General features: G+C 38.9%; 10 protein-coding genes and 2 long non-coding RNA genes across 29 annotated transcripts; 7 read left to right on the top strand and 5 right to left on the bottom strand.

The window, feature by feature from the left end:
* The first annotated feature begins 2,533 nt into the window (after window positions 1-2,533).
* LOC104426157 lies at window positions 2,534-4,439 on the top strand. The gene is made up of 3 exons (XM_010039110.3): window positions 2,534-2,984; window positions 3,086-3,178; window positions 3,279-4,439. The coding sequence occupies exons 1-3, from the start codon at window positions 2,937-2,939 to the stop codon at window positions 4,209-4,211; spliced, it is 1,074 nt and encodes a 357-aa protein (XP_010037412.2). The 5' UTR covers window positions 2,534-2,936; the 3' UTR covers window positions 4,212-4,439.
* Window positions 4,440-12,248: 7,809 nt separating this feature from the next.
* LOC104426156 (acetolactate synthase 1, chloroplastic) lies at window positions 12,249-14,938 on the bottom strand. The gene is made up of 2 exons (XM_010039109.3): window positions 14,315-14,938; window positions 12,249-14,030 (listed from the first exon to the last, which is right to left on the bottom strand). The coding sequence occupies exons 1-2, from the start codon at window positions 14,870-14,872 to the stop codon at window positions 12,603-12,605; spliced, it is 1,986 nt and encodes a 661-aa protein (XP_010037411.2). The 5' UTR covers window positions 14,873-14,938; the 3' UTR covers window positions 12,249-12,602.
* Window positions 14,939-19,105: 4,167 nt separating this feature from the next.
* LOC104426155 (protein transport protein Sec61 subunit gamma) lies at window positions 19,106-21,083 on the bottom strand. Its single transcript, XM_039305648.1, has 3 exons — window positions 20,863-21,083; window positions 20,626-20,741; window positions 19,106-19,452 (listed from the first exon to the last, which is right to left on the bottom strand). Exons 1-2 carry the CDS (start codon window positions 20,954-20,956, stop codon window positions 20,626-20,628), a joined length of 210 nt encoding a protein of 69 aa, XP_039161582.1. The 5' UTR covers window positions 20,957-21,083; the 3' UTR covers window positions 19,106-19,452.
* Window positions 21,084-25,400: 4,317 nt separating this feature from the next.
* On the top strand, window positions 25,401-32,883 carry LOC104426153. 14 transcript variants are annotated; one of them, XR_005547654.1, is made up of 5 exons: window positions 25,401-25,511; window positions 25,974-26,133; window positions 26,220-28,534; window positions 28,870-28,910; window positions 28,996-32,883. It is a non-coding gene; the product is annotated as an uncharacterized LOC104426153 (long non-coding RNA). The 14 variants fall into 14 exon arrangements; XR_005547652.1 differs by having other exon boundaries at window positions 26,220-28,910; window positions 28,996-29,092; window positions 29,192-32,883; XR_005547651.1 differs by having other exon boundaries at window positions 26,220-27,027; window positions 27,349-32,883.
* A 232-nt stretch (window positions 32,884-33,115) lies between these two features.
* Window positions 33,116-52,237, top strand: LOC120289610. Its single transcript, XR_005547656.1, has 2 exons — window positions 33,116-37,562; window positions 37,694-52,237. It is a non-coding gene; the product is annotated as an uncharacterized LOC120289610 (long non-coding RNA).
* A 22,310-nt stretch (window positions 52,238-74,547) lies between these two features.
* Window positions 74,548-76,951, top strand: LOC104427796 (xyloglucan endotransglucosylase/hydrolase protein 2). The gene is made up of 6 exons (XM_010040831.3): window positions 74,548-74,722; window positions 74,893-74,993; window positions 75,172-75,362; window positions 75,622-75,810; window positions 76,536-76,686; window positions 76,901-76,951. The coding sequence occupies exons 1-6, from the start codon at window positions 74,548-74,550 to the stop codon at window positions 76,949-76,951; spliced, it is 858 nt and encodes a 285-aa protein (XP_010039133.3).
* A 14,783-nt stretch (window positions 76,952-91,734) lies between these two features.
* On the top strand, window positions 91,735-93,253 carry LOC108956024 (xyloglucan endotransglucosylase/hydrolase protein 2). Its single transcript, XM_018864953.2, has 5 exons — window positions 91,735-91,850; window positions 91,933-92,141; window positions 92,288-92,388; window positions 92,557-92,747; window positions 92,875-93,253. Exons 1-5 carry the CDS (start codon window positions 91,735-91,737, stop codon window positions 93,251-93,253), a joined length of 996 nt encoding a protein of 331 aa, XP_018720498.2.
* A 1,810-nt stretch (window positions 93,254-95,063) lies between these two features.
* On the bottom strand, window positions 95,064-99,231 carry LOC104426152 (nuclear transcription factor Y subunit C-1). Its single transcript, XM_039305509.1, is given in 4 exon segments — window positions 95,064-95,361; window positions 95,873-96,039; window positions 98,444-98,939; window positions 98,942-99,231. Coding segments are annotated over 3 exon segments (711 nt in total). The 5' UTR covers window positions 99,141-99,231; the 3' UTR covers window positions 95,064-95,361; window positions 95,873-96,023.
* Window positions 99,232-103,514: 4,283 nt separating this feature from the next.
* Window positions 103,515-107,026, bottom strand: LOC104426151 (non-specific phospholipase C6). The gene is made up of 3 exons (XM_010039105.3): window positions 104,813-107,026; window positions 104,183-104,359; window positions 103,515-104,106 (listed from the first exon to the last, which is right to left on the bottom strand). The coding sequence occupies exons 1-3, from the start codon at window positions 105,894-105,896 to the stop codon at window positions 103,808-103,810; spliced, it is 1,560 nt and encodes a 519-aa protein (XP_010037407.2). The 5' UTR covers window positions 105,897-107,026; the 3' UTR covers window positions 103,515-103,807.
* Window positions 107,027-108,123: 1,097 nt separating this feature from the next.
* On the bottom strand, window positions 108,124-114,118 carry LOC104426150 (CBS domain-containing protein CBSCBSPB5). Of its 2 annotated transcripts, XM_039305508.1 has the most exons (16): window positions 113,770-114,118; window positions 113,434-113,616; window positions 112,260-112,428; window positions 112,033-112,165; window positions 111,765-111,935; window positions 111,609-111,687; window positions 111,388-111,501; window positions 111,169-111,235; window positions 110,861-110,966; window positions 110,714-110,772; window positions 110,050-110,159; window positions 109,812-109,942; window positions 109,213-109,298; window positions 109,032-109,121; window positions 108,604-108,772; window positions 108,124-108,489 (listed from the first exon to the last, which is right to left on the bottom strand). In XM_039305508.1, the coding sequence occupies exons 2-16, from the start codon at window positions 113,565-113,567 to the stop codon at window positions 108,428-108,430; spliced, it is 1,680 nt and encodes a 559-aa protein (XP_039161442.1). In that variant the 5' UTR covers window positions 113,568-113,616; window positions 113,770-114,118; the 3' UTR covers window positions 108,124-108,427. The 2 variants fall into 2 exon arrangements, with proteins under 2 accessions (XP_039161442.1, XP_010037404.1); XM_010039102.3 differs by having other exon boundaries at window positions 108,124-108,772; window positions 113,770-114,117.
* A 2,997-nt stretch (window positions 114,119-117,115) lies between these two features.
* On the top strand, window positions 117,116-117,786 carry LOC104426149. The gene has a single exon (XM_010039101.3). It carries the CDS (start codon window positions 117,275-117,277, stop codon window positions 117,482-117,484), a length of 210 nt encoding a protein of 69 aa, XP_010037403.3. The 5' UTR covers window positions 117,116-117,274; the 3' UTR covers window positions 117,485-117,786.
* Window positions 117,787-120,024: 2,238 nt separating this feature from the next.
* LOC104426147 (MADS-box transcription factor 23) lies at window positions 120,025-122,981 on the top strand. Of its 4 annotated transcripts, none has more exons than XM_039304605.1 (8): window positions 120,025-120,405; window positions 120,579-120,660; window positions 121,066-121,127; window positions 121,231-121,330; window positions 121,635-121,676; window positions 122,211-122,247; window positions 122,364-122,440; window positions 122,655-122,981. In XM_039304605.1, the coding sequence occupies exons 1-7, from the start codon at window positions 120,026-120,028 to the stop codon at window positions 122,396-122,398; spliced, it is 738 nt and encodes a 245-aa protein (XP_039160539.1). In that variant the 5' UTR covers window position 120,025; the 3' UTR covers window positions 122,399-122,440; window positions 122,655-122,981. The 4 variants fall into 4 exon arrangements, with proteins under 4 accessions (XP_039160539.1, XP_039160537.1, XP_010037401.2 ...); XM_039304603.1 differs by having other exon boundaries at window positions 122,211-122,252; XM_010039099.3 differs by having other exon boundaries at window positions 122,206-122,247.
* Window positions 122,982-123,429: the final 448 nt, after the last annotated feature.

The following is a 123,429-nucleotide window of genomic DNA, read 5'->3' as shown; positions in this document are numbered from 1 at the left end:
TTATATTTGGTACATTGAGGGTCGTATCTACGTCATGTACTTAGCTTTACAAAAATTAATTGCTAAGCCAGTGACACAAATGTTTGTAGTTATGTATTTATGTGGAAATGGGGAGAAAAAAGGCAAAAGGCTCATAGCCCTTAACGAGAAATTTTGGCAAATGGGTGGATGATTTTGGACGACATTAACATAAGAACCAACGCCCTGCCCCCACTTCGTTTCTTCTTTTAACCTTAGCTCTGTTTTTGCGTCTGATTTGAGGTACGAAAACGCGTGAGGGCATTGTAATAACATCGGATGGCTTTTTTTCCAACCCTCTTTGCAAGATGACTTGGATCGGTTCTGGCAAGCAAACACCTTTAGGGAGAGGTAAAGGAAAAACAAATCGATCACGAGATATGCTTACGACTAATCGGTGAAGAAATCTCAAGGCCCGAAGGAAACAGACTCAAACCAAATTAAGGCGCCGCAAAAGATAAAAGGCGAGCATGCGAGGAATAGCGACCAGCGACATCGAACGGTTCTGTATTGTCCAGAACCAGCATTGAACTGTGTATGCGAAGATGTTGCAAAAATAAAAAAATAAAAAGAAAAAGGAAAACTTCGATATAATGAAGACCTTACATTCACTTGACGTTAGGCTAGCACGCTTACCCATACTGTTATGACCATGAGTTAGCCGAAATCTAAAGCGACATTCTCGCGTCTAAAAGATCATTGGAAGCATTTAATGTAAAATATGTCACTATCGGTTTAAGATTATCAAATGAGAGAGAGAAAGAGAGAGATATTTAGTTGAAAGGTCCTTTTCAAGAGGAGTTTCGTATGAAGGTGGCGTAGCATTACTTTAAAAGAAGCGTTGGAATTCTCTAATAAGGACATTAAAAGATCCAACGGTTAAGAAGGTTTCTCCACAGTAATGGTCGACCATTTGTCAATAAGCCGTGACACATGTACAAATGTGTCTCTCTATATACACACGTCATACCACTTAACGGTGAAGGAATTTAACAGGATAGAGCAAATCAGTCTCAAATTTAATGAACTGACTACATGCTAAAAGGCGTGTAAATTACTCTTCTTGACATTTTCCTACTGAAAATTGCCCCCAATCTCTAGAAATTGCTAAAACAAATCAATGGCAGCTGTTCCACCTTAACCTGCGGCAACTAGCCCCCGAACAAGAGATAAAAAAAATGGAAATCTGATGTCACCCTCCAGCAGCCAAGAAATTAGATGGGAAATTCGTTTCTGCTAATAATAAATGTCGAATGAGCTGTACGAAAGGCATCCTTGTATACATTATTCTAACGTCAATTTGCCAAGATATATGATATGGTTTTTCAATTGCTTGTCTGTGTGAACGCTTCGCAGCGAGGCATCTTCAAGCCGCATCTTTCTTTCCTCCTGTAGGAACACATTGTATCGTAGGTACTGCAATCAAAAGGAATAGCTATTACTTAACTCCATATTGACTGAGTACAATATACATGCTCGCTGATAGAAAGTACCCGCGTCTGCACAGTGCGAGGACGTCTCTTTCTGCATAAACAAAGAGTCGTCCCTGAAGATTAATGGAGCACCAAAGCCATCAAAAGTAGCTAGATGGCCATACACCCCAATTGACAGCCTTTGCACTCGAGGCATAATCGTATCAGAAGATTATGACAATTGTTAAGATAGATATGAGGATGTCATACCCTCAGTTAATGGAGATCCAGTTTCTGCATCAAGTTTAAATGTGCAACCTGATACAAGAAGGAACTGCACTCAAACAGTCAAGAGAACAGCAGTCACTTTGCACTGTGAAAAGTAGACAATATCAAGCTGAGATGGGATAAATACACAACTTCCTCTTCTCTCTCATTTTCTTTTGGTCTATTTCTTGGATGGAAAACAGCTACAAAAATTTGGTGTCCATATGGTGCTAGTTCTGTACCTAGATCAGATCCTTTCATTTAATCAGACAAAAAACCCGTCCCTCACGAAATTCTTAAATCCTATTGTTCTTCTACCGGTCACAGGTCAAGCAAACCATTTCCTATGCAAAAAGAGGGTCCTTGCAACAAGGACTACGCTAAATCTGGAAAAAAAAAACACCTCTTCTCAAAGTCTACCAAATCCAACGGTCACGAATCCATCATTTCTTTATCTCTGCATGAATTAGAATCTCTGGAAATGACTTTGTAGACCAATCACAAGCCTATTTTTAAACAACCGTACAATATAGATAAAATATGCTCAGCAAGAAGAAAAAGAAAAACTCGTAGATCAAATACCAATGAAGAGGTCAATTGCACCTGTCCACCAGCATCCGCAGATGTCACTTTCAGCAGAAAATTTAAAATTGAAGGATGACATCCTATCACAATTGGAAATATTCTAAGCCTAGCCGCATTCGCATTTTTCCTTTTTTCAAGAACCAAGGTCCACCGTACCTTATTCTCCAGCTGGAAGGTTCTGTAGAGGCAGTATGGGTGATTTAACCAACGTATCAATGCTTGTTTGTTTCCAAAGCTAAAGCAGATCGTTTCAGGTGACTCAGTAATCCTTTGGTCAAATTTGCTGTCAGAACTTTGGCCAAGTCTTCTCTATGCACCTTCCTCCCTACTTCCTCCAATTCATCACAACCTCAGCAACTTCTTGAATTTTATCTAGCACGACAGTCCATATCTAATTTACACCAAATAAAGTGCAGATTGGCTTGTGCTTTTTCTTACTTCCCTTCCATTGACATCTCTGAAGACTCTCCTATGTCCCAAAATTCCCATATCAGACCAACTCTCTAGCAACATCTTCTGTGCATTTTGCAAGGCATCTCTACAAAGCATCCTATCTTTAATTTCTTAGCCTTTTGATCCTCCCTTCCCTCCTGAATCTTGTCTGTTGCAAAGGAAGCATCTAAACTTTAAACGGTGGCGCACAAAGAAGCAACAATGGGTAGGGAAACCAATTCAAAGATAATTTCAATGGCTGGTCTGAAGGTGAGTTCTTCAATTCAAACATTCTTTGATTCTGTATTTCTTGCTTTCTAAGATCCTTAAACTAGCTGCGGCTATTGCTAAAATTCGGCTAAAATATATAGGTAATGAAAGAAGATCGACCAAAGAAGTCCCCGTTCAAATCTATAGTTAAGGGCTCCACAGATGATGGTAGATCAAGCAGCATGGTCATTAAGGTAGGATATTCATCAATCTCTCTCTCTCTTTTCTTCCCCCCGAAAAATGAGTTCCAGCAATTCGATAGTATGTTGATTTAATCAATTGATGCATTAACAGAAAGCACGTGGTGTGATTCCTGCTCACATAGTAGCAGAAGCCATATCAACACTCCGTGGTCTAGACCTTAGATGGTCCGGGCCAATCACCCCAGCAGAGATGCAATATGTTGAACAATACGTGCTGGCAAAATATCCACAATATGCTGGACTTGTTGGAGGTGAACAAATAGATCTCTCCACGCTTTGCATTAATGAGGAGCCAGTTGAACCCACACTTGATGATAAAAGGAGATCACCACGGACTGGCTCCAGAGAACCCTTGGCACCATCTTATGGAAGCAGTCACCCGGATCTAGACAGAACCCAGCTAGAGCCATCAAGATTACTTGACATCCTCACCAAGAAGGCCTCCTTCCCTGGGAGTTTCATCTCCATCCCCGAAATTCAAGCTCAAAATAAAGTTCTGAAGTTCTGTGGACTGCCTGACGAGGATTTTCTTGTTCTTTTCACTCCAAGCTACAAAGATGCCATGATGTTGGTAGGTGAGAGCTATCCCTTTTTCAAGGGAAACTGCTACATGACCGTCATTGGAGAAGATGGGGATTACATAAAGGAGTTCGCCACCTACAAAGAATCAAAGATAATCTCTGCACCTGAGACTTGGTTGGATCTGCGGATCAAGGGATCACAGCTAAGCCAGTATTTCCGCAGAAAATGTAAGCACAGTCCTAAGGGGCTATTTTCCTACCCAGCAGATGTGAATGGGACTCGATATTCCATGCACTGGGTTTCAGAGGCCCACCGGAATTCATGGCACGTTCTTCTTGATGCAACTGCATTAGATGTTGGAGAGGATTGCCTAAACCTGTCACTTCATCGACCAGACTTCATTCTGTGCAGTCTGGATAACAGGCATGCCCATCCTTCAAAAATCACTTGCCTTCTGGTGAGGAAAACATCTTTTGATGCACCAACAATTGCCAATGAATGAGAAGGATGATTCCATGTAAATATAGAATGTCTTCCTTTCAAATTAAGCAACAGCCACAGAAGTGAGCTCTGGTTTTCAGATAATTTTTCATGTATAACCTCATCAGAAAAATTTTCAGAGTTTACACGATTGAAAATAGCAAAGAAATTAACTTTGCACAGATCATATCATAGATGGAGCACAAAGGACCACGGTGACAGATTTGTAGTCAAAGTTGTTATCAGATTCTAATCGTGTGCTCTACGGAAACTCATGCCACCAGTAACTTGCTAAGGCAAGTCTCTACATATTTTTTTTTTTTTTTTGCCAATGTCAATAGGAGGAATGGTTCATAATGCAAGCATGCAAGCAAGAAGAAATATACTATCTGGAACTTAACTCGAAATTGAGGATAAATGGCCTATAGCAATTGATGCCTGAGGGGATTTATTGATATCTATGTCATTCCACCTTCAGCACAATGAAATATTTTTTCATGGAAGGCTTAGAGCATCTTCACATAAGAATGACCTTGATGAAACTTAACATCCATGTCTCAGAAGGAATGTCTGGAGCATGTACAGGGATTTAAGAGTTTGTTGACATAGGCTCCAGGCAACGGCATAGGCTTTAGGCATGGTCTCTGAATTTTAGCTTTGACTTGTATTAAATTTAGAACTTGCAAGTTTCAGTTAATTACTAGCTTCTACTAAAAAAATAGTAAATTTATAGAGGAAAACATGCTAAATAACATTCTTCGCACTTTAAATGGAAATCTTAGTACTTTCAATAAATTTTCACCCAAAAGCCAATAGTTAGAGGAGCAACTTTTAGCATTTGATGCCAATCAATAAATAAGAAAATCAAGAAATTAGGCAAAATTTGGCGCTAAAATCCCCCAAGCACAAACAAGCTCCAACAAACAAGGTGATTTCTAACCTCACAAGAAACTGAAAAATACTCCTCAAAGACATTAAAAATTGAAATTCTATGTGCTCATGTGTTGCCTCTTCCTCTGCTGCAATAAATAGCAGGAAATCTGGCCCAAGCTACATTAGTGTCTAAGTTGATTCCGGAGTACAGAAATAAAGAAACTTGCCGATTGTCTGAATTTTATTTGAGATCCCATATTCCAATTCGACCCGGCTAATACTTTATTCATACCAAAAGATCACATAATAATGAGTTCCAGAAAAAGTCTTCAGGGTCTGAACACATCACCGATGGGAGAGCTTACATACTGTATTAACTCCCAACCTCTTGGTAAATGGTAATACCTCTTCAGACATACTAAACAAACTTAGCCCTACCAAACCAAAAACATATTTTTCCTTCAACCTCACTATATGGGCCAAAGCTCATTATAAGTGGATGCCAAATCTTTAAATTTGACAATGGATAGACCTCCAAAAAACATAATGGAACATGTTATGACTTATCATAGCGATTTAAAAGACGCAAGCAAATAGATCTAAACTCCTTTACAGAATTTATGGGCATTGATATGTATAAGAATATGCCTACTGCAACAATAAGGGGAGTACATCTTGCTCCTATACTCCAGGGTTGTTTCAGTCACCCCCTGTATTCAATTTATATCAATCAACTCCCTATAGTTGCATTTCTTGTTTCAACTCCCAAAATCCCACTTTTGGACTTTGACTTGATAGATTTTAAAGCTCAGGACATCACATACATCTATATGACCTTCGCTAATGGTAAAACTAGCAAGATACATATTTCCCCTTTGATAGAAGTTTATGTTAGAAAGTGCAACTTAAAAATTTAAATTAATAAATGAAGGGAGACTACATGCATATAAGGCACATTGAAACCCTATATATAAGTAATGTAGGATACTTTAACAACCTTTTTATGTGCAAATCAAAGTAACAATAACACATGGGAATTGACAAACGAGGAGCCTCACAAGCGAAAATTTTTTTGTGCGGAAGCTGATTTGTGATCCTGTTAGTAAATTTAATTCAAAAGCTTAAAATGATAGGCGGGGGAGATTTCATAAATATAAGGCACATTAAAGCCCCATAGACAAGCAAAGTAGGACACTTGAACAGTTACAAATTGAATTAGATTTCTCTTCATCTAATTTTGGAGTTACTTAAAAATAACATGTGCGTTCTACATTTCATCACTTAGGGGAAATACATATGCTAACTTTGTTAACCTTACCTATCATATAAATTTACTTACATAATCCCACTGCTTTAGATTTCGTCATGTCAGACATTGAAATTGAGATCTTTGGGTCAAATGAAACAAAGAATAAAGATGTGCACGGTTGATTGAGAGTCAGACAAATTATAAGGAGCTGACTGAGACATCTTCAAAAATTGGGACCAACAGGTAATTTTTCCACAACAACATATTCAAATGAGAGTGGCTCAAACAGAGGGACTAATATCTTTACAGTGGTAGTTCTTGCGTAAGCATGGAAGATCCCTGAATTGGCCAAAAATCCCCTTGAGATATCCTAATATTTAAATTTGTCTTTGGTCACGCAACCAAGTACATGCTCGTTACATTCCAGTTCTTGCATAAAAAAGATTTCTTGACTAGAACAAACAATAACCTTATTTCAAGATCTGTACTCTATACCAATCCCAGTATACACCAATTTTATTATTGTTAATTCTTACCCTAACCTAAGATTCTGAAAATGATTTCTTCCAGACAGGTCACAATCCTTTATAACATCAATGCACAAAATAATATATCTCATGAATCAACTGTAATGAACAGGTCCACTTGCACCTGCTACCCAGCAACTTCTAATGTCGCTTTCTGCTCAGATTTAAAATTCAGAGAACTGCCTCCACTTGCAATTGAAAATAGTCTAATCTAGCTAGATCAACACATACATTTCAGGATTATGTCACTCAATATCTCACGAATCAACCGTAATGAACAGGTCCATTTGCACCTGTTACCCAGCAACTTGTAATGTCACTTTCTGCTCAGATTTAAAATTCAGAGAACTGCCTACACTTGCAATTGAAAATACTCTAATCTGGCTATATCAACACTTATATTTCAGGATTATGTCACTCAACTTCCAGCTGGAAGAGTTGAAAGACATTTGTGTTTTCATATAGGCATTATTAGGAAGGATATTTGGTTGTCCGATTCCAAAAGCTAGAGCACGACATTTCAAGTGATCCAAAAAAAATTTGGTCAAATCCTATTACTTGGATTACATATCTGCAATACCTGAATTCAGATACACATCTGCAACCAAAAATTCCACAATAAGTTTGCCCAGGTCCTCTCTTCGCACCTTCCTCCCTCACATCGTTAGTCCTTTCGCTATATCTTAAACAACTTCTTAAAGTTTTATCTTGTATTAGAGTCAATATCTGTTTCTGTCTAATCAAGTGCAGAAAAATCTCCTTATATCTCGGACACATTTCCATCCATTGACTTGTCTGAACGCTCTTATTTCCCCCATACCCATCTCTAACCAACTCATGATTCCGTGTAATGTGCAAGGCTTACCTAAATATAATTCACTATGATTTCCTAGCCTTTTGGTTCTCATTCTCATGAATCTCGTACATCCATTGCAAAGAAAGACTAAACTTTTATAAGCTTTGAGTAGAGAAGGGACCGTGGATAGGGACAGCAATGCAAAGATCATTTCAAACGCTGGATTGAAAGTGAGTTCTCAAACTTAAAATCTCTTTGATTTTTTTTTCCTCTATACAGATCTTACACTAATAGTAATGCCCATAATATTTATCGACAAATATGAAAATGAAAATTGACTGAAGAAGTCCCTGTCCCAATTTATACATAATGCATTCACACTCAGAAGTATTGGTCATAAAGGTTTGCAATCGTTTTTATTTCTAAGGTAAGTGTCCATGGTATAGTATTTAATATCAGCCAGTGCTTCAACAGAAAGCACAAAATTACAGTACCCCCTCACGTAGTAGCAGAAGCCGTATCAACCCTCTGTGGTCTAGGCCTTAAATTGTCAGGACCAATCACCCTAACAGAGATACAATGTGTTGAACAGTACCTGCTGGCAAAGTATGCACAATATTGACTAGGTGAAGGAGAACAAATAGATCTATCCGCCCTTTGCATTAACAAGGAGCCATTTGAGCCCGTTCTTGATGATAAGAGGCAGTTGCAGAGGACTTCAGGGAACCATCCCGGCCATCTTACAGAGGCAGTCACCCAGCTAGAACCATCTAGATTGCTTGAGATCATCACCACAAGGTCCTCCTTCCCTGGGAGTTTCATCTCCATCCCTGATGTTCAAGCTCAAAACAAAGTTCTGAAATTCCACGGACTGTATAGCAATTAGTATTCTCTTATCTTTACTCCAAGCTACAAAGATGCTATCATTTTGGTAGGTGAGAGCTATCCCTTTCTCAGGGAAAACTGCTTAAGGCTGTCGTTGAGAAGATGGGCATTACGTAAACGAATTTGCTACTTACAAAGAATCAAAGGTAACCGCTGCACCCGAGACTTGGTGGGATCTGTGGATCAAGGTCACAGCTGAGCCAGTATTCCTGCCGAAAAAGTAAGCACAGCCCTAAGGGCGCTATTTTCACACCCAGCAGATGTCAAGAGGACATAATATTCCATGCACTAGATTACAGAATCCCATCGAAATTCATGGCATGTTCTTCTTGATTGCAACCGCATTGATTGTTGGAGAAGTTTGCCTAAATCCCTCACTTACCCGTTAGACTTTGTCTTGTGCAGTCTAGACAACAGGCATGTGTCACGGTCCGGTAATCCTCCGGTACTCGTGACAAGGTGCTTGGGGTTATCTAGTGAAGAGTGAGGATACAGAGGGGATAACAATTGGTCCGTGGAGTTCTAGGATAGAAGAATTATATCGCTTAGGAGCTCTGAAGGCAAGGTTGGCCTCCCGTGGGTTGGGAGCTGATGCCGCTCTTTTGATGAGGCCAGGGTAGGCTGAAACCAATTGTTGGGTCTAAAGAGATCAAAAACTATTCACCGTATTATTCGTTGGAACAACAATAGAAGGAAGGCTGGCCTGGCGAATTCTACTTACTATGTGCCAACGAGTCGTTCCGCGGTCAAGGGAACTGTCAGCCCATGACACATGGTATCAGAGCAGGAATCCCTCTTGAGTCGGAGAATTGGACTCCACACTCTAGTGTGGGTTGAACTGAGAAGTACTGGCGGTCTACCCGGTCTTGCGAGGGCAAAGAGGGAATTGCCGGGGCAAAAGGTATTTAGACAAAATGCAGCTCTCTAAAGCTCCTAGGATGACAATGGGAGTACTAGGAAGAGTCGATTCCTTGCCGAGTGGATAGAGAGTTAGAGAAGAACCGAATCCTCGCTAAATAGGGATAACGTTCATTGGTGAATTCGAAAAAGAGGTCTACTGCCACATTTTCAACAAGGAAAGAACCTCCATTTGGTTGGCTGGGGTTATGCTTAGTAGGCAAAAATGATGCTGCCAAAAGGATGCGGTTGGTGAAAAATGCCACACTTGCCAAAGAAAATATGAATAGCTGAGATCAAAAGAGGCTTGGGCGAGCATGATCATTTGATGTGAAATTCCAAAAGTGGCGCATCATGGTTAAGGTATGCAAGGAAATGAGGTTGCAAAATTGAGTAAAGGAGAATGTCACAGTCCCTCATGTACTCATGACACTTGTAAGCAGTGCTTGAGGTTATCAAATGAAAAGTGAGAATGCAGAGGGGACAAACACAACTAATCCGTGGGAGTGGCCCATTGCGAAATTGAGTAGGGGAGAATGTCGCACTTCTTGAATACTCTCATACTCGTGACTTGAGGTTATCAAGTGAAGAGTGAGGATGCAGAGGGAATGAACACAACTAGTCCATGAGAATAACATCGGGACGGTTGATACTAGGAGTTCTAGGATAAAAAGATTATATCGCTTAGCAGCTTTGAAGGTGGGGTTGGCCTGCCGTGTACAAACTGGTCAAGAGCTTACGCCGCTTCTCCTGATGAGGCCAGGGTAGACTGAAACTAGTTATTGAGCTTAAAAGATTTGTTATCTCATTCGATGGACTAGATGCCCTAGCGAAGCTGGGTGTGGTACAATATCGTACAGAGAAGTTATTCACCGTATTGTTCGCTCGCTAGAACAGCTATAGAAGGAAAGCTGACCTAACGAATTCTGCTCGCCAAGCGCCACACGGGTTGTTCTGCTGCGGAGGGAATTGTCGGCCCGTGACACATGCCTATTCTTTAAGAATTACTTGCCTTTTGGTGAGGAAAATTCTTTTGAGGCAGCAACGGTCCCCTACTTGAGCCAATGAAAGAGAAAGATAGTTCCATGTGGATGTCTGCAAATTAATCAGAAGAGCTACACATACAAGCTCTGGATTATAAATAAGTGTCCATGTTTAAACTCATGAGAAAAGTTTTCCATGATTAAAGATAACTAAAAGTATGACCTTTGCACACACGATACTTTAATGGATCACAAAGGAAAATGTATCTATGATCAATGAAAACTTGATGACACCTAGGTGAGTGACTTTGAACCAATCTATAGAATCACCCGGAAAGTTTCTTCACCTTCTTCCTGCAAAACAGACACTGGATGGTGCATTTAAGAAAGAAGATATGTATATTTCATATAGAAAAAAGTAAGTTATGTGTACGGTGCCTATAGTAGTTAAGAGGATCTTTTGTAAAGAATCTTCCATGATTCTCTACTGCCGGGTGGGTGAGAATTTCAAAAGATAGCTAAATAGTGCATGCATGGTTTGCAGTGGGGCGGGTCAAAAGCTGAGAATTCTCTCCATCGAGGGCAGCTACTGTTTGTGAAGAACCCACTTGGAGTTCTAGTGAATGCTATCCTTCGAGAGACCTCTCTTCTCAACAAACTTATGATGCAAAATCTCAGAGACATAAAAATTAACAATGCAACCCGGTTTGACAGTAGGATGATAGCATGTTTGTCAGTAATTAACCATAGTGGATCCTACAGTCACATAACAAGAACGGTCTAGAGTATGCAAAAGGAAAAGGACAATTTGTTGGAAGACATAGTCTCTTGGATATGGCATTGGCTTTAGTAATGTTAGCTTTATCATGGCTTTAATTAAATTTTGAAGTTGTGAAGTCTTATTACTTTCAAGCTTTTACTAAACAAAATATTAAATAGACAAGAACATGCTATGATCCTATATTTGAACTTCAAATGGAAATCTCAAAAATTTTCAATATTATTTTCACCGAAAGCCAAAAGTTAAGAGGGACAACTTTGTCATTTCTGCTCAAACTTGCTTTTGATGCCAATCCACGAGTCAAGTTAGAAGGAAAAAAACAAAAGTAGAAGCAAAAGTAGGGGGGCTAAAATCCCCCCAAAACCCCAGACAAACACTAACACATCAAATTTACTTTCTTACCTCATAAGAATTCAGGATGAACCAGACTCCATGCTTATGGGGTGGTGTCTCTTTCTCCACAGCATTAAGGAGCTGTTACATTGCTCAAGCATGTTGCATTACTAGCTAAGTTGATCTCAAAGTGTGGAAATAAATGAAACCATCTGCTTTCAAAACTGAATCTGGAATCTCACATTCCAACACGACCCTGATAAGCTATCATTCAGACAGCATTATCACATATTAATGAGTTCCACAAAAACCTTTAGGGTCTGTATGTTGACCTTATAGAACCAAAAACATCCTTGCTTGACCCCACAAAGTCGATCAAAGAACATTAAAAACTGATGCATAATCTAAAGAATTAGTCACGAAACAGGAGAATACATAATGAAAACTGATGAAAAAGATGGTAGGGTGGTAGGGACCTGGTGCAGTGATATCTAGAAATGAACTATAAACATTAATAAATAAATAAATGCTCCACTAGGAACTTTTTATGGCATATATTAACAGAAGCATGCAGGCAAAGAATCTCTAATTCATGACTTGCTAAACCATAATTCATTAGTGGCACAAAATACTGTGGCCACCCTCCGCTGACTGCATGAAAAGTATTTCTGCAATGATCAAATCTGACAAAAGTTCAGGATGAACGAATGTAATGTAGCTGCAGCACATACTTGATTAGTTCATCTCTCTCATAAATTTCTTGCTTCTTGGACAGGCACATTCTAAAAGGTTCGAATTATCTAAACTGACAGGGAAACGGACGACACAGCTTAAGAGAAAAGTGACTGCATTACATTGTTTCCTCAGAAAGGCTACAATCAAGTACGTCTAACAAGAAGTCAAAAAAAAAAAAAAAAAAAAAAAAGGCCTAGCCAAACAAATAAAAATCTGAAGCATCCCATATAACTGGAAAAACAAAACCTGACACAACTTTTACATGAATCCTATCATCTTAAGTATGTAGATATCTTGACCAAAAGAAAGGTATGTAGATACATATAACTTGGTGAAACATTTAGCCCAGATGACTTAATACGTGGATCGGCCATCTCCCTCGGTAATCACATCCTTGAAAGAGCCACCACTAGGGATCATGGGCAAAACATGCTCTTGATGGGGGACAATCACATCCAACAAGTATGGCCCAGGAGTATCTAACATCTTTTGGACAGCTGCTCTAAGATCTGCCTTTTTTGTCACACGAGATGCAGGTATTCCGCAGGCTTCAGCAAATGTCAACATATTTGGAAATATATCAGACTCTCTAGATGGATTCCCTAGATATGTGTGAGCCCTATTGGCTTTATAAAAGCGATCCTCCCATTGGACAACCATGCCCAGATGTTGATTGTTCAACAGCATTATCTTGACAGGAAGATTCTCCACTCTGACTGTCGCCAACTCCTGGACGTTCATTATGAAGCTTCCATCTCCATCAATGTCTACCACAACAGCATCGGGTCTTGCAACAGCAGCTCCAACCGCAGCAGGCAATCCAAAGCCCATGGCCCCTAATCCACCAGATGTCAACCATTGGCGGGGCCTCTTGTACTTGTAAAATTGAGCAGCCCACATTTGGTGTTGCCCAACTCCAGTGCTTATAATAGCATTTCCATCAGTCAGCTCATCGAGAACTTGAATCGCATACTGAGGAGGGATAGCTTCCCCAAATGTCTTATAAGTTAAGGGATTATTCATTTTCTGCTCATCAAGTTCCATTCTCCAAGCTGAAAAATCAAGTTTGAGCTTCGATTTTCTAGTCTCCAGAATGCTATTAATCCCTTTTAATGCCAACTTCACATCTGCACAAATTGACACGTGAGGCTGCTTATTTTTCCCAATCTCTGCCGAATCGATATCGATGTGAATGATTTTAGCTCGGCTAGCAAAAGTTTCCAGCTTCCCCGTCACACGGTCATCAAACCTAACTCCAAACGCAAGCAGCAAATCACATTTATCAATAGCATAGTTAGCATAAACAGTTCCATGCATTCCCAGCATTTGAAGGGACAGTTCATGTGAGCATGAGAATGCCCCGAGCCCCATCAAAGTACTAGCGACAGGAATCCCTGTGAGGTCCACAAACTTTCTCAATTCCTCGCTTGAATTCAAACATCCACCTCCCACATACAAAACAGGTTTCTTCGACTCCGATACCAACCTCACAATCTGTTCCAAATGGGCCTCCGAAGGCAACTTTGGCAATCTCGACATGTAGCCGGGCAACGTAATGGGCACATTCCAATTAGGAACGACGAGCTGTTGCTGTATATCTTTAGGCACATCGATCAGGATAGGACCAGGTCTCCCCGAAGTTGCCAGGTAAAAAGCTTCACTCACAACTCTAGGAATATCTTCCACATCAAGGACAAGGTAATTATGTTTCGTAATAGACCGCGTCACCTCAACAATTGGAGTCTCTTGAAATCCATCCGTTCCAATCATCCTCCGCGGCACCTACAAACACATTCATGCACACAATCATCCACAAATCAACGATCCATCAGAGGACGCCAGCGGAAATGAACATAGTTCTGTATTCAAAACACTGAATTATTTAATACATATGCACAACAATGAAGCCAGAAAAAAAAAAAAAACAGAATCTATCATCCTAATGCTACATATATCTCCATAGATACACCTCCTGTGCTCCGCCAGCATTCCTCCGGATCAAAAGGAGAGACAAGAAAGGGAAAAAAAAATCGGACGATCGGGCAGTAGAAACTCCTTAAAGATACCTGGCCAGTGATGGCGACGAGGGGGATGCTGTCCAGCATGGCGTCGGCGAGTCCACTGACCAGATTGGTGGCGCCGGGGCCGGAGGTGGCGATGCAGACCCCGGGGAGGCCGGAGGCGCGCGCGTACCCCTCCGCGGCGAAGATACCTCCCTGCTCGTGGCGAGGGAGCACGTTCCTGATGACGCCGGACCGGGTGAGGGCCTGGTGGATCTCCATGGAGGCGCCGCCCGGGTAGGCGAAGACGGTGGAGACGCCCTGGCGCTCGAGGGCCTCGACGAGGACATCGGCGCCCTTGCGAGGCTCGTCGGGGGCGTATCTGGGAACGAACGTCTCGGGAGGGGCTACGGCCGGGGTCGGTGGTGCGGAGGACGGGGTCCTGGCGGCGGCTCGGGGAATGCGGGAGGGGGACGAGTCGGCGGAGACACGGAGGAGGGGCGTGGCGGGACTGGGAGGGAAGCGGAGGGTAGATCGGTCGACGGGAGTTTGGGATTTGGAGGGAAATGAGAGAGCGGTGGTTTTGGCGGCGGAGGAGGCGGTCGAAGCGGCGGCGGCGGCCATGTCTCGAGATCCGGTGGGAGAGAGAGAGAGAGAGAGTAACAGGGCAGGGGTGCGTGCAGGTGTTCGGAAATGTGCAGCTGACTTTTAAGGTTAAGGGAGCCTGAGAGGAGGGCCCGCCTTCGTTCGTGATGGTGTGTGTTGGGGTGCCGGCGGCGGGTGCCTGAGCGGCGAATTTACCAGAATGCCCCTCGTGTTTTGTCGCCTATCAAATCAAATGGGCATATGTACAGGAGAAAATTGGAATACGAGACGAGTCGCATTCGCAAATATAAAAAAAATCATGATTGGCGCTTCTTACCTTTTACTAAAAAAAAAAAAAAAAAAAATCATCATTAGCATTGTTGACGGTGAGCTTCTCCTCCTAACACAAGAGAAGGAGTTCAATTCCCAAACGTCTTATCCGGTGGCATGTGTGTAGTGATTAGCACGTATTGCTCCCAAGGTTTTACCCCGTTACTCCAGACCTTTCGGGCTGTTCAATTTATACGATGCGCGGGTCCTAGGGTCACAAAAAAAAAAATCATGATTGCATGTAACGGATCAAATTTTATATAAATGAGACATAAATTAGATAAAATTGTGAGATAAAAATGAATAGAATTTCTAATATCTATAATCAGAAAATTATTTTTCTCAAATAACAAATTTCTTAAATTAATTAAATAAAAATATATATTACTATTATCAATATTTGAATTCTAATATAAAAAAATTCAAAATAACAAAAAAATAAAATTTAATTATTTTAATTTAATCTTATATTCATTTATATATTCGAATTTTATTATATTTTATAATATAAATTCAATATATAAATTGTTACATATTTTAGGTATATCGGTACAAATTTATTGTTTAATGGAACTTTATTAGAGAATAATGGAAGGGAAATAAAGAAATAAAGAATAAATTAATTATAAAATAAAATAAAATAAAATAAGTAAATAAAAATGAAGTAGGCAAGGGTGTTATAAGAAACTTTTACCATTTCCATTTGTAAAATTTTGTGTTCATTTACACTAATATGCTATTTATACTAAATAATGTAAATGACATAATGTAAATATATCTGACTTTATCATTGTAATTACTATGAGTGAGTATGATTCGGATAAGTGGTAAACTGAGAACCATTCACCAAGGACCGATTTTGAAAAATTGGAACTAAAACCCGTTTGTTAGTTCCATGGATTCTCCTAGATGGGTTTATGGAACCGGTTCCCAATCCCTACAAAGCTTGTTCGGCTTTATATTCAAATTAAATTACAACCCATTTAATTTGATTAGAGATTGAAAACTATAAGACGAAACAAATGGATAATACTCATTAGCTAAAAACTTGTTTTCTTCAAAAGTCATGACGTGGTATTCTTAAGGTTTTCTGATGCGGGAAATATGTGGAGAATTAGACTCCACGTTAAAAGTCCTAACTTATATAAAAGTTAAAATATTAATTGCTTAATTCATCTTTTTTTCAACCTTAACTAATTTAATTATCAGAATGGCTAAAGGGAGACTTAATTATACTCTTAAAATGAGCTGTTGGCTCTTATAGACATCTTCAATCGGTTCTCTCCTTTCTCTATGTTTGTTTATTTGGTTTTGATCAAGAAAACAAGTAAATGGATTATTAGATAGAAAAAAGTAAGAGGTTAATGCTATTACTTACCCAAGAGACAAAATTAGTCAATAATTATATTAATTAATTAATATAGATTTTTTTTATATAAATATGTATATATATCAATCTCGTTTGGGTGGATGGATGGATGGTTCTACGCCTAGAATGGAGAATCGAACTGATACTCTATGAAGTACTGACACGTTTACAAGTTTGTGTGTCGTGTTGGATATTTTGACATATGTCCAACACGCTCGAATATGCTCGGACATGTGGTCAACTATTTTCAACACGCTCCGACATGCATGTTCGGAATTGGGAGAGGCATGGTGATTTGTCGAGTAGGTCTGCAAATGCAAAGGGAGAGAGAAATCGTTGAAGAAGGCAATGGAGGGTGGAGGCAAGGCCGCGACTATAAGGAGGGCCAATGGAAGAGCAAAGACCGAGATGACCCATAGAGCTGCCATTGCAATGCTGCAATAGAGGGTCAAAAGTAAGGCTGTGGCTGTGAAGGAGGAAGGGTTGAAGGTGAGGCGGTGAGTGATTGTGATGAGGTAACTCAAAGGGAGTAGAAATCAAGGAGGAGGATTGTGCGAGGAGGATGAAGGGGTGGGGATGACTTCAATTTTGAGAAAGGAAATGACAGGTGATGGGGGAAAGAAACCGGGGGTGGGGGCCGGAGGAGGGTTGGGGTGGCGTAGGGTGGGGAAAGAGAAACGGGAAATGACAGGTGAGGGGGGGGTGGTGCGGGGGAAAAATGAGGGAATAAACCAAGTGGAGGTGATGGGGGAGAAACAGGGAAGTGACGAGTGAGTGAGTGATGGGGGGGAGAGAGAATTAGGGGGAATTAATTTTTGCGTGATGAGACTCTTTTTGTCAGAAAAATAGATACATGAGCCAAAAAGTGATTTCGAAAATTAAAAGTATTGAATATTAAATAATGATAAATTTTGATTAATTTAAAAGGTCATAAATTTATTTAAATTAATTAATTATAATTTTTGTTAGTCATTAATTTCATTCCTATAAATAGATTTATTAATATCATTATTGTAAATTTATTGTAAGCTCTTTTTATTATTTATTTATTTGTAAATTTGAATAAAATTATTTAAAAATAAAAATATTAATTTAATATATAACATGTCTTAACGTATCGAAATTTTCTATTTTTGAAAAATGATGTGTCGTGTCATTTCTCATGTCGATGCTACTTAATCGATACTCAATGATTCCATTAAATTTGAACCGAGAATCGAACTGGCTTTAATAAGAACCATATTTTTGAGTGGTCCGAGTGGTGCTCGATTATTTTGCACATCCTTAATATTCACCACACAGTCGATTTTTTTTTTTTTTGGTCACCACACACAAGAGATATTATAAATTCTTTGAATTTCATTTTTTATCATATCCAGCCCTATTTTAATTAGAATTCCAGACAACTAATCATAGCCTAATCAAGGGTATTTACTATTTTAAAGAAACAGTTCAGAAAAAAAAAAAAATCTATTCAATAATATATTATGCAGCTAGAAAATTTCAAGGGTGAAAGAAAAGAGGAAAATTTCAGCCCTCAAGAAAAAATTCCCCACCTATCTAATCTGATTCTTACTTCTTTTTATTCTTATAGTGAGTTTCTGAAATTGATTATATTCAAGATTCCATATTCTTTATAATCGTGCTTAGACTAGAAGTAGTTTAAAGAAAATTATAATCCGTCAGCTGTTTATTTATTTATCTATTTTTTTGTATTGTCTGCACTCATTTTGATCAAACAATTATACATTGACTTCCTACTAAAACTATAAAAGAACATATTCTAAGTTTAAAGACATAACTTAAAAAAGAAAAATACTTCAGCGACTTTCTTGTAGACTTTTTGAAATCCAAATATTCAATTTTAATCAAATCTCAAATGTCAAAAGAAAAAAAATAAAAAATTAAAGTAAAGGTCGCCATAGACCCTTGAGAGAAACACATTATGAAATATGATGTAATGATCCTCTATTTTGGTTATTGGAAACAGATTAGTGACTTCAGGGGCAAAAGGAGGACCGAATAACAATAAATTAAAACCTAAAAACATGCGGAGAGATTTATATGGAGACATGTGGATCGCTATAATATACTCCAAAACAAATTGCTTCATCTGATTTCACATATCATAAGTTACAAATACGATTTAAACAACAGTATTTGAGGAAATCTGTTCGAAGCGATATAATCACGTTCTCCTGTCGTTCCGTGAAAGGGGAAAAGATACGGCACACCTGTCGCCCGAAAGGACTGAGCGTTCGTGCACGGCAACCGAAACACGTTCAACAAACTTCAAAGCAAGGAGGGTTTCCAAAATATGCATATGGATCTTAAATAAAGAGTAGTCCTTGAATCACTTTTTACATTTTCCTTGAAATATAATAATCAATATCCTAAAATATTTTCTGATAAGCATGTGCCTTACGATTCAGACACCTTTCTTTCCGCCAAACACTTAAAACACCCACACGACGGACGTACGAGGATGGGAAGCAATCATAGTCCCCATCGCCAATTATGAACTTCAAATCAAATTCAAGAAGGCTAAGCAGGATGCGTACTCCCTTTCAAACTTAAATTTCCGTCAACTAGTGCCATAGAGAAATTGAGGATGCAATGTCAAAACTACATAAACTCCTTGATTATGACGAAATCAAAGGTAAAAAACAAAGATAATTTCCGTCGACTAGTGCCATAGAGAAATTGAAGATGCAATGTCAAAACTACATAAACTCCTTGATTATGACAAAATCCAAGGTAAAACACTCAAAAATGTGCAGTATTGAGTATAAATTACAAAGATAATAGGGGGAAAACACAAAAGGCCTAAGGTCGAACAACACTGATGTCCAGTCCAATCGAACTAATAATGCTCTGAACAAATCGCCTTATATTCCCATGAATCCACTTTCTTGATGGCCTGCAAAAGAACACCATCCAATTTTCACTCGAGAAGAGAACTAGAAGAATCACAAGACACTCTACAAAATTGATAAGCAATTTCATATATGCCAAACGGAACAGCCAGATTTCCTTGAATCATAATAGACATCTTCCATAGGTTCACCAATGGGGATGATACATTGCAGTAGAACCTCATACACCAAGGATATAAGAGAAATCAAATGATTACTAAATGCAAAGACATCTTAATCAAGAAAAACAGAATTGCAAAGGCAGATCAATTAGATTCAAGTTAACAGAAGCTAAACTGTGCTCCCTATAAAATTTAAAGACATTCAAATCAAGCTATCTCGTCTTTTCATTCAATTGCCCCATTCGCAAACATACTGTGCATTTTTCATGGCAAAGATATCTGGCAACAAATTGCAGCTAAATGGCACTCTCCATCTCCGTTTAAAGAATTGTGAATATTTCACAAGTTTCACTTACACATGTAAAATTCCTTTAGATGTGGAGCGGAGCTAACGATTTGCAACATTTAAAACTTAGCAGTGATTTGATGAAAATTCTTTGTAAGTAGGTGATTCATAATTATACTAAGTACATATATATCCGCTTATAAATGCTCAACAAGATTGAGACCCCTATCTGAACATGTAAAACATACCACACAAAAAACTTACTAAGCAAACAAAGCGACAAAAATGCATATTGCACAGGAAGAATCACATGATAACCTAAAACATGACGGCAGTGATGGAGACGTAATCATTTTTCAGATTAAGAAACGATTAGCTGACAGCAGCACACCTCGAATTAGTCCACCAGTAGTATCAAGATTAAATTGTCATTGTCCCTTGCAATCTGTAGTCGTCAGCAGTTCTCAATGCATAAATCTCATCCATGGATGGAAGTCCAGCTAAGAATCCGCTTGGGTAAATAAAACAAGACGTAAACAATGCTCAACAACTCCTATCACGGCCTATGCAACCTCAGAACAGTGTCATACCGGTATGGATCATAAACTGATCCAATTTACAAAAGAGCTTCTAACTAAATCCCAATCAACAGATAAAGGCCCTTAGTAAAAAAAAAAAATCCACGAAACAGTCCAAGATCGAACCACAGGGAGCAAAATCCACCGACCACCAGAACCGATTCACAGATCCAGGAAAAACTAAACACGTACCTAAGAAGAACCGACGATGATGTTGTTGATGGGAATGAAGATCAGCTTGACGAAGAACCCCACAAATCCCATCACCACGAATCCGATCGCAGTCCGGAACGCGACCTTCGTGAACTCTGCACCGACGAGATCGCCATCACAAAAAAGAAAAAAGAAAAAAAAATCACGAGCAGCGAATCCCTCGTTCACACCAGATCTGCAAAGATCGGACGGCCGGAACCCCAAAAGATTCCTTACCTTTGCGATCGGGCTTGTGGCATCGCTTCACGAGGCGGACGCTGTCCTTCGCGAACTCCCTCAATGGATCGATGGCCGAATCGATGGCGTCCATCGCCCCCAAAACTCTCTCTCGCTCGCTCGCTCGAAAACCCTAACGACCGAAGAAGACGATTTCGCGACGGGACCGACGCAAGAGGAAATCCGGGTGAATGGGGTTCGGTACGAGATGGCCCTGTCTATATATCGGGGCTCTGACTTCTCAGCTTGTCCTTCGCCACGCGATTTTTTTTTTTTTTTTTTTGGTCAGTGCCACGCGATTTTTTGACGCTTATATAATTATAAACCGGAGTAGGTTCCCAACTTCCCATAACATAAGAACGCCTCAATATAATAGGAGGCCTTTTTTTATCCCTGAAAATTGCCAATTCGTATCGCTTTGAAGGTAATGGTATCGCTATGTTTTTTATCACAAATTTTGTTATTAAACTCATATTAAATGTTGCAATAGTCACGAATTTTGAAAAATAAAAAAGGCTAATTTTTAGAAATTCCAACAAGTGAAATTTGGATTTCTTCTATTCCACTTTATTGAATATAAATGAAATCAATTATTTCGCCAAGACCTTTGTCAACCAAAGACTTAAAAAATTTAGATGTACCATCAAGATTTCATCTTGTTAATTGATCTTCTTAAAACCTTATAACTAGCAAGGCATCAAACAAATTATTCTATTTGATGAATCGCTAATCCATGCAATAGTCACAAATTTAAAAGAAAAACTGTTTAAAAGAAAATTCTAACGAGTGAAATTTTGATTTCTTATTTTCCACTTTATTGAAAAAGAATGAATTCAATTAAGCTGAGGAATGTTTTATTTTTGGTCAAAAGAAAATGAAAGAGCGTTTGAATTAGTCTTTAAGAAGTTAATGAGTCAGATATTGGGCCGAGAATGGGGCCTTGGTCCATTGAAAGACCAGTGTCAAAGCCTGAAACCGAGCCGACAGAGCTGAAGAATGAAAAACCGGCTTTGAAAGGTCAACGAAAGAGCGCCGCTAGCGTACCAGTGGCGTGGCCGTATTGTTTTAAGATGACAATCACAGGGCAGCCACAGATTTCGCCGTAAGAGAATGAAAAATCGGCTTGATATGTTAACGAGCCTTAACGCTGCTTTTGTTTCACCGAAAACTTCTTAATAAATGAAAAAAATTTCATGAAAAGTTTTCATTAATTTCATGATTTAGAAAAAAATGATTTCTTCTTACTAGAAATGAAAATCGTTTTCCCACAATCTAAGCTTTATTATTTTTGGTTCATAGAAATTATTTTCCATAGATCGATTAATTTTTCATCATCCAAACATTAGAAAGTCGGAAAATTATTTTCTAAAAATAGTTTTCTTTTAGACAAATAGACCATAATGCAACATTGAGGTCCCAATCAAAATGATTTATGAAAATAATATATATAAGAGGATATTTCAAATAAAGATTTGAAGTGAGCTTATTTTTTTAAAAGATAGTCTATAATAAACTTTGTCTTAAACAAAGCCTGAAGTAACCAACGTACGCTCAAATAAGAGTTTAAGCTACACTTGCCGACAAAATCATATATATGGCTAGGAATATTTTTCTCCAAGGATATTTTTAAAAAAATTCTTTAATTTATTTTTCCTTTTCTTTCCTTTCTCTCTCCTTTTTCTTTCATTGTCTTCCTTACGCTTCCATCTTACTTTGCAAATCTCCTCCTCCAAAGTCCCTTTCTCTTTCCCCGCTGACCATGGACGCCCCGACCTCATCCGCATTGCCCTTGACAACAAATCCAACACCTTCATCATTGGATAAAGGTCAATCCGAGCCCTATATCGAGCATGGGAGCCAATATCTAAGGCTCATACTCGATTGAGTCCTAGATGAGCTGCATGGCGATGAAGAAGTTGACTTGTTTATTTTAAGACCTTGTTTAGGCTTTTGATATGACCACACTTAATTGTTATTGTGTAAAAAAGATAGGGAAAATTTTCAAAGAAAGGCTTGGGGTGAATATCATTTCAAATAAGGATATAAAGTGTTTTTACTTTCTTAAATAAAGGTCTGGAGTATATCTTATTTCAAATAAAGATTTGAACTGCCCATATCAATCCCAAAGAAGGATATGAACTTGCCGATTGTGAAAGACAATTTCATCTTTTAAATTTTTTTAATTATTTCCTTTTTCTTTTCATTAAAAAAAAAAAAAACATAGCCCGCCTATGGCCATTGCCGCATTGCTAGAGGGGCAGTGGCAAAGGTTGGTGGGGTCACCGGAGGCTAGGCGAGGGCTAGTGACCCTAATCGACCAAAGACGAGGGCCAGTAGGCCCTTGCTAGAAGCGAGAAAGAGCGGTGACCCTTTCCTACATCTCGAGTGAGGATTGCTTGCCCTCGCCACACCCCGGCAAGGGTCGTTGGCCCTCGCCTAGTGCCCCTAGACTTGTGGCGAGGTTCGGAGGTGCTGGGCGAGGGTCGTTGGGCCAACGCAAGGGTAGCGACTGTTGCCCAAATCTAGGAAAGTGTTGCTACCTTCTCCCGATTCTAGCGAGGGTTGCTAGCCCTCACCCAGGTACTAATGGCCATAAGCGAGGAGGGCGCTCCCTCCTATTGGTGTCTTCCCTTTTTTTAATTTCTTTAAATTTATTTTTAATCTAATTCAATTTAAATTTAACTTGTGTTTGGACAAAAATATATCTAATTAGCCAAAATATTTTGTTAGCTAGCAAGGCTAAGCCATTATTTGAAATAATGTCAATTTCAGGGTTTTATTTGAGAAAATGAAAGCACTTTGGGTTATTATTTGAAAATTTTCCTTAATCTTTTTGTGAAGATGAGGGAAGAGGCACATGGAGTAGGATAAGCACAATAGAGACTCAAACCAACTAATGTTGCCCAAAGAACGGCGAGAGTTTTAACTCTTGATTTGACTTGCGAAAGATGAACGATTTTAAAAAATATTTTTAAATAATTATTTATATTTTTTACAATAATAAATGAATAAAAATATTTTCATCATTTTATTAAAATATTTAAATATAATGATTGTCGATAATAAAAATATTTTTCATTAACTAATTATTTTAAATGATACAAGCAGTCATTTTTAAGATTTTTTTTTTTTTCCAAATAATTCATTGTCCACAAATCACAAGGAGCCTAAGACTGAGCAAATTTAATTAAATAATCTTGAAATAATCGAAAGATGGTTGTGAGTACAAAGTTTTGCTTAAGCATGCTACTAATTGCATGACACAAGGGTATGATACGTGGACATGATTAACCCAATTTCCACAAGCAAAGTAGAGAATATGATTACACAAGTAACCCAATTTCTACGGGCATAATAAACATAACAACATCTCTCGAAACAACTATTAAATTTAAATTGATTTCTCTTCAAATTTTAGATGAGCATTGAATTAATGCAAAAGTCTTTTAACATATGATATTTTGAACTTTAATTTTTGTTTAACTCGAAATACTTGAAACTTTAAAGTACAAATTTTACATCCTTTTCATAATTTCTTGAATAAATATAAGCAATGATCCTTGCACAATTGCTGCTTGAGAATCTAAAATGTACCGTTACTCTCTTTTCTAATGCATTTTTTCTATATTTTTTAATTGTCTGTATTAGTGCTCGCTAAACTTTTTTCTCTTGTTGGTCTATTTTTGCTAACATGAACGTGAAGTACATGTCTCTTGTTTATGATTTGCTCAATAATTAAATGTGGTGCCATAGAGGTGCCAAATCAACAACACGAAGAGAATGAGAAATTAAGAAAATCATAATCTTAAACCATGTGCATCCGTACTCTCCCATAATTCACCACGCTCCCCCGCTACGGACATCACCAATGTTGCCTCTGACCACCCCCATCAATGACGACAACACTGCCTGCCGCTGCGGTGATCAGATTTGGCGACCAAACCATGGCCGCCTCAAGCTCGAGAGATGAGCAAATAAAGGAGAGTTGGAGAGACAAATGTAGATGGATCGCATTTTTTAATTAATGAAAAAGACCACATCAATAATTTTTTTTATCTTGTTAACTCAACGATAACAAAATGAAATGGCTTACGATCACTAGTGGCATTTTCAAAAGGAAGAGAGGCAGATTTGATTTTCGAATAAAAGTACATATACTATCGACGATGTTATTTCTAATTTTCTTTTTTCTAAGTGTAGATTGGCAAGCCAGAGTTAGGCGGTCTTGTCATATTTTAACTGGCGATTTATTCACAAATAAAGAATTATTTTAAGCCAGCCCCAATTTCAAAAACTAGCCGTGCGGCCACCGTAGCAACCCAGGACACGTGGTCGACGATGACTCCTCACGAGCGTCTTTCCTAATTCTCTGTTACGGCGAGCGTCTCAAGCAACGGTCGAAATTTTGGCCAGCCCACCGACTTTCCTAAATCAAACCGTCAGCAGATCACAGCCGTCTAATCACGATCCCCGCTTCGGATTCATTTTTCATCAACGGTCGAGCCGAAGTCGGTGTTCATCTTCCCTATGAATAAAGAGTCCTTTTCCCCTTCTCGTGCTCATTGCATCCTTCGCTCTCGTCGGCACGCGTTTCTGGTTCTTCTCTCTCTCTCCCCACATGGCTTCCGCGATATTGTTTTCAGAGAGAAGTAGCGATTCTTCCTTCTCCTTCTTGTTTTCCGTTTCTCGATTGATTGATTGATTGATTGATATTTTGTCAATGGTTCCGATAGCTTTTCTCGATCGATTGATTTCGTTTCGGCCTACAATGCCTGTGGTTATCGGTATTCTTTGGTTTAGCGCCTCGTCCTTTGATGGATTAGCGATTCATCAGCCGATCGATCGGACTTTTCCGTTGTTGTTTTGACCAGCTTATTTCTGGATTCTCGTTGTTGTTCGGTGAATTGGCAGTGTGGCTTATTTTTTTCCTCTTGGATCATGATCTCTTTCGTTTGAGGCTGTCGTTATGGGAAGTGTTTGGTTTAACTCCTCCTCCTCTGATCCTTTATTATACATTGATCTTTCCGTTATTTGGTGATTTGGCACTGGTTTCTTGAGTTCATCAATAGATTGATCTTTCCATTTTTTTTTTTTTTTTTTTGTTTATCAAGATGAATATGGATTTCGGTGGATTGGCAGTCGCATCTGATTTTGGTGGATTGGCAGTCGCATCTGATTTTGGTGGATTGGCAGTCGCATCTTTCCTCCTGGAGCACATGTCGTCTAAGGATGATAAATACATAGAATCTGGTCAGTTTGCATAGAAATAAGGTACTTGGGCTTCTTAGAGGAGTGGTGATCTATTATGCAGTTTTTGTTTGCTTGAGTTCTGAAGTAGTCTCTGATCACATTTTCAGGATGGGTGATGGACTGAAATTTTGAAGATTTCTAGGCATTTGTAGTTTTGATTTAAAAGTTTGTCTTCAGTTGATTATCTTCGGGGAGCAATGAGATAAAATTTATGGAGTTCTGGTTGAAGTTTTGCCTGGTTTGAGAAGTGGTGATCTATTGTTGCATTCTTCTTTAGGGTTGAGTTGTTTGAAATTGGACAAATAGCTGCTTCGTGGAGTCTAAGCAATTATTGGTTTGAATGAAGTTTGTTTTCCACTTTTGCTTTTTTCCATTTATGGTGAGATAAGGCCTAGCTCTCTTTCCTTTGATGCAAGCCTCTGCTGATTTGATGTGGGCTGTCTTCAATCTGTAATTTTCTTTCTACATTTCATTTAACAATCCCTTCTTTCTTTGAGATTTTATTGGCTTTTGTTGTTTTTGGAAAATGGATACTATCTTCCATTATAGGGATTGTTTATGAGTCTGGAAAGCTTGAGATCCACAAAGTTCTGGCTTTTTTCTATTTGTCCTTGCAATGCATGCTGCAATCACTAAATTGATTGCTGGTAAATCATGGAGATATTGCAATTGCAATTTATTCGTCTCGCCTTTGTTATTTTCTGAATACTAGCTTCACACAATTTGGTTAGCTTGGGCTTTCTTTCTTTGCAATTGATGTGTTTTCTTTTGATACAGAACCTTTGGTGGAACTATTCCATTTACCAGGTGATTTCCATGCTTTGGGTGATTTCCAGTGCATTGGCTCTAGCTTCTTTTCTTGCGGAGCGATCTTTTGATTGAGGATGTTGTCTAAGGAATGGTACATCTGATGAGGTTGGTCAATTATTACTTAGAATAATTGGGTGAAGAACTGAAATTTCGATGAACTCTTGCTGCATAGGCACTTGGGTTTTTGTTGAATATCATTCCTCAGTCGATTCCCTTGAAGTGGAAGGATATTTTCTTTGTTCCTATTCCTTTATAGGTTGGATTTCTGCCAGACTCGCCTTTTCAGTGCAGCTGAGTTGATTAATCGTGGAGTCTGAGCTTTGTTTGAAATTGGATAAGCTCCCGCTTCTTGGATTTTGGTTTTTTTGATATGTGTATATGGATCAATCCCTAATCAATTGATATTTTGTCATTCTTTTATGATAGGGTGTGTGAGAACTTGCTTGACTTGTGCTTAGAGGGTTTGACGTTCCACATAAGATCTCTGATTGTCATTGGATGGCCTCTCTGTTGGACATAGTTGCAAAAGGAGAGTACCAAGTCTCCATAGTTGCAATAAGATATCTGTATGGGTTTGCTTGGCCAACATTTTCCACTGCTGTAATGCTTTCTTCTGATACAGTTATTGTCGGGGACATTTTACAAATTAGGTGTTTTGTAGGAGATATGGGTTGTTTTTAGTTCGTAGTGCCACCTTGAGGGCTTACTTTTTGAATATTTTAGGTTCTCGTTGATCCATGGGACTATGAAGACTTTTATACTTCGTTGCAAACTGTTAGCATCTCATTCTAAAAGGATGAACTGGTGCTGTGCTTATGTTTTTTAGCTCTTAATAACATACACCACGTAGGTACCTTTGATAACTGGAAGGTCTCTTTTGTCTTGTGTTTCATGATTGGCATATGTGATCAGGCCTCACATGGGGATGTTGACAGGACAAACATCTAGACACAACTCCCTTGGTATTGTTTGCACTCTGACCGAATCTCTCCTTTCTGCTGATTCTCTTGTTTCTTATCCATCACAAAGCTGTGTTGTGTCTTGTATGCTGTCAGCAGACATGGCTGGTCTGGCTGGGAGGAGTAGACAGTTGGTGCTTGGTTGGCATGTTTGTCAAATTTTGTAGTTATTTTTACATGGCTGAAACTGAAGGGGCAGATGACAATCCTGCATAAGCATTGGTTTGAGGTTTTAACATATTTGGTGAGCATGGACCCCTTTTGATCTCTTATGATACCCTAATGTATGATGGGTGAGCTTCTACTATGTATATATGATCTTATATTTAATCAAGCATAGCTGTTGAAGCTCTTTAGAGCTATGAATATATAGATGTCCAATTGCAGCGTGATCCTTTGCCAATGATGATCTGTTGACCAGGTATTCTAATTCATGGTTCTACTGTATCTCTTTCTCATCGGCTTTACAAGGATTGATCAAAGTCATCTTCCTTGTAAATAGAGATACTAAAAGGTCGCCTTATGATCAGTTTCATTTACTTTGGTATTTACTTTGAAGGCATGAATTTTGAAGTATCTGGCTGGGTCTATTTCCAGAACAATGTTGGTGAGGGCTCTGATTTTATACAGAAAGGTTTATCAAAGTTATTAAGGTTCAAGCCTCCATCTGATCATATCAACTAATTTTGGGGCTTCTAATGCTATACAGATATTCAGTTGTCGATGGGTGCTTGTTCTAAGTTAGAGCGATCCCACTAAGGATCGTGTGAGGATGCTAATTGATCAAAACTATTAGAGAATTCTAGTTCTTGAGTTGGGGAAGGCAGGAGGTTATTATTTAATACAATTATATGTTTAGTTGAGATACTGGATTGTTGTTTTTCTTTATGGACTGGAGTGATGAGCAATGTCTGGATCTTTCCATAGGGTTGTCTTATTTTTATTTTCGAGGAGATGCAATGAACATCTAGTTCTCTTCCTGTTGTAGGTTGGAGTCCTTTTGTTGCAAATCATGCTGAATTCGACCTGGTTTGTGTTGTAGTGTATTGACCCATTTTACTAACTTTTGGGGGAATGATTTGACTTAGCAAGCTTTTGCTTTTTCCTTCTCCAGGGGGATTTTTGGTATAAATAGTTTATTTTGGGTGCCTGTTCAAGTCTCTTCCTTTGATGATGTCCTGCACTCTATCTTCGTCTGCAAACTTTACTGGGTACTACTACAATTACTACAATTGACTAGTGTCCAAGGCTAAGTATAGTTGTTGCTTAGCTTGGTCATTTGGGGCTTTTACTTTTGGCTTCTTCTGCAGGTACTTTTGGTGTAAATGGTTAATTTTGGGTTCCAATTCAAAGTCTCTCTCTTTGGTGATGTCGTCCTCTCATCTTTTTGTGTGAACTTCACTGGATAAAACTACAATTGAGATCTGTTTCAAGGCTAAGTCTAGTTTTTGCTTTCCTTGGTGACTTGGTGGCACACATTGATGGCAGTTTGACTTATCGGAGGCTTCTACCTCATGAGATGGAAATTGATGGCATGTATTCACTAACATCATGGCAGATTATTTATTTCTACTTTGAATTGGTTTGGTGCAGTCCGTAGAAGCTCTCTATTCGAGATTCTCTTTATATTGAAGAACCAGTTGATATAAATTTTCCTGACAAAGTTACCTTGGGAAGTGTTTGATTTAGCTCCTCCTTTTATTGATACAATGACTGATCGATCTTTCCGTTATCTAGTAAATTTGCAGTGGTTTCTTTCCCTTCAGAGCGAACTGTTTGTCTGAGGATGTCAAGGATGATGAATACTATGAATATTATGTCTTGGATGTTTGGGCTTTTTGGAGGACTGGTGATCCTTTTGCTGTATTTTTTTTTTTTTGGGTTGAGACAATGAATTAGTAGTCTTTGATCATGTCGAACTCCGGCGAGATAGACTGGAATTTACTGGTTTCGATGGGAATTTGTTCTTCAGTTTCTTTTATCTTTGGGAGTTCTCTCACAGGCTGGAGTCTTGCCAGACTTGACAAGTGGTGATCTGCCGCGAGCTGATGATTGTCTGAAATTGGATAAGTTCTTTGGTTTCATGAGGCAGTTATCGGTTTGAATGAAACATGTCCTTTACTTCTGTTCTTTTCTATTTAATCCGAAAGATCAGATCTAGTTCTCATCCCTTCGCAGATCAGAGTTTGGTTGAGGCAATATTTTATATGACCAGGTTCGATATGGAGTTTCTGGGATTAATGATGTTCTTTCTTGCTGCATATGTATCAATTTCTAATTTGTCTTCCACTTCTGTTTTCTTTTAGTTGAGATGGGGAGCGATGTGGTGTTCTCTTTCCTTGGCAGGTCAGAGTTGAGGCAATATCATCAATTTTGATATGGACTTTCTATGCTCAGTGATGGTTCTTTCTTGCTGCATTAGCATTGATTAATAGGACAAGCTCTTCTTTAAGAGTTCTTTCTTGTCTGGAAAGGTCCACACAAGTTCTATCTTGTTTCTCTTCACTCTTATTTGTGCGCTACGATTGCTAATTGGATCTCTTTGGTAAATCATGGAGATGGCATGTGTTAGAGTTATACGTCATGCTCTTTTTTCTGGCCTGGAATTGGCACCAGGATTACCTAGATTGGTTCACCTTCCTCTTCTGTATTTTCTTTTGGTCCAGAACAAGAGGTCATTTGGTGTTCTTTCCATGTGAGGTCGTTTGAGTTGGTTGGGCTCCGTCAATGGCCATATAAATGTCTAAATTGTAGGTTTTCTTTGGTTATTGGGACTTTGAAGGCTTATTCCTGACAGAATAAGTTTTACTTCAGGGCATACTGGTAGTGTATGCAGTCTTTGTTTGGTTGAGTTCTGAAGGTAGTAGTCTCTGATCACATCTTCAGGATGGGTGATGGACTGAAATTTTGAAGATTTCTGGGCATTTTGTACTTTTGATTTAAGTTTGTCCTCAGTTGATTATCTTGAGGAAGCAGTGAGATAATTAAGTTCTAATTCATCTACAGGTTGAAGTTTTGCTGGGTTTGAGAAGTGGTGTTCTATTGCATTCTTCTGTAGGGCTGAGTTGATGATCGTTTGAAATTGGGCAAACAGTCGCTTTGTGTGGATTCTAGGCAGTTATTGGTTCGAATGAAGTTTGTTTTCCACTTCTGCTTTTTTCCATTTATGGTGAGATGATTAGGGCCTAGTTCTTTTTCCTTCAATGCAAGCCTCTTCTGGTTTGATGTGGACTGTCTTCAATCTCTGATGGTTCATTCTAGATTTCATTTAATAAGCTCTTCTTTATTTGAGCTTTTATTGTCTTTTGCTGTTTTCAGAATATGAATAATCATTGACTATTTTCCATTGTAGGGATTGTTTATGAGTCTGGAAAGCTTGAGATCCACTAAGTTCTGGCTTGTTTCTCTTTGTTCTTGCAGCATCACTAAATCAATTGCTGCTAGATCATGGAGATATCGCAAGTGCAATTCATTTGTCTGGCCTTTCTTTTTTCCGAATACTAGCTTCGCACAAATTAGTTAAGCTTAGGCTTTCATTCTATATGTATTGATGTGTTTCTTTTTGGTATAAAACCTTTAGTGGAACTTTTTTAGTTACCAGGTGATTTCTCTATGCTTTAGGTGGTTGTTGAGGAGTGGTCGTGGACATCCTTAGTGTTTACGCTACTACTTTGATCATTTATTGATGGATTGATCCATCCTTTTGTTGTTGTAGAGCTGTTTCTGGATTTATAATCCAGTGGATTGGTAGTTGCTTCTTTTCTCACAGAGTGACCTCCGATTTTGGCTAGATCATGGAGATATTGCAAGTGCAATTCATTTGTCTAGCCTTTCTTTTTTCCGGATACTAGCTTCACACAATTTAGTTAGCTTAGGCTATCATTCTATACGTATTGATGTGTTTCTTTTTGTTATAAAACCTTTGGTGGAACTTTTTTAGTTACCAGGGGATTTCTCTATGCTTTAGGTGGTTGTTGAGGAGTGGTCGTGGACATCCTTAGTGTTTACGCTACTACTTTGATCATTTATTGATGGATCGATCCATCCTTTTGTTGTTGTAGAGCTGTTTCTGGATTTATAATCCAGTGGATTGGTAGTTGCTTCTTTTCTCATGGAGCGACCTTCGATTTTGGCTAGATCATGGAGATATTGCAAGTGCAATTCATTTGTCTAGCCTTTCTTTTTTCCGGATACTAGCTTCACACAATTTAGTTAGCTTAGGCTTTCATTCTATACGCATTGATGTGTTTCTTTTTGGTATAAAACCTTTGGTGGAACTTTTTTAGTTACCAGGCGATTTCTCTATGCTTTAGGTGGTTGTTGAGGAGTGGTCGTGGACATCCTTAGTGTTGACGCTACTACTTTGATCATTTATTGATGGATCGATCCATCCTTTTGTTGTTTTAGAGCTGTTTCTGGATTTATAATCCAGTGGATTGGTAGTTGCTTCTTTTCTCACGGAGTGATCTCCAATTTTGGCTGTCTTTATGATAGAGGGCGTGTGAGAACTAGCTCAACTTTGCTTTGAGGATTTCATAAGATCTCTGATTGACATTAGATGGCCTCTCTGTCGGACATACTTGCAAAAAGGAGAGTACTAAGTCGCATATGGGTTTGTTTGGCCTACATATTCCACTGCTGTAATACTTTCTTCTGGTACAGTAACATTGTTGGGACATTTACAAAATGAGGTGTTCTCTTATGATACCCTTATGTACAACGGGTGAACCTCTACTTTGTATATATTATCTAATTTAATCAAGCATAGCTGTTGAAGTTCTTTAGGGCTATGACTTTATAGATGTCCAATGGCAGCGTGATCCTTTGCTAATGATGATGTGTCGACAGGATCATTTGCCAATGATGATCTGTTGACCAGATATTCTAGTTCATGGTTCTACTGTATCTCTTTCTCATCAGCTCTGCAAGGGTCTTATGAAGTCATCTTCCTTGTAATTGGAGATACTAAATGGTTGCCTTATGATTGGTTTCATTTGCTTTGGTATTTGCTTTGAATGCGTGAATTTTGAAGCATCTGGCTGGGTCTATTTCCAGGACAATGTTGGTGATGGCTCTGATTTTATGCAGAAAATTTTATCAAAGTTATTAAGGTTTGAAGACTGATCATCTCAACTAAGTTTGTGGCTTCCATTCTATACGGACTTATTCAGTTATCGAAAAGTGCTTTTCCAGTTTAGAACGATCCCACGAAGGACCGTGTGAGGATGCTTTTCCAGTTGCCGCAGGAGGTTTTTATTTAATGCAATTATGTTTAGTTGAGATACTGAATTGTTGTTTTTCTTTGTGGATTGGAGTGATGAGCTATTTCTGGATCTTTCCATGGAAATCGTCTTAGTTTTATTTTCGAGGAGATGCAATGAACAATCCAGTTCTCTTCCTGTTGTAGGTTGGAGTCCTTTTGTTGCAAATCATGCTGAATTTGACCTGGTTTGTGTTGTAGTATATATTTTACTAACTTTTAGGGGAATGATTTGACTTAGCAAGCTCTTGCTTTTTGTTTCTCCTTGGGGTTTTTGGTATAAATTGTTTATTTCGGGTGCCAATTCGAGTCTCTTTCTTTGATGAAGTCTTGCTCTCTATTTTCACCTGCGAACTTTACTGGATAAAACTACAATTACTACAATTAAGTCTTGTGTCCAAGGCCAAGTCTAGTTGTTGCTTAGTTTGGTCATTTGGGGCTTTTACTTTTTGCTTATTGTGGGTAGTTTTGGTGTAAATGGTTAATTTTGGGAGCCAGTTCAAAGTCTCTTTCTTCGATGATATCGTCCTCTAATCTTTTTCTGTGAACTTCACTAGATAAAACTACAATTGTGTCCTGTTTCAAGGCTAAGTCTAGTTGTTGCTTTCCTTGTTAACTTGGTGGCACACATTGATGGCAGTCTGACTTATAGGATGCTTCTACCTTGTGAGATGGAAATTGATTGCAGATATTCACTAACATCATGGCACATTGTTCGTTTCTACGTTGAATTGGCTTGGTGCAGTCCGTAGAAGTGCTCTTGTTGGGATTCTCTTTATTTTGAAAGTTCCAGTTGATATAAATTTGCCTGACAAATTAGTTTTATATTGCTTGTGTGTTGAAAAGTTACTGGGTCATGAGCTTGCACGATCCCTCTACATCAATGTGTGACTTGGTGGCAAGTCACACATTGATGGCAGTTTGACTTATTGGATGCTTCTACCTTGTGAGATGGAAATTGATTGCAGATATTCACTTATATCATGGCAAATTGTCCGTTTCTACGTTGAATTGGCTTGGTGCAGTCCGTAGAAGTGCTCTTGTTGGGATTCTCTTTATATTGAAGTTCCAGTTGATTAAATTTGCTTGACAAATTAGTTTTATATTGCTTGTGTGTTGAAAAGTTACTGGGTCATGAGCTCGCACAATCCCTCTACATGGATTCACCCCTGATTTTCTCCGAAACTCTTATTCTGTTATCTTCCTTTTCTGAGAAAGCTGGCTCTAGGTTGTGCCTTCAAAATTATATCTGCAAGGATGGTTGTGAGTAAGCGTGGAGTGGATGAATCGGATGTTTTGGCCAACTTTTATAAGCTCGCTCTTTGAATGAGATGGTGCACTGGATGTGTTGCTTTAGGTAGGGTTCATGTGTTGTATGAGCTTTACCTGATGTTGAACTTGAGAAGAAAAACTAATTGGTTTGAAGACCTCACAAAGAAATTGAGCCTACCTGAAAGGAGAAGGAAGGCTGTGATCTCTGTATAAAATTTTACTTTTGTAAGCATCTAGCGTTAGCGAGTACATAAGCTAGTGTAATACCTGATGGAGCTTGTATAATTCTGCTTGTATTTTTGGACTTTTCAACATATGTGTCTATTGTCAGTTGCTCACTTTGTCGAGCAAATTGTGCAGCTTTGTATCATAGCACAAGTTGTGGTTGGCGAAAAATCAAGCATGAGTTGCGCAGATAGCACTTGTTATCATTTTGTTCATGTGTTGTATGAGCTATACCTGATGTTGAACTTGAGAAGAAAAACTAATTGATTTGAAAACCTTGCAAAGAAATTAAGCCTTTCTGCAGGATATATCGTATAGGCCCTGAAAAGAGAAGGAAGGCCGTGATCTCTGGATAAAATTTTACTTACAAATTCTTAGGATTTTCCGAATTAAAGGCTGGGATTTTCTTGTGAGTGGTGTTGGATTTTCATTTGTGGCATCTAATTGTGGGTGTTCTCAGTCAAGTTTCCTAATCGGAGATATTAAGTGTCTTGCTAACTAGTAATTATGGGCATTATGGAATTGGCATCTCTTCTTGTCTCTTTTAATAATTTGCTTTTACGAAGTGCACTTTTGCAAGTAAACGTCTCTTCACTTTATCCCATATGGATGTTTCGTGGAGGCAATTGGAGCCTTGTAACACTCTGTGGCAGCAGGATGTTTCCTGGCAGACTTGAGGTGTTGTCATTCCTTTTACCCTGCATCTTCATTGCTCCTTCCAGTGCCGTAATATGTTCTTAATCTGGTCAAAGTGTTGGGGATGGTTTTATTAGCAGAAGAAACAAAACTGATTTCATTCTGTCGATGCCAATGCTCCTGTTGCTTGAACATCTGTACGTGTTCTCAATTTCAGCTGGTTGATCTTTGAAGTTGGGATAGTGTATAAAATTGGTGCTCAATGATAAAGCCACAGCAAAGCTCTGTTCCACTTGCCTTCTACAGAACATGAATTTAATCTGTTGAGAAGAGATCCAATTGTTAGCTTAGAGTCGCTGCTTATATATAATTCGATATGATTCTTAGTTACTAAGCTCTCCAGTTGAAAATTTAATTATTGCACACATAATTATTCTCAGTTTATGATTTGCTTCTCATACTATATTCAGAAATAGAAAGGAATTTGATTATTTCTTTATATAATGTAAAAGATTAGATGATTCTGCTTGTGAGTAAAACCAAGTTGTCTTATTGATATACTGTCCAACTCTAGCATTTTCTTTGCCACATAAATCAATAAGGAGGATCCTTGTGCTTCCACTAAGAGACAGAAATCCTCATATAGATCTATTTTTTTGCCAGATTAAATGTAACTGCTTTTTTCACCTTGGAATTTCTGCCAAGTTAATGAAGAGGAACACCTCTGCAAGCATTTTGTGTATGGATTGATCTTCCTTCAACTTTTCCCTTAAGTTAGTAGTTTCGTATCATGGATTTGTTAGGTGTGGCTGGCGTATTGTTATAAGCATGAGTACCTCAGCAAATTTGGCCAAATGGGCACTGGGTATTTTTTCCATTACCAAGTCCTTTTATCTGATTTCCATGTTTTGTTTTGCCAGTTAAATCTTTTGGTATGTTTTTCAGTTAAGATAACGGATTATGCTTATATTCAACAATAGGGACCTGCTTTTATGTTAGAGAACTTTGCTCTCACTTCTTATATTCACTGATCCTTCCTACTGCTTTCTGTTATAATTTTACATACCGTTTATTCAGCCATTTTCATTATCAAGAACTTTTTGCTCCAATGAAGATTGGATTTGTTGTCATTTCTCTCTTGCAGAAGCCATCTTTGATTTCTCCTAACAAGAGAATAGGTTATTTATCTATGGAAAATAGTTTCCTTCCCATGATACTGATAATACAATGTCGCACTGCAGTTCCTTCACTTAAACTGATGCTAAAGACCTAGGTTGACATATGAAGCTTGTTCCAGGACCCAAGGACTGGGTCAAATGTCTTCAGTAAAAATAATATCCATGTTTTAAATCAAGATTCTTTTATCATCTACAGATGTCACTTTTGGTATGTTATCACACCTCATTGGCATTTTCTCTTGTTTGTCAGAATGTGGACCCTGCAATGTGCTCCACCGGTATCACACTTGAAATTCTTATCTGGATGGCTGTTCGCTCTGCAAGTTAGGTGGCTACCTTGTTGGATGAATTTGAAGAGAATTGGACCACGTCCTATATCTCATAAGCGTTTAGTATTGTTCAATTAGGCCTGTTGATATGCACGTTTTGTGCTCTTTTCTGCTGGTACAGTTTCTTCACTGGGAACATTAAACTAGCAATTGGACAGGCCTTGAGGACACACATTAGTGACTGCTCTTCTTCGTGCTTCAATTTTTTATTATTTATTATTCTTTATTTTATTTCTTCTTCAAAAATTGGATTGATCCATACAGAAATTTTTCAGGGGTAGAACCGACTTTAGCATCAACTGATCGGAATTTTTCTGTTGTATCCCTTTCACATTGGATGGACCAGCAGAAATCCCTGTTGCGGAGATTCTTGAGGGTTTCTATTGGCCTACAATGCCTACGGTTATCGGAATTTTTGGTTTACGCCTTGTCCTTTGATTGCTTAGTGATTCATCAACTGATCGATTGATCTTTGCATTAGTGTTTTGCCAGCTTATTCTGGATTTTGTTATTTGGTGAATTGGCAGTGGCTTATTTCCTCTTGGATCATATCTCTTGATGTCTGAGGATGTTGTTGTGGGTGTTCAGTTTAGCTCCTCCTACGATTGTTAATTGATACATCCACTGGTTGATCTTTTCATTGAATTGCCTATGAGTAGCTTTTGGATTAGTTATTTGCTGAATTCGCAGTGGCTTCTTCCCCCTTGGAGCGAATCCGTTTGTCTGAGGATGTCAAGGACGATGGATAGGACGATCTGGTCAGTTTGTTTTAAAGAACTAGGTGCTTGCACTTTTTGGAGGACTGATGATCCTTTTGCTTTTTCTTTCTTCTTTACTGGTTTTGGTTGAAATTTGTTCTTTGGTCTTTTATCTTTGGGAGTTGATTGTCATCTAGTCCTGATCCTCTCACAGGTTGAAGTCTTGCCAGACTTGACAAGGGGTTCTCTGCTGCAAGCTGATGATTGTCTGAAAGTGGATAAGCTCTGTTGTCTCTCGAGGCAGTTATTGGTTTGCATGAAATTTGTTCTCCAGTCCCATAATTTTCTAATTGATGCAAAAACCAATTCTCATTCCTTTGTAGGGGTGGAGTTTGGCTGATGTGTGATCTGTGATGGTTCTTTCTTTGCAAGGTGTACATGCCACAACAGATCACTATCCAATCCAGATCCACTTGCCCGTGTCTCCTTCCTGGAAATAGCCCTCCCTTGTGTCCTCATCCTTTAGTCTCTTCTTGCATCTATGATTCTGCATGCGTTCCTTTCTCAGTTGACAGCCTCTTCTTCCTTTCTTTTTGTTTCTTGATTAATTGTTAAATCGGTCTGATTTGTATGCTAATTTTCCAAAGGTTACTCTCGCCTCTCTGGGACTTTGCCATGTTATGAGTATCGTTAGGGTTTGCGCTCCTCTGATAGGTGATTGACACGTCATTGATTGATCTTTCTGTTTAATTGTATTATGACCTGATTCTGGTTTTCACTATTCTGTGAATTGGCAGTGGCTTCTTTCTTCTTGGAGTAATCATGTTTGTCTTAGGACCATGAGCACAATGCTACTGGTCAGTTGGTTACATAGACAAGACATTTGGGCTTTCTGGAGGACCAATGGCCTAATCTTGCACTGTTTAGTCGAGCTGATGATGTGGTAGTCTTTGTTTTTAGGACAAGCGATGGACTGAAATTTTGACAACCTTCTAGGCTTCTTTTACAGGTTGAAAGTTTTACCGGATTTGACGGCTGGTGATCTGGTGCGTTCTATGTGGGGCTGAGTTGATAATTATTTGATATTGGATGAGTTACTGCTTCTTGGATTTTATGCAGTTATTGGTTTGAAATGGAACCCGTCCTTCACTTCTGCTATTTTCTAGTTAAACGCAAAGATCAGATCTAGTTCTCTTCCTTCCGCAGATCAGAGTTTGGTCAAGGCAATACTTTACGTGGCCAAGTTCTATATGGAGTCTCTGTGATCAGTGATGTTCTTCCTTGCTGCATAAGCATCAATTCCTAATTTTTCTTCCACTTCCGTCATCTTCTAGTTAAGGTGGAACGATCAGATGTTCTCTTTCCTTTGCAGGTCAAAGTTTGGTCAGGGCAATAGTTTACCTTGTCAAGTTCAATATGGAGTGTCTTGGATCAGTAATGGTTCTTTCTTGTTGCATAAGCATCAATTCATGGGACAAGCTGTTCTTTCAGAGTTCTTTCTTGTCTGGAAAAGTACATGCAAGTGAAGCTTGTTTCCCTTCACTTTTCCGTGTGCTGCGATCACTAATTGGATCTTTGGTAAATCATGGAGAGAGCACGTCATGCTCTTCTTCCCTATCATGGAACTGGCTCCAGAATTACCTACTTAGCTTCACCTTATTTTTATTCGACTTCTGCATTTTCTTTTGGTTTAGAACAAGAGGTCATTATGTGCTTTTTATGTGAGAGAGGCTGTTTGAGTTGATTGGACTCTGTCAATGGCCACTGGTTATTGGGACTGTTATGTGCTTTTAACTGGTATCTTTTTATTTGGAATGACATACTTAAGATATCTATTACGATTCGCATTCTTAATCTTTGGTATTCTCTTTCTATAGGTCAATGGTTGCTGAGCCGATTACTTTCTTGGTCTAATTTCTGAAGTTTCTGGCTTGTTGCAGAAGCTTAATTTCTTCTGGTCCCGTTGCCTCTTTGGGACTTTGCCATGGTCATGGACATCATTGGGGTTTACTCTCCTCCTTTAACCATCTATTAATTGGTTGATTGGTCAGTCTATTTAGTTGTTCTATGAGCAGATTCTGGATCTGTTATTTAGTGGATTGGAAGTAGCTTCTTCTCTGATGGACCGATCTCTACCTCTGAGGATGTCATGTAAGGAACAGTAAATATGATTAGTTTGGTAAATAGTTGCGTAGAATAAAGCATTCGAGCTTTTCTTGGGATTGACGATTCCTTGGCAGTATAATGTTGGGTTGGTGGAACTAGGAGTACTAGGTGTTGAACTGAAACTTCTAATAATTTCCTGCATGGACACTAATTTTTCTTTTTAAGAACTCATTCTTTCATTAATTGTCTTTGGTCAGTAGCAAGAATCAAGATGATAATCGTCTATTCCTAATTGCTTTAGGTTGAAGATTCACTTAATTTGAGAAGTGCTGACCTTTGCCTGTTTTGCAAGGCTAAGAGGATGAATTGTGGCGACCAGGTTTTGTTTGAAATAGGATAAGCTCTTATTTATTGGATTTTAGACAGTATATAGTTCCAATAGTGTTGACTCTAGCTTTGTTTCTTAATTTGTTTTATTAAAGCAAGAGGATCACCATTAAGTTCTCTCTCTGTTATGGTCAGAAAATGGTTAAAGCAAAGACCTTTTCCTTAATAGAACAATTCTGCATGTTATTTATCGCTGACTTTTTACTTTTCAACATAGTTTTTTTTTTGGTGAAAAGTAATAATATATTGAGCTTTAACCAACAATTTACACAAGATCCAGCACCACAAAACTTGCATTTAACAAGACAACAACTTAGTTTGTTACACATTGACTCGGAAATACGTTTCTTGCATATGCTTTTGTTTTGACTTGGTGTGTATGTCTACTTGAAGTTAGCGTCTATGTTAAATTGGTTTATTTGAAGAATTTTCTGTCAGGTTTACTGTGTCTATATTAGATAGATTGTTGTCGTCTAGATGGTAATTTCTTATGCTGAGTTATTATTTTGGTGTTACCTGTTGCTCTTTTTCTCTATGTTATTTGGAACTTGCAAGATAAGGCTCTTCTCCAAAATTTTTTTGTTTTTCACACTTTTTTTTTTTTTTTGTGGTAACATTTTCCTTTTGCCAAAACTTTACCGAATGTTAGATTATGTAGTGTTTTCACTTGTAAAGTGATGATGTGGATGGTTCATCAATAGATTTATCTTTCCATTAAATTGTTTAACAAGATGATTCTGGATTTCGTGGTGGATTGGCAGTCGCATCTTTCCTCTTGGAGTGTGATCTCTTCAATGGAGCATATCGTCTAATGATGATGAATGCATAGAAGCTGGTTGGTTTGCATAATATAAGGCGTTTGGGCTTCATGGAGGAGTGGTGATCTATTATGCAGTCTGCGTTTGAGTTCTGAAGTATCTTTGTTCACATCATCAGCACAGGCAATGGACTGAAACTTTGAAGCTTTGTTGGCTTTTTGTAGTTTTGAATTAAGTTTGTCTTCAGTTGATTATATTCAGGGAGCAGTGAGATAATTATTGTCAAGTTCTAATTCGTCTAAAGTTTTAAGATTTGTTGGGTTTGAGAAGTGGTGATCTATTGCTTTCTTCTGTGGGGCTGAGTTGATGATTGTTTGAAATTTGGACAAGTGGTGGCTTCGTGGATTTCTGACACTACTGAAATATTGAAGATTTGTAGGTTTTTTGCATTTTTGATTTAAGTTTGCCTTTAGTTGATTATCTTCAGGGGGCAGTGAGATAATTATCGTCAAGTCCTAATTCTTTACAGGTTGAAGTTTTGCCAGGTTTGTGAGAAGTGATGATCTAATGCGTTCTTCTGTGGGGCTGAGTTGATGATTGTCTAAAATTGGACAAGCAGTCGCTTAGTGGATTCTAGGTAGTCATCGATTCGAATTAAGTTTGTTCTCCCCTTCTGCTTTTTTCTGGGTTATGGTGAGATGATTAGGGCCTATTCCCTTTGATGCAAATCTCTTCTGGTTCAATGTGGACTTTCTTCAATCTGTGATGGTTCTTTCTAGCTCCATAATTTTTATTTCATTTAACAAGATCTTCTTTCTTTAGAGACTCTATTGGGGAAGATGAATAATCATTGACTATCCTCGATTTTAGGGATCATTTGTGAGTCTGCAAAGCTTGAGGTCCACTAAGTTCTGGCCTGTTTCTTTTCATTCTTGTAATACATGCTGGTAAATCATGCAGATATTGCATGTTATTCACACAATACCCAGGTTCTATACGATTGATGTGTTTTCTTTTGGTACAAAACCTTTTGGTGGAACTTTTTCATTTATCAGGTGATTTCTACACTTTAGATTGTTGTTGAGGAGTTGTCATGGACATTATTAGTGTTTATGCTCCTCCTTGGATCTGATTGATGGATTGATCCATCCTTCTGTTGTTCTACAAGCTGTTTCTAGATTTTTATAAACCAGTGGAGTAGTAGTAGCTTTTTTTCTCATGGAGCAATCTCTTTGATTGAGGATGTTGTCTAAGGAGTGGTACATATGATGAGGTTGGATTATTACTCAGAATAGCTGAGCTTTTCTTGAAGTCAACAATCTCTTCATATCTATCTTTGGTTGGGTTGGTGGATGGGCATTGTCCTTGATCATTTTCAGGACTGGGTGAAGAACTGAAATTTCGATAAACTCCTGCTGCATAGGCACTTGATGTTTTGCCAGATTTTAGAAGTGATGATCTATCGCCTTTTCTGCGGTGCCTGAGTTGATGAACATCAGTGTCTGGGCTTTGTTGGAAATTGGATAAGCTCCCACTTCTTGGTTTTTGGTTCTTTTCGTGTCCTCATTCTCAATGGGTATTTATATGGATCAGTCCCCCAATCTATTGATATTTTGGCCATGGTTTAATGATAGGGTGTGTGAGAACTAGTGAGGTTTGATGTCCGCACTCTTTCCTTTGATGCACACCTCTTCTGGTTCAATGTGGACTGTCTTCAATCTGTGATGGTTCTTTTTAACTCCATTATCTTTATTTCATTTAACAAGATATTCTTTCATTTAAGATTCTATTGGCTTTTCTTGTATTTGGAATATGAATAATCGTTGACTATCCTCCATTGTAGGGATTGTTAGTGAGTCTAGAAAGCTTGAGGTCCACTAAGTTCTGGCTTGTTTCATCTCTTCATTCTTTTAATGCATGCTGCAATCCCAAAATTGATTGCTGGTAAATCATGAAGATACTGCATGTATCTGGTGGACTTTTTCATTAATCAGGTGATTCCTATGCTTTAGGTGGTTGTTGAGGAGTTGTCATGGACATTGTTAGTGTTTATGCTCCTCCTTTGATTTGATTGATGGTTTGATCCATCCTTCTGTTGTTTAACGAGCTGTTCCTGGATTTTTATAATCCAGTGGATTGGTAGTAGTTTTTTTTTTTCACGAAGTGATCTCTTTGATTATTTTGTCAAAGGAATGGTACATATTATGAGGTTGGTTGATTATTACTTAGAACAGCTGAGCTTTTCTTGAGTTCAGCGTTCTCTTCACATCTATCTTTGGTTGGGTTGGTGGTTGGGCAGTGTCCTTGATCATCTTTGGGGCCAGGTGAAGAACTGAAATTCCAATGAACTCCTGCTATGTAGGTGTTTTGCCAATTACTAGAGGTGATGACAATTGCCTTTTCTGTGTGTCTGAGTTGATGAATTGCGGTGGCTGGGCTTTTTTGGAAATTGGATATGTTCCCACTTCTTGGATTTTGGTTCTTTTGATGTCCTTACTCTGTGTATTTATATGGATCAATCCGACAATTGATATTTTGGCCATGCTTTAATGATAGTGCGAGAAATAGCTTGACTATGATGCAAACCTCTTCTGGTTGCAGAAACCCCCTGTTGTGGAGATCCTTGAGGGTTTCACCTGGCCAGTTTGGGATGATGCCTGTAGTTTTCAGAATTATCTTGTTTATGCTCAGTGATTGATCCGACCGATCGGTCTTTGCGTTATTGTTTTTACCAGCTTCTGGATTCTTGTTATTCAGTGAATTGGCTTTGTGGCTTATTTCCTCTTGGATCATATCTCTTTCGTCTAAGAATGGTCGTTATGGGAAGTGTTTGGCTTAGCTCCTCCTCCGATCCTTAATTGCTCCAGAGACTGACTTTCCGTACAATTGCTTTATGAGCTACTTCTGGATTTTGTTATTTCGTGAATTTGCGATGGCTTCTTTCCCCTTGGAGTGAACTGCTTGTCTGAGGATGTCAAGGATGATGAATTCTATGACATTGGTCAGTTTGCTTCATAAAACACGGATGTTCGGGCTTTTTGGAGGACTGATGATCCTTTTGCTGTCTCCAGGATTCTGCCATGTTGTGGGCATTGTTAGGGGTTATGCTTCTCGGATTGTTGATTGATCTTTTTAAGTTTAATCGTATTATGAGCTGATTCTGGTGTTCACTATTCTGTGAATTGGCAGTGGCTTCTTTCTTCTTGGAGCGATCATTTTGTCTGGGGATGTTGTAGGGCAATAAAAACAATGCAACTGGTTAGTTGGTTACCTAGAATATGACAGTTGGGATTTTTGGAGAACTAATGATCAATCTTGCACCGTTTGTGGTTGAGCTGATGATGTAGAAGTCTCTGTCTTCACGACAAACGATGGAGTGAAATTTTGACAACCTTCTAGGCTTCTTTTACCGGTTGATAGTTTTACTGGATTTTGACAGCTAGTGATCTATTGTGTTTTGCGTAGGGCTGAGTTGATAATTGTTTGAAATTGGATGATCTCTCGCTTCTCGGATTTTAGGCAGTTATTGGTTTGAATGAAACTTGTCCGTTACTTCTATAATTTTCTAGTTAATCCGAAGGATCAGATCTAGTTCTCTTCATTTCGCAGATCAGAGTTTGGTTGAGGCAATAATTTACGTAGCCAAGTTCGGTATGGAGTGTTTGGGATCAGTGATATTCTTTCGTGGTGCATACGCATGCATTCCTAATTTGTCTTTTACTTCTTTTATCTTCTAGTTAAGGTGGAATGATCAGGTATTTCATTTCCTTCACAGGTCAGAGTTAGTTGAGGCAATTTCAATATGGAGGGTCTGTGATCAATGATGGTTCTTTGTTGCTGCATAAGCATCAATTAATAGGACAAGCTTTTCTTTCAGAGTTCCTTTTTTTATTTTTATTTTCTCCTGGAAAGGTCCACAGAAGTTCTATCTTATTTCTCTTCATTCTTATCTGTGTGCTACGATCACTAATTGGATCTCTCTGGTAAATCATGGAGATAGCATATGTTACAGTTATACGATATGGTCTTTTTTCTATCCTGGAACTGGCACTAGGCATTACCTAGCTTGGTTTGCCTTCCTTCTTACACAACTTCTGTCTTTTCTTTTGGTCTAGAACAAGAGGTCATTTTGTGTTCTTTCCATATGGAGGTTGTTTGAGTTGGTTGGACTCTGTCAATGGCCATATAAATGTCTGCATTGTAGGTATTATTTGGTTATTGGGACTAGAGGCTTACTGCTGACAGAGTTGCTTATACTTCAGTGCGTACTGGTAGCATCTTATTTGGGATGATGTGCTTCAGATATCTATTACGATACGTGTTCTTAATCTTTTTTAGTTTGTTTTTATATCTTAATGGTTGATGAGCCGATTACTTTCTTGGTCTAATTTCTGAAGTATCTGGTTTGTTGCAGAAGCTTAATTTCTTCTGTTCCAGTCGCCTCTTTGGGACTTTTCCATGTTTAGGGACATCATTAGGGTCTACTCTTCTCCTTTGACCATTTATTAATTTATTGGTTGTTGTTCTATTTTTTTATTTTTTTTAGGAGCAGATTCTGGATCTGTTATTTAGTGCATTGGAAGTAACTTCTTCTCTGATGTCATGTAAGGAACAGTAAATATGATAAGTTTGGTCAATTGTTGCATAGAATGAAGTTTCTGAGCTTTTTTTTGGGACTAACGATTGCTTTGTAGTGTAAAGTTGAGTTGATGGACTAGGAGTACTGGGTGATGAAATGAAACTTTTAATAATTTCCTGCATAGACACTTATGTTTCTTCTTCAAAATTCATTCTTTCATTAATTATCTTTGGGTAGTGGCAAGAATTGAGATGATAATCTTCTAGTTCTAATTGCTTTAGGTTGAAGGTTTGCTGAACTTGAGAAGTGCTAATCCTTTGCCTTTTTTGCAAGGCTGAGAGGATGAATTGTGGAGACCAGGTTTTGTTTGAAATTTAGCTCTCATTTATTGGATTCTTGACAGTAAATGATTATAATAGTATTGACTATAGTTTCTTTTTCTTTCTTTCTTTTTTTATTAGAGCAAGATGATCACCGTTTAGTTCTCTTTCTATAATAGGTCATAAATAGGTTAAAGCAAAACTTTTTCCTTGATTGAACTATTCTGCATGTTATTTGTTACTCCTTTTCCTTTCAATGTACTTTGTCGCACATTCACTTGGTAATAGATTTCTTGCATATGCATCTGTTTTGGCTTGGTGTGTATGTCTGCTTGAATTTTGTGTCAATATGTTAAATTGGTTTTCTTATGCTGAATTGTTGTTTTGGCAGTACCTTTTGCCCTTTTTTCTATGTTATTTGGAACTTGCAGGATAGGTTCTTTTCCAAAAAAATATTTGTTTTTCATTGCAGTAACATACTCTTGCCAAAACTTAACCAATTGATTTTCACTCAAAGTTTGATTTGAGTTCTGTCTCAATGATTGACAGCTTCATTTACACATCTAAGGCCCTAAATTTTCATCCCTAGGCATTTAAAACCTAGAAAAGAGAAATGCTAGATATCCTAATCATTCACAAATTGGTTGTACAATATCTGTATACAAAATAAACCATTTCTCATGATGAAGGAGGGTCTTTTTGAATTGCAGAAGCAACAAATCATGTGTATACCATGTTTTGTATGTGGTTCTGTATTGCTCTTTACAAACTTTGATTTAGAAATTGACTAGTCATAGAGCAAGTGAGCATTTAAGCAAGTGCACCGGCAAACCCGAGCCCCTGTGCTTGCCCTATATTTGTGCTTATTGTTTTTGTTCTGGATCTGCTCAGTTATTAATGCAGGTCAAACACATCAGAGCCAAATATGGGAATTACTTTGGCATTAATGTTGCTGGCTATCCAGGTTCTTTAATCTGCTCTACTCAATTGTTACCTTAAAAGCCTGCATATTTCCTGTTGCAGGATAGGTCTTATCACCCTTTCCTGGTTCTTCTCATCCCCTCTCCCCTTTTTTCTTCTCTCCCCATGGCCTCTGCTACTTGGCCTACGATTCCTATGGTTATTGGAATTATTTGGTTTATGGCCTCATCCTTGGTCAATCTTTCCTTTATTGTTTTGCCAGCTTATTCTGTATTTTTGTTAGTCGGTGAATTGGCAGTGTGGCTTCTTTCCTCTTGGATCATATCCCTATCATCTGAGGATGTTGTTATGGGAAGTGCTTGGTTTAACTCCTTCTCTGATCCTTTATCGATCCATTGACTGACTTTCCGTACAATTGTTTACAAGCTGCTCCTGGATTTTGTTATTTGGTGAATTTGCAGTGGCTTCTTTTCCCCTTGGAGTGAACTCTTTGTCTGAGGATGACAAGGACAATGAATACAATGACACCAGTCAGTTAATTTCATAAATTATGTGTTTGGGCTTTTTGAAGGACCAATGATCATTTTGCTGTCTTTTTTCGGTTGAGATGATGAACTAATCTCTGATCACATCTAAGACTGTGCAATAGACTAAAAATTACTGGTGTTGATGGGACTTGGTTCTTCAGTTTTTAATCTCTGGGAGATGATTATCATCTAGTCATGATTCTCTCACAGGTTGAAGTCTTGCCGGACTTGACAAGTGGTGATCTGCTGCGATTTGATGGTTGCTTGAAATTGGATAAGCTCTATGGTTCCACGAGGCGATTATCCATTTGAATGAAATTTGTTCTTTCAGTCCCATAATTTTCCGATTAATGCGAAAACTTATTCTCATTCCTTTGGAGGTCAGTGTTTGGTTGATGTATGATCTGTGATTGTTCTTTCTTTGCAAGGTGTACGCACCGCAACAGATCACCATCCAATTGAATTCCGCTTCATCTTATTTTTATTGAAGTTCAAAATCAGGTGTCTCCTTCCTGGAAATAATAGTCCCCCCTCCCCCCTTCATGTCCTCGTTCTTTAGTCTCATTGTGAGTCTATGATTGTGCATCCGTTCCTCTCTCCGTTGACAGCCTCTACCAAGTACTTTTCGGAGGAGACATCATTCCCGAAATGCGCTCCTGATCATTTTTCTTTTCTTTTTTCTCTTCATTGATTGTTAAATCGGTCTGATTCAGTTTATGCTATGTTATTTTCTGAAGGTCACACCTCGCCTCTCTGGGACTTTGCCATGTCGTGGGCGTTGTTAGGGTTTGCGCTCCTATGATCGTTGATTGATTAATCACTGATTGATCTTTCCAAGTTCAATTATATTTGTCATTTTGTCTGAGGATGTTGTCTGAAGACAAGGAGTACAATGCAATTGGTCAGTTGGTTACATGGGATATGACATTTGGGCTTTTTGGGGGACTAATGATCTATCTTGCACTGTTTGGTTGATCTAGAAGCCTTTGTCTTCAGGACAAATGACGGACTGACATTATGACAATCTTCTAGACTTCTTTTACAGCTTGAAAGTTTTACTGGATTGGACAGCTAGTGATCTGTTGTGTTTTCTGTGGGGCTGAGTTGATAATTCTTTGAAATTGGATGAGTTCCTGCTCCTTGGACTTTAGGCAGTTATTGGTTTGAATGAAATTTGTCCTTTACTTCTGTTATTTGTAGTTAATTGGAATGGTCAGATCTAATTCTCTCTTCTACACAAATCAAAATTTTCATCGAGGCAATACTTTACCTGGAGTTCGATATGCATTGTCTACTAACAGTGATGTTCTTTCTTGCTGCATAAGCATCAATTTCTAATTTGTCTTCCACTTCTCATATATGTATTTCTTTTTTTGGCCAGAAATGAGATACTTAAATTTACCATAGTGAAAGCATACTTCTCAGAAACAATAAAATTGTGTACACACACATTGATGGGTATGAGTATATTGTTTGAGAAATTTAATCAAGAATATCATATATTTCACTATGCGCATAATTATAGTCAATGACTCAAAATTGTATTTTTTCAAAGTTGAAAAACATCAAAGAATGCTCTTAAAGCATTTATCAAATAATAAATGGAAGAGGGAGTGGCTTCTTTCCCCTCAGAGTGAAACTGTGTGTCTGAGGATGTCAAGGACGATCAATACAATGACATTGGTCAGTTTGTTTCATGAAACGCGGATGTTTGGATTTTTGGGAGGACTGATGATCTGTTGTCGTTTTTTTGGTAGTCTTTAATCACATCTTAGACCAGGCAACAGGCTGAAATTTACTGGTCTTGATTGGAATTTATTCTTCGTTTTTTTTTTTCAAAATATGTCTTTGGGAGTTGATTATCGTCTAGTCCTGATTCTTTCACAAGTTGGAGTCTTGCCAGACTTGCAAGTGGTCATCTGCCACGAGGCAGTTATTGGTTCAAATGGAATTTGTTCTCCAGTCCCATAATTTTCTGATTAATGCGAAAACTGATTCTCATTACTTTGGAGATCATTGTTTGGTCAATGTATGATCTGTGGCGGTTCTTTCTTTGCAAGGTGTGCGCGCCCCAACAGATCAATATCCAATCCAGACCCACATCTTATTTTTATTGAAGTTTGAAGGCCGGTGTCTCCTTCCTAGAAATAGTCCCTCCCTCATGTTCTCATCCTTCAGTCTCATCTTGCGTCTATGATTCTGCATGAATTCCTCTCACTTGTCAGCCTCTGGAAGTACTCTTCAGAGGAGACATCATTCCCAACACAGTCTCTTGATCCTCTTCTTTCTTCTCGTCTCTTCAATGATTGTTAAATCAGTCTGATTCTGTTTATGCTATGTTATTTTCCGAAGGTCACACCTCACCTCTCCAGGACTCTGCCATGTTGTTGGCATCATTAGGTTTTCCACTCTTCTGATCATTTATTGATTCATCATCGATTTATATTTCCAAGTTCAATTGTATTTTGAGCTGATTCTAGCATTCAGTGAACTGGCAGTGGCTTCTTTCTTCTTGGAGCAATCATTTTGGCTGAGGATGTTTTCTAACGACAATGAATACAATGCAACTGATCAGTTGGTTACATGGAATATGACATTTGGGCTTTTTGGAGGACTAATAATCTATCTTGCACTATTTGGTTGAGTTGATGATCTAGGAGCCTTTGTCTTCAGGACAAATGATGGACTGAAATTTTCCCATCCTTCTCGGCTTTTATTACAGCTTGATAGTTTTACTGGATTTGACAGCGGGTGATCTGTTGCGTTTTCTGTGGGGCTGAGTGGATAATTGTTAGAAATTGGATGAGCTCCTGCTTCTCGGATTTTGGGCGGTTATTGGTTTGAATGGAACTTATCCTTTACTTCTGTTATTTCTTAGTCTGAAAGATCAGATCTAGTTCTCTTCCCTTTGCAGATCAGAGTTTGGTCGAGGCAATACTTTATGTAGCCAAGTTCGATATGGAGTTTTTAGGAGCAGTGATGTTCTTTCTTGCTACATGAGCATCAATTTCTAATTTGTCTTCTACTTCTGTTATCATCTAGTTAAGGTGGAACGATCATATGTTCTCTTTCCTTCGCAGGTCACAGTTTGATTGAGGTAATACTTTACCTCGTAAATTTTGAGATGGAGTGTGTGATCAGTGATGATTCTTTTTTGTTGCATAAGCATCAATTCATAGGACAAGCTTCTTTCAGAGTACTTTCTTGTCTGGAAAGGTACACCCAAGTTCTAGCTCGTTTCTATTCATTTGTATCTGTATGCTACGGTGACCAATTGGATCTATTGGTAAATCATGGAGATATCATGTAAGAATTATGCGTCATGCTCTTTTTCCCTATCATGGAACTGTATGCTTCAGGCATTACTAAGTTTGATTTGCCTTTTTATGCTAGTTCTGTGTTCTCTTTTGGTACATAACAAGAGGTCATTTTGTGTTCTTTCTGTGCCAGAGGTTCTTTGAGTTGTTGGACTCAGTCAATAACCACATAAATGTCTAAATCGTAGGTTTTCATTGGTTATTGGGACTTCAAAGGTTTATCACTGACAGAATCCATTTTACTTTAGGGCATACTGGTAGTGTCTTATATCTATCACAATTTGCATTCTTAATCTCTCTTATCTTGTTTCTATTTGTTAATGGATGATGATAGCTGATACCAGTTGTCCTTTGGCATATTGGAGCCTACTTTCTCTTCAAGATTGGATTAAAAAATTTTGATTTCTTTGTCTTACCTTTTACTTTGATGGAACTATCCTGCTGTTATTTATAATGGACTTTTTTGGTTTCAACATACCTGGTCGTACATTCATTTGGAAATACGTCTCTTGCATATGCAGTTTTTCTGACTTGGTGTGTATGTCTCCTTGAATATTGTCTCTATAGATATTAATTTGGTGTATTTGAAGAATATTTTGTCAGGTTTCCTGTGTTAATATATGATGACATTGATGTTGTCTGGATGGTAATTTCCTATGCTGAGAAGTTATTTTTGTGAGACCTATTGCCTCCTTTTCCTCTATTTCATTTGGAACTTGCAGGATATGTTCTTTTCCAGAAAAATATTTGTTTTTCACACTGTTTTTTGTGGTAACTTTTTGCTTTTGCCAAAACGTCACCTAAAGTATAGTATGTAATGTTTCACTTGTATGGCAATGTTGTTGGATGGTTGATCAATAGATTGATCTTTTTTATTTAATTGTTTATCAAGATGATTATGTATTTCGGTGGATTGGCGGTTGCATCTTTCCTCTTGGAGCGATCTCTTCATCTGAGCATGTTGTCTAATGATGATAGATACATAGAAGCTGGTCAGTTTACATAGAATAAGGTACTTGGGCTTCTTGGAGGAGTTCTGCAGTCTTTGTTTGCTTGATTTCCGAAGTAGTAGTCTCTAATCACATCTTCAAGACAGGTGATGGACAATTTTGAAGATTTTTTAGGCATTTTGTAGTTTTGATTTAGGTTTGTTTTCAGTTGATTATCTTTAGGGAGCAGTGAGCTAATTGTGAGCTAATTATTATCAAGCTCTAATTCCTCTACAGGTTGAAGTTTTGCCAGGTTTGAGAAGTGGTATTCTATTGCTTTCTTCTGTAGGGCTTCATTTGATGATCGTTTGAAATTGGACAAACAGCCACTTTGTGGATTCAAGGCAGTTATCGGTTTCAATGGAGTTTGTTTTTCGCTTCTGCTTTTTTCCATTTATGGTGAGGTGATTAGGGCCTAGTTCACTTTCCTCCGATGCAAGTTTCTTCTGGTTCAATGTGGACTGTCTTCAATATGTGATGGTTCATTCTAGATTTCTACAAGTTCTTCTTTCTTTGAGCTTCCATTGGCTTCTTTTTTTTTTTTTTTTTTCGGAAGATGAATAATCATTACTATCTTTCAATGTAGGGATTGTTTATGAGTACGGAAAGCTTGAGATCCACTAAGTTCTGGCTTGTTTCTCCTTGTTCTTGTAATGCACGCTGCAATTGCTAATTCTATTGCTGGTAAATTATGGAGATATTGCAAGTGCAATTTATTTGTTTGGCCTTCTTTCTTTCTTTTTTTCCGAATACTAGCTTCACACAACTTAGTTAGCTTAGGCATTCAGTCAGTACAATTGATGTGTGTCTCTTGGAACAGAACCTTCAGCGGAAATTTTTCATTTACCAGGTGATATCTATGCTCTAGTTGGTTGTTGAGGAGTTGTCATGGACATCCTTAGCATTTACGATCCTCCTGTGATCATTTGTCGATGATACAATCCATCCTTCTGTTGTTTTAGAGCTGTTTCTAGATTTAGAATCCTGTGGATTGGTAGTAGCTTCTTTTCTCGTGGAGCGATCTCCTTAATTGAGGATGTTGATCAATACATATTTTTGTTTTCTTAGAGCTGTTTCTAGATTTAGAAGCTTGTAAATTGATAGTAGCTTCTTTTCTCATGGAGCGATCTCTTTGATTGAGGATGTCGTCTAAGGAAGTACATATGATGAGGTTGGTCAATTATTACTTGGAATAACTGAGCTCTTCTCGAGTTCAAAGATCTATTCAGATCTTTGTTTGGGTTGGTTTATGGGCAGTGTCCTTAATCATCCTCAGGACTGGGTGAAGAACTGAAATTTTGATAAACTCCTGCTGTGTATGCACTAGGGTTTTTGTTGAATATCATTCCTCAATTGATTCCCTTGGAGTAGAAAGATGATAATTGTCTTTGTTCTTGTTTCTATATGGGTTGGAGTTTTGCCAGATCTATCACCTTTCTTGTGGGATTGAGTTGATGAAGTGTGGAGTCCGGCGTTTGTTTGAAATTGGATAAGCTCCCACTTCTTGGATTTTGGTTCTTTTGATGTCCTCACTCTATACGTGTTGAAGTATTATCCCACCTCAATTGACAACGGTTCTAAATGCTCTTTATATTCATGTGGTCTCCTCCACCATAGCTTAAGTTTTTGTTTGGACTTTCGACATGGTATCAGGGCCAGCGCTATCCCTTTTGCAAATATGCGTGGTCAAAATTCCATGTGAGTGGGGGTGTTGAAGTATTATCCCACAGTGATTGACAATAGGTCCTAAATGCTCTTTATATGTATGTGGTCTCTTCCACCTATTAGCTTAAGTTTTTGGGTTGGACTTTCTAACAATATGTACATGAGATGAGTCTACCCCTAATCAATTTATTTTTTGGCCATGCTTTTATGATAGGGTGTGTGGGAACTAGCTTGACTATGATTTGAGGGTTTGAAGTTTGACATAAGATCTTTGATTGTCGTTGGATGGCCTCTCTGTTAGACATACTTGCAAAAGGATAGTACTAAGTCTCCTTAGTTGCAATAAGATAATTGTATGGGGTTGCTTAGCCTACATTTTTCCACTTCCGTTGTACTTTCTTCTGGTACAATAACATTGCTGGGGACATTTTACAAATGAGGTGTTCAGTAGGTGAGATGGGTTGTTTTTAGTTTGTAGTGCCACATTGAGGGGCATCATTGCAAGCTGTTAGCACCTCATTCTGAAAAGATGAACTAGTACTGTGCTTCATACACCATGCAGTTCCTTTCATAACTAGAAGGTCTTTTTCTTCTTGTGTTTTGTGATTGGCATATGTGACCAGGCTTCACATTGGGCTGTTGACAGGACAGCCATATCTAGACATAACTTCCCTTGGCATTACTTGCACTTTAACCGGTTCTCTCCTTTCTTCTGATTCTCTTGTTTCTTATCCATCACAAAGCTATGTTATGACGTGTATGCTCTTGACAGACGTGGCTGTTCAGGCTGGGAGGCGCATACACTAGGTGCTTGGTTTGCATGTTTATCAAATTTTGTGGTTATATTTAGATGGGTTAAACTGAAGGGGTAGACGACAATCGTGCTGATTAGCATGGAATTCAGTCTATTTCCTGTTCTGATTTTTTATGATACTGTAATATATGATGGGTGAACTCCTACTTCATTTATGTTATCTAATTTAATCATCAAGCGTTGCTGTTGAAGTTCTCTAGGGCTATGAATTTATAGATCTCCAATTGCAGTGTGATCCTTTCCGGAGTAATGTTGGTGAAGGCTCTGATTTTAAAGTCTCCCTCTAATCATATCAACTAGTGGCTTTCATGCTATACGGATTTATTCATTGTTGACAGGTGCTTGCTCCGGTTTAGAGCGATCTCACCATAGATCGTGTAAAGATGCTAAGGGTACGTTTGATAACCATTCCGTTCTTAGAAACAATTTTTGATTAGAAATAATTCTTTTTTATTTTATTTCTGAGAATAATTTCTGAGCAAAAGAATGCGTTTGGTAATTGAACAATTTTTTTTATTTTGGAATAGAAAAATACAAAAATACGTTTGGTAACTATAAAAATTTCTATTCCAATTCTAAAATTTCATCAAATCATATAAGTTCTATTGATTAATTATATTTATATTAGTAATAAAAATATTAACTAATCAAATTTTTATTAAATAGTAAATAAACTATAAATATAAATATTAAATAATAAATTAAAATACAAAATTAAATACGTATTCTATATATAACCAAATACAAAATTAAAATACAAAATCATTTTTTTAAATAATTTTATTATTTATTTCTTTTCTTCCTTCCCTTATTCTTCTTCTTCTTCCTCAAGGTCGCTGGCCTTGGGACGACTGGTGACCGACCAGACGAGGGCCGGCGACCTTATTGGAGCGTGCCGGCCCTTGGCGAGGTCATGCCTTGTCGGCTGAGCCTCGCCGGTAGCTGGGCAAGGGCGAGGCGTTTAGTGGGAGGTGGTGGCGATGGCGGCAGACAGCAATAGCAGCGGTAGCAGCACTTGAAGAACAAGAGAGGGGGAAGAAAAACAAGAAGAAAGAGGAGGAAAAAGAAAAAATAGGTAGAATTGTTTCCGGGAATAAATTTTACCAAATGCAATTCCGTTCCAAAATTTTTATCAAATGCGATTTTGTTTCAAAACTACTCCCGAAAACAAATGCATAAAATCTGGTACTATTTGACCGATTACCAAATAGGCCATAATTGATCAAGATGTTAGAGAATCCAAGTTCTTGTGTTGGGGAAGCAGGAGGTTATTATCTAAAGCAATTCTGTTAGTTAAGTTACTAAATTGTTGTTGGTTTTTTTTTTTTTTTTTTTTTTTTTTTGTATTAGGGTGATGAGTGATGTTTGGATCTATAGAGATTGACTGTTGTTGCATGAACTCAGCAAAGATTTTATTTGTGATATCTCATTTTCAAGGTGTGAAGTTTGGACCACTCTTAATGGGTTGGTGCTGAGTGGCTAATTATGAGTACTCACCGAGAGGGAGAATTTGGGTCAGATGGAACCCATCATTTGTAAGCTTTGACATTGATTCGACCAACTCTTAGGCAATTCATGGGAGATTGAAGTTTCTTAGCTCGGGTTTGGATTGTTGTTTATCAGTTATTTATGCCGAGCATACCTTCATTTTTCGGCGGCCGCTTTAGGAAGACTTAGTTCTTAGGCGTTTCGCCCTTTAGGACTCCGCTTGGTTGGTAGCCAGGGATTTCAATGCCGTTAAGGACTCGTTTGACCAGCTTGGGGGCTCTGACGTTTGGATCCCTACTTTGATGAGTTTAGATAGTGCTTAGCTCAATCGGAGCTAGAAGATCTAAGATATGTTGACTTTCGGTTCACTTGGGCTACTTCCTCTGGGCCTAATCGCAAAATAAGGAAGATTGACAAAGTCCTTATGAATACTAAGTGGAGCCAAGATTTCTCTTTTTCGGAAGTTTCATTCCTTGCCCCCCTAGTGTTTTCGACCATTCCCCCATGGTTATTGAAGTCCTAAACCTTGTTTTTCGGCAGAAGTTATTTAAGTTATTTGACTTTTGGACTAAACACCCATCTTTTCACTCTATTATTACTCAAGTCTGGGAGACCCCAAGGGAGGGGGTTCCCATGTACAGCTTAGTTAAAAAATTGAAGACCCTCAAAGGTCGGCTCAAACTTCTCAACAAGGTGTCTTTCTCCAATATTTCATCTAGAACAACTGAGACTAGAAATGCTCTATGTGCCACCTAGAATAGCCTCCAGCTAGACGCGTCCAGCATTGCCCTCGCAGAGTTGGAGAAGACTCATTGGCGTACCTTTGTGGACCTGTGGAGTTAGGAAGTCTTTATACAGGCAAAAGTCTAGAGTTAGGTGGCTGAAAGAATGTGACAGGAACACAAAGTTCTTTCATCACTCCGTCAATAAAAGACAGTTATCTCGGTCTTGGATTCCTTCGGCGTTCTTTTCTACGACCCAAGAGCGGTTCAGCATCTGTTTGTCAACTACTTTCAGGACTTGTTGGCGTCACGGGAGGTGGCGTCTAGGTCGGTTGTGCAGGAAATCCAGAGGTCATTCGGTGCCCTCTTAATGACGAGCAAGTTTCCTCTCTCTCACCCGATTTTTGACCAGGAGATCCGAGAGACCCTCTTCTCCTTACCTTGAGGTAAGACGCCTAGGCCTGATGGATTTACTGCTGAATTCTTCAAACAAAACTGGGAGACTGTAGGGCTCTTGGTCCTGGAAGTAGTCAGAGATTCCTTTATTTAAGGTAGGCTTCTTCGTGAAATAAATAACACTATTTTAGCTCTAGTGCCAAAGGTGCCCAATGCCTCTGCAGTTTTAGACTACGGACCCATCGCTAGCTGTAATATAATTTATAAATGTATTATCAAGATCTTGGCCAACCGAGTGGTTGTCAAAGGATGGCGTATTAGGGACAATATTTTTTAGCCCAAGAGCTCTTTAGTGGCTTCCATCTGCACCCTTATTCACCTAAATGTGCAGTTAAGGTGGACTTCAAAAACCTACGATACGGTGGATTGGGGTTTTCTCGAGCTTGTGCTTTAGGCTTTTGGTTTTCTTGATCGTTTGATTCATTTTATCATGGTTTGTGTCTGCACGCCGAAATTCTCCATTTCTTTAAATGGGGAGTTGCATGGTTTTTTCTCCAGTGGCCATGGGCTCCATCAGGGGGACCCTTTGTCCCCATATTTATTCACCTTGGTCATGAAGGTTTTCTTGGAGATTCTCGACTATTGTTCAAGGCGGCCGGAGTTCAAATTCTTCTAGAGATGCAAGGCAACGAGTATTTCGCACTTATTCTTCACATATGATGTCTTCCTCTTTATGAAACAGATATGGCCTCGGTTTCTATCCGGAAGGAAAGCCTTAATACATTTTCCTCTTGGAGTTGGCTGAGACCAAATAATAGCAAAAGTGAGATATTCTTTGCTGGGGGTCGGCTCTTTCGCGTAACCAAATTACTCTTGCCCTTGGGTTCCAAGAAGGGGGTCTCCTGGTTCGGTATTTAGGAGTCTTTATCATTACCACGAGGCTAGATAAGGTAGATTGCAGTCCCCTCATCAGCCGCATTACGGTAAGGGTTCAGTCCTGGACTTGGCATTTCCTTTCTTTTGCTGGGTGGCTCCAGCTGATCAGGTCAGTTCTTCACTCCATCCAAGCTTATTGAGCAAGTTTTTTTATGTTACATAGAACCGTGCTAGATCGGATCGAACAAATTCTAAGACAGTTCCTCTGGAATGGCCCAAGCCTGGGTATCGGAGGTGCTAAAGTTTTCTGGGAGGAAGTTTGCCGTCCAAAAGAAGAAGGCGGTCTCAGTATTCGTAGGCTACGGGACCGTAACATTGTAGACATGCTCAAACACATCTGGATCATTTTCTCTGACAATGAGTCCCTGTGGTGCAAATAGATACATTCGACATTTTTAAAAAGAAAGAATTTCTGGATAGCCAATAAGCCTACTGTATGCTCTTGGGCCTGAAAAAAAATTCTTCAACTTGGGAGGGGGTTTTGGCAGTTATTCCAGTGGGGGGTTGGGGATGGCCTTTCTGTGTCTTTTTGGTTCGACCATTAGCATCTTAGAAGCCCCCTTAATTTGTATTTCTCGGACTCTCATTTATAGCTCGGGTTTATCTAGGCTTGCAAAGGTGGTGGACCTCTACTTCATTCCCAAACAATCCCTCAGGACTGTTCTAGACTCTTGGGGACTCCACTCCCCATTTTATATCAAAGGCCAGACCAGTTGTGCAGAATGAAGAACCCTTCAGGCTTGCTCTTTGTAGCTTTTGCGTGGGAAACCATCATATTAAAGAAGGCCTTGGTGCCTTGGAGTGCATTCATTTGGAGCAACACCATCATCCTGCGGTATTAGTTTATCTTATGGCTGATCGCTAAGAACCGGCTTCTCACTCAGGTCCTGTTACTTTCCTATGGGAGAATTGATAATGCGGCCTATGCCTTTTGCAATTTTGTCGCATCACTGCCGAGATTGCATTCTTTTGGGCCGCGAGGTACAACCTTTCTTGGCGGAGCAAGTCTTGCTCGGAAAACCTTCAATGGGCTTTGAAGTATATCTCTGGCAAGGACTTCCATCAGTGCATTGCCCAATTCTCCTTTGGTGCCCTTTGCCATTTGATTTGAAAAAAGAGGAATAGCATTCTCTTCAGGGATGAAACCTTAGCGGCCCCGACTCTGAAGAACCACCTTATCAAAGTTGTCAAGGATAAGGTCTTAACGTTTGCTTATGTTGTCGACACTGCTAGGAACAGGAGATTTCAGCACAATTGGGGCATTGACCCTTCTATTTTTGCTCCTATTGCAACGGATTCTTCCTCCTGACCCAACTGTGTGTTCTGTTTGCTGCTTTTGTTTGCTGCCCGGATTCTTTCGTCCTATTCGGGTGGTGGCCCTACCTGTTTTTTGCATCTCATGGGTGGTCGTAGGCATAGGTTGTTTCGCTGATGTGAGGGCGGGCTTTCCAGTCTGATCTTCCTTCTGGTGTTGCTGTTCCGTGCTGCTTCTTACCGTTGTTTTAGCTGTTGGTTGCTGCCGATTGATTGGGAGTTGCCTAGTTGGGTATGCTTGCTTTTCTGTTCGGTTGGTTCACCTGTTGTAGCCTCTCGTTCGTGCATTCTGGCGTAGGGGTTTTCGCTAGTGAGAGGGCAGGCTTGTTGCAGTCTGCTCTTCCTTTCTGGTGTTGCCTTTCCTTGCTGTTTCTAGCCATTGTTTTGGTTGTTTCGTTGTTTGTTTAGGTGGGTGGTGCCCGGTTGGGTGTGTTTTTGCTTTGTTGTTCCTTGCCACCTCTGTTTGGCCGCTTTCTTTTGTCTTGACACCCTTCCACTCATGCTGACTAGATTGTCTCTTTGAGTGTAAGTTTTGGTTCCGAGACCCCATTTTTTTGTATAGTTAGTTTAAGCTCAATGTATTTTTACTTTACCAAAAAAAAAAAATGGTGGACCACAACCAACTATTTTAAATGCTTAAGTTGTTGGATGAAAGTATGATTTAATATTTAATTATTCTAACACCCCTCCTAACATTTAAACTAGTCTTTTTGCCTAATACTAAGTGTCGACATATTTAAGTAAGGAGGCAAATAGGGGCCTATAAAGATTCAAACTAAGGACTTCATACTCTAATATTATGTGAGATTTGTGGAATACAATTGTTTGAAAAGCTTAAACTGTTAGATGAATGCGCAGTTTAATAATTAATTATTCTTAACAAATGTATTATAGGTGATGTGATGCAATGAACATATAGTTATCTTCCTGTTGTAGGTTGGAGTCTTTTTAGTGCAAAGTATGTGGAATTCAACCTGATTTTTGTTGTGGTTTTAACTACCTATTAGGGGTATGACTTGACTTAGCAAGCTTTTACCTTTTCTCTTTTCCTCTTGGGCTATTTTTGGTATAAATGGTTTTTTTTTTTTTGGCGCAGTTCAACTCTCTTTGATGGTGTCATGCTTTCGTCTTTGTTTATGAACTTCAATGGATGAAATTACAATTACTACAATGCCGTTATGTCCAAGGCTATGTCTAGTTGATGCTTGGCTTTGTCAATTGGGGCTTTTACTTTTTGCTTCTGGGGGGTATTTTGGCTTAAATGGTTTATTTTGTGTGCCAATTTAAGTCTTTCTCTTTGGTGATGTCATGCTCTCATCTACAACTTCACTGGATGAAACTACAATTGAATCCTGTTTCAAGGCTCAGTTCAGTCGTTGCTTTGCTTGGTCATTGGGTGGCTAGATGGCAGTTTAACTTATGGATTAGAAACTGAGTCTAACTATTTGTTTATCTTTATTGGATGCTTTTCCATGATAGTTGTGAGATGGGAAACTGATTGCAGATATTCACCAACATCACGACAGATTATCCCTTTCTTTATTCAATTGGTTTGGTGCAGCCTATAGAAGCTCCCTCTTGGGGATTCTCTTTATATTGAATCTCCAGTTGATATAATGCCTGGCAAATTAATTCTATATTACTTGTGTTTTGAAATGGAGAGTTACTTGGCTACAAGTTCGCTCGATCCTGCCACATGGATTCAACCCTCATTCTCTCCAAAACTTGTATTATATTACCATCGTTTTCAGTGGAAGTTGGCTCTAGTTTTACCTGTTAGGAAATAATAATAAGGATAAAATTGTCAATAGCTACTCATGTATATTGTAATCTCTTTTTTTTTTTTTATTAAGATAATACAATACGTAGAATACTTTCTCCTTCAACATGGTATCAAAGCACGGTTAAAACTTCAATCCCACCACCACCATAGCCCGGCAGCGGAGGCCGTCGCTAGATCTAGATCCTCTGCTGCCGCTGCCACAGCATGCTTCTCTTCTAGACAGCAAAGGAGGAAGAACGCCCACATCGCCGTTTATTCATCGTCCCCAGATTCAGATATGTCCATTGGTTTTCTAAGGTTTGAACGCCAGACCTAGATCCGTCCCTCATCATAGCCACCCCTCATCGACGTTATCTTCGTCACCTGCTACCTTCCATCAACGCCTGTCCTACAGATCTGGACAAAACTACTGCCCACCGTCAATCGCCAAAGCCCATCCAACAAAATTAGTTTGTGTTCAGCCTTCTTTCTTGATGACAGGATTGAAAATCGATTGCACGATTTGGTCTTTGTTTGTCTTGCGATCTAGATTATGTGTTTTTCATATATCCTGAGGATTTCGAAGCCCTCGGTTTTGCAAGGGTTTCACCTCAAAATAAATAAATAAATAAATAAAATATTCGAAAAAAATTCGACCCAAATTTTTCCAGTATACTTATATGGATTCTCATTGAAGTATAATGCTTCTTGAAGTGTTAGTTGGTATGCGCATAGTAATCTTTCAAGTGTTGGATGATTTCCAGTCATCTTTGAAGTGCTGGTTGGTATGATTTTATGGCCTCTCAGTGAAGTATATTGACTCAATGGTGGATCAATTGAACCCTTATTTATGTTTGTTGTTTTGTGGTTGATTGCACAACTGGAGTTAAATGCTTGATTATTGTGTTGCTAATTGCATTATTGGAGTTCGGTAGAGTTAATAATGATGGGTTCTACATCATCTATTGGTTTGGCGCATTTATAGTTAACATCTGTCAAGTTGGATGGCACTAATTATCCATTATGATCTAAAACTGTACAAGTTTATCTTACTGCAACTAGACAGCATGATTATCTTACATCTACATTTCCCTCAGATAAGAGTAAAGTAGATGATTGGATTACCGGAGATGCAATGACCTATACATTGTTATGGAATAGTATGGATCTGAAGATTAACCCTCACTTCATTCAATGTAATTCTGCTAAGGAAGTTTGGGATAAATGTGCTTTACTTTATTCTGGCCAAAATAATATGACACGAGTGTGTGACACATGGGAGGCCCTGTTTGATCTTCAGCGTGGAGATCAGTCTTTATTTGAATATTATGCTTGTTTCACTACACTTTACCAACAGCTAGATGCTTATCTTCTAGCTTCCAATAATCTGAATGTATTAGTCAAATACATTTTACCAAAGGCTAGATGCTTATCTTCTAGCTTCGAGTGATACTATTTCTTAAAGCACTAGGGCCTTAATATTTCTCCCTTTGTCGGCAGATTACGTCCGAAAACTCCCTTCCTACAATTGATGAGATTTTCTCCCGAGCCTTACACTCGACACCTATTGACATGATCTCTACTACAACTTTAGAGACAAGTGCCATGATTTCTCATGGCTCTAGTGGACGTGGAGCTTGTTGTCGTGGTTATCGGGGTCATGGACGTGGGTTTATTCAGAGTGGAAGTTGTGGTAGTCGTGATAGAATTTTTGGTAGCCGTGGCTCTCAATATTGTAACCATTATCGGAGGGCTAGACATACTAAAGCTTACTACTACACGCTTCATCTAGAGCTTCAACCCACAGTTGCTGCATTTGCTGAAGTGGAAGATTCTTTCTCACATGTTCAATTAGATCCTACTAATGTGCAAGATATAAAAGATTCGGTTACATTGACACGTGTTGAATATGAGGCTTGGATTCGCTCCTAAAAGGTGACAGGAATTTTAGCTCCCACTGCAACTCTATCACATAGCTCAAAAGGTAGTTCATCCTATTTACTTTTTACAATGTCAGACTCTTGGATTATAGATTCTGGAGCTACACATCATATAGCTGGTAACTTTAAATTGTTGTCTTTGTTAAATTCAACAACTTTTGGAGTGTCCAACTCTGTTACATTAGCCAATGGTTCAATTTCCCAAGTTACTGGCATTGGTGATGCCCATTTGAGTTCATCCCTTTCTTTATCATCCACCCTTCATTTCAAATCTCTATATAATTTGATTTCTGTTAGTTCATTAACTAAAGAACTAAATTGTTCCATTAACCATTTTTGCTTCTCATTGTGTTTTTCAGGATTTGAGGATTGGACAGATGATTGGTGAGGGACATAAATCAAATGGCCTATACTATCTAGACAAGAAGGTGATAGCTACAGCAGCTATGAAGCACACATTCACTGATGTCTATCGAATGCATTGTCATGCTGATCATCCACCGCCAAACATTCTTTGATGATTGTTTCTAAAGTCTAAGTCTGTGAGTACTTTTGAGTGTGAAGCTTGTCAGTTTGGAAAACACCATAGTCTCTTTTCCTTCTCGCTTTTAGAGTCGTGTGTCTAGTCCCTTTAAGTTGGTTCATTCAGATATATAGGGTCCGTGCTGTGTTTTTGATACATCTGGTTTCCGGTACTTTGTTACATTTGTGGATAATTTTTCCTGAATGACTTGGTTGTTCTTAATAAAAGATCGTACTGAGATTTTTCATTGTTTTCGTCAATTCTATTTTGAAGTGCTGAATCAATATAATACTTCAATGAAAACTCTCCGGTCCGATAATGCTAGAGAGTATATTGCCGTTGCCTCTGGTTTTTAACATTTTCTTGATTCCCATGGCATTATTCATCAAACTTCTTGTTCATATACACTACAACAAAATAGTGTAATTGAACGTAAAAATCGTCATCTTCTTAACGTTGCTCGTTGTCTTATGTTTCACATGCATCTTCCGAAAACATTTTGGGGCCATGCTGTTTTTACAGCCTGCTTCTTAATTAATCGGCTTCCAACTTCCGTTCTTCTGGAGGAGACACATTTTCTCTATTTTACATCCAAATTGTCCTCCCTTTGCATTATCTCTACGTGTCTTTGAATGTGTTTGTTTCGTCCATTCTCTGACTCCAAGTCTTGATAAGTTGGCTCCTCATGCTGATAAATGTGTCTTTGTTGGGTACTCTCGAACTCAAAAGGGCTATAAATGTTACAATCTTACTAGTCGCCGAGTGTTTGTATCAACAAATGTAACATTTTTTAAGGACCAGCCATATTATAGTACTCAAATAGTCTCTACAGTGTCTCCTCCTACCTTCTCTACTTTTGTCTCGTCCTTGTCCTCTATTTCTATGCCTAGCAATGTTACTGAAGCTCTTGCTCATCTTGGTTGGAGACAAGTCATGGAGAATGAAATGAAAGCACTCATTGAGAATCGCACTTGGAAGCTTACTACCCTTCCTGTGAGAAAACAACATGTTGGTTGTCGTTGGGTTTTCACGGTTAAGGTCCACCCTGATGGCACCATAGATTGATTGAAGGCACAGTTGGTCACTAAAGGATATACTCAAACATATGGTGTTGATTATAATGACACTTTTTTTCCTGTAGCCAAAATTCCATCTGTTCGTATCTTTATTTCTCTAGCAACGCATTTTGGATGGTTTCTTCATCAATTAGACATCAAAAATGCGTTCCTATATGGTGATTTAGCTGAAGAAGTGTATATGGAGCAACCACTTGGATTTGTTGCTCAGGGGGAGAATCCGATATGTCATTTACATAAGGTATTGTTTGAACTCAAGCAATCTCCTCGTACTTGGTTTGGTAAGTTTAGTGATGTTGTTATCAAGTTTGGATTAAAGTGTTGTCAAGTAGACCATTCAGTCTTTAGTTCTGTCTCCTCAGCTGGTTGTATTCTTCTGGTGGTATATGTGGATGATATTATCATTACTAGCAGTGATTTAGATGGTATTTAATGACTCAAACATTTTCTACATACATAGTTTAGTACTAAGGATATGGGACATTTGCGGTATTTCTTAGGTATTGAGGTTGCCTACTCGCATACAGGTATAAATTTAACTCTAAGAAAATATGTTCTTGACATTCTTGATGAGGTTAGACTTGTTGGAGCAAAACCAGTTGATACTCCTATAGAACCCAATGTGAAACTTGATGCAGAAGATAGAGAATTATTACATGACCCAATGAAATATCAGAAAGTAGTTGGTGAGTTGAATTATCTTACCGTCACGAGACCTGATATATCTTTTGTTGTTAGTATTGTAAGCCAATTCATGGGTTCTTCTCAGACTTACTCACTAGGATGCTATGCTTCGAATTATCAAATACTTGAAAGGAGCACTAGGTAAAGGACTAATTTTCAAGAATTATGGCCACCTGAATACTATAGGTTTTTCTGATGCGGATTGGGCTGAATGTTCTACTAGTAGAAGATTTACATCTGGTTATTGTATATTTCTTAGAGGTAATTTAATTGCCTGGAAGAGTAAGAAACAACATGTGGTTTCTCGTTCAAGTGTAGAAGTAGAATATAGAGCAATGACACATGTGACTAGTGAATTGCTCTGGTTGAGGATGTTATTGTTAGAAATTAGGATGTTAACATCAGAACCATCGATATTATATTGTGACGATCAATCAGCTATTCATATTGCAAACAATTTTGTCTTCCATGAGTGAACCAAGCACATTGAGGTTGATTATCACTTTATACGAGAAAATTTTTGGAAATGATAGATCACTCTTCAACATGCAACAACGGAGGATCAGCTTGCATATATTTTTACACCGTCTTTACGAGGAAATAGAGTGAATTTTTTTATGTAATAGGATTGTTTGATATCTACATCCCAACTTGAGAGGGAGTGTTAGGAGATAATAATAATGGTAAAATAGTCAATAGTTAATCTTATGTTAAGAGGTTTACTTTTATATATATATATATATATATATATATATATATATATATATATATATTGTATGCATTCTTGTAATCCTTTTTTTTATTAAGATAACACAATACGTAGAATACTCTCTCCTTCAACAATACCTTCAAAACTATAATTGCAAGGATGCTTGGGAATGCATGCTTTGGGGACGTGTGGTGCACTGGACATGTTGCTTTAGGTAGGGTTCATATGTTGTATCAGCTATACCCGATGTTGAACTTGACAATAAATAAATAAATAAATAACAATTTTTTTGAAGATTCACAAAGGATTGCTCCTTCCAGCAGGATGTATGGTGCTTCTATCTGCTTGTATTTTTGGACTCTTAAACATATTTCTTTGTATGGTTAGTTGTTCACTTTGTTGAGCAAGTGTGCAACTTTGTATTTTAGCACAAGTAAGATAGTTGTGGTTGTCAAAAAAACAAGCATATTTGTGCATATGGTACTTATTTTCATTTTGGTTAGGATGTGATGTGCTAATGCTTGGAAGTGATGTCCTTGGCCTATGATCTGTATTTTATGGAGACTTCAAATTCTTGAGATTTGCCAAATGAGTAGTGGCGATTCTTGTAACTAGTTTTGGATTTTCATTCGCGGCACCTAATTGTGGGGGTTCTAAGTCAAGTTTCCTAATTGGAGATATTTTGAGTGTTTGCTGACTGGTTATTCTGGGCATTGTGGAATTGACATCTCTTCCTATCTCTTTTAGAAATTTGCTTTTGCGAACTATCCAGGTGACATGGGCACTTTTGGAAGTAGGTGTCTTTTCACTTTTTCCCATATGAATGTTTAGTGAAGGCACTTGAAGCCTTATAAAAATGAGGATTCCTATGGCAGCCAGGATATTTCCTGGCAGATATGAGGTCTCATCTTTTTTATCCCTGCATAGCAATTTCGTTGCTCTGCTTAGTGCAGTATTATGTCCTTAATCAGGTCAAAGTGTTGGGGATAGTCTTATTATCAGAAGAAACAAACTGATTTCATCCTCTGCCGATGCCAATGAGCCTGTTGCTTGAACATATCTGCATCTATGGTTGACACTCAATGGCAGCTGGTTGGTCTTTAATTTAGTTGAGCACAGACTTTAATTATTCCCAGCATTGGTTGGTTAATTCTTCTTTCCTCCAAGTAAACTGACTTTGATATTACAGCAAAGCTCCACTACACTACTTTTTTACATCTACTGTACTCTAGCACTATGATCTCTAATGTAGAGTTGGGAAAGTCTATAGAATTGAGCTTAGTCGCAGCAAAGCTCCATTCCACAACCTTATATACAATATGAATTATTCTGCTGAGAAAAAATTCAATTGTTATTTTATAAAAATGTATAGAGTCACTGCATGTATATAATTCGATATAATTCTTACTAAGTTTCTCCAGTTGAAAATTCAATTATTCTACGTAATTATTTTCAGTTTATGAATTGCTTCTCATACTGCATTAAGAAATGGAAAGGAATTCGATTATTTTTGCATATGATATAATATATTAGATGATTCTGCTTGTTAGTAAAACTAAGTCGTCCTACTGATATGCTGACCAACTCTAGCATTTTCTTTTCCATATAAATCAGTAAGGAGGATCCCTGTGCTCCAACTAGGAGAAGGAAATTCTCACATAGATCTATTTTGTTTTCAGCCAAATTAACCTTAATCTCTTTTTTCACCTTGGAAATTTTCCAAGTTAATGAAGAGGAACGTTGTTGCAAGTATTTTGTGTGTAGCTCAATTTCCCTTTCACTTTCCCGTTATATTGGTAGTTTTTGTGTAAGATATGGGTTTTGAAAGTCAAAAATGGAAAAAAAAAAAAAAAAATAAAAAATAAATAAAAGAAATAAAGCATAAAAAAGATTGTCGTGAGATAAAAGGAAGAGAGAGAAGACTGAGAGCAATTTGGGAATGGAGAAGGAAGAAGAAGAAAAGAAAGGGGAAGAAAGGAAAGGAGCACATGCACGCCACGGACGCATGCCAAGTCAGCTTGACTCCGTAACGCAACACCCGATAAGAGCTTAAGCCCTTTTTCATCCAATCGAAGTATTTTTGGGATTTAGGGCTCAAATTCTGAATTTTGGAAAAATCGAGCAGCGAAGTCTGATTTTTGAATCATTCAGCCATGTATTTTTTTAGAAATGATAGTTTAGGGTGTCGTGGAGTTGTAGGATTTTACGGATTGTGATTTGAGCTTGCGGTTTGCCCAAAATTAATTTTAAATATTTCCTGCACGTGATGAACAATGCGCCAAGTAAGTTAAGTTGAGGTCCTTGTAGTATATTGAAAGAGTTTTCCATTGATTGAAAAGAACCATTGAAACAGGTTTCGATGGAAAGAGTTATGGCATACCAAAGCTTTGCGTTGCAAATGGCTTGAATAACTCGCTTTGGATATGTGATTTATGAGCACGTAGGTGTTGTCACAAAGCTGATTAGAGAACCCGCATCAAGTAGCAAGAGAGAAAGAAGGAAGAGCGAATGAATAGAGAGGAGAAGAAGAAGGAGGAGAACGTAAAAGAAACAAAGAGGGGGCTGTGGATTTTTTAATGGAAGCTTTACATCCATTGTGTTTATATTAATTATAAATTATATATCACCATAATACCCTTATGTAAGTAAAAAAGAAATAAAACTCTGAAAATAAAAAATAACTCAATTAAAGTAAATTAACAGGTGTCATTTTATCGACGAGTAAGCATAGTGTAGTTGAGTCATTAGTTAGAGTAGCATATTATTTGCTATCTCTTCTAAGAATATGTAATAATAAAGATTTGATATGTTATGAGATATTGATAAACATATTTGTTCCATAAAATTTGGATCGAGCATTTGTTACGTTTTGATATTTGTGAATTGTGTAAGAACTAGTCGGTGGAAAAATATGTTCTGCTTGAAAAACAAAGTTGAGAAATATTATATATTTTGGGTATGCGAAACCTTTTTATAAGAGCTCTTGATTTTGAAATGGTTTATAGAATGTTATAGAGATATCGATTTGTGAAATACCTTATGATATGCATTTGATTTGAAATTATTTGAGATGTTTTATGAGAAGTATTTATGGCGGATGAGTTGAATTATGAAAGCTTTTGTGATATATGAAATGATTTATAGATTTGGCTTTGTGAATTGTGGATGGTGTTATTCTAGATTAGTATTGATGCTCAATACTGCAATGAGCCTTGTGAGGAGTTTATGGGTATTCGCATGCTAGTTTAAGATATTCTTGTGGGCCGAGTGACCGACTAATAATAGGTGAAGACTTTGCCAATGAGGGAATTTTGGCCGTCTTGTCACCAAACATTATATCATGACCATGGTTTGATATTGAGCAACAAATTGATCAATGCAGTGGATCATTAATATGTAATACGAGTTTGGTCAATGGAATGGATCATTGACATTTGATTTGAGTTTAATCAATGGAATAGACCATCAACATGTGATTTGAGATTAGTCGCTGAAATTGACTATCGACATGTGGTTTTATAGGAGATGGATCAATGGAATATACCATTGATGTGTGGCAAGAAATTAACAAATGGAATAGATTATTGGCATGTGGATTATGGATTTGACCGTTGATGTTTGTTTTGATATTATTGTGAAATGAATATTTTTGCTATAAATATAGTTTTATCGAAGTATATGTAACTTACTTTTTTAGTGTATGTTTGTTACATTCTAGATCTAGCTTAAAAGAGTTGTAGTTTGGTTTTATGAATGTGCATAGTGGGTGCTCAATCCACTTAGAAGATATGCACGGCTTATTGAACTATGGTTGCTCACGCCTATTTTCCAATCTTTTTCAAGTTTTCATTCTAGCCATGAGTAGTAGAAGAGCAATATTGACACGGGGACTTTTGAGAGTTGGATTTTGGTGGATTGAGGCTGTGTCCTTCGGGTGAAAGGATGTCCTTGTCATCACCATTTTTGATGGCTTTGAGGTGTCACATTCTAATTCTAATCACAATGCTCCATCAATGAAGAATCAACCTGGTTTGTTTGAAGTGTATGCCCATTTTTATTAACTTTTAGGGGAATGACTCGACTTAGCATGCTTTTACTTTTTTGCTTCTCTCGGGGGTATTTTTACTGTAAATGGTTCATTTTGGGTGCCAGTTCAAGTCTATCTTTGATGATTTCATGCTCTCACTCGTTCGTGAACTTCACTAGATGAAACTACAATTACTAGAATGGAGTCGTGTCCAAGGCTAAGTCTAGTTGTTGCTTTGCTGGATCATTTGGGGCTTTTACTTTTGCATCTTCTGGGGGTACTTTTGGTATAAATGATATTGGGTGCCAATTTGATGATGTCGGACTCATCTTGTTCTGTGAACTTCACTGTATATAACTACAATTGAGTCCTGTTTCTAAGACTTAAGTTTAGTTACTTCGCTTGTTCATATGGAGGCACATGTCGATGGCACTTTTGACTTATTGAGTAGAGACCGAGTCTGACTGTTTGTTCTTTATCTTAGCTTGCACCTTGTGAGATGAGAAACTGAATGCATATATTCTGTAACATCACGGCAGATTATTCCTTTCCACGTTCAATTGGCTTGGTAAAGTCTGTAGAAGCTCTCCTTCGGGATGCTCTTTATATTGAATCTCCGGTTGATATAAAATTTACCTGACAAACTAGTTTTATATTGCTTGTGCACTGAAATGGAGAGTTACTTGGCCATGAGTTCGCAACTCATTCTCTCCAAAACTCGTATTCTAGTATCATCATTTGCTGAGGAAGTTGGCTATAGTTTCTACCTTTAAAATTATATCTGCAAGGATGCTCGGGAATATGCTTGTGGGGACGCGTGGAGTGGATGGTTTGGATTTTTTTGCCGTCTTTTACATGCTCGCTCTTTGAATGAGATGGTGTAGTGGACAAGTTGCTTGTGGTACGGTTCAAGTGTTCATTGAGCTATGCATAAGTTCGCTGATGTTGAACTTCAGAACAAAAACCAACTGTTTTGAAGGCCTCGCAAAGAAATTGCGCCTTCCTGCAGGATGTGTGGAGCTTGTATAATTCTACATGTATTTTTGGACTCTTGAACATATTTCTGTCTATTGTCAGTTTGCTCACTTTGTTGAGCGAATTGTGCTACTTTGTATCTTGGCACGAGTAGGACTGTTGTGGTCGGCAAAAAATCAAGCATGATTGTGCCGATGGCAAATATTTTTCATTTTGGTCAGGATGTGATGTGCTAACTCTTGGAAGTGGTGTCCTTGGCCCGTGATCTGTCTTTTATGGAGAGTTAAAAAAAATTGAGATTTGCCAAATGAGAGGTGCGATCTTCTTGTAACTAGTCTTGGAATTTCATCGTTCTATGAGTTCTCGATTTTATTCTTAACCTTCCTTTAAATTTATTTCAAATAATCCGTTAGATTCCTTCTCAAATTTTGATTTCACCTTTAAAGAAAGACAGCTTATCTAGTGTTATTTTTAATTGAAAGGAGAATATTTATCGGGCTATTTTCAAAATATAATGACAACTTTTGTTATGAAGGGGAAGTTGGAAAATCTGGGTCTTCTACAAAGATAGTCTAAATTGTAGTGCTATAAATATTTTAGGGTGAAAATGGCCGAAGGTAATTAAATTGATTTTTTTTTTTTTTTTTTTTTGCTAGTTTTGGGATAGATTTGATAACAATTTGAAAGGGAGAATTACCAAAAAAGTCCTAAACCTATTGCAATTGTGTCAATTTAGTCCTAAACTTTTTTTTTTTAACCAATTTAATCCTAAACCTTTTACAATTGTGTCAATTTAGTCCATCCGGCCAAAATTGGCCGGCTGGCGCCGACGTGGCATTTTTAATTTTTTTATCTTTTTCGAATTTTTAATATTTTTTTGGAATTTTTTAATTCTTTTTTTTCTTTTCTTTTTTCCCATCATCTTCTTCACCTCCCGGCCCCCGGCGCCGGCCGGAGGTGAGGGCCGGCGAGGTCGCCTCACCGGCCAATGGCGAGGCGAGGCCCCCTGCACCGAGCCGGAGGCAAGGGCCGGCGAGGGCGAGGCCCGCTAGATCCGGCGAGCTCGGCCCTCGCCAAGGCTGGGGCGAAGACGGGGAGGGAGAGAGAGACCTGGAAGAGAAGAAGCGGCGGAGCGAGGGAGGCGGTCGACCGGGCGGGAGAGGGAATCGGGGAGGCGGAGCCGAGTTGAGGAGACGACCGGACGCCCGCGCGCGCCGCTACGAAGAAGACGAGTCCCTCCGCCGAATTCCCCCATTCGCCCCACCGGAACGAACGGCTCGGCTTGATTCCGACCGTCGCGAAGCTCTTAGATTCCGTCAACCGAACCTCGGCGTCAATGGCGGCGTCCGCTTGCAACCGAGCGATGCAGCGAGCTTCGACGTCCCTCGGACCGGCCCTCAGATCGGGCGTCCGGTCGTCTCCTCACCTCGGCTTCGCCTCCCCCCGATTCCCTCTCCCCGCCCGGTCGATCGCCTCCCCCCTCCGCCCCCAACCTTGGCGAGGGCCGAGCCGCCAGATCTGGCGAGGCCTCACCCGCGCCGGTCGGCGAGGCCGACCTCGCCAGATCCGGCGGGGCCTCACCTCGCCGACCCTGCCTTCGCCGATGGGGGCGAGCCTCGCCATTGGCCGGCGAGGCTGACCTCACCGCCCTCGCCTCGCCGGCGCCGGCCAAAGAGGTGAAGAAGATGATGGAAAAAAAAAAAAAAAAAAAGAATTAAAAATTCCAAAAAATATTAAAAATTCGAAAAAAATAAAAAAATATTTAAAAATACCACATCGGCGTTCGCCGTCCACGTCAACGCCGGCCGGCCAATTTTGGCCGGATGAACTGAATTGACACAACCGTAAAAGGTTTAGGACTAAATTGGCCAAAAAAAGTTTAGGACTGAATTGGCACAATTGCAATAGGTTTAGGACTTTTTGGTAATTTTCCCCAATTTGAAAGGTGGGGAAAGAGGAGAAATGATGAGCACGAATTGTATTCGTCATTTGTTTTTGGGAAAATTTCGAATAAAAGCCTGAAGTGTTTTCATTTTTTCAAATAAGGATCTGAAGTAGATATTAATCTAAATAAAAGTCTGAAGTGCTCTCATTTTTTTAAATAAAGATTTGAAATATATATTGTTTTAAGTAAAAGCCTAAAGTGCTCATATCAGTCTCAAAAAATGACTCGAACTCATTGGTTGTGAAGGGCAATGTTGTCTTTTAAAATTTTTAATTTTTCCTTTTTACTTTATTTTTTTGTATTTTCTTTTCATAAAAAAACTTTTAAAAAAGGAAAACACAACATGTAGTTGCTATTACATCACCAGTGAGGCAGTGGCAAAGACCAACAACGGGGTTGCTAACGCTTAGACAAGGCCCGGCAACCCTCGTTGATCAAAGGCAAGAGTTGATAGATTGGGAGAATGCGGCAATCCTCTACTAGATCTAGGCGAGGGTTGCCTACTCTTATCATGGCCTAGGCCAGCAATCCTCGCCTAGTGGCCCTAGACCTGGGGCAAGGTCCAAAGGCATTGGGCGAGGTTCATCGAGCTTATGCGAGGGCCAGAGACCTTCATCTAGGTTGCAGTGAGGGCAAAAGGCCCTCACCCAAATTTAGGAAAGGGTCATCGTCCTCTCCCGCTTTTGGCGAGGGTCGTCGGCCCTCACCCAAGTGTTGACCTTCACCATTGCCCTAGGCAGGAAAGTGCTCCCTCCTGTTGATGTTATCATTTTTTGAAGTTTTTTTTAATCAAATTAAATTTAAATTTAACTTATGTTTGAACAAAAATATGCATGATCGGCCAAAATATTTTGTCAATCGGTGAGGCTAAACCCTCATCTCAAAAAAGGGCTCGAACTCATTAGCTGTGAAGGGCAATTTTGTCTTTTAAAATTTTTATTTTTTTCCTTTTTTTTTTTTTTTTTCTTTTTCATAAAAAAAAAACACTTTAAAAAAGAAGAAGGAAAACACAACTTGTAGTCGCCGTTACATCATCGATGGGGCGATGGCAAAGACCGACGGGGTTGTTGACACTTAAATAAGGGCTGGTGACCCTTGTTGATCAGAGGCGAGAGCCAAAGACCCTCATCCACGCTGTGGCGAGGGCAAGAGACCCTCACCCAAATCTAGGAGAGGGCGGCGGCCCTCTGCCCTCTCGTACTTTTGGTAGGGGTTGTTGACCCTCACCCAAGTGTCCACCTTCACCGTCAAGGTGCTCCCTCCTATTGATGTTTTCATTTTTTTTAAGTTTTTATTTTTATTTTTAATCAAATTTAATTTAAATTTAACTTGTGTTTGGACAAAAATATGCCTGATCGGCCAGAATATTTTGTCAGCCAACGAGGCTAGACCCTTATTTAAAACAATTATAATCACTTCAAGTCCTTTCTGTGAGACTAATATGGTCACTTTAGACATTTATTTGAAATAATGTTCACTTTAAACCCTTATTTGAGAAAATAAGAGCATTTCAAACTCTTGTTATGAATTTTCCCAAAAGATTATGTTGAATATTGCTAACCTTAGTCATTTCAACGTTGTTCCCGTGCTATTTGGAACCGACATTTGTTTTTGTGATATTTCTTATCAATAACTTTAATTGATTATACCATTGATTCAAATTAAACAGTCAATCCTTACCAAAAAAAATTAAACAGTCAAAATTACTCCCTAAATATGATACTTTTTCTTTAATGTCAAGATTTAGAGAAAGTGGATTAAAATAAAAGTTTAAATTAATCAATAATTGGACTAAAACAAACTTACTTGGTGAATCCGTTTATTTTGGTGTCCTCAAACCATAATGACCAAATGAATACGAAGTATGTTTACATGCAACGCCTGGAGAGTAAACTGAAGTGCAAGATATTAAAATCCCCTGAAGAATAACGCCATTCACAAGGCATTCGTTAGAGGCATTATTTAATATATAACCTTTACAATGCTTCTTAAATTGCATTGCATGACCTTGATAATGCTTCTTAAATCGCGTTACATGTTCTTGTATGTTACATCGGTACATTTACAAGCTGCGCTAACTTCTTGCATGTCGCAGGCTTTGAACATATTCCTCTATAAAGTGTCCGGGGGATTGGTTAGTGAAAATAAAACATAGGGCTTAGTGGAAATCGAGTTTAAAAAAGTTTTCATGGAATCTTTTCTGCTTTCGGGCCTCCTCGGTTTTCTGATGGTGAATATGTTACTTGCAAGTGGAATACAAGGAATTAGATTCTATCGGTACTACAACGTCACTTGGGGAAACTCTCATTTCTCCAGTCTTTACAATGACACTGAAGTCCAACTGACGTTGGATCAAAGTTCAGGTAATCATGCTGCTTACTGCTTTGTCTAATTTTAGTTATGTCTCATTATTTTATGGTAGAACATACTTATCTAATTTTTTTTCTTTTTTTCTTTTTCCGATTTGGGGAGCCATATAAGATTATCCAAACGTCTTTAAGTTGTATTTATTGTTCAAGCTCACTCTTTTCAGGAGCTGGATTTGAATCTATATCATATTATCAATCTGGATTATTTAACATGAGGATCAAAATTCCAGAACAGAAATCCCCAGGAGTTCTTACCGCCTTCTATGTGAGTGAGGTTTTTCTTTTCATCATGTGCTCCTTGACTACATCAACAGTGCACATTATCTAGCCATAAGATGCCCATTGGGGGGCCACACCTGTTTCTTACTATTATCATTATCTCTCTTTTTTCTTTGTTCTTTTGTTGGATTTTGACGAGTAACACTTTTGAATTTCACTTGTAGCTAACTTCAAAGGAAAGCCTACACGATGAAGTTGACTTTGAGTTCATTGGTAGCAACGGACCACCTTACACATTGAGTACAAACGTATACACAAAAGGAGTTGGAGGCCGGGAGCAAAACTTTCATCTTTGGTTTGATCCGACTACCGATTTCCATTCCTATAAGCTTGTTTGGAACCTATATCGAGTAGTGTAAGTCTCTCTCTCTTTCTTTACATCTCTGTTTGAAATGAGAAAAATCTATATGATAAATCTAAGTTGCTAAAGACATATATCCTTATCTCTATGTGAATGTGTCAATGAATACAGACATAGCTGAAGATGGATGTTAATGCTGTGAATGTATTGTCATTACGCCGTCCGAGTGGGAACCGAAGATCTTAAGCTCTTGATACATAATTTTTTTGTAGAAACGCATTGTCACAAATCTATTCCGCCATGATTATGGTAGGTTTTTTGTGGATAAAATACCAATCAGAGTGTTCGAGAACTTGGGGGCCAAAGGGACCTACCCGACACAAGCAATGAAGGTGGCAGCGAGCATCTGGAATGCCCAGGACTGGGCCGGGAAGATCGACTGGTCCAACGCCCCGTTCACAGCCCATTTTCAAGACTTCGACATTGACGGGTGCGCCTTGCGGTACCATCCGAATCCAATGGGGGGCTATGGAGGATGCTACAGCGATCACTTTTCTACACCGTGGACTAGAAATCGAACCCTCAGCGCACGTGAAATGATGCAATACCATAATGTGAGGCGCAAGTACTTGATTTACGACTATTGTAAGGATAGGACTAGATATCCTCGCCCTTTTCCTGAATGCTAATCACCGATAGGAATTCAAGTAATTCCATAAGCCATTTGCTGATCTATAGTATTCCAGGAGCTCCGCCAGAGACTCATTGCTATCATTTTCAGGAGTTTGTAGATTAAAAATGATGCAGTCATCTTTGTTTTTTATCCTACTCGCATGGTCAGTTCTAAATTGAATTTAGTCTGTTGTGGCTATTGACACGACGATGCCGTTTGATCCTCCCCTTAGAGACTTCATCACGGCTTCTGTAAAAGAATAAGTAACAAGTGCTGGCGAAATAATTTTCGGCCAGTCCATTCCCCCACCCATCCAAAAATAAAACGAGAAGAGACCGTACGAAATGCCGGTTGCTGTCTCTTCAAACAAGCAAGTGCTTTAATGAGCAAATGAATTCGTTACCCCGGCATGTCAATATAGTTTAATCACCGAAAGATCTCTCACTTAACAGGTGATCGGTATTCTCACATCGTGCAACAAACGATCGCAGAGTGGCTTCTCATAATAATGCACTGGTAGTACACGTTCTGCCACATATCCTGTTATCTCCTAGGGGGTTTTATATAAGCAACTGCGCTTCTCGGCCAAGAAAATCACGTAGCTTGTCCGATCAAGCAACACGGATGATGTTAGCAACATTGGAAGTAGTTACTTCCACTGCGTTGCCAATAAGGTACGGTAAGAACGAGTGGATCAAGTCACAGGTAAGCTACACCGCTCATGGCGTCTTCTACTAATCAGTTAGATCTACCATGGTGAAGGTCATAAACTACCATACAGGGAGCAAATCTTGCACACGCAGGCTGAAAGACAGGGAAGGCAAGCGAGCGGAGAGACTCAACAAGATACTAAGCTTAAGTCTTGGCCCCTCCCTATTGATGATTGTGGAGTTGAAGTTATAGCTTTGATGCGTTACAGGTTCAGATAGATCCAGTAACACCCTACCAGCTCACAGAATCATCCAAGTAACTGACTCTTGTATTTCTCTCGAAACATTTCGAGGGTACGGTAAGCATCATCTGTCGAGCTCTCAGACATAGGCTTATTCCTTGGTTCTCAGCTGCATCAAAGCTCTCAGACCTCACTTGGTGGTTTGCTTTACCCTCATGCGACGCACGCATATCCAAGAAATTTTATGTCGATAATGATTTCTTCTTTTCTAATTTATTAAAAACTTAACCAATTACATCTCCGAGACATTCGTAAGTCTTCAATTTATAAGCTAAAAATCTTTAAAACGGGTCATCAAGCAAATTAAAATTCGTTAAAACTGAATCTAGCAATGAAATTTTAATTTTATTCTATTTGATGTATAGCCCATTAGATTTAAGTCAGCACCTTTTGGCCAATAAATATACATAGCCAGAACATTTAGATTAATCTTTATGTAGTTGATAATTCAGATAAATAAAAAAATTGCCGACGTCTACATTAAGTGATCCACTTTATGCCTTTGAGAGAGCATACGAAGAATTTATGTCTTTGTTTGATTTGGTGGTAGGGTTCTGTGTAATGAGAAAAAGTAAGCTTTATAAGAGTGGAAAGATGATAATCCATATGATGTCTGCCTCGCTATCCATATGCTCAAAATTCTTTGCTTTTAATGTGAAAGAATATGATGTAAGAATAATAATGTGGACATCTGATCTTACATATGAATTCATATTTTTCCTAGTAAGATATGATTTCATTTAATTTGGACGTTTAATGATTCTAAGATTTTGCATGTCGACGTTTCAATATCTACGTACATGGATGTCCTAGAAGTTGAAGCAAAAATTCTCCAATGAGATTCTCTTGCCCAGTCTTTAAATTTCAATCGTTACATCACTCGTCGGCCTTGACATAGTCTATGAAGAGGTGCATTAAGCAGTCCAATAACTGGGAGAACAACCAAAAAAGTCACAAACATATCACATTTATACCAATTGGTCATTAACATTTTAATTGAATCCTAAACCTTTATACATTTTGCTAATTTAGTTTATTTGACTACTTTTGTTCGGTAATCGCTCACATGGACGTTAGCCATCCAACATGGCACATCCGAAATTAATGTTGATATTTTTAAAAAGTATTTTTATTTTTTTGAATTTTTAAGAACTTTTTATTTTATTTTTTATTTTTTTTACTTTTTTTTTTGGAACTTTTCTTTTTACTAATTTTTAATACTTTTTATTTTTTTTATTTTTCTTTTCTTTACTTTTTTGGAACTTAAGGCCAGCGACCCTTTTTTACTAATTTTTAATACTTTTTTATTTTTTTTATTTTTTTCTTTTCTTTACTTTTTTTGAACTTAAGGCCAGCGAACTAATTTTTAATACTTTTTAATTTTTTTTTTTTCTTTCTTTAAACTTAATTTTTCAATTTTTTAAATAATTTCAATTTTTTAACTTTGTTTTTTAACTTTTTTTTTTTAACTTAGGTGCAATGACCCTTATTAACCATAGGCGAGAATTGGAAAACCCTTCCCAGCACTTGGTGAGGGTGTTGCAACCCTCATCGACTCCTAACTAGGGTCGCTATGCCCTTGCCAACCCCAAGCGAGGTTGTTGTGGGCCCTTCCTTTGGTCAATGAGGGCGTCACGACCCTCACCCAATCCCTCATCGCCCCAAGCAAGGTGTCGTGGCCTTGCCTATAGCAAGCAATCCTCACTAGTCCTAAGCTCAAAAAATAAGAAAAGAAGAAAATAATAATAATAAATTCAAAAAAATATTAAAATATTTATTTAAAAATCTCCATGTCAAGACCAATCATGTCATGTGAGATGTCTACATTCACATTTGCAATTTTCAGCTACGATTGATCGAATAGAATCAATTGGCAGAACGCAAAAGCTTTAACACTCAATTAACATAATTAAAAAGTTTAGCACTCAATTGATACAAGTGCAAGGCTTATGACTTTTTTTGTAATTTTCCCTCCAATAACAAGATGAGAAAGATTAACATGGAACTCTTTATTGAGGATTTCATTGTACCTTGGGATTGATCTGATCTAGCTTTCTAATGATTGAGAATGGATTTAATCAATTACTTAGATTGGGAAAGTGTTGAATAATTCCAATAGAGCAAGAATTGTAGATACTATTTAGAAAAAAATTCATATGCAGATTGGTTAGCAAATTCGGTATTTGAATCCTATGATGTAAATGGCATTCTATTATTAAATAGGTTACCAAGAGATTTACTTTCTTTGTTGATAGGACATTAGATTGGATCACATTTTATTAAAGGATATAAGACTAGGGTTTGGTCCTAGGCCAAAAAAAGTAGTCCAATAACTAGATGAGATATATTACCATAAAACTCTTATTGTGGATTTCATAGTATTTTGGTAAAGATCGGATCTTGCTTTTCAAAGACTGAGAATGGACTTAATCAATTACTCATCTTGGGTCGTCTATATATTGCGTGTAATCATGTGCAAAAATAGTAGTACTTATTTCCAATCTTGTGATATCCTTCATTTGAGGCTTATTTTATCACTGTAAATTCATCCGGATAGGCTCCATTTCCAACTAATTTTTATTTTACCATTTCGATTAGAAAGATTGTATTAGAGGTAAGCGGTTTCAAGTTCTTTATAGGGTCCATCTAGAATCTAGAACCTAAAACTTAATTATCAAAATCTGAAATCTAGAACTTACCCCATTACGATTCTAGGGTCGATTCCAGGATCAAATAAGTTCCTTCTTTTTTCTTTTTTCTTTTTTTTTTTTTAGTTAGGCAAAACAAAAATAAACGCAGCAATAAAAATGAATAATGATTTTATTATTGATTGCCTAAGAACAGTATCATATGCACTTGTCGAATAGTATCAAGGAAATTTTACAATTTTCAATGCACCGTTATTATATATAATCACTTGAAAATTGAATCATTCAAACTAAATTGCATCTTACAATGGCACCAGATCCAACAAAGAAAATACAAAGCATTAGAGCATTACAGGTGAGAACACATTGTAATTTTCTCTCAAGAAATTAAGGGTGACAGAATCTGGAAGGAGCAAGATGTTTCGGTCATTAAATTATATACTCGCATTCACATCCGAATCAACACGGAGCAAACCCTATGGAAACAAATAAAGGAAAAAAACAAAAACTGGAACTAAGGACCCGTGCATTTTTTAGGAAGACCTCTTGAGATCGCTAAAATTTCCCATAAGAGAGCTTTCGGAATGTTCAAAGGGCAGGCGATACGGTAATTGCGCCGAGTCTAGAACTCTTTTACCATTAGAGTCTAGTAGGCTGGGCGGTACGCCAAATGAAATCTCGATCAATGATTGTAATCTGAGAACCTCAAGTAGAAGAAGGGATGTCCTCCCCCTCATTTGTATCCATCCAACCATTCAGTAATCAAAGACTCATTTCTCTCTTCCGGAACTTCTCTCTCTAAGAAACTCTCCCTCTACGATCCGGGTGAGCAAGCGACTGAGTGATTGATCCAGGCAAAGGCTTCGCTTAGGCGCCCTGACAATCCAAGCATCCAAAAGAGTTTAAGTTGCCGCATGCTCACGATCCTAATCAATCGGCTCGTGACACATGCATGTAGTAAGTACACAAACGATGATGATCCTCAAAAGCACAACATTGCTTAACTAGCCTTTTGCAATGGCTATGCACTACGAAACGCAGAACCTGCATACCTCATTGGGGTCTTGTTTCTTCACCTAGCAAAACAAGGCTCTTGAAATAAAAACAAGCTACACTTGTTAGCAGGGATGAACGAGAAAAGGTTCCCTTCTATTGACGATAGATATAAATGAGAAGGACAAAGGGGAAGAACAAAGCCAAATTAAAGATTTGGCTATTTTAGGGTTCGGGGTCCTGATTCGTGGTTCTTGGGTTCTGATTCCTATTCCAGTTTTGGTTCTCGGTTTTGGTTTTTAGTTCCAGCTCTAGTTCTTGGTTTCAGTTCCAGTTCTAGGAACTGGGAACCGGCTATTCCTTAAAAAGTGGAACTAAGAACCTGCCCATCCCTCTATAGAATTGGGAATTGAACTGGACCCACCATCCCAATTCTCCGGTTCTTGGTTCTACTTTTAAATTATGCTCACCCTAGTTAGCACGATGTTTTCCTTAGATCTCGTGACCGTTGCATGCCGGTAAAAAGCAGTTTCTGCTGCTCTTTCGTGATTACGATAGATGCGTACAGATCGCATTTTAAGTTGATGGCAAGTACAATGACCAAATGAATGCAAAGTAGGTTTACACGCCATTGGGGAGTAAACCGAAATGCAAGATTCTACTGTCTCCTGAAGTAAAACGCCATCCACGAGGCATTCGTTAAAAGCTATATTAAGTCTATCACCTTCATAATGCTTCTTCCATGTTCTCGTACGTGACATCAGTGCATCTACACACCGCAAGCAGCTCGGGCATGTCTGAGGCTTTGAATATATTTCTTCATAAAGTGCCCAATTGATGAGTTGGTGAAAATAAATGCAGGACTTAGTGAAACTCGAGTTCGAAAGAGGATCCATGGAATCTTATCTGCTTTCGGGCTTCCTAGGTTTGTGATGTTGAACATGTTATTTGCAAGTGGAAGAGGACAAGTTCCCTTCTCTCAGAACTACAAAGTCGCTCGGGGAAACGATCATTTTTCCAGCCTTAATGGCGACACTGATGTCCATCTTGAATTGGATCATAGTTCAGGTGATCACGCTGTTTAGTGATTTGTTTCATTTTAGTTGTGTCTCATCATGATCTTGCTAATCTAATTTCTTTTTCATTATCTTTTTTAGGGCAATGCCTTTAAGTTGTATTTATCACTCAAGCTCAAAATTTACAGGGTCTGGCTTTGAATCTAAATCACATCTTCTATCTGGATTGTTTAACATGAAGATTAAACTTCCAGCAAGTAAATCACCAGGAGTTGTTACCACCTTCTATGTGAGTGAGGTTTTTCTTTTCATCATAGGCTTCTTGAATACATCTACTACACACATTATCTAGCCGCAACATGGCCATAAGAGTCGAGCTACACTCATTTATTATTGTTAAAATATGTCTCGAGTTTAAGCCAAATGCAAAATTACGAATATTCCGAATTGGATATGTTGTGGATGTTCGAAATCGAGCAAAGAAGATCCGAAGATCAAATTCCTGAATTTGAATCTGCGTTGGAGAGTTTGGCCGCTAAAATAGGAAAGTCCAACTTTGACTAGGACTTGGATTTTGTTTAAAATATACAAAGATATATTTTGGATAGGAAACAAAATCCTATGAGAAGTTGGCAAAAGAATAAGGGTTTTACTTATATATAGACTTAAGGCCATGGGTGATAGTTGTGGATCACAAGTTGTTTTGAAGCGCCACGTGAGTGCTTGGTGTTCCACCGTTGATCGTGAAGAATTGGTCTTGAAGCACCGCCTCGTTGTTGAGTGCTTGGGAGGGATTTTCTTTGTCGTGAATTACATCCAAGAAGGTTTAGTGTTAAAGCCAATTAAATCTTGTGGTAAGATTTGTGTGTAATTCCTTCGTGAGATTGAGAGATTATTTCTTGAGGAATTTCGGGGCTAAACACTGTGTGTGTTATTGGGTGTAATTGGGGCTTGGGAAACACCGAAAGAGTGTTTGAGTGACTTGAGTGTGTAATCTCCTTGTATCGCTTGATCTTTAGTGAAATTCGCTGCTGCTCTCCCCGTGGACGTAGGTCTTTACGACTGAACCACGTAAATCCGGTGTCCGATTTATTTTTCTTCTTCCGTCTATATTTTGTTCGATCGCTCGCCCCATCGCAACAATTATTACCATTATCTTTTCTTTTTTTCTTTTTTCTTCTGGGGATTTTGATGAGTCATACTTTCGAATTTGCTTGTAGCTAACTTCAAAGGGAGGCCTACACGATGAGATTGATTTCGAGTTCATTGGTTTGATCCACCTTATGAATTGAATGCAAACATATACACAAAAGGAGTTGGGGTCAGGGAGCAAAAATTTCATCTTTGGTTTGATCCATCTACCTATTTCCATTCATATACGATCCTTTGGAATCAATATCAAGTAGTGTAAGTCTCTCTTTTCTCTACATGTTTGTTCAAAATGAGAAACATATATTTGGTATTGGTCAAACATAAGTAGATAAAGACATATTCCTATCTTTCATATGAGTTTGTTAATGAACATAAACATAAGTTGACACCATAAAAGATTCAATGCTACGAATGTATTGTCATTATGTCATCAGAGTGTGAACTAAAGATCTTAAGCTCTCGATCCGCGATTCTTTTGTCGAAACGCGGCGTCACGAATCCATATTGATACGTGTTATCATGGTAGGTTCTTCGTGGACAACATACCGATCAGAGTGTTCAAAAACTTGGGGCACCGAGCGAGCTACCCAACACAAGGGATGCAAGTGGAAACGATATGGGCGGCCAAGGGTTGGGCTGGGAAGATCAATTGGTCCAAGGCTTCGTTCACAGCCCAATACCAAGGCTTCGACATCGACGGGTGCGTCATGTCCAACCCTTCGAATCCATGGAAGTGTGACTACACTCACGGTGATGCATGGGCACAAATTCAGTCCCTAAACGCAGCTCAGATAGCGCAATACCAAAATGCCAGGACCAAGTATACGACTATTGCACGGATAGGAGTAGATATCCTTGTTGGACTTTTGATGTCTCAGTGCTGCTATTTTTAGACTAAACCTTCTCTGTTCTGTTTTATATTGTTTTAGTTTATTTTCTTACTTAGTCAATTATGTTATGCAGTTGTTGTTGTGTTATTTAGGAAGTTAAGTACTTGTTCGGGTGCAGTTACAAGCTGAACGTGTGTGTGCAGTTATTTTTTTTTGGTTTAAGTCGTGTTTTGTACTTGACTTTTTACTGAGAACTATAGAAGGCAGTTTTTATGCTCTGTTCTCTCTGTTTCCTCTGTTTTTCTTCTTTCTTCCTCGATATCTATAGTTCTGGCATTTCTGCTTCTTTGCTGCTTTGATCAGCATCAACAGTGGTATCAGAGCATCGAATGATCTTGAGGGACTGGGAAGTGAAGCAAGTATTGTAGTGCAAAGAGGTTAGAGGGTGATGGAGACAGGTTCAAGTGGTTTTTCTATGATGGCTTCTCCGGTATTTCTTTGGAAAGAATTATCAAGCATGGGCTGTTAAAATGAAAGCATTTCTGGAGGGTCATGATCTGTGGGAAGCTGTGGAGGATGATTATGAAGTTGCTCCACTTCCAAATAATCCGACCATGAATCAAATCAAGCTTCATAAAGAGAGAACCACAAGGAAAGCCAAGGCAAAATCTTGCCTGTATGCTCTTTACAGTCTCGCCTACCATCTTCACTAGAATTATGAAGTGTGACTGCGAAGGTCATATGGGATTTCTTGAAGGAAGAATATGAAGGAGATGAGAAGATAAGAGGTATGAAGGTGCTGAATCTCTTGAGAGAATTTGAGAGACAGCAGATGAAGGAATCTGAGTCAGTGAAGGAATACTCAGATAGGCTAGTGGGAATAGCTAATAAAATCAGAGTTTTGGGAACTGACTTGAGAGATGATAGGCTTGTTCAAAGATCCTAGTGTCTCTTCCAGAAAAATTTGAAGCTACTATAGCTTCTCGGAAAACACAAGGGACTTGGGCGATATAAAACTTGCAGAAGTTGTTGAATGCTTTGCGAGCACGGGAGCAAAGAAGACTAATGAGGAGAGAAGATCATGTTGAGGGGGCATTTCAAGCCAAAGTAAAGCAAAATGATGGAGGCAAAGGGAAGAAATGGATTCAGTTTAAGGGAAATGTTGCTGATTCGAAATTTTTACCAAATGAAGGAAATGCTGGTGGATCTAGCAAATGGAAAAATAATAAAAGGCCGTGTCAATGACGTGGTGGAACCAACCATCGATCCTTTAGATGCTTTGGAAAAGGCCGATGCGAGGTGCGAGAAGATGCCACAAGTTGGGTCATATGGAAGCTATTTGCAAAGGGAAAGCCTATCGGCAAACGGGAGAAGCACAAGTGGCGGTGAGTGAAGTTGATGAAGAGCACTTATTTGTTGCTTCAGCTGGTGAATATTCAGTCGAAAATAGTACATGGCTGATAGATAGTGGTTGTACTAATCACATGACTCAAGCAACTTAGAGCTATTCAAGAGCATAAACAAAACAGTAAAGTCCAAAGTCAAAATTGGCAATGGACAGCATATTGAAGTTCAGGGTAAAGGTGTAGTTGCTGTTAAAGGAAACCAGGGGGTGAAGTTAATTAGGGATGTCCTCTTTGTGCCAAACATTGACCAGAATCTGTTAAGTGTTGGTCAGTTAGTGGAGAAGGGCTATTTAGTGAAGTTCGAAGGAAGGGAATGTCTCATTAAAGATACTGACAGCAATGAAGTCTTGAGAGTTCAAATGAGGGATAAAAGTTTTGTGTTCAAGCCAAATGAGATGCAGCAGATGGCTTTGAAGTGTACAGAAGAGAATATAGAGTCAGTGGCACAAAAGATTGGGGCATGTTCATAGGAGGAGTATGCTGGTTATGCAGAGAAATGGCCTGTAGATGATTTACCAAGCTTGAAGGAAGAGCTTCCACAATGCAGAACCTGCCTTCTTGGCAAACAAACCAGATTTCCCTTCAAAGGAGGAGTCTCGAAGACATATCAAAAGCTGGAATTAGTTCACATTGATGTGTGTGGACCTATGTCTGAACCTTCTTTAAATGGAAGCAGGTATTTTATTACTTTTACTGATGATCTGACTAGAATGAGCTGGATCTATTTTCTGCAAGCTAAGACCGAAGTAGCTGATGTATTTATGAAGTTTAAAGCATTAGTTGAAAATCAAAGTGGGAAGAGAATCAAAGCTCTCGAGTCGGACAATGGATCGGTATACAGCTAACAAATTCAAGGCGGTGAGAGCAAGCTGGAATTGTACAGCAATTTACAGCCCCTTACTCACCTCAACAGAATGGGGTTAGTGAGAGGAAAAATAGAAGCATTATGGAGATGGCCGATGTTTGATGCAGGGAAAAGAATTTGCCTAAAAGTTTTTGGGCTGAGGCAGCCAACACTTTGCTGTATTTCTTTTAAATAGATTACCTACAAAAGCTTTAGAGAAACTAACACCTCTCGAGGGTCGGCAAGACACTAAACCTTCGTGAAAAATTTGAAGGTTTTGGAAGTTTGTGTTATACTCATATTCCCGATGTCAAAAGGGATAAGCTTGATAAAAAGGCTGAGATTGGAATTTTTGTTGGATATAGCTCTCAATCAAAGGCTTACAGAATTTTCTATCCAAAGACAAGGAAGATTACGTGAGCAGAGATGTTATGTTCTTAGAGGAAGATGAATGGAATTGGTTAAATGGAAGGAACACTGAATTGAAGCACTTTGAAAGACAACCTGAAACTGATGTGGAGACTAATGAAATTACGGGGAAATGGAAGAAAATATAGATGATGAACTCCGTAAGAGGCACAAGGTCACTTGCTGATATCTATGAAAGGAGTAATGTGGCGTGCTCGAACCATCAAATTTTGCTGAAGCCAAGGAAGATCGAAGTGGTTTGCGGCAATGCGGGAGGAGATGACAATGATTAAAAAAATCAGACTTGGGAATTGGTAGACGGGCCATTAAATAAGAATGTAATTGGAGTTAAGTGGGTCTTTAGGACAAAACTCAATCTGATGGCTCATTAACAAGTATAAAGCAAGGCTGGTTGTGAAAGGCTATGCTCGGGTATGGGGAGTAGACTATTCTGAAACTTTTGCTCCGGTTGCAAGGCTGGACACGTAAGACTCTGTTAGTTGTTGCGGTAGAGAAGGGTTGGACTATTTTTCAGCTTGATGTCAAGTCTGCATTTCTAAATGGTGAGCTTGAAGAGGAAATTTTTATTGAACAACCCGAAGGGTTCTGTGTTAAAGGGCAAGAAGAGAGTGTATACAAATTGCACAAAGCTTTATATGGATCAAGCAAGCTCCAAGAGCCTCGGTATGGAAAAATTGATCGATATCTACTTGGATTTAGGTTTTAAAAGGAGCTTGAGTGAGTTCACTCTTTATATTAAGAAAGTGAATCATAGTGTGGTAGTTTTGTCTCTATATGTGGATGATCTTTTGGTAACAGGAAATGATGTTCAGCTGATAGAAAATGTTAAGCAAGGCTTATTTGCTGGTTTTGAGATGACAGACTTAGGAAAAATGGCTTACTTCTTAGGTCTGGAAATCAAGCAAAGTCCTTATGAAATCTTCATTTGTCGAGGAAGTACTTAAAGGAAATTTTGAAGAAGTTTCGGATGGAAGAATGTCAAGTGTCGGTACACCTATGGCAGCAAAAGAGAAAGTTGCGAAAGAGTGATAGAACGAAGGTGGATGTCTCGATGTACGAAGTCTAATAGGTTGTCTCATGTACCTCACAGCAACGGACCAGGACATTCTATTTGCTGTAAGTGTTCTGTCCAGATTTATGAGTGATCCAAGTCAGCTTCATTTGATTGCAGCTAAAAGGATTTTAAGGTATTTGAAAGGAACCATGTTTTTTGGAGTGAAGTTTCGAAGGAGTCAAGAATTCAATCTACATGGTTATTCTGATAGTGATTGGGCTGGCTCAATGGATGATATGAAGAGTACATATGGGCTTGTTTCAGTTTAGGATCAGCTTGTTTCACTTGGTGTTCTAAAAAGCAAGAAATTGTAGCTCAATCTACTGCAGAAGCAGAGTTTATAGCTGCTACTGCAGCTGCAAATCAAGCCTTATGGCTAAAGAAGATAATGAAAGATCTTTGGCTGAACTCCAATAAATGTATCAAGATCAATGTGGATAACCAAGCTGCAATTGCAATATCTCAGAACCCAGTTTTTCATGGCAAAACTAAGCATTTCAAGGTCAAGTTCTTCTTTCTACGTGAGGTGCAACAAAATGGTGAGGTCATGCTGGTTTATTGCAGATCTGAAGATCAACTTGCTGATATTTTTACTAAACCACTTCAAGCTGGAAGATTTGAAGCATTGAGAAAGAAAATTGGAGTATGCAGCAGCTCACTGATCCAAGGAGGAGTTTGTTGGATTTTTATGTCTCGTGCTGCTGTTTTTAGACTAAAGCTTCTCTGTTCTGTTTTATATTGTTTTAGTTTATTTTCTTACTTAGTCAATTATGTTATGCAGTTGTTGTTGTGTTATTTAGGAAGTTAAGTACTTGTTCGGGTGCAGTTACAAGCTGAACGTGTGTGTGCAGTTATTTTTTTTTGGTTTAAGTCGTGTTTTGTACTTGACTTTTTACTGAGAACTGTAGAAGGCAGTTTTTATGCTCTATTCTCTCTGTTTCCTCTGTTTTTCTTCTTTCTTCCTCGATATCTATAGTTCTGGCATTTCTGCTTCTTTGCTGCTTTGATCAGCATCAACAATCCTCAGCCTCCTCCTGAATGCCAAGCACCGATAGGAATTTGAGTAAATTCATAATCCAAGTGCTGACTTGGAGCGCTTCGGGGACTCCCTTTAGCGATAATAACTGTTATTATTTTCAGAGTTTGTTCATAAATTAATAGTGCAGCTGTCTCTTCTTTTCTCATACTTGCAGGGTCAGTTCTATATTAAAGGGAAAAGTGTAAAGTCGAACGGTCGTTCTTCCATGGATAGGTGGTTCAGCATGGTTGGTAGCTTTTGTGAGGGGATGGGAGATTCCTATCGTTCTCGTTTCTAGCTTCCCTACAACTCTCCTCAACAGGAAAAGAATATATGTTCAGCCTCTCCCTTCCCCCCCGGGGTGCTTTCTTCTTTGAGAAGCAGAAGAGCCGAATCCGGCACGATAGAAGCGACTGCGAGAATGGCGAGCACGAGTGCGGTGTCTTTGCTGGCTCGCTGTGAAAATGCAAGGATAGGGAAGAAGTATCAAGCGCTAGCGGTGGACCATTTTGAACGAACTCAATACGTTCGACTGCGGTTTCCCATGTTTCACTGGATAGTCATTTTGTCGACGGCCGCATGATTGGCCAAAGTTATGGTCTTCTCTGAGTGCAATCTCATGTCCTTTTGAAATCAAACTCGATAAGCGGAAAGGAGGAAAAGACTTACGTGCTTCATTGTCTTGTGAGCTGAAGTTGCTGCTGTATTGGTAGTACTCATATTTATTGTGATTGACGATGCTCTTTGTTGTCATCGAAAAAATTAAATGAAAATAATAATTCTAAAAAAGCGATGACAACTTTGGAATTGACCAAACCAATGAGTAAATATTGTATGAATTTCCTTAACAATAACATAATCAAATAGGAGATGAGGTAAGGATTATAGAGACTCCTAAAGGCAAATATATGTTTACCAAATAGAATTTAAAAAAAAAAAAAAAAAAACTTAAATTGATCACACCAAAGGACTTTTCCAAATATATATTTACCCAGTAACATTTTCTCCAAAGTTACTTCCTAAGGCACTTCTTAATTATTGTTTACCAAACAATATTTATATTTCACTAAACCCCATGCCTTTGTATTTTCTTAAAAGCTTTCCCCAAAAACCGATCAAACGCACTCTCACTCCATTCTTACATGCCCAAATTAATCAATTGTAAAAGTCTTTACCGGATTTTGCCATCTGCTACAATTCTAGACTCGACTGCCTTATTCTTGATTTTTTTTGTAAAAATCAATGGAGTCTTACAAGTCTAGCAGGTGTTTTGCCTCGATCAATTTTAATGCGAATTCAATCCATACTCCCACCTTTAGGCCGTGGTGGTGATTTATTAGTTTGGGGCAGCAACAGTAGTGATTCTTTCACTGTCAAAGAAGCTTACGAGTCGATTTTACCGAGATATGAATTGTCATTGATAAACTCTGTAGTTTTATATGAAAATGGGAAGGGCCGCAAAGAATTAGGAGCTTTGTATGGCCGGTTTCTCATCGTTGCCTACTTACTAATTATGAAAGGTTCCAACGTAAAATCACTACAGATCCCTCTTGAGCTTCTTGTCCACAATCCTTTGAAACAATTTTACACGTGCTTAGGGATTGTGAGTATGTAAAGGCTATTTGACAAAAGACTTCGCTAGCAAGCTTAAAAGGGGAATTCTCTACCCGTAATCTACACATGCTGTTGGCCTTCAGCAACTTTCGTAAGAGAAACTGACTAGCCACTAGTTTTTTATGGAACTTGTTGGCATTTTTGGAATTGGACGAACAAGAGATACTCCATGCAGACTTTTCTTGTCCCGACATTGCCTATGGGTATGATTTTGGGATAAGTTAAAAGATGTCCTTTGGCTTGTATGGCTGAAAACAGATTGTCTTCTCAAAGGGAGAAACGAGATGAGTTTATAAGTTGGATGTTGGGTTAAACTCAATTTCGAAGGGGCCTCTAAAGGCAATTCAGGTTCAACTTTAGTAGGTAAGCTCTTTCGTAATGAATTAGGCAATCAGCTAGCTGGGTTTACGCAAACTATAGGAGTGTTGCTCCCCACTTAAAGCAGAACTTTAGAGTATTTATTTGGGTCTTAAAATGGCCATCTCATTGGGCATCCACAAACTTACTGTGAAGGTGCATTCGCAAGCAGCCCTTTCCCTTCTCCAGAAATTAACTCTCTCTCTCTCTCTCTCTCTCAATTTTACTAACATTCTCCTTTTTCAAATTGTGGAAGCGTTAAGAGTATCTCCAACAGATCAAAGTTGCACATACCTTTTGGGAAGGAAAATAAATGTACAAATTGAATAGCAAATTGGGCAGGTCAATCCTTTGATGTTCTCTTTTCTCCAATTGGAAACTATCAAAGTATTAGTCAAAATATTTAATACTTTTAAGGAAGGAAACTCATGTGCAGATTTATTGACAAATCGGACACTCCTTTTTGAGATTGAGAAACTCTTAGAGTTTTTTCCGATATGTTAAAATCATACATATCATTATAAAATGAACTATTAAGGAGAAAATATCTGATTGATTGTTTATTATAAAATAGTTAAAATGTATATAAATTGATTAATTAAATTTTATTTTTTTATTTTTATTTTCTTAAATTAGAATTCAATTGAAATATAATTTCAATTTTGTTAATAACTCAATCCTTTGATAATTTTATCATGTCTATATCGTAAATGACACTCTTGACATTCTACTTTTGCAGAATAGGGAACCATTAAAATATTTTCAAGAAGTCAAAATCATACATAATTTTTGGAAAGGAATCTTATGTGAATTAGGCATTTATATCCTATAATGTGAATGATACTCTAGCATTAAGTAGGGAACAGAGAGATTTACTTTTGTTGTCAATGGGAGATCAAACCAGATCGAGTTTCATTAGGAGACTAACAATGTAACGTTATGGTTTTGCCCCTCTCTTCTTGGGGAAAAAAAAAAGTTGCCCGATAACTATATGAGTTTTTTTAGCAAAGAACTCTGTAATTGTGGATTTCGAAGTATTTTTTGGAAAGGTCTGATCTGGTTTTGAAAGATTGACAACGGACTTAATCGATCACTCATCTTCGGTCGCCTATATATTACGAGTAATCATGTGTAAAAACAAATGTCAACCTCCAATCTTGTGATATCTTTCATTTGAGGGTTTATTTTATCGCCGTAAGCTTATTCATCTGTACTGGCTCTATTTGCAACTATATTTCTTTTTATCATTTCGATTAGCAAGACTATTTGCACGATGATTTCCTTCGATCTCGTGACCATTGCATGTCGTTGAACAGCAGTTTCCCGTTGCTCTTTCATGGTTATGATTGATGCATGCAGATTGTTTTTTGAGTTGATGGCAAGTAAAATTGACCAAATGAATGCAAATTAGGTTTACATGCCACAGGAGAGGAAACGCAAATGCAAAATTTCTACATTCCCCTGAAGAATAACGCCATTCACAAGGCATCTGTTACAAGCAACGTTGAGCAGTATATCGACTTCGTAATGCTTCTTAAATTGCGTTCCATGTTCTCGTATGTGACATTAGTACATATAGGCTTTGAATATATTTCTGTATAAAGTATCCGATTTATGAGTTGGTGAAAATAAACACAGGGGCTTAGTGAAACTCAAGTTTGAAAGAGAATCCATGGAATCTTATCTGTTTTCGGGCTTCCTTGGCTTTGCGATGGTGAATATGTTATTTGCAAGTGGAAGAAGACTAGTTCCCTTCTCTCAGTACTACAACATCACTTGGGGAAAAAGTCATTTTACTAGCCTCGACAGCGGGACAAGAGTCCAACTTAAATTGGATAATAGATCAGGTGATCATGATACTCGGTGATTTGTTTCATTTTAGTTATGCCTCATCATTTTATGGTAGATCTCACTTATCTAATTTCCTTTTTTTTTTCTTTTTCTCAGCAATGTCTTTAAGTTGTATTTCTCATTCAAGCTCAAATGTTTTTAGGGTCTGGCTTTGAATCTAAATCACATCTTCTATCTGGATTATTTAACATGAAGGTCAAAATTCCAGAAAATAAATCACAAGGAGTTGTTACCACCTTCTATGTGAGTGAAGTTTTGCTTTTCATCAGGGGCCTCTTGAATACATCTACTACGCGCATTATCTAAGCCATAACATATCCATAGGAGTCGAGCTACCCATGTTTATTATTACCATAATTGTATTTTTCCCGGGGACTTCGATGAGTGACGCTTTTGAAATTCGGCTTGTAGCTAACTTCAAAGGAAGCCCATCACGATGAGATTGATTTTGAGTTCATTGGTAGCAACGGGCCACCTTTTGATTTGAGTACAAACGTATTCACAAAAGGAGTTGGAGGCCGGGAGCAAAAATTTCGTCTCTGGTTTGATCCGTCTACCGATTTCCATTCCTATACGATTCTTTGGAATCAATACCAAGTAGTGTAAGTCTCTCTCATGTTTGTTTGAAAGGAGAAACATCTATTTGATAATGGTTAACCATAAGAAGATGAAGACATATAATCCCTACGCGGCGTCGCAAATCCATATTGATATTTGTTGTCATGGCAGGTTTTTCGTGGACGACATACCGATCAGAGTGTTCAAGAACTTGGGGAACAAGACGAGCTACCCAACGCAAGGGATGAAAGTGGAAGCGACGATATGGGCCGCCGAAGGGTGGGCCGGGAAGGTCAATTGGTCCAAGGGCCCATTTAAAGCCCAATACCAAGGCTTCGACCTCGACGCGTGCATCGTGTCCAACGTTTCGAATCCAAGAATATGCAACTATACTGGCGGCGATGCCTGGGCGCGAATTCAGGATCTAAACGCAGAGCAAGTAGCGCAATACCAAATTGCCAGGAGACACTACTTGCATTACGACTATTGTACGGATAAGACTAGATATGCTCAGCCTCCTCCCGAATGCCAAGTACAGATAAAAATTTGAGTAAATTCATTAGCCAATTGCAGATTTTGAGAGTTTCGGGCACTCCCGAGATTTATAGTTATTATTTTCGTGAGTTTCTTTATAAATAAAAATGCAGTTCCTAATTGAGAAAAAAGAAACTTGAACCGGCTATATGTTTCCTCGAGTTGCTCGATCTTGTGTCACGTAAGCACTGCTCTTTCGTCATTCAATGATTCTAAGAGACCTTGCCATGCACGGCGTTTGAATGTCTACGTACATGGATGTCCTCGATGTTCAAGTTAAAATTCTCCAATTACTGAGTTTTGACATCTCTTTTCTCTAATTCTTCCCTTGCCTATCTTAGTCGTATCTTTTTCTTTTCTTTTCTTTTTTTTTTTTTTCTTTTTTTGATATCTCTCTTCTCAAATTGGGCCGTGAATGGGGCCTCGAGTCCAATTGATCTCTCCGGCCCAAGCCCATCCATCCAAGAATGCTATGCTTCGGACCATACCACAGGCTCACGACAATTGTAGCGAGCGGACCCGGTATCCTCAGCCACCTCCCCAATGACAACGCTAATAGCAACTTGAATGAATTTCTCGCCCATTTGCTAGTTTAGGGAAGAAATGGCCGAAAAGTCATAAACTTATTGGCATCTTAAACTTTTTCAACTAATTTTAGGTAGAAATCGCTAATGTGATAATTCAATCAACACCTACTATCTTTAAATTTTCTGAATTTGATGACCGGTGGAAGCAAATATTGAAATAAAGAAAAAATAAAAAAAAAAAAAGGAAATATCAGAAAATTCAAAAGAAATTGCAAAAATATTTTATATCAACGCTAGCCAAATCATATTAGACAACCTTTTACATTAGTGAGTTCAATTAAAATTGGCCAAAATGATTATATTGACAAACTGTCAAAAAATTGAACACTAAATTGGCCAAATTGAAAAATAAATCATAACATAATCAACCCACTCAATAGGAAGGGAGAAAAAACAAAAATAAAAAAATCAGAAAAAAATTTTAAAAAATCAAAATATTATTATTGTCCACGTGAGTGTCAATGGTGTCACTAAGCCGGCTAGTATCCACGTTAAAAATTAACACCAAATCAAAAAGTTTAAAACTAAATTAACATTAAATCAAAAGATTTACAATTAAATTGATATTATTAAAAAAATTTAGAACTAAATTAATACCAAAACAATGGATTTAAGACTTTTTTGGAAATCAAACTCTCTAAACGTTGTCTATGAAGCTTTCAATGATTCTACTACAATCTCAGGAATGCACGGCGATCGTGAAGGGGAAGTGAAACCCTAAGCGCATGTGATACGACTACTTTCCCCAATGCCAATCACCCAAAGGAATTTGAGTAATTCCATAAGCCACCTACTAATTTTTAATGGTCGGGAACTCCCATCGGAGACTTATTGTTATCATTTTGTGAATAGAACAATAGTGCAGTTCTCTCTTCTTCTCTCATATTTGCATGGTCGGTTCTAAATTGCACTTTATCTAATGTGGTTATCCATAGTGGGAATGGGAAGAGTTATCCCAACCACCCTTCCAACGCCAAAACTTAACACAATGCCATTTGATCCTCGCCCTAGAGACTTCGTCGCGGCTTCCGTAAAAGGAAAATAATAAAGACTCGCGAAATTAATTCACGATTCGTCCATTCCCCATCCTCTCCCCCCCCCCCAAAAAAAAAAAAAAAAAAAACTAACTAACAAACAAAGAACTGTAAGCATCAGTGGTAGTGACTAGTGAGTGCATATGCTGTCCCCCTGAAACAAGTACTTCAAGGAGCAAAGTCATACAAGAGACTACATCCACGGTTGCGAGCATAATCATAGGTCAACTTCACATAGAGTTATCTGAGTTATAGTAGCAATTCTGTTGCTGCACTCAATATAGTTTGTTTCTCACAAGTTTTTGGTGGAAGTCGATACATTTGCTAACAAACACTGCCCAAACACACTATAATTAACAGTTGCAGGGGCGGATAAAGAGTTCAGTTAACATCAGCAAAGCTCATTAACCCTTTGCCACATCAGATAAAATTCTAATGTTAAGTCCTTAATATCAGTCTGCTTGCTTCAATTGTGCGTCACCAAGAAGATTCAGAGTCAATACCTTGCAAGTTTAAAATCAATGAAAATGATCAATCAACAATTGCATAACAAAAGCATTTATAAAATAGACAACTGCAAACATTAAGAAAACCCATGGAAAGGCATCCTTAGACTATATTCCCCAAAGCTCCAAAACAATATAGCCAAGCTATTAAAAAACTTGACTCCCTATCAATGACATGCAACAGGACTACTTGTTATCATTTTGTGAATAGAGCAATACTAATGAAAGTGCTACTTTTCCAAGCATTATCTTCGCAAGCATTTATTTAGATCCATACAAAGATAAGGAGAAAGTTAGAGCCAGTACAAGTCACAAGAGTCAACGTGAAGCCAAATATCATATGAACAACCTCCCACTACACTTAAAACCAAAACTTAAATCACACAAATAAAAATAAAAAAACTCATAGTAATGACTTCTAAGAAATAACTCATGACTTGGTACCACTACCAACACCTTTTACTGCAAAAAGCAAAATTCTTAACACCAACAAGGCACTAGAAAATACCCGAGTCCCACAGTTAACTTCATAGTCCGTAAATGGGCAAAGTAAGTCAGCAGCCATATGGTCGAGCTTATACTGAGGCTTTACAATCCACTTAAAGGAGCACTCATCTCCCTTTCAACATTTAAGGCTAATGCAATGTTTGAACTGGCAATTAAACTCTCACTACCCTGACAAACATTGAAATTGGAGGATCATCTATTATGAACAAATTACATTCACAAAGAAGATTCACCATGAAGTTAAATTCAAGAGAAAAAGGATATTGGGGTAAATATGAAATGGCATTCTCTATCATTGTGAGTTTCTGAAGCCTTAGACGAATTCATTCATCAAACAGAAAAAAGTGAACAGTCAGTCTAACTAGGTATACTATCAAAGATATCTGTCCTTGAGCATATCAATACATTTCAATCACCTGACCTGAAAAGGGAGAAGTAAAGATCTCTCACTTAACAGGTGTCGAGAAAATTGATATTCTCACACTGTGCGTCAAATAATGGCAGAGTCACTTCTCAACAGAATTTTAGTCAATTAAAGCCATAGTCATGCATTGGTAGTAGACAGTCTGCCATATATCCTATCTCTCCCAGAGGGGCTTTCTTTAAGCACCTATACTTTCCGGCCAAGAAAGTCACTTATATTGATTGTGTTAGCTTTACAGAAAGTAGTTACTTTTACTGTGCTGTTAACTAGGAAGGCTAAGAGCAAGTGGATTAAGTTACACGTGAGCTACTTCAATCGTCCTATCTTTTAATAATTGGTAAAGATCTACCATGGCAAAGATTATAAACTATCATACAGAAAGCAAAGCTTGTACATGTACGTTGAAAGACTGGGAAGGCAAGTCAGTGGATAGACTTACAAGCTTCTAAGCTATTGGCCACTATTGATGATTATGGAGTTGGAGTTAGCTTGGATTCCCTGTAGGTTCGGATAGACCCAGTAACACCCAGCCCCAAGCAGCTGACAGAATCATCAAAGTACTGACTTTTTTGTATTTCTCTCAAAACATTTGAACCATAGGTAAACATCATCAGTCCAATGGTTTTGACTATTCATTTATCATATTAAACTATGAAGAGTTATAGATGCCTGCCATAATGTCAGTCAATTAATTTAAAACAGTTCATTCCTAGGTTCTCAGCTGCATCAAAGCTCTCAGACCTCTTTCTCCCTCCCCCTTTGATTCTCCCTATCACTTGGTGGTTTGCTTTCCCCTAATGGTACACATATCTAAGAAGAAATATTCGTGTAAGAATAATTTTCTGCATCAAAGATGGGCAAGGAGAAGAAAAAACAGTGGAAGATGAAGGAGAATATTCAACCAAGAGTTGCGCATAATATGCAGATACACTCGCCAACTGATCTTTGTTGCCAGTGACCGACACTATTTACCAAAGTAGCAAAGCAGTGACAACATAATGAACACCCCTCCTTTATTGATGAACTAAGTTGAAGCGCTAGAATGGGAAAAAGAAAAAAATTGAAGTGCTTTTCTTATCGTTTCTGACATTAATCTGTTTACAGTTAAGTAGCCAGACAAAATGTCTATTTTTATCACTTTGGTCCTCACTAAACACAGACTGTTATAGGATGAGAAGAACAACTAATAATTTTCCAAATCTTAGAACACAGTATAACATCGTTTGGTAGAAAGCTGGGTACCTCTCTTGAAGAAGTGCTTTGCATTGGAGCAAGCAATGCCATTTGTCATATTCTATAAAAAAAAGACGTCAGTCTCCCACGTCCCTCCAATTTCCTAACATTCAAATCATCTAACAGCCAGAATCTAGTATCAGCTAATGCATGGAGCCAAAGGCCTAAATATCTAAGTAACTCTTCACTCACTGGCTTATGGCAACGAGTCCCATGTCCACCCAACAAGACATAGGCCTCGTTCATTCTGGATTGCATCATACAGGCCTTTTTTTTTTCCGGTCAAGAATCATACTGGCCTTTTGAAATGTAATCTTCGCATTGTTGTTTTTCTTCTTGAATGTCGTGTCACTTGCCTTTTGAAACGTAATCTTTGCAATAAATGCACTTTTTAGGCTAGGGTATGTTTGAAATCTTCTGGTTAATGGATGATTAATACTGAAGATTGATATGGATTTTCCTAAAGGCGCAATTCCAGCATAGTCAAGCTTGAAGGAGCTCAAGCCACTATCTCAGGGATGGCTGAGCACTTTTCAGCTGAAACAATTCAAGCACCCCAAAGAAACTATTCGGTAAACAAACAACTACTAGTCCAAATGTTGACTGCAATTCTACAGGATAAAACCGAAACGCTATTGCTTGGATTGAAAAGGTAAGACTTTTTTTCCCCCAACCAAGAACATCACTATCAAATCCTAGGTAGCATTCAACCGATAAAAAAATCCTAGGTCGCAAAATCCAAACTTGGGGAAGCTTATGATCAGTCCACGATCATCATACCACGACAAGCACAATTCACAAGCACCTCAAACCATCCACCCAGCAGATGAAAACTGAACGAGACGGAAAAGAAAAAGCGAAAAGTCATGCAAAAAGACAATTGAAGCCACAAGATAGCGATCGTTTGATACATACCCTGGGCCATCGAGATCCCCCGGCTTGCCGTAGGCGCCGTCGTCGGGCGCGGCGGTCTGCCACACGCTCTGCCACGCCTGCGACGGCGGAGGAGGCTGCTGCACGTAGACTCCGCCGGCGGGGTCGAGGGCGGGGCGCCCGATCATCATCCCCGGCGCGGCGGGCTGCCCCATCGGGGGGTAATAGTAGGGGACCCCGCTCGCCGGCGGCCCGACCATGGCGGCGGCGGCGCCGAGGCCCGCGGCCTCGTCCTTGAGCTCGTCGCGGGGGACGATGTCGACGAGGAAGTCGAAGATGTCGGTGCGGGTGATGGCGGCGGCGATGTCGTTCTTCTGGAGGGTGCGGCGCTTGTTCTCCTCGGCGTGGAGCCAGGAGCGGATGGTGAGCTCCAGGATGAAGAGCTCGCAGGCCTTGGCGAAGAGGACGGGGGCCTCGGCGGAGATCATGCGCACGTCCTCGTCGGCCTTCATGATCTTCTTGATCCGGGCCAGGGGAGCTGGTGGTTCTTGAAGTCGTTCGCCTGCTCGATCTCCTGCCGCTGGATCGACCAGAACATCTGCAGCTGCTGCTGCTGCTGCTGCAGCAGGTGGTGGAACGGCGTCGCCGGCGGGGCTCCGGGGCCGCCCGACGCCACCGCCTGCGGCGGAGGAGGGGGCGGGTAGGAGTTGGGCTGGGGTTGCTGCTGGGCGTTGTCCATCGATGGTGGTGGTGGTGGAGGTTTTCGAATTTTTCTGGGAAAAAAAAAATTAAGTTTTTGAGGGATTTGATTTGATTGTGAAGATGGAGATGGAGGGGAGAGATGGGGGATAAGGAACGAATCAGCGGTGGAGGCTGATTCTCCGACTCGGCCTGGGGCCCACTTCGTTCTTTTTTCATTTTGTTTAGTTTTCCCTTCTCCTCCACCTTTGAATATTTGTAAGGAATATTTCCCAAAAATCTCACACTATTCCTATTGAAACATAAATATCTAGAGTTTTTTTTGTGTTAAATTTGTCCATTGTAACACAAATACTATTATAGAAAAAAAAAAAAGAAGATAAAACTGAAATAGATGGTACATTTGTTATGTATATATAAGTTTTGGATTTTTTTGTTATACAAAAAAGTTAAGGATATAGTAAGTTTAGAGTTTTTATGACACAAAAAAATAACATATGGCTTCTTTTCTTCTTCTTTTTGTGATATTGACCCTACTTTTAACAAGTACTTTGAATGAAAATGACCAAAACAAAAAAATCAGTTTCGTATCTCTTATCTATAGTAGCATTAGAGGGACTTGTCCTTCAGGTGCCTTGTGATGTTGAGGCAGTTCATGCCTATATAAGGCAATATACTGTGGCACTTCTCGAAAGTTAGAATCATTGGGTTCTAAAAATGCTCCGAAGGTAAGACTTGATTTTCTCAATTGTCGTTTTGGAGCTATTTCGCTTTTTGGTAGATCATCAAATTAGTGGTTTGAGTCAAGTTGGAATTTATATACAATATAAATTCAGTAACTCATAACTGATTTGACCCAACTCGTATCAAACTCAACCAATTTACTAAAATGCTTTAATATTAAATTCAACCTATAAAAATCCATATCACTTAGTTAATACACTTTAAGTCATTCAAGCGTATATGTTATTTAGATAAAATTGCTATTTCAACTATAAAATACTAAAGAATTGGCTTTCGACATTGTGTAGTGTTTTCAATCTCTGTATTGATCCACAATGAAGAATAAGAGAAAATTAGTAGTAACACATAACGTAGAGGAATTGAAAGTTTAATTAAATGAAATATAAGATACTGAAAAGGCTAATTTACGCTGACCATGAATTGCAATAATAAGAATTAAAACTCCTTTTGTTTCATGGAAAATGAATTACTTGAAAAATATTTTTTCAAAAAATGATCGCATGTATCACTTAAATAAGTAATTAATTAAAATTATTTTTGCTACTAATCATAATATTTTTGTAAACATTGAAAAAAAATTTCGTTCATTCATTTTCGTAAGTAATATGAGTGATCAATTTCATTCATTTTTGTTATTAGAATATTACATGAAAATAACAATGCCAAATGAAACCAAGGGAAGGATATATTTCAATAAATAACAAATGAAAATTACATGATTAACAAAAATAAAGGTTAATATCACGAAAGGCCCTAAGCCGATACACCTATAACAAATTCATTAGTTTTCACAAAATTTTACAATCAAATTGTTGAGTCAAATGATGCGTGGTAGTTGGGTCTATTAATTTGAGGTTTTATCCTTCGTTTCTGACAAATACATTAGTTTATGATTTCTCATAATATTAATCAAATTTAACTGAAACAACAAATGTGGGGTTTTTGGTGGTAAAAAAAAATTATATATATAGTTTTTGGTGAATTTATCATGGGCATACTAGTTTGGATTTTTTATCGTTAAAAAATTAATTTATAGTAAATAAGTGACAAGTATACCAATTTGGAGATTTTCATGGTATTAACACTAAAAATACAATTCGGTTTTGTTGTCTTTTGTTTGGCTGCTTTGCTTTTGTTGGTTGGTCCGCTTGTCTTGCAGTCCTTCTTCTTTTTTTCGGCTCCCTTCCACTCGTCCTAACTTGTTGTCTTTATGAGTGTAAGTTTTTGGAGTCGAGCCTCTTGTATATTTTGGTTATTAGCTTATATATTCTTACCTTACCAAAAAAAAAAAAAAAACACTAAAAATACAAAAAAAAAAAAAAAAAAAAAAAAAGAGAAAAGCAAATTGTCTTGATATTTTTAATAAGTGAAATCGGGCTCATCTTGCAAGCCCATTAAAAGTGTGTTTGGAACTAACTGCCGTCATTCGAAAACAATTCTATTTATAAATGATTTTTCTTATTGTATTTCCTAAACGTTTTTATAAGCATTCGAAGGCATTTGATAATTATACAAAATTTATATTTCCACAATAGAAATGCATTTGGTAAAACCCTCAAAATTTTTTGTGATTTAAAATTTCTTTTAATTTTTAAATAATTTTAGTATATTTTTCTCTTTTTTTTTTTTTTTTTATTTTCTTTTTCCTTTTCTTCTTCCTCTTCCTCTGGCGTCGGCCCATGGCAAACGACCAACCAAACGAGGGCCAATGATCTTGCCGACCTTGGGGAGCCTCACCGTGGCTAGATGAGGCTAAGCTTCACCTAGTTGCCAACAAGGCTTAACCTCACCCAACCATGGCGAGGTCGGCATTACCCTCACCCAACCACGGCGAGACTAAGGCAACAACCAGTTAGAGGAAGAAGAAGAAGAAAAAATAAAAATAAAAATAAAAAAACAAAATTCTTGATTCTAGAATTGTTTCCAAAACAAAGAAATAATTTATTTATTTATTTACTTTTTATTCTTTTCCAAATCTATTTTTAAAAACAAAAATATTACCAAACGGATATTATTATTTTTTTGTTCCGAGTAACATAAAAATAGGAATAAATATTGTTCGACACATTACCAAACAGACCCTAAAACTTCTTTGAACTTAGAAAAGTCTAAGTAGTCCGTTATCTTTTCATAAAGAGTGAAGAGGAAGTCATAAAAATTGATTGGATTTGGGTAAACCATGAACTCATTTAACACACATTTTTTTGGGTTTTGCTATTCTAAACCATTTATTACCCATTTACAAAATATAACTAATCCATATAATCACTCAGCCATCAAATATGGGTTAAAAAATGAATTTATGATTTATTTTGATAGGTCTACTTTTTTTTTTTTATCAAATTTGATCATTTTAGCATAAGGCCGAATTGGGGTTATATAATGAATTCTCCATATTTTTCCTATTACAACGCAAAACCAAAATAAATATTTAACCACACTTCAAAACAGATCTCATACAACTAGTTCCAACATTACCATTCAACAGTACATACAAATTACTAGTTGTATTGTCACGCAACTATTCCGTTGCTTGTTCATGGAGCATTGATGGTACAAAACCTTACCTTGATTAAAATGGGACAATCTCTCCCTTCACATATGTACAAAGCGCAAATTGATAATTTTGATACTAATAGCCTATTTGATAACCATCCTATGAATCTATTTTTTTCTTTTATTTCTCATAATAGAAAAAGAACAAAAATCCGTTTGATAACATCAGTTAATTTTTTTTTATTCTTCGGAATAGAAAGTGGTTAAGGAATAGATTTGGAATAATAATAAGAAGTAAAAACAAAATCTACTTCCATGTTCCTAGGAATAGAAATAGCAAAAATTATTTTTGAACAAAACTTGTTCGGAGGAACATAAATGCACTCCCAAGAAAAAAAAAACCAGCGATTTTCAGACTCTGCAATCTGTTGGGCTCCGCTTCGAAAGTTCGAATCCCACTTTTGAGGCTTTCATTGGTGAATGACACTGACTAATATTCCAGAAGTGTGGTCGATCGTTCATCTTCAAACACCAAAACTCAAAGCAAATGGAAAGATATGACGATGAAGCTACAAAGTTTCGGCTTTTTATCACTGTTATATCTCGTAAGAGAGGGCAATACTGTGAATTTCACCGAGGTTCCAGAAAGAGTCCAGTGTGCAATTGCACTCATCGTCGTCTTGAAAGGTACCTTTCTCCAGTAAATGGTTGTTGCAATTTAATGGCAACGTGAATTGACACCAGGCAATGGAGACCTTGCTTGGTGAAGTCAAACATAACTACTGACTTGAAGCCTGCGCAAGTTTCAGGGAATTTTGTTTCTTCTTTCACATGGTTGCCCAACCTCTTTGGCTAGTCAAAAAATCCATCCAAGGTCTAACAGATAACATAATTTACATTAGTTCTCATTGTCTTATCACCGAGTGGCCTCAGTTGCTAAGACCCAAGCTGCTACGCATTTTTTTGCCAGCGTGAAGTGAAGCCACACAGCCAATGCTGCAACGTAAACCTGGTTCACCTGCCCTTGTTAAGAGGGTGGTGAGTAACAATTCTGAAAAAATGCTCTCAGAAAATGATTTAAGGGTCAGGTAGGAGATCATAGAACAATCTAAGTTTGGATTAAGGGTTCTGCAATTTTTCATGAATTCCTGCAAATGCTCAACCGATACTGCAATTCGGCATGAACTTCCAAAGCTGGATATGAAAGCATAGAACATTAGTCTAAGTTTTACTTACAGAGCAACCTCAGAGAAGCAGTTTTTCCTGCCCTCCGCTCCCTAGCAAGTTAAAGCAGATAATTGTCTAGCATGAAAAACCATATTTAAAAAACTGAACCTATAAAGCAAGCTTTGATTTCTCATTCTTCCTTCCCAGCTGTTCTGATTGACAAATTCCCCAAGCAAAGATATACCTAAATTTCTTATATAGACTACTCTATCAAACATGTGAAATCCCCGGGAGTTCTATCTAATTGTGGATAGAGGACCTTGTAGTGAGTGATGACCGCATATCAACAATAGCAGACTCATCTGCGCCCAACTTGATGGCCTCTTTGCTTGCTCTGATGAACCGAGAAATGGCACCATTCACGTACTCACTGGCCTGCTTTACATTCATCTTCTTTCCCATCTCATCCGGGAAGCTGCTCAAGAAGTGGTCCCCATTTAGCACAGCCGCTAACTGCACAACTTCACTCTGAAACTCAGATAGTGCGCCGTCTTCCTTTGCTTCTGAACTCCTCAAAGGCATCGCATGAGGCAATGTCTCTGCACAACATATAATAATTCAGCAGCATGTTAAATACTTGCTAACTGTAATTAGTGATCACTTAATTCTCCATACCTGGGCAGTCAGTTCTGGGGGAGGTCAATTCTCCTACAACCTCTTCAAACGTGCCAGCCCATGCATCTCTGTGAGTCAAGAAGTTGGAGGTGAGGTTGAAAATTTTCTTTATCGTTGCAGGAATTGAAGAATGCTCGAACTCTGAATTTGGAGCTGGTCCCTTCGGACCACTTATCACTGCAATTTTTACCAATCCAAATAGGAAAAGATCAATACATTCCTGAGGCACATATAGTTCCTCAAAAAACCAGAGCCATTTGTCACCAATAGCAACCAAACCACAAGCATCACCGCCCAACTATAGTAGTTTTTTTTTTTTTTTTTTGGGTCTGACAACTATAGTAGTTTCTTACTGTCAAAAGCACATTTTAAATGGCCTCAAATCAGTAATACCCTTCTCAAAACAATTCTTATTGATCTCCATTCTAAGGATGACTAATTCAACAATGCCATAATATATTTCACTAAAACAAAGAATATGTGATCCCTGCAGTCGTGGCTAATAGGCAAAAACTCGTTGACTAATTTAATAAGCAGGTAATTAAATGATTATGTTTGAAGAAACATTCCTTCTGTCAAATAGTTCGAGCTTCAGCAGCACCACAAAAAGGCTTAAGGCAGTGGGCTTACCAGTTCCTTTCTTGATCCAAGGAGACACCATGATCGTGGGCACCCGAACCCCAAGGCGATCAAACTTGAAGAAATATGGAGCAGGGCCGGTGTTCCCATCCGGATTAGGCACATTGACATATGGAGTCTCGACATGGTCATAGAATCCACCGTGCTCATCATACGTGATGATCAAGAGTGTCTCATTCCACTGGGGGCTTCCTCTTAGTGTCTCATAGACTTCCTTAACAAGCTTTTGCCCATTGGCCACATCATGAGAAGGGTGATCATCATTACCCGGCATACCCTTGAGATCAAAGTACCGAGGCTCGATGACGGTTAGGCTAGGCAACTTCCCATCTCTAGCATCTTTCTTGAACTTCAGATCATACTGATGAAATTTGAGGATATACTTCAATTTCCTCAAGTTCCTATAGAACAGCGTGTTGGGTACGTTTTGGTAATAAATCCCAAAGTTCATGCCATTCTCGTGGAGAGAATCAAAGATGGTCTTTTGAGGAAACCCTTTGGCAAGCAGTTTCTTGACATGGCTGGTGGAGCCATGAGAGGTGGCGGAGTAGACAAAGAGCCTGTTAGGTTGAGTCGGGCCAGGAATCGACGAGAACCACCGATCGAACACAGCGAATTCACTCGCCAGAGTGGCATAAACAGGCAAAGACTCAGGCCGGAAGCCCTTCATCACAGTTTCCGAGAGGTCCTGCGACATGGTCAGAGCTTGCTCCACAAAGCCTGTCATGGTAGGAACAGTGCCGGACCCAAACACCTGTTGCTGCACGGCCTCGAACGAGTGGCCCGGATCGGGATCAACGAACTCGGCGTCGTCCGTAAAGCAGATCATTCCCGGGTCAGTTTTATTGGTCGAGACCGGATTGCACTCGCGCCCGGTAACGCCATTGATGTTAGGATTGATGCTTCTTTTCATCCATCCGAGCATGTGATCGAAGGACCTGTTCTCCAGCACCAACACCACGATCGTCTTGATGGGTTGTCCTCGTTGGGCCAAGGAGAGACGTGAAAGAGCGAGACCGAGGAGCAGGATCGTGGGAAACAGAGGAAGCAGCCTCGTCTTCTTAGGATGTCTCATAGCTGCTGTGCTAGGAAAAGCGAAAGACACAACCAGAGTGAAAAATGGTGCGAAAGAAGACGATGCTGGCAGATGGGTTCGTCTAGATTTACGCAAGATTGGCCTTTTTCCCAATTGGCTTTCCAAAGGACCTTGCAGGGGAATGGTGAACTGACAGTGGAGCTTTATTTTTGAGTGCGGGAGTGACAAAGTTGGTAAAGAATCTTGGTTTATAAAAAAGCAGTTTCCATTCCATCCGGCTTTGGGATGTGTTGTGACACGTTGGTTCCTGGTTTCACTCTCAGAGAAGAGGCGGCAACTGTATTTGTTTATGGTGCAGAGAGCGCGGGGAGAGGAGAAATTTCTGGTCTTTTTTTCCTGCTTATAACAAGGTTCTTTTTTTCGTGGGACGAGTGGAAGATCTGCAGCGCTTTCGTGTGGTGGTGGGTGCGGTCAACACTCGCGTGTTTCTCGGACGAATCAGTTTCCACGCGAGGGACTGGGGTCTCATCTTTTGGCTCTCGAAAGATTTGGGTCCGAGCTTTTTGGATTCGCTGTTTCTTCTTCCTCCCTTGCGTGTTTTGATGTCATTTTCAGATTCCGAGCGATCGAATTTATAGTACAACATTCTCTGTTCTTTCCTTCGGCCGCAATCTATTTGCTTATTTTTTTATCGTGCTCTGTCTAAAGTTTTCGGATGCTAAGGCTGGATACAATCGGGTTAACTTAGGACATTTCTGTTTTCTTAAATGAAGGGACCATATCCGGATTGCTTTGTATCGCCTTTATGTCACAAATCCAATCATGCGTGCGTCTGGTATACTTTCTTTTGGGTTTTTCTTCACTAATCTTGACCCACTTTTTTCTTTAACTAACAAGGAGGACGACGATGCTGTTCTGCACTGACATCGTACTCCATCGCTCTTTCCTGGAGCGGGTCGCTCGTCAATTTCCGAAGAAAAATGGTGCTTTCGGCTATCCCAAAGTTATTACAAGATGTAGAGCCGTCTAAAGAAAACAGGGATGCAAAGATTTGATTAGGGAACCGAAAGCATCAGAAGAAGGCCAAACCTTGCGTGGTGTACCTCCTGAATCCTCGCCGGAGCGGCGTTATCAAATTCACCATCGGTTGACGGGCAGGCAGAGAGAGAGAGAGAGAGAGATAAGAATATTATAATAGGAGACCTAAGTGCGGGGTGCTCCTTCTGAACGTGAACGTCGATTCTTCGGCATTAAATGAGCATTAGCAGCAGTATCAGTGATTGAATTCAACCTGCCATCTCATCGTGGCATCATCATTATTAGTTGACCAAATGGAAACGCATGTGGCCGGACTGGATCTCGACATTACTGCCCCGCTTTTTAGTAAAACTCCTGTAATTATATATGCCCAACATTTAAACGCACTCCATATCTGTCAGATTTGCGGAGCTCAGCTGATAAATGATGTTGATGACGAGAAAACACTCCATTTTTAGGGGGGGGTGTAAGGAAGAATTTCGTATCGGTATCTGAACCCTAATTTAAGGCAAGAAGGTCGTAGTGGACAAGCTTCTCTGCTCTGTCCCCTGCAGAGGAATGGTGAATGGGAAGCCCCATAAAAAGCGCCTGCACTAGAGTGAGAAAAGGAGAAAAAGAAAGGGAGAAAGGGAAGCTGAAAACCCAAAAAAGGTTAACGGTGTCAAAGTTTTACGCGCTTAATATCGGGCCGGTGTAGTTAGTGGGGTCCACGCACCGACAATGGGGAACCGGAAAGGAATTGAGATCGGTTGTTGGACCGGACCCACGTGATGATACGGGCCTCGAGGCCCAGATCTTGTGATCGGCACTTGACCCACATGGGCCTCTGTGTTCGGTTGGTGTCTGCTCCAATGTGCAGAAGCCTCTTGAATCTCGCCAGGACAGAAAAAGAACTCCCCGCAGTGATGCCGGAACAAGCCAATTCCTCATTTGTCCCGGTCATTCCACCGGCAGCGCAGGGCAGGGCAGGACAGGAGGTGATGGGGTTGAGGTTGGGATGTTTAGATGTAACTAGCCAATTCAAACCTGCGTACAAGTGGGGGAAAATGGAATACCGGCGAATTCGTACCTTTTCTTGTCCATTTCCATCAATCATGCGAGACGAACCACGAGAATTAACGACTCCGCAAGGCGTGCCCGGCTCTACAAACCCATCTTGTGATGATCATGTGTCTTGATCTGTGGATATAAGCAAAGGGGAAAAATAGGAAAAGAAAGACCAGACATGGATGATGGGCAAAGCAGTGTTTAATCTCCAATGCTGCCGAGATTCTTGCAGAGTATATAGTCACAGTGATTGCAAACAACGCAAAGATCGTTTATACAGTCCCGTGGCAGTTACCCACCACACCACATACAATACTGCCTAAACCCAAGAAATAAAAAATCAATTAATATTCATTTTCGAACCCACAAGCCTCGATTTTTTATTTTTATTTTTTTTCTGAATGACACAAATACCGACCAGCCAAAATATTCCTGGAGATCAGGAACTGCAAAACCTGGTGAAACAAATGGGTCATAGCGCAACCTTACAAAGGCAGCCGAGTGCCAAGAACTTTTCTTCTCCTTCTGCGTACAGTTCCCCGAGTATCTATGATTAAGAGCAATAAACCCGCCCAAGAATTAGTGTTAGGATTCCATCTTTCATTTGCCACTTCGGCAGGTTCCTTGGAATTGGGCATCGATATGGAAATTTAATTACCACCTCTTTTCAAGTATGCCAATACTCCCAATCCAGCAACAAGAGCAGCCCCAGCTGCAACAGCACTGTACGCAGAAGCCCAAGCATCTGCTTGGGCATAAGCCATGTCACCACCAGTCGCACCTCTACTTCGCTTGGCTGTTCCAGAATAATCTAGATGCAATCTTAAACCCTACAACAGGTCAGAATAAACAATCAAACTTTATGCAGCCCCAATTTGCATAATCATCTGATCAAATTATGATAGTGTTCCACCAAAAGATGCCAGGAATAAACGGTCAATCTATTTTTGTGAGAGATAGAGAGAGCGAAAGAGAGATTGCCATTAATAAGTGAAATCAGTTTGCAGAGACTTCTTGTGCTCCAGAACACATAGCCAATCTATAATTTTTTTAAGTAAAAGGAAGGAACTGATATACAAAGCAGCTGACCTTCCAACCAGCTGACCTTGCATGTTCAACTGCAGCCGCGAGATCACCGTCTGATGCGAGGACGACCTTATCATGGTCTTCATCTTCATACTGCCAATGGACCATGAATTAGCAAAAAATGACACAGAAATTAAAGGTAGAGATGTCATGGAAATCCCAAAAATTGTAAGGCTGGACTCACCAGAATCTGAGGTAGATTGTTTCTGTCAATGTCATCACCTACTCTTTGGACAATTGATGTTATAATATCTGTCATGCTTTGAGCATCTGACATCAAAAAACATGAAACCAAGGGAAAGTCAATTGAACACAGCACTACATCTTAATGTCAGGAGAACAGTTTTGCATTAGAACATTCATCACCGATGATGGAAGAACACATTCTCTCAAATGTCTCAAATGTATAAAGACTCCCAAAAGTTTTCTTTTGGTAAAGAAAGACTCCCAAAAGTTGATACTCACAATTTCATAAAAGTCTGAAATAGTAACTAGAGGTATCTGAACTGAAAACCAATACTTAAACAACCATGAAAAACATTTCTGCTAAAACAAAATAAATATGTTGCATTAAATTTTTTAGTGAAGAAAGGGATTCTCCCATTGCAGAGCAGGACTATCACTTCAAAATAATTTATAATGGTTAAAATTTCAGGGTGAGTACTTCGTCTAAACCAACAGGATGCACCATTATAAGGATTAATGGCAAATACACCACATTAAGGAAAAAGGTAAAAATCATAGCAATTTCCCAAGAAACCTAAGCAAGATGGAAGTATTTACCACAAGAAAATCTATGCATCCGCCCCTTCTTATCTTCAATCTTAAAGGTAAATGAATTTGGTTGGGTTGATGAATAGGACAATGATCTCCCGATGTCTCCTCCATCGGAAGTTAACTTCATGGAACCTTCACTGAGATGTCACTTGGTGGGGTAAGTAAACAACAGTTGCAAAAGCAGGCCATAGAAGCGTCCCCGTGAAGAAGAATCTTGTCGTAAAAATTGGGCATATCATATTACCTTCTAGCTTCTTCTTCATCATCTGTTGGACTAGCAGCCATAGCAGTATCCCAAAACTTCTGCATCATTGTGCTTGCAGCCTCATTGTTGACTCCAGCAGAACTTCCAACCTAGTCAAAAAGACAAAAGCTTTAAACTTGAAAGACTAGGAAGTAGTAAAAAGAACATGGAAAAAGCCTCATGAAAAATCTTAATAAGAGAAAAAGGAAAGAGAAGGGGCCTTTTTCTCAGGATTCTTCAGTCCGGTTTCAACACAAAACAAATGACCGATGAAAAAAGCCCCGACACTGTACATGATGCTTAGTTCGAATCAGGGAGTACGAATTCTGCTCCATGAAGTTCTATAGAATAGCAACCCACTGAAAAAGAATCCTAAAACAAGAAGTCGCGGCAGATAAAAGCAATATGGCATACTGCAATCTGATTACCCAGTGCATTGCAGGCCCATGCAATATCAAGAGATATATTAAAGCCATAAAAAACATCAAATCTCAAGCTGTTCTACTTCTTAATGAAAGTTAAAAGTAATACAAATAAACTTGACAGCCTCTGAAAAGGTATTTGCTTTTTGAAAATCATAGGGGAAGAAAAAGTTATTATGCAGCTAACCCGCACAAGGCTTGATGCAAAAGAAGTGAACACCCTAGCTAGAAATTCAACTCACAGTGGCAACAGCAGCATGAGTTATGTGAATGACATCCACCACGGCGACAATATTTCCATCTGTTCCAATCAATCATTTCATTAGAAAATATGAATAATCCACCTAAACCAACAAGCATCTGCTGACTCCTAATTCAATGTCAATCACCTCTATCTACCACTGGAAGGTGTAAAAATTTTCCATCGTGCATGGTGTGTAAGGCATCAACAATAGGAGTGTCGACCGTTGCACATTCTGGATTTGGAGTCATGACCTGCAATTAAAAAGGAAATCTTAATAACCACAATTAAGCACACACAAGTCCCAATGCATATCAATTTGAGCCCTTCTCTATACATGATTAAATTTTTACATTTTTCCAAGCTACATAGTAGAGAACAGGTCTAAAATAGATAATGAACTTAATTAGTCAAATCATTTGAGAATGCACTCTCCCATCTCAACAAAACAAGTACCTTCTCCACAGGAGTGGAATCTGGAGGAAGACTTTGAGCTATTACTCGCATCAATATATCTTTTGAACTGAAACAAACACAAAAGTTATTCCCATAAGAATCGTCACTGCGTTGGATATGTTACAAGATAACTCTTAATTCAAACTGAAACACAAGTTCATAAAAGTCACTTCTTTCTATTTCTTGGAAAAGAAAAAGTTTAAAACAAAACCAACTCACGTTAGAATTCCCCTTGGTTTATTTTCTACAGTCACAACCGCTGAGTTTAATCGGGATTCAAGCATCTTTTTGGCTGCTTCTAAGACCGTCTCTGTTGGTGAAACAGTTACCAATCTGAAAAATGCCAACATCTATTAGAAGAAGCTTAAGCTTTCAATACATCATAGTCCGATAAATGAAGATGATATTCAATCGAAAAAGCAAAAGGAGATATTACCTACTTTGAATTCTCAGAAATGACTGTGGACAGAGAGGGCCTAAACATTCGCTCTTTAAGTGTCTCAATGAATGTGTTGGGGCCTGTGTTGTACACAATATATTCATACAAAGCACGTAGGGAAAAAACAAAGACATCAGAAATAATATTCAGCACTAACCAGGGATGGATGTCCCCCAATTTTTTTCAACCCCTTCTACAGCAGCAGCAATTGCTTTTCCCTTTTCAGCAGCTCTTTCCATACGAGCAATAGCATCGTATAAGCATTTGGCTATGTCAAGCAAAGCAATGACCTCCCCGTTCTCCACAACAGGTAAATGTCTAAACTTTCCTGCAGCCAGAATCATCAGGACCATATCCTGATTTCAACACATAAAGCAATAATAAAACTAAAGTAGACAGCATTTGTTCCTATGAGTGTCGTTAACCTTGCACCATCTTCTGAAGTGCCTCAACAGCTAGGGTGTCAGAGAGAACAAATGTCGGGTTCCGAGTCATTACTTTAGAAACAGGTGTTTCCTCAAGATTCAACTCCCGCGCTACAACTCTTGTTGTTATATCCTTCAGCAAACAAATGCAAATAAAAGCAATGTTGGTCTTAAATCAGGAATGGTGCTAAGCACAAGAATGAAGTTACTAGTTACAAACATCAAACCTTGTCTGTAAGAATACCACAGAGTAGTGCATTGGAATCAGTTAGCAGCAAAGCATCAACTCTGCGAGCTGCCATCCTGCGGCAAGCCTCATAGAGGCTTGTAGTTTCAGGTACTGTTAGGGCCTTTGACACTCTCAGTCTCTTCACAGTGCGCTCTCCAGTCAATCCCCTGGAACCAAACAAGCTTAAATACAATACTAGGAAATTAAAATTTAGTTTTAGCCTCAAATTCTGTAGATATGGCACTTGTGAACATGCTCAGATGAACATTCATGAGCAGAGACCAAGAGAGTCCTCACGTGCGCCTGATCCTATCCCCTTTGCCCCCCCCCAAAAAAAAGAAAAAAAAGAAATTCCATTGCTCTTATATTCATACAAGAAAAACATATATGCATCCTCCGAACAAACAAAACTGCCCTTATCAACATTTGTTATTTTCACATGCATATGTTAACGTGTAAAAACAAAAGGCCAGGAAAGACATTTATCTAATGATTTTGAGAAAATAGGCAAAAGTAAAAATAATAGTAACAATAATGCCCCTTCAGTCAAAGGACCTTCAACATGAATTGATTATGCAAAGACCACAACTCGAGTTACCAAAAAGATGCATCATTTAGAAGCAAATTTCAATGCCGGAAGACCTCCACACCTGGAAAGCCTTCCCCTTCTCTTTTCAGTTCGGCTGCAGAGATACATCATCGGCTCTTTCATGTTTTAAGCGAAACAGAAAAAAGTGATCCTGTTTATAGGCTCGTCCAAATTTCTGAGAGAAGGTGGCGCCACACTTTATTTTTCTCATACAAAATAGAAACTTCCGAACAAACTTGAAAAATGGGCAAAAGTGTGGCATAAACTAGCACGGAAGTTTCTAACCGGCGGTCCCCGACTTAAAAGACATGGACCGAACCAGAAACAATCACGAATTTCGCTCTCTCAACCGGCGGTCCCGAGGGAACGACGCAGCAACAGAACCGCGAGGACGAAATGTCTATAGTCCGGATTTTCAGACCAATGATTTTTTTTTCAATGCGAATTCACATGGTATAATCAATCCCGCATGTTGGCGCACACAAGAACCGAATCTCAACTGCTCTATAAGGTAAACCGTATAGTTAACGCGAGAAAAACCGAACGGCAAAAGAAGAATCGCAGGAAGGATGATTGGAAGTACATGGAACGAGAAGACGAAAGAGATTTCCGGGGGCCGTCGAATCCTCGTCCTCCATTTTCGGAAGCTTTCTTCTTCCCCTGCGACAAGCTCGACAGCGTCACGCTCTTCCGCGACGACCCGCTCTGGCTAGCCATCTTCACAGATTATCCCCACCAATCCTCCTCCTCCTCCTCCAGAAAATTCCTGCAACAAAAAGCACGGTCAATCTCCATAAAAAAAAAAAAGACAAAATCATACGAACTGAGAACTTCCCAACCCTGACAAAGGAAATTCAAATTGAATTCAAAGAACCAAAAAAAAAAAAAAAAAAAAGAGAGAGAGGGGAAGAACGCGAACCGACAAAAAACGATGACAGTTCCTCCGACGACAGAAAATATCGATTGAGCCGACGATGGATATCTCGAACGCAACCGACTATGAATGAGAGCGAGGCATTTATGAAGCTCAATCGCCCGAAGCGATAATATTGTCCCTCTCCTGCTCGCGAGAACGAGGGAGAAGAGGGAGCTCGGTTCCCCGGAGGAGACCGGAATTGGGGAGGAACGAGGATGGATTTTCCCGGAAAAAAGGCCCGGCCCGGCGATTCGGCGATTCCGATCGAAGCTTTTCCTGGTTTTCCGGGAAGATGGAGCGACCGGAGGAAGACGGGCGGAGGAGGACCGACCCTAAAGAGGGGGATGCGTGCGGGGGGACAATGAAAATTTTCGATTCTATTGGAAGTGGGCCAATGGGGAGCCGACACGTCGTCGCCGATTTTTATCACGAGGCGAAGCTCCTCCAACGAAAATGGGGGAATTTCGCTGGCCAAAGGAAAAAAAGTTAAAAATAAAAGACACGCGAAAAGCGATGCGGGGGAGAAATTCCGAGCTCCGAGGATTCCTGAGGTCCTGAGACGCGCTTCGAATTTCGATCGAACCGGGGTTGATTTTCTTTTACGCGCTTAAATAAAATTCCCCCCCACTTTTTTTTTTTTTGGTCCACGATTTATTTGCTTTTTGGTCGAAAAGGTCCACAATTTTTTGACGAAGTCTTTGTCTTACATAGAAGGAAACGGATGGAGAGAATAGGAGCATTCCCCCCCTCTTTTTCTTCGTCCTGATGAATTTGATTTTAGAAAGGTTGTTGTTTTCACATGACAATACGTAAATTTTTTATTTGTTTAATTGTCAAAGAAAATTGTACAAAAGATTGTTGCATAGTTTGCATAGCTTTCTTCTTTCTCAACTTTTTCTTTCAGGGATTTGATATATATAGCTTAGAACTTGCATCATTTTAGAGCAATTTCAAGAGTACAAGCTATATATTATCTTCGAAAATATTTGGGACCTATCTCAATAGGGTGGCCTCATGTAAAGCACGTAACACTAAAAAATATAAATAATGATTTTTTTTCCATCAATGAATAGTTTGCCTATGATTAAATAAAGATTAAATAAAGAAAAAGGAACAAATTCCGTGCTTATTCAAGGGGTGGAGTTGAAATTCTCCACGTCTCTAGACAACTAAAATATTTTAATCTAGAATAATCTTCACAACAGAAAGAATATAAGTTGGTTTAATGATTGTTTAAGGTTGTGACAATCAATCATTACATAATATAATTACGAGGTCTTCAATCCAGTCCGGTCCAATCCCTCGCTTTAATTCAATCGCGCGTGCGCATGCCTTGGGGGCGTAGGAATACGGAATGCATTTTTGTCAAGCTGCGTTTGCCAATTAAGCGACCATTAAGCGACCTGATGATGGTGAATCCCAGGGCCATCAATTCTTTCCTTTGGTAACGAGACCAGCCCATTACCATTTTCACTGGATGCCTTAAAAACGCTTGTAATAGGAGAGAGAGAGAGAGAGAAATTGGAAGGAATACTAAAATATTTCATAACTGAAATTACACAATAATAGTATTAGACTTCCAAATTATAAGAAAATACATTATAATAGTAAGAAAAAAAAAAATCATTTTTTGCATTAAAAATAACTGATGAATATAAATAAGGAAAAGTATCGAAAAAGTCACAAACGTATTATATCGATACTTATTGACTCTTAAATCTTTTAATTGGGTTAATTTAGTCACAAATATTTTTATGACGTTGACATATTTAATTGATATTCTAATTATTTTTTGATTATTTTCCCTTTTCCATTTCTTTTTTGTTTCCCTTTTCTTTTTGCCGCCGTCTAAGTGCTAGGGCCCCTCACCAAATCTGGCAAAAGATAGGGTCTTGACATCCTTATGTGTTCATCGTCTCGTCTCCCTACTCCAAGACTTCTATGAAGGAAGCTCCTCCACCGGTTGGTGCTAGCTGAGCACCCACAAATGGTGAGAGCACGGTTCTTCTCCCTTTTCTTCGACTTTGGGTTGCCATGGTGTAAATTGTCTTGACTCTTGTGCCTTTTGATGTTGACCTTGCCTTTGCTTAGGTGAGGCCACTTTGACTAGCCACCGATTCAAATAAAAGAAAAAAATTATTAATATATTAATAAAAAAATTCAACATTAGTGTTAGTTATATCATATAAAATGGATGATATTCATGTTACTAATTTCCAACCTAAGAGACTAAATTAGTATTAATGTGAAAAAAAAATTATAATTAAATTGACTCAATTAAATATTATATGACCGAATTGGCTCAATATAATAGGGTTAAGATTTTTTATTTTTTTTTTGTACTTTTCTCAACATAAACACATTACTGTAAATGGTCAACATTTCCCTAAAATTCCCTCAAAAGGAAGGATTATTGGTATCCGATGCGAAATAAATGCTGTGCTTAAGTCTCATGAGTACGCATGGCAATAACTATTATAGAATTTTATGAAAGAGTCAACGATAGAATATATCCATATAGAAAACTTGCAAAAATATCTATATACACCATGATAAATTTCCCTATAATTACAAGGCATAAATGCAATGAATAAAGTCTGAAAAAGCATTACCCTTCCATATAGGAATTTGAATCTTCGATAAACTATCCATTTTTATTTTGTGTTTTCTTGTTTTATTTGAACTATTTAGGCGAACATTCAACATAGTACATACTTGCATTCTTTATAAAAAAGAAAAAAGAGGGGAGAAAGACATGAGAATTCAAAAGGTCATAGTGCGGCATCAAACATCGCAAATCTTATGGCATGCTTACATACAGTGAAAATAGTAATTTAAAATTAGAAGTGGCGAAATTTATACTCGAGTTTCTAGAAGATTGAATATGTACGTTGCATGTGTTTTGTTGCATGTGTTTTGCGTTGATGAGCTCCAAAGTTCAAAAAGAAGCGACGAATAAGGTTCTATTTGTTTCACGGACAATGGATAATTCTAAAAAATATCGCTCATATTGCTTAAAATAATTAGCCAATGAAAAAAACATCTTCATCGATAACATTTTATATTTAAACATTTTCATTTTCATTTATTAATTTTTACAAGTGATTGAGCCGATCTTTTTTTTTTGGGGGGATGGTTTCCAGATAATTGCAAAACTTGGTTATTCTCCGACCTCCATGTCCATTGGGCCGATAATCTCAGAGCCCAAAACAGTAGTTTCACAATGGCCATGGGCCATTACCAAGCCAGGCTGGGCCGCCAACGAGTCCACCCACGTCGCGGTGGGGGCGAACCTAGGAAATCGGGACCGTCGTCGATGCAAGAGCCTCCGGTAACCGAGAACCCAGCAGTTGTCCCTCCCGGCAAGCCTCCACATCCCTCCACGCACACTTTCGAAAATTCAAAACCAGTCGCCCGCCCGCTCCTCCTCGTCTCGCCTCGTTCGCTCTCCAAAGGCCGCAGAAGTCTAGGCGCAGGGACATCAGCACTCTTGAGAGGTTCTCTAGCGATGGGGGATTGGGGACCGGTGATCATAGCGGTGGTGCTGTTCGTGCTGCTCAGCCCGGGGCTGCTGTTCCAGATCCCGGGCCGCCACCGGGTGGTCGAGTTCGGCAACATGCAGACCAGCGGCGCCTCCGTCATCGTCCACGCCGTCATCTTCTTCGGCCTCGTCGCCATCTTCCTCGTCGTCATCGGCGTCCACATCTACACCGGCTGATCGGGTAGCTGCAGCGATAGGCGCGTAGACGGGTACCCGGTTTTTGGTCTGCAGCCGACGTTTCCTCGTCTCAATCTCTTCGTCGGTGTCTGTTAACATTAGTACTTGCGGGTTCGTTTTGTCATGGTTAGTGCTGTCGGTGTCTGCGGATCGTAAGCAGGCCCCGAAGAAGACTAGGTTTAGATACGTGTACGCTGATGATCTACTTTGTTAGTGCGACGATACACTGCTCCGAAGGAGTCGAGAAAGCGTACACGCATGTCGCGTTGATTCCATAACTGTTGTAGACCCGGTTGATGTTATTAGCCCCTTTTTCTTTCTCATTTCTTCAGTCTATTTCCTTCATTTCAGTTCGAGGCAAAGCAAGTTGATGTTCATCGTGCTAAACATAAGCCACATGTTGCCACTCGGTCTACAAACGAAACGAGGACTTTATTTTCTAGAAGGGAACGATGTCACATGTCCTGCTAGAAATTAATTTGGCATGTGAGTAATAACGAATAACATGAAATCATCTAGGGTTTGCTTCGGGTCCCATTACACCCCTCCCAATATTGCCGGGCAAGCAAGAGGTCGGGGCTGATGATGCAAGAGTACGTTGATGTCGATTGGATTGACCGACCTGACAAAGACGTGGAGCGGCCTAACAGGACAGGAGTCGCATTCTCCCTAGTCTTCATGCCTCAATTATACTGTTGCTCCCGTGTCCTCCGGGCCGAAATCGTGGGAAACGAAAAGTGAGAAGATATTAATAAAGGCAATGTCCTTCTTTATCACATAACGGGGGTCGGCCAATCAAAGAAAAGATATGTCGATGGAACTTCATGAAAGGAGCTTTGCCCCACATGGACGACATGTCGATACCCATGCTTTGATTCCACTGAAAGTGGCGCCACTTTTTCCACGAGCCATCTGAACTTTCCTCGGCAAAGAGGTCGAACGTGTCGATTGCTCCTTGCCTGCGTATCAACTCCACAAAGAGAGGAAAAGTCAGTAGAGGAGACTGTACATAGAAAGCATCGTTTGATGATGTCAACTCGAATAACATAACGGACAAAAGAGATTGGTTAATCAATCTGGGCAAATGACGTCTCGACAAGGGATTGATCATGTTCCGATTAGAGAGATGAGCTTACCCACGATTGTCTGGAAAAGACTGTACATGCTCGAGTGGCTATAAGCGTCTGCTATGTGGTCAAGTGCGGACCAAAATGAATCAACAATACCATAACGTGTTTATCAAGGATCTGTTATCGTGTCGACAACCTATAAAAAGCATATAATATGCTTTCAACTTAGCTGTGGGATCAAAAGAAGGTTTTTGAAGAAAGTATCTTAGCATTCCAGATAAGACGTGAAAATCTTACCCTAGAATGCTGGTTTGTAACCTCTTTCCCCGCAAGTTCCAGTGCGCAGTGGTATAAACACTCAGGATACTTAAGGATCTGTTACATGTCCCGATCACATCCAGGGCATACTTATCCTTCTTCATCTTTGGCAAACTTGTCAATCCTCAGGCAAATAAGAAGGGCTGTTTCAGACTTCTCGCAGAAGGGTGGTTTGCATCACAGTCATGTCATGTCATGGAGAAGGGAGCTCAATGTCCGAGGATAGAGCCCCAGTGCACAAAGTGGTGGGCCACCTTGTGAAACTCGATCTTCTCGCCTTCCAAAAAGCAGAATGAAACTTAGTGGGGAGATTCGTTTCACCTTTTTATTCAACTCGAAAATGATGGACTTCGGGAACATTTTGATCTTTGCTCCCTGAGGAAGGTCACCTCAAGGCGCACGCGTCGACCATTCATGGGTTTTGCTAGAATCTCCTCGTGGAGCGCAGCTTGACGTGTCGACTTGGGAGAAGATGCAACGTTTCAGAAGCTAAAACCGTCCCATCGAGCATGTTTAACTCAGCGATCTCTTCTCACAGCAGTATAAAATCTTTCGGCTATTACTCGAAGAGTAATTTGTTTGTCATGTCTTGCGTTATGAAAGTATGTCGCGAGAACACCCAGCCATCGCCTTCACTCGAAGTCTAATAATAACGTTCAAAGAGCAGAATAACAGCAGGCAGATCGGAGGTTTTAAGGGTAGGGAAGATAAAATTGGTATGTGAACCAAAAAGCCGAAGAGAGTATTGGTTACTTTCTTCATACAGTGGAAAAGGGCGGAAAGGACGGTGTTGTGCGAAATTTGTATATCAACCCTAATGGAAAAAGAGACGAAGGAGAGATTTTATTTTTTTTTTGTTGAAAATATAAGTATTATAAAGACTATGAAGTACAACAGCTTCGGGGCATTTCAGGCATTTCAAATAGAGCTAATAATTCCAAAGGATAGAGATAAGAAGTCCCCATACGGTAGCTAACACGACATTTGACTGGAAAGAGTTAATTTTTTGATAAAGTGACATTTTTGCACACCTTGACCAAAATGACGAAAGAGAGATATTGTTGGCGTCTTGTCACCTGCGTCACCTATGCCATCAAATGCACCGACCTCCTATGCTTTCATGCATATTGCAGCAGCGCCCGACTTTATTTATATGTGCAATAGAAATGGCAGCTCATTCCTACCATATTCACCAGCTTGCATCGGCACACTCTTTTTCTTTCTCCCAATAAGATTCCATCTCGCAATACCTATCCAAAGAAAGAAAACCAACATCGATTTAAAACTGTCTTTTTTTGTTGTTGGTTTGGTTTGGTTTTTTGGGTTCCAAGATCCGATCGAGTCCAAAAGAATGGGGAGAGGGAAAGTAGAATTGAAGAGAATAGAGAAGGCATCGAGCAGGCAAGTGACATTCTCCAAGCGGCGAAACGGGCTTTTCAAGAAGGCTTTCGAGCTCTCCGTCCTCTGCGATGCCGAAATCGCCCTTCTCGTCTTCTCTTCTTCTGGGAAATGTTACCAATTCGCCAGCCATGAGTAATCACACTGATATAATTGATCCATTTAGTTATCAGCTACCTTTTTTTTTTTTTTTTTTCCATTCGCACATGCTTTTCTTCCTTCCATATGCGCATGTACTGATTCTCCATATGCGCATGTACTGATTTATATGAGAATCATTTTGCTATTTTACTGGGGCATGCTCACAGCATGGATAGGACTATTGTCAAGTACCGAGACGAATTAGGACTTCCGCAATCATCTCAGAACCAGGGATGCCGAAGCGCGGAGGTGATTGAGATCTATCCTTAATCTGTCTGAATATGTAACTCAACTTGTTGCCATGTAATCTAAATATCTACTCTCTCTCTCCTTTAGACTCTCTATAATCAAATTCAGGAAAGGAGAAATCTTGTAATTTGTCCTACTTCACCCTATTAAACTATGATGATCTCTCAAAGAAAAAGAGATGAATTAAATTTTTCATTATTATCTTATTATAAGCGATGGAAAATACATCTCGGCCTAAATTTCTTAATAAATCGAGTTAGTTGAGATTAACTATCACTTGATATTCAGCCAAAGGAGATTAATTCCCTAGGTACAGCATGATGAACCCTAAAAGTCCTATGTAGCAATGCTTTGTTATTGTACTCTGGGGACATACTTGTAAGTCTGTTGATGCAATCTCTACAGTTCTGGAGGGCTGAAATTCACGAGTTGACGAGAGGGATTGAAACTATGGAAGCACAACTCAAGTAGGTGGAAGCGAGTTCTTCTTTTGGTGAAAATGAGAAAACTTAAAAAGTTTCTAAAGGATTGTGATGCACCAAATAAGACCCGTACTGCATATTTATGCAGGCACTTGTGTGGAGAAGATCTTTCAATGTTGGGCGTGAAAGAGCTGAGACAACTAGAGCGACAGCTGAAGACCGGTGTCGAACGTGTCCGCTCCAAGAAGGTGGATGTTACTCATTAAGTAATTCTTGAATTTGGTGTGGACTAATATCTCAAGAATGCATATATTAGCTCTGTGATGAAGTGAGCGCAAACTCCTCAACTGTACAAATAGTATCTGGAGGTCTTATTTTTCTTTCCTTCTTAAGGTTTACTTGAAAAGACCATCCCGGTGCAAGTATGAGTTAGTCTTATAAACATGGATCTTTCTAAGACTCTGGAACAGATGACTTAGACATGCACAAACATAGTATATGTTTACTTCATTGCTGTCCAATTCTGACTGAGCAAACGGTTGCAATGGACAGAGACGCATCATTTCGGAGGGTGTAAACCTGCTGAAAAGGAACGTAAGTTTCCTTTATTAAACCAAACTCTCGTGTCGTTTTTTGCTTAATTATCCAGACTCCATATTAGTATGATTGCGCTTTGAGGGTTGATGCAACATCTTGGATACACTTTACTAAGGTCTTCTATTTGACTCATACCCAAAAGATCGTAGATGTCTCGCGTATTCTAGGCGTCCTAGCTTGTCTAGATCCAAATGCACACGAAACCACCTCCTGAAACATTATCCAAAGCTGGTATCTTGCATCGCGTTTTATGATTTTGTTCTATGATTATTACAAGCAGAAAACCTTGTACTCCAAAATGCAAACATCTACTAATTATCATCGATTCAAAAACATACATATTGAGAAGAATCTGCATATTACAGTGCATTGATGCTCGACCTATTGGTCTTAAAAAAGGATTTAAGATTAAAAGGATTTATGAAATAGGACTTACGTATTAGGGGCCTATCATATCATTAAATGTCGAGGACATTCAATAAGGACTTTGTGTATACACAACATAACGGTCGCTTAATTTCTTCAGCTCAGAGTCCTGCAAGAGGAAAATGCTCGTCTCCTGAAAACAGTAAGGTCTTTCCGTAATTGTAATCGTACATACATACATACTTTTGAAGATGCGTAGCTTAGCAATTCACAACACTGCACTGATCATGATCGACGTATATTTTCCATCATTCCAAGGTCAAGTTCCAAGAGATGCACAGCGTCAATATTAGGCCCGGAGCTTTTGTAGACCGTTCCTTTAATCCCGACCAAAGGTACGTCATCCTCATACATCACGAAGATTGGTTTTCCCAAACGTGAGTATTTTGATCATCCAACATCCCTCGACTGTCCACAAAATGGTTCGTATAGACAGTTCTCGAGTGATTCTGCACAAATCTACATCTAAAACTAAGTAATAGTTGTCTATGCCTAAGCATGCTTTTAAACCATGAAAGAGTAATCCATTGAACATCTGTCAAATTGCAGGGTTCCTGAGGATGGGTCTTCCTCCATGGTAAATGGCGGACACTGAAGCAATGGCGAGGTGGGCAGGCGCTAAAACAGGCGGTGATTTTTCCTGATTGCATGGGTTGGCAAGGTGTATCAAAGCTAGGACTGCTTTTTGTTGGTATGTTGTGAACGTGCGTGAGAGATGTGATATGGACTCGACAGAAGTCCAGAAGTAGAAGCAATACATGTGTATCGTGAATAGCTTGGGGATGGATTGTGAGATATGGACTTCGTCCCCTGGGTAATGGATGATCGTAATGTTTGAACTTTCTCTCTGTGATTTTGCAGAGGGAAATGAATTCATTCTTTTGTTTCGTACCGAAAACAATTCCCCCATGCCGGTTCAATAAGAAATTGATAAGTGTCAAACAGTTGTTGATGAAGAAAATGACCGATAATTACTGGGGAGTAACTTGTTCATAACTTAAAAAAATCTCCTCTCGTCTTGTCGAGATCCTCTCGTCATTGTCGAGTTCTTCTCTATCAGCAGGATAGAGTCTTCTTCTTCGCTCCCTCTTAGCTCCTTCTCTGCAATCTTCACCCACTCTCTACGGAACTGCGAATGGCAATCTCTAAGTACTTTGTCATCGTCTTCCTACCCAGACCTCGCTAGTTATCTCTCCATTCATCATATTCCTTTTCCCTCTTCTGAGGGTTTCTGTTTTCCCAAAAACTTCCCTCCGATTCATCTGCATGTCGATAATTTTGATGCCACAGACCTTCATCGGTTAAGTCGACCCTCCTTCTTCGC

The sequence above is a fragment of the Eucalyptus grandis genome, chromosome 11 (assembly GCF_016545825.1).
Source record: "Eucalyptus grandis isolate ANBG69807.140 chromosome 11, ASM1654582v1, whole genome shotgun sequence".
NCBI lineage: Eukaryota > Viridiplantae > Streptophyta > Magnoliopsida > Myrtales > Myrtaceae > Eucalyptus > Eucalyptus grandis.
This window is presented reverse-complemented; position numbering and strand designations above follow the sequence as displayed.

What these genes read in the sequence shown, in the direction of transcription:
- LOC104426155 (XM_039305648.1), bottom strand. Translation starts at nt 20,956, where the DNA reads ATGGACGCCATCGATTCGGCCATCGATCCATTGAGGGAGTTCGCGAAG. An exon ending in CCACAAGCCCGATCGCAAAG is followed by an intron (nt 20,742 to 20,862) that starts GTAAGGAATCTT and finishes TCGTCGGTGCAG; the next exon opens with AGTTCACGAAGGTCGCGTTC.
- LOC104426151 (XM_010039105.3), bottom strand. Translation starts at nt 105,896, where the DNA reads ATGAGACATCCTAAGAAGACGAGGCTGCTTCCTCTGTTTCCCACGATC. An exon ending in TTGGATCAAGAAAGGAACTG is followed by an intron (nt 104,360 to 104,812) that starts GTAAGCCCACTG and finishes TAAAAATTGCAG; the next exon opens with TGATAAGTGGTCCGAAGGGA. An exon ending in CCCCAGAACTGACTGCCCAG is followed by an intron (nt 104,107 to 104,182) that starts GTATGGAGAATT and finishes TATGTTGTGCAG; the next exon opens with AGACATTGCCTCATGCGATG.
- LOC104426156 (XM_010039109.3), bottom strand. Translation starts at nt 14,872, where the DNA reads ATGGCCGCCGCCGCCGCTTCGACCGCCTCCTCCGCCGCCAAAACCACC. An exon ending in TCGTCGCCATCACTGGCCAG is followed by an intron (nt 14,031 to 14,314) that starts GTATCTTTAAGG and finishes ATGTGTTTGTAG; the next exon opens with GTGCCGCGGAGGATGATTGG.
- LOC104426147 (XM_039304603.1), top strand. Translation starts at nt 120,026, where the DNA reads ATGTGCAATAGAAATGGCAGCTCATTCCTACCATATTCACCAGCTTGC. An exon ending in TACCAATTCGCCAGCCATGA is followed by an intron (nt 120,406 to 120,578) that starts GTAATCACACTG and finishes GCATGCTCACAG; the next exon opens with CATGGATAGGACTATTGTCA. An exon ending in ACTATGGAAGCACAACTCAA is followed by an intron (nt 121,128 to 121,230) that starts GTAGGTGGAAGC and finishes ATATTTATGCAG; the next exon opens with GCACTTGTGTGGAGAAGATC.
- LOC104427796 (XM_010040831.3), top strand. Translation starts at nt 74,548, where the DNA reads ATGGAATCTTTTCTGCTTTCGGGCCTCCTCGGTTTTCTGATGGTGAAT. An exon ending in GACGTTGGATCAAAGTTCAG is followed by an intron (nt 74,723 to 74,892) that starts GTAATCATGCTG and finishes CACTCTTTTCAG; the next exon opens with GAGCTGGATTTGAATCTATA. An exon ending in ATTGACGGGTGCGCCTTGCG is followed by an intron (nt 75,811 to 76,535) that starts GTACCATCCGAA and finishes GTTATCTCCTAG; the next exon opens with GGGGTTTTATATAAGCAACT.
- LOC104426157 (XM_010039110.3), top strand. Translation starts at nt 2,937, where the DNA reads ATGGGTAGGGAAACCAATTCAAAGATAATTTCAATGGCTGGTCTGAAG. An exon ending in TTTCAATGGCTGGTCTGAAG is followed by an intron (nt 2,985 to 3,085) that starts GTGAGTTCTTCA and finishes TAAAATATATAG; the next exon opens with GTAATGAAAGAAGATCGACC. An exon ending in CAAGCAGCATGGTCATTAAG is followed by an intron (nt 3,179 to 3,278) that starts GTAGGATATTCA and finishes ATGCATTAACAG; the next exon opens with AAAGCACGTGGTGTGATTCC.
- LOC104426149 (XM_010039101.3), top strand. Translation starts at nt 117,275, where the DNA reads ATGGGGGATTGGGGACCGGTGATCATAGCGGTGGTGCTGTTCGTGCTG.
- LOC104426150 (XM_039305508.1), bottom strand. Translation starts at nt 113,567, where the DNA reads ATGGCTAGCCAGAGCGGGTCGTCGCGGAAGAGCGTGACGCTGTCGAGC. An exon ending in GTGGTATTCTTACAGACAAG is followed by an intron (nt 112,166 to 112,259) that starts GTTTGATGTTTG and finishes TGTTTGCTGAAG; the next exon opens with GATATAACAACAAGAGTTGT. An exon ending in ATTCCACTCCTGTGGAGAAG is followed by an intron (nt 110,967 to 111,168) that starts GTACTTGTTTTG and finishes TTTTAATTGCAG; the next exon opens with GTCATGACTCCAAATCCAGA.
- LOC108956024 (XM_018864953.2), top strand. Translation starts at nt 91,735, where the DNA reads ATGCAAAATTTCTACATTCCCCTGAAGAATAACGCCATTCACAAGGCA. An exon ending in TAAATTGGATAATAGATCAG is followed by an intron (nt 92,142 to 92,287) that starts GTGATCATGATA and finishes AAATGTTTTTAG; the next exon opens with GGTCTGGCTTTGAATCTAAA. An exon ending in GAGTTGTTACCACCTTCTAT is followed by an intron (nt 92,389 to 92,556) that starts GTGAGTGAAGTT and finishes TTCGGCTTGTAG; the next exon opens with CTAACTTCAAAGGAAGCCCA.